Source organism: Calonectris borealis, chromosome W (assembly GCF_964195595.1).
Source record: "Calonectris borealis chromosome W, bCalBor7.hap1.2, whole genome shotgun sequence".
In the NCBI taxonomy this organism is placed as follows: domain Eukaryota; kingdom Metazoa; phylum Chordata; class Aves; order Procellariiformes; family Procellariidae; genus Calonectris; species Calonectris borealis.
The window spans coordinates 26,722,639-26,866,817 of record NC_134351.1 but is presented as its reverse complement, the minus strand read 5'-3'; the positions used below and the strand labels follow the sequence as shown (position 1 = coordinate 26,866,817).

General features: G+C 44.0%; 1 protein-coding gene and 1 pseudogene across 1 annotated transcript; both read left to right on the top strand.

The window, feature by feature from the left end:
• Nucleotides 1-66,003: 66,003 nt before the first annotated feature.
• On the top strand, nt 66,004-66,453 carry LOC142074907 (heat shock protein beta-3-like; annotated as a pseudogene).
• Nucleotides 66,454-81,200: 14,747 nt separating this feature from the next.
• Nucleotides 81,201-136,817, top strand: LOC142074789 (sorting nexin-18-like). The gene is made up of 2 exons (XM_075135668.1): nt 81,201-82,770; nt 136,564-136,817. Exons 1-2 carry the CDS (start codon nt 81,201-81,203, stop codon nt 136,815-136,817), a joined length of 1,824 nt encoding a protein of 607 aa, XP_074991769.1.
• Nucleotides 136,818-144,179: the final 7,362 nt, after the last annotated feature.

The window sequence follows — 144,179 nt, the reverse complement described above, 5'->3', positions numbered from 1 at the left end:
AGAACAACAGGTACCAATTGCTACCACAACAGTGCACCGGCGGCAATACCGCACCAACCGAGACTCCCTGATCCCCATCCATGAGCTGATTCGTCGACTGGAGAGCCAAGGAGTGATCAGCAAGACTCGCTCACCCTTCAACAGTCCCATATGCCCAGTGCGAAAGTCCAATGGAGAGTGGAGACTAACAGTAGACTACCGTGGCCTGAACGAAGTCACGCCGCCACTGAGTGCTGCCGTGCCGGACATGCTAGAACTCCAATACGAACTGGAGTCAAAGGCAGCCAAGTGGTACGCCACCATTGACATCGCTAATGCGTTCTTCTCAATCCCTTTGGCGGCAGAGTGCAGGCCACAGTTTGCTTTCACGTGGAGGGGTGTCCAGTACACCTGGAACCGACTGCCCCAGGGGTGGAAACACAGCCCTACCATTTGCCATGGCCTGATCCACACTGCACTGGAACAGGGTGAGGCTCCGGAACACCTGCAATACATTGATGACATCATCGTGTGGGGCAACACAGCAGAGGAAGTTTTCGAGAAAGGGGAGAGAATAGTCCAAAGCCTTCTGAAGGCCGGCTTTGCAATAAAATGAAGTAAGGTCAAGGGACCTGCACAGGAGATCCAGTTTTTAGGAATAAAATGGCAAGATGGACGTTGTCAGATCCCAACGGATGTGATCAATAAAATAACAGCCATGTCCCGCCGCAGCCAGCGCCTCGTCACCACGCGCTATTACCCCGGGGACGACGATGCCACGACCAGCAGCAGCAGCAGCTCCCTGCTGGGGGGCCAGCAGCTCCCCTTCAAGGAGAGCACTGGCAGGACAATCAGGAGGAAATCGAGCAGCACAAAGCGCCTTTCTCCTGCCCCCAGCACCCAAACCTCCTACTACAGCGAGTCCCTGATGAGCGAGTCCTACCTGGGGGGCAGCCGGGGCCTCGCCGCCCTGGGCAGCTCTGTGCTGGACGATGCCCTGGACAGCAGCATGTACTGGGGTGGGGAGCTCTCCACCAGGAGGATCCGAGGCCCGCTACACTCCAACTGAGAAGGAGATATTGGCAGCATATGAAGGGGTTCGAGCTGCTTCGGAAGTGGTTGGTACTGAAGCACAGCTCCTCCTGGCACCCCAGAAAGAATTGAGTCAGACAACGGGACTCGCTTCCAAAACGCCCTCATAGACACCTGGGCCAAAGAGCATGGCATTGAGTGGGTCTATCACATCCCCTACCATGCACCAGCCTCCGGAAAAATTGAACGATACAACGGGCTGTTAAAGACAACACTGAGGGCAATGGGTGGTGGGACATTCAAGCATTGGGACACACATTTAGCAAAGGCCACCTGGTTAGTCAACACTAGGGGATCTGTCACTCGAGCTGGCCCTGCCCAAACCAAACCCTTACGTACTGTAGAGGGGGATAAAGTCCCTGTCGTGCATATGAGAAATATGCTGGGGAAGACGGTCTGGGTTGCTCCTGCCTCTGACAAGGGAAAACCCATCCGTGGGATTGCTTTTGCTCAGGGACCTGGGTGCACTTGGTGGGTGATGAGAAAGGATGGGGAAGTCCGGTGTGTACCTCAAGGGGATTTAATTTTGGGTGAAAATAGCCAATGAACTGAATTGTACGATGTTAGTTATTGCATAGTACTGTATGTCATCACTTCTATGGTTACCATATGCCATATTAACAGTATTACAGTAAGAATCACCCAGATTAATGTAGGATGAACTCCGATGGAACTGAGCAAGGTGCAACAATGATAGAACCGGACGAGCGCCCAGAACTGGCCTCCGCATGCAAGAGCACACCACCACACACCATCTCTCCTGCCCTGCAAGACTGTTATGACAGGTGGAACCCGAAGTCATGGACTAAATGAACTCAACGGACGTTTTAGAGGGATGGCCCATGGACTAAGGGAATGATATCTCTGTGTGTGTATATATCAAAAGGCAGGGAAAAGTAGCGGTGACTAATTGGAATGTATGGGAAAATGTGAGACCTGGGCATGATGTAGATGGTACAGAAAAAGGGGTGGATATTGTCCTGGTTCCAGCTGGGACAGGGTTAACTTTCTTCCCAGTAGCTTGGGGGGTGTGCTGTGTTTTGGGTTCGGTGTGAAGGGAGCGTTGATGGCCCATTGATGCTTTGGCTGTTGCTGGGTGATGCTTGCACCGGGAGGGGGGAGCACAGCCGGGGTGGTGGACCCAGCTGGCCAATGGGGTATTCTATACCATGTGACATCATGCTCAGTATAAAAACCAGGTGGGGGGGGGGGGCTCGCCCCCCGTTCGTGACACGCGGTCGGCGAGCGGTTGCGTTGTGCATCGCCTGCTTTGTGTATTCTGTTATTGTTGTTGTTCTCATTGTTATTATCACTGTTCTACTTAGTTTTATTTCAATTATTAAACTGTTTTTATCTCAACCCGGGAGCTTTCCTACTTGTGCCCTCCCGATTCTCTCCCCCATCCCACCGGGGGGGGGTGATCGAGCGGCTGCATGGCGTTTATTTTTGCTGGCTGGGGTTAAACCACGACAGTCCTTTTTGGCGCCCAACGTGGGACACGAAGGGTTGAGATAACGACAGATTATTTAGAGCATATTAAGGAATTTATATCTAGTAACATATTAATTTGTTCTGCACCATGCTCTTGTTTTTACTGTACCTGTTAAAAATTGGAGTTGGGTTTTGTAGTCTGTTGTGCTCTGCCGTGATTAATGATGTTTTGCCTGGGAGATTTGTTACTAAAATGCTGGCATTGGGGGTTATTTGGTATTTGGGATTCGTAATGAAGCCGTTTCTGCATTTCGGGTACCACCTCATGGAGACCATTAGCAATTATACCTTTTCCTCTGAGAGATTTTTTATGGAGGAAATAGAGAATGGCACCCTCGATACTTTTCTCTATGATGTCATCTCCTTTGTTAAAATAACTTGCCAGTACCTCGAACATCCCTGGGTAGATAAGATACATCTATTGGTACTCCTTGGGAATATTGTTGCGGTTTTATCCAAGGTTAGTAAGCAATTTAAGAATGTCATCCAGAGATCTGCCCCAAGGCTGGATAGTTATGAGTGGCAGGGCGAGTGGGATAGCATGGGCAAATGCCTAGGGCGATGGGCACCCCCAGTGTTCTGGAACTTTACCCCTGAACAAGTGCAGAACCCTGAAAAATTAGTAGAATATTTGGAAGAAGTATGCTGTCACCCTGGCCATTCTAGGGAGACACAAATCACTGCAATGTGCTGGGGCCTGACCGATGCTTACGGAGCCCTGTTTAACACCACTCAGAACCCCCAAGGGGAAGGAAAGGTCTCTGCAGCTGATGACAAAGCAACAGGCCCTGTGGCTACTCCACCCCCCAGGACAAGCACAGCGGCTCCCTCGCCCCCCAGGGCAGGCACGGCAGCTACTCCGCCCCCTGCGACAGAGAACCAACCCATGCCGGTATCAGTCGCCCCTATACAAAAAAGAAAATGCACAAGAAAATCAGCTCGTCTAGTAAGGGATGAAGATGAACCAGGGCCATCACGAGAACAGGAGGAGGAGGAGGCAGAACCCGTAAATGAGATGGTGACCACCCCGATCCCTATCTCTGGGTGAGCTGCGAGATATGCAAAAAGACTTCGCCGTCATCCAGGCGAGCACATTGTCACCTGGCTGCTCCGATGCTGGGATAACGGGGCCAGTAGCCTGGAATTAGAGGGTAGGGAAGCCAAGCAGCTGGGATCCCTTTCTAGGGAAGGGGGCATTGACAAAGGGATTGGACAAGGGGCACAAGTCCTCAGCCTCTGGAGGCGACTCCTGTCAGGTGTGAAGGAAAGGCATCCCTTCAAGGAAGATGTTATATGCCACCCAGGCAAGTGGACCACCATGGAGAGAGGTATCCAGTACCTGAGGGAATTAGCTGTGCTGGAAGTGATTTATGATGACCTGAACAACGAGCAGTTATCCAAAGACCCAGATGAAGTCAAATGCACCCGACCCATGTGGCGGAAGTTTGTACGGAGCGCACCAGCGTCACATGCAAACTCATTGGCAATAATGACCTGGAGAGATGGAGAGGAACAAACAGTGGATGAACTGGCTGGCCAACTCCGGCAATATGAAAAAAGCCTCTCTTCCTCCCTACGGGCCTGTGTCTCTGCTGTGGAGAAACTGTCTCAGGAGGTCCAGCAACTCAAAGAGGATATGTCCTACTCCCCACCTGCACGGGCCAGTGTCTCAGCCATTAGGAGCAAGCGTTCCTCTGCTCAAGAGAGGAGACATCGTGGGTACACACCCCAGGGCACCCTGTGGTTTTACCTGCGTGACCACGGAGAGGACATGAGGAAGTGGGATGGAAAACCTACCTCAGTCCTACAGGCACGGGTACATGAGTTGCAAGGGAAAACAACCACAAAAGGGGGTTCTTCCAGGAAAACTGCTGCTCCAGTCTCCAGTGAGTTCCCCAGACAGAGTAGAAGGGCTGATTCCACTTCCGACCTTAACAAAGGGACTTTTGATTCGTACTTACAAGAAGTGGATAGCGAATACGATGACCAGGACTAGAGGGGCCCTGCCTCCAGCCAGGTGGAGGAAAGGGACAACCGGGTTTACTGGACTGTGTGGATTCGATGGCCTGGCACATCAGAGCCACAAGAATATAAGGCTCTCGTAGACACCGGTGCGCAGTGTACCCTGATGCCATCAGGCTATAAAGGGGCAGAACCCATTTGTATTTCTGGAGTGACAGGGGGATCCCAAGAGTTAACTGTGTTGGAGGCCGAAGTAAGTCTAACCGGGAATGAGTGGCAGAAGCACCCCATTGTGACTGGCCCAGAGGCTCCGTGCATCCTTGGCATAGACTACCTCAGGAGAGGGTATTTTAAGGACCCAAAAGGGTATCGGTGGGCTTTTGGTATAGCTGCCCTGGAGACGGAGGAAATTAAACAGCTGTCCACCTTGCCCGGTCTCTCAGAGGACCCTTCTGTTGTGGGGTTGTTGAAGGTCCAAGAACAACAGGTACCAATTGCTACCACAACAGTGCACCGGCGGCAATACCGCACCAACCGAGACTCCCTGATCCCCATCCATGAGCTGATTCGTCGACTGGAGAGCCAAGGAGTGATCAGCAAGACTCGCTCACCCTTCAACAGTCCCATATGCCCAGTGCGAAAGTCCAATGGAGAGTGGAGACTAACAGTAGACTACCGTGGCCTGAACGAAGTCACGCCGCCACTGAGTGCTGCCGTGCCGGACATGCTAGAACTCCAATACGAACTGGAGTCAAAGGCAGCCAAGTGGTACGCCACCATTGACATCGCTAATGCGTTCTTCTCAATCCCTTTGGCGGCAGAGTGCAGGCCACAGTTTGCTTTCACGTGGAGGGGTGTCCAGTACACCTGGAACCGACTGCCCCAGGGGTGGAAACACAGCCCTACCATTTGCCATGGCCTGATCCACACTGCACTGGAACAGGGTGAGGCTCCGGAACACCTGCAATACATTGATGACATCATCGTGTGGGGCAACACAGCAGAGGAAGTTTTCGAGAAAGGGGAGAGAATAGTCCAAAGCCTTCTGAAGGCCGGCTTTGCAATAAAATGAAGTAAGGTCAAGGGACCTGCACAGGAGATCCAGTTTTTAGGAATAAAATGGCAAGATGGACGTTGTCAGATCCCAACGGATGTGATCAATAAAATAACAGCCATGTCCCGCCGCAGCCAGCGCCTCGTCACCACGCGCTATTACCCCGGGGACGACGATGCCACGACCAGCAGCAGCAGCAGCTCCCTGCTGGGGGGCCAGCAGCTCCCCTTCAAGGAGAGCACTGGCAGGACAATCAGGAGGAAATCGAGCAGCACAAAGCGCCTTTCTCCTGCCCCCAGCACCCAAACCTCCTACTACAGCGAGTCCCTGATGAGCGAGTCCTACCTGGGGGGCAGCCGGGGCCTCGCCGCCCTGGGCAGCTCTGTGCTGGACGATGCCCTGGACAGCAGCATGTACTGGGGTGGGGAGCTCTCCACCAGGAGGATCCGAGGCCCGCTACACTCCAACTGAGAAGGAGATATTGGCAGCATATGAAGGGGTTCGAGCTGCTTCGGAAGTGGTTGGTACTGAAGCACAGCTCCTCCTGGCACCCCAGAAAGAATTGAGTCAGACAACGGGACTCGCTTCCAAAACGCCCTCATAGACACCTGGGCCAAAGAGCATGGCATTGAGTGGGTCTATCACATCCCCTACCATGCACCAGCCTCCGGAAAAATTGAACGATACAACGGGCTGTTAAAGACAACACTGAGGGCAATGGGCGGTGGGACATTCAAGCATTGGGACACACATTTAGCAAAGGCCACCTGGTTAGTCAACACTAGGGGATCTGTCACTCGAGCTGGCCCTGCCCAATCCAAACCCTTACGTACTGTAGATGGGGATAAAGTCCCTGTCATGCATATGAGAAATATGGTGGGGAAGACAGTCTGGGTTGCTCCTGCCTCTGACAAGGGAAAACCCATCCGTGGGATTGCTTTTGCTCAGGGACCTGGGTGCACTTGGTGGGTGATGAGAAAGGATGGGGAAGTCCGGTGTGTACCTCAAGGGGATTTAATTTTGGGTGAAAATAGCCAATGAACTGAATTGTACGATGTTAGTTATTACATAGTACTGTATGTCATCACTTCTATGGTTACCATATGCCATATTAACAGTATTACAGTAAGAATCACCCAGATTAATGTAGGATGAACTCCGATGGAACTGAGCAAGGTGCAACAATGATAGAACCGGACGAGCGCCCAGAACTGGCCTCCGCATGCAAGAGCACACCACCACACACCATCTCTCCTGCCCTGCAAGACTGTTATGACAGGTGGAACCCGAAGTCATGGACTAAATGAACTCAACGGACGTTTTAGAGGGATGGCCCATGGACTAAGGGAATGATATCTCTGTGTGTGTATATATCAAAAGGCAGGGAAAAGTAGCGGTGACTAATTGGAATGTATGGGAAAATGTGAGACCTGGGCATGATGTAGATGGTACAGAAAAAGGGGTGGATATTGTCCTGGTTCCAGCTGGGACAGGGTTAACTTTCTTCCCAGTAGCTTGGGGGGTGTGCTGTGTTTTGGGTTCGGTGTGAAGGGAGCGTTGATGGCCCATTGATGCTTTGGCTGTTGCTGGGTGATGCTTGCACCGGGAGGGGGGAGCACAGCCGGGGTGGTGGACCCAGCTGGCCAATGGGGTATTCTATACCATGTGACATCATGCTCAGTATAAAAACCAGGTGGGGGGGGGGGGCTCGCCCCCCGTTCGTGACACGCGGTCAGCGGTCGCGAGCGGTTGCGTTGTGCATCGCCTGCTTTGTGTATTCTGTTATTGTTGTTGTTCTCATTGTTATTATTACTGTTCTACTTCGTTTTATTTCAATTATTAAACTGTTTTTATCTCAACCCGGGAGCTTTCCTACTTGTGCCCTCCCGATTCTCTCCCCCATCCCACCGAGGGGGGGGTGAGCGAGCGGCTGCGTGGAGTTTATTTTTGCTGGCTGGGGTTAAACCACGACAACAGATCAGGCCAATACATGCAATTGTTCAGTGTAAGATCCTTATCTAGTGCAGAGGATGCCACTGAAGTAGTATATTGTGAAAGTATACTCAGCAGCTTAAACTTTGCATTGCAAGTATCACATACAAAAAAAAAAAAAAAAAAATCAAAGTACTGCTATTGTTTCCAAGCCAAAATTGTAAGATTGGTCACATGCCATGCTTTTCACAAGATGCATCATGCCGCAATGTCTTAAATTAAGCATAGTCTACTGAACATAGGCGAGCCAACACAAGTCTATATATGCACTATAATCCTTCCAGACACAATGCAGGAAGGACGAAGCAGAAGAGGATTGCAGATACACCACAGGATTATGTAGTCAAAAAATCCATACAACTCTACATTGATGCAGCTGTGTTAGCATAGTATGTTTTAAAGGAGTTAACTGCAATACAAGGAGAATAATCCGTATGAGTAAAAGGTGCCTCTAAATGAGTGAAGATGGATTCTTTTCTAGAGGTTGAACCTGGTTTAGCTATGCTGATAAAAAAAAACACACCACCACTCCTAACACTGTAATTATATCAATACAAAAATAAAACAGGCAACAGGCTCAAGAGCCTCTTCTAGCTATTAAAGATACAGAGGCTAGTGCTGCTCTTCTGTTACAATGCAAAACCAGACCAGAGCACCACAGAAGATACTCTTCTAATACCAGTGCTTTATCAAATGGCATTAGCCATAAGTCAAGGATCACACTGCAAGTAGTAGAGGTCCTACACAGGTTCTGTGTATCTACCCATACAAGCTTCAGGGCCATAGTCCAAGCTGGCTCCAACTGACTTGGCTTTGAGCAGGTTTTTAACATTTTCAATAACCCACTGGATATTAACAGGTGCTGCAGATGTTCAGTATTTCTTGGGATCAGCTCCTTAAAGGAGAACAAAGGGACTACTGCAGCCAGAAACAACTGCATCCTTTGTCCTGCTGGCTGCTTCACACTAAAGGCAGAGGAGAAAACTTCACTGCCTGCAGGCTGCAACACAGGCGCTCACCATGAGGAACCAGCAAAGGGACCTTCTGCTTAAGTTTTGAAGCCTACATAGCTGAAAGATCCCAACATAAATGCATAAAACTTGACAACATAAAAGTTCCTTAACATATACAGCTTTTTGCTACTGCTGTTATGAAAATAAGGAGGTGGTTGTTCTACATCTATAGGTTAATGTCCATGCTATAACTCCAAGTCTCACATAAATAAAGAGTAGGCCCATCATTACACTAGGGCAGACTGTGGCAACAGCCTGGTCCTCCAGGCTGAAAGTGGGTTGCAGAAAACTACTTGCCTAACTCCCCCACCACCAATTCTTTTTGTCAGAGCAGACTTTCTAAGGTGCCTGAACCCATCATTCATTACCAAGAGCAGCCATTCCATTTACCACCATTAACAGAGGAAGGGGAAGGAGGACCAATCTCCTGCATTTGGTGAAAATGAGAATTGGAAGGAGAAGACTTCTGCACAAATGCACAAGAAAATATTTGAACTGCTAACAGAATTTGTTTTCTTTCCAAGTTATACACAGATGCAAAAAATTAAAGCCTTTCCTATTTTTCTCTCATTTGGTTTAAAAGGATTGATGCCAGTTGCAACAAGTATTCTAAAGATCAAGGGACTCCTACTTTATAAGGAGTACGGTAACTCTAGCAACAAGTGCTGGTCAGTGATAGATGAAGGCATCTTGGATTGTCTAGGAGCATCAGTGGACCAGCATCCTGTTTAAGCTATTATCCCCAAACCCTTGCTTTCACCATCTTTAAAAAAATAACTTGCCTGATTTGTAACAACTTCTACATCAAAAGAATCCTTTATGTTTCATATGGCACTATAACATACACCGTGAGATTGATAAAACCTTGAGAAAGTCTGTCTTCAAAGATATGACCTGATATAATAGAAACGTTAAGCAAAAGTTGCATGAACGCTTAGGATATCACTATCCTGAAGATTTACTTTTTTAGAGATGGCATCAAAGAAGGCCAGACAACAGAAAAGAGGAAAAGGATCAACTGGAGAAAAAGAATAAGGCAAAAAAAAAATGTAGAGACATTTAATCCCCTCCCTCCTTTAGTTAAAACAAAAACATGTTCTCAGTTTCCAAGGCTTATTAAGTTTATTGTTCTTAGAGCAGTTGGCCTTCCATGCAACAGCCTGTAGCAGTCACAAAGGTTAATGCAAGCTTTTTGGAAAGTACACAATGGCCAGTTTCATCTGGATATAAGTTTATAAAAGAAAAAAAACAAACCCAATAAACTAAGAAACAGCTCCAGGCTCTCAAGAAGCTGCTATGTGCCAAGTGCAGCCTTGTAAGTTTATTATCAGTATTTCATTAACTAGGTTCTTAAAGAGAAGTCTACCTACCATTTCAGCCACACAGGACTCACTTTCTATTCTCTGTTATTCAAATTAAGGAAGGAAAGCCTAAAACATTTTTTTGGTATAAAGCTGAACACTCCAAAATAAATTTAAGCTACATGGACACAAGAATAATATTTAAGTAAATATTTAATATATTTCTGATTTAGTTAATTTCATCCTCAGAGAAGGAAAAGTCAGCCACTACACAGAGCTCTCATCTCAATACGGCAAGCCTTCAAAACAATCCACTAAAAAGAGCATCTCCAGAGATTTTGTTGACTGGTTGATAAACCTCTCTTGAAAGCCTACACCCACGCGCATATCATGTGAAGACAACACAAAGGCTGAGTCAAGTTTCTGACTCCAAATACTTCCTGACTGGTCCCACCAGACATCAATAGCAAACAGGGATGGCCAGAAGAGACCTACTCATTGCCCTAGCTGACTCTTCACAGCACTTCACAACAAAGGAGGGGGTACAGTTTATAGGCTAGCGCTCAAAGCAACAAAACCTGAATCATGGGATGTGCCCATTACACTCTCCTGCTGTTCTATTGAAAAGACCAGGTAAGCAGGCACCATACTAAAATAAAGTCATCAGCTTATTACCTAGCCGTGCCACAGAGTTTACTTGCTGAGTGTACATCGGTGAGTCTGAACACCAACTATGACCCCAGCCTAAAGTGTGTGCCTGCGATACAATCTCTCGCAGATGAATAAGGCCAATATTCATTAAAGAGCTATAAACGTTACTACTGAATACCAGGCTGCCTGGGCGCAGAGCTGATCCCGCCCAGGGTGACAATTTAGTTCATTCAAGCGGACCCTATGCTCATGCATTTAGGAAAAAAAACAGCGACCCAGGTCACGGCTTTAGCAATCTAATAGCAGCCAAATGAGCGGGGCCACTGCATGCTTCAGCGGAACCGAACCAGTTTACCGCCGTTTAACAGCTCCGCAGGCCGGGGGAAGGCAGCGCGGCCGGCCCTCGGGGCGCAGTACCCGCCCAGGGCCCCTGCCCGCGCCGACGGGCACCCACGGCCCCGGCGGCGCCGCGCCCCACCCACCCCCCCCGCCGCCAGAGATGCCACCTCAGCCGCAGCGCGCTCAGTAAGATGGTCCGATGGGTCGGCGGCGGGGGGTGCCCCGCTCCCGCCGGGGACCTACCAGGTAATCCATGTACCGGGTGGCGCCGGGCGCCGCGCTGCCGAGGAAGTCTCCGGGGCCGCGGGCGCGCGCCTAGCTGACAGCAGCGCTAGGCCACCGGGCGTCCCACCGCGAGGGGGAGCGGCGCTTCCTGCCGCCGACCCGCCGGGCTCGGCGGCACTGGGAGCTCAGCTGCCGGTGCAAGGGCTGGGGGAGGCTCGGCACTGTCAGAGCCGCCCACTACTGCCGTTGCCCGCACCGCGGCAGCCCTGCGCGCGCGCAGAGGAGAGGAGGGGAGGGGAAAGGGGGAGGGGAAAGGGGGAGGGGAAAGGGGGAGGGGAAAGGGGGAGGGGAAAGGGGGAGGGGAAAGGGACAGCGAGCGAGCGCGCGAGCGGCTGCAGCACAGCCAACCCCCAACCCGGCGCCCACAACGCCCGAACGCTCGCCAACAGCGAGAACCTCTGTCCCACTTCACCCCGCACGACGTCGCTATCAGCTGATCGCACACGAGGGGCGCGAGGCGGACGCTCTTAAAGGCGTACGCGCCTCTGCGGAGAGCAGAGGAACCTTAGTGGTGTGGATGAGGGGTATTTTCATCGGCTTCCTGTGGGCGTGCGGTGGGCTGGTGCGGTTCACCTTCTGCTCTGGTGGGGGTGGCTGGGCTGCCCGCGAGGGTCAGTCTTTAGCTGCTGTTCCTGTGCCCCGTTTGAGGTGTTACCTACCCCAGAGCTTCTGCCTGAATTGGAGAAAACCGAGCAGGTGTGAAGGTTTTGTGCCACCCCTATGCACCAATTTTACTTTTTTCAGTGCAAAGGTGTGGGTGCGGGTGCTCTAGTGGAGCAGGTGAATGCCGAGGAGGCTATGAGCAGCTGGCTGTGGGCTCCATGGTGCATGACAGCTCCATCCTGGGTGTCCAGTTTCCCCAAATAATGTGGGAGAAGACTTAATTGCTTCAAAAGGGAAATCGCAAAGGCCTGTGAAGATAAATGCTGAACCCCTAACTCTTAAAAACTGAAAGATGCTCCAGAGAAAGCGAGTCCATAGAGAGAACAAGGAGTTGTAGTCATCTGGACATTTAGCTGGTGTTTTGAAGTGGGGGAAACTGGCTAGGTTCAACCAGAGGTCCCCTGGGTCCTGTTTATTACATGGGGATTGGCAGGGAAAGAGACTGGGGCTTCCACCTAGGTGGGTCTGTTGCCTGGTCATTAGGGCTTTCCTGTGGCAGGTGAGATGAAGGTTTGAACCACTTCACATGGAGGAGTCTCCTCTGCTGTGGACAGAGGAGCAGGTGTGAATGCACAGCCTCTAGCTGTCAGCCAAAAGGAAGTTATTGCTGTATTTTGTGCTGAGCTTAAATATTTCAGGCACACGAGAATGGTCATTTTAAAAGGGTATTCAAGACCATCAGGCCAGATAGAAAGGGGGGTGCTAAATCTTTGGATAGAGCTTGTTATGTATGGCTTAAGGTTTAGAAAGACAATATCAAGTGAGATGATTAAAAAAAAAAAAACAACACCAAAACCCACAGTGTAATAAAAAGGATTGCAAAAGCAGGTAAGGAGCAAAGAGGAAAGAAGGAGTAAATGAGGATTCAAGAGCAAACAGGAATGTGTATTTGTAAGGATATTAGTAAGTAGTTGGCCTAGATTTAGTATTTCTTTAGATAAGAAGTAGTAAATGGGGGAGTGATTGCGGCTCTGATTTTTTGTAATGAATTAAGGCCTGTTGCAAACAGGCTCAGTTACAACATCCAATCAGTGTCAGAGAGTGTTGATAAGGTGTTCCCCCTGTCCTGCCCAAAAGCAGGTAGTTCTTGTTAATGGATAATTCATTTTCCTCATGTGTCTAGTCTACAAAAAACTTGCTTCCTTTGACCCTCATCACTTTACTTTAGGAATCAATGTCAAATACAGCTGTATAGCAGATTAAATTGAATTTAGATAAGTACAAATGAAGTTGTTTACTTTGAATCATTAAGACATTTGCTAATTTTAGCATTTTAATAGCTAAGGGGTAGAAGAAGGGCTTGGCCCTTCCTGCTATTCAGTATTCTGACTGTTTTCCTTATAGTTACAGCCATTACTGGCAACTTTCTGCTGATCACAGGATGTCCTTTTGACAGTGAGAACTACAGGGCGAACAGAGGTGGCTAAAGTACGCCTCTCAATAATTTAACAGAGGAGCTGCAAGAAACTCAGATTTCATCTTTCTTCTTCTGTCATTGCATGTGATTTTTTTTTTTTAACATTTTGCAGTGCTTTCCCCTTAACCTTTAAAACCCTTTATTTCTTCTTTTTAGCAGCAGTAATACACCACTCTTGAGACTTGCTGCCTTTAGACACTTCTCTAAATGAAGGGTGACTGGAAGAGAATCTAAAGGAGAGCATCAAGAACAAGCAGAGATTTCAGAAGTGTTTCCTATGAGAGTAGAGTAATGGGAAAGGACTGGGAATTATATCTTCTAGAGCTGATTGAGGGGGAAAATAGAATCCATATGTAGACAGTTGCTGCAAAGAGGATGTGGTGATGGGAAAATAAGTGATTGGCTTGCATTGCAGCAAGGGAGGTTTAGTTCAGGCACTGGAAAACACTTTAATGGTAAGGATAATCAGGCACAGAAAGACATCACTACCAAAAGTAGTAGAATTTCTGTGAGTGGGCATGGACTGCATAAACATTGCTCAGGCATGGTTTAGTTAGCACTGATTTTGATCTGTAGAGAATGAACTAGAAGAGTCTTCTGTTTTGTATGATTCTGATATCTCAGATCTGATTATGAAGATGCGATATGTTTATACATGCAAGGAAAAATACTTATTCCCAAATGACTATTTTATACATGAAATTTTCTTTCTAGCTTATAAACAAGTTTTCATGAGCTGAACGGAACATCAGTTTACAAAATCAGAAAAATTCTAATGTATACACTGCAAATCCCACAGATTTGATCAAGAGAGAAACCAAGCCTAAGCTTATATATTAGTTCTTCTGTTCACTATAAACAAACAAGTCTTTTGGCCATTGCATAGCTTTATGGAACATTCATTTTATGACATAAAGTGAAGATTAACATTGAACAATAGCAGAACGTAAGCAGAATACAAGTCCTATAACATGTGCCTTCTAGCCTACATAGCAATCATCATGTTGCTGAGATTTTTCTAGCAAGTCCTGTAGGACTTCTTTCATCTAGGAAGAAGTTGAATTTTATATTGGAATATATAACTTATGCAGTGTTAGCTATCTTCATAAAGAAGCTTGTCAGCAGGAACTAACGTGTCAAGATAGAAGTGAAAAGATCAAAGCATTTTAATGTGGCAAAACTTCATGTGGTGGCTATTAGGTAATAACTCTGGTTCCAAAAAGTAAAATGAGCTGCTTCACAGAAGCGTGAGTGTATCTTCAGTTGAATCCTGTTGCAAAAATTATTTCTGGAAAACTTGTATGAAAAATAATCAATCTTGGACTTTTTATAATTAGGGTTTGATCCTGAGAAATGCTGAGCACAATATTTAATCATCTATTGTTTATGTCAGTGCAATTTAATGAGTTTGAACATTTTAACCTATGATTGATTGCCACCTGCCAAATTCAAGGTTTTACAGCACTAGCAGTCAACAAACTCTGAAGATGGAATTGACATAAAATTGATTTGTTCATTAGCAGATATTAGCAAAATGGGAATTTAAAACCTAAAGGAGCGATACCAATGAACATGCCTATTTCCAAATATATCTGAATGGGATTAGTAGGTTTTTTTTTCAGAACTGTATAGTCAACCATATAGATACAAGTTGTCCAGAAGCATTATCTTGGAAAACAACTTGAGGGACAGGCATACTTTAGTATACCTTTTACTCATACCACTTTAATTTCTGGTCTCATCAGTTAAAAAGATTCTGGCAAAGATAATACTTGTATAGAAGTGCTGTAGAAAGCAGTGCTATTCATTCAGCAGCAGTACATAGGAACAGTATGGCCAGTGTTCCTGCATCATGGTTTGAATGACCTGAACACTGGATGTTTTATAAAAGGTGCCCTAAAGCAAAGAGACCTAGCAGTATATCAGTGACTGAGACAATCATCTAAACCACTTTGCCACATTATAATAATTTCATTCAGTAAGAGAACAAAGTGGATGGTGTGTTTGTTCTCCTCCTGCTCCCCCCCACCCTTCCCAATTGCCTTACTTTTTAATAACCTTAGGTGAAAGGCAACTGACTTTTGTTTATTAGCAAGAAGGTAGTTGTACTAATCTTCAGTTTTTACTGATATAAGGTGCCCAGATAGCTCTGTTTAAGAAGCTTAATTACAGAATAAATATTACTCTTCTAATTAAAGTTGAGAAGCAGAGATAAAGCATTCAATATCTCTTAAAGTACTGAAAGAGACTACCTTACTCATACTGTGTTATGTTTCAACATTCAGTTTTCCATGGTACAAGGCTGTTACAGAGGGCATACACAAACTCTCATCTTGGCAAGTCATAGGATAGTGAGCATCAGGAAAGCAAAACATTACAACATGTGTAGCTTCATGTTAATACCATATCCTTACTCTGGAATAATAAATATCTGTGGAGAAAAGCCTCACATAAAAATATGGACCACTTTGACTCAGGATACTCATACAATAATGAAAATGCTCCCAAATGCTACAAAATTCCTTTATTTGGCATGGCTAGAAATTTAGAATCAGATGCCTTAATAGATACAAATTGTGGTTAGTTCAACAGGACAAATGATGTGTTAAAAGTCTCCTACTTCACTGACAGAATAGACAATAAGCTAGAGATAAGAAGTAAGACTAGTTAGAGGAGTTCTGAGGTTTGGCAGCTTGAAAACAGATGGAAAAAAAGATACGAATGGTCTAATGGTAATAGATTTCTAAGTATAAATTTTAACAGTAAATGTGTTTGGCCAACTGTCACCAAAATTATTTCCTAGAAAGATCCAGAAGGGCATAAAAATGGAAAAAGAACTGGACATAGAAATCAAAGAATGGGTTTTTCATAAGGAGAGTTTGAGTATTAAATAGAGGCCAAGAGCAGTCAGCAGTTGTATTTGCAGGTCTAATTTTGGTACATGACTTGGAGCCTGCTGTTAAACAAACTCATGTAACTGTTACTGGGGAAAGGGAAAAACTGCTCTGAGTAAATAAAACTTGAAGTGATTTGCAACTCTATCTGATATATTGACAAATGTCAACATGCAGAGATACTACAGACAAAGGTGAATGAGCGCTATGGGAGAAGCAAGACCTCAGTCAAAAATCTTCTCTTCCTTTTTCTCTGTGCTCTAATGCTTTGTTATCTTCTGGCATTATGGTCGCTGTCTGTGCTATGGTTAGGTATTTTTCCTACAAAAGAACATGTGGTTATGAAAGCAAGCAAGCAGATTTTGAAAAGGATTTTTCACCTGTTCTCCTCCCTTTTCTTGTTTCCTGAAATATTTGTCTGTCCTTTAGGTAACCTTACTAGCAAAATAACAACAGGCAGTCTAAAAGCAAAGATTAATGGTAAAAAAAGGTCAAAAGTAGAAACCAGGTTCTGACTGTAGTTACACTGATATAAATTTAGTATAATTTCAATTCATAATTAATTTAAACCTATGGGTTATGAATAAAGTAATTGTAATATTACAGTTGATTTTATATAGGTTATTTACTCTTCCCTGTACCCAAAAAATGTTACTGTTGGTAAAGCAATGCAAGAAGATTTGCATGAAGAAATTTGAATAGATTAGTAAATAGATTATATTGCTGAGCAGACTGGCAATTACATATGATACTTTTTCATTTCTAAGTCACCTCAGCCCAAACTGGTAGTACTGTGGACTCATTTTTCATTTCATGACTCTTCAATGGAAGGTCATGAAACAGTCCTCACAGCAATAAAAACAATAGTTAAGAGTCCTAGTCTTAAACTGGCAACCTTCTTTGAATTATTAGCAGTTTGAGGACTAACTGAGCACAGACAGGGAATCTCCCCTTGGTAGCAGGGGTTCTGTGTTTAAGAAATTGTGGATTTTGGAAGGCCTAGATTTAGGGCTTTAGAGTTTCTTCTCATACACAATTGACAAAGCATTTGACTTTTGTTTGCTTGGTTTCTTTTTTGTGAAATGTAGAAAATAGTGTCTTCCTATGGCAAGGTGTTGTGAAGATTAAAAAAAAATAATTAATGGTTGCAAGCTGTTCTAACCCTCTACTGCTTAGGGCACTGTGGAAATACCTTCAAGAGATGGATTAGAAGTTGTACCTTCACGTCCCTGCTGAGAATCAATGAGGAGGAAAACGCTAAGAAATCTAGTCCCGTTCCACATAATGTCTGGCTTTCTGGGATGAGCTGAACCTTTGGATTTTTGTGACTTCAGTCTGTGACTACAATTCTGATTAAGGTTTATAATACATTTGTTTCTAGTATTAATATTGTTTACGGAGTATTCAAATATTTCTCTCTCTCATGTTCTGATTGTTTTGCCTTTTTACTGAATAAATAAATAGAAGCAATACACTTACGCTGATCTTTGCTCTAGTATTAATATGCAAATACAAGTTTTCATCTGTAGCTTTTTCCTTTGTTTTTGACCACATGATGACTCTGTTAGGCCAGAATTACACTTGTGTTCCAAATTTACCCCTAAAAACATTAGAGAGAAAATATTCTGGGTCTTTCAGACTATAACATGGACTGGTTTTGGATCCGGTTCTTAAAGCCTTCCATCTTCCCATTTGGTCTTCCCAATTCTTCATATTGTTTGTCAGAACTTCTCAAATCATAGTCTTGTGAAGGTGTGAAAAAATGCCATTGCAATAGTAAAAGACAATATATCTTATGACTTACATAATACCTGTGTTGTGTTTGGAGATTAACAGTGCCCATCCTGTAGGTCTGCCTGTCCAAAGGAGAGGAACGAGGTGCCTCAGCTAAAGCTGTGCAGAGACCTGAAACATGGGTCTGACTGTTGCTAGCATCAGTCTTTCTCTTCACTCTAAAAGAGCATGTATGAATTGGTGAGAAGAAATATGAAGTCTCAAAGCAATTGAAAGAACAGGTAATTCAGAAACAAAAGAAATTGCATTTTGCTTATGACCTTTTATTTCATATTTATATTCAACATGTTAACCCATCTTATATAGTTCAGCTTTGTATCTTCATTAACAGCCACATCTTCCAGAGAAGTCAGTGTGACTACAAACCTGTATAACTAAATTTTGCCTGTAGTCTAAATATATCATATATTGAGAATATACTCAGCAAAGCATTGCAGTGGAAATGACCATTTCATCTCTCGCTGGAAATAATGAACACCAGATACAAAATCTCAGTGGTAGAAGTTTTTCTACATTTTAACTTGCTTTGTTTCTGAATCTTAAATGAAAAGCAAAATGCCTTTTAGCAAAAAGGATAAAATAAATGTTAAAAATGAGTAAGAAATAATTTGTTGGTACGGATATACCTTTATGGCAGAAATGAAGCCATGTTTTAGCCTAATCTAGGTAGTATATTAAGAAGAGAAATGACGATGTAGTAACACATGCCTTAGAGTTTCAACTCCAATTACCAGTTGTCCTGGTTTCGACTGGAATAGAGTTAAATTTCTTCCTAGTGCTGTGTTTTAGATTCAGTATGAGAAGAATGTTGATAACACACTGATGTTTTCAGTTGTTGCTAAGTACCCTGCTAGTCAAGGACATTCAGCTTCCATGCTCTGCCAAGTGCACAAGAGGCTGGGAGGGAGCATAGCCGGGACAGCTAGCCCAGCTGGCCAACGGGGTATTCCATACCATGTGATGTCATGCTCAGTATATGAATGGTAGGCATGTCCAGGAAGTAGTGATCGCTGTTTTTTGGGCATTGCTCGGCGGGTGGTGAGCAATTGCATTGTGCATCACTCATTTTGTATATTCTATCATCATCATCATCATCGTTATTATTATTATTATTTTCCCTTCCTTTTCTGTTCTATTAAACTGTCTTTATCTCAATCCACGAATTTTACTTTTTTTTTTCCGATTCTCCCCCCCATCCCACTGTGGGGGGGGGCAGTGAGTGAGCAGCTGTGTGGTGTTTGGTTGCCTGCCAGGTTAAACCACAACACCAGTTCACACAAAAGTAATGCTTTCACTTTTATTCATGTTAGCGAATTTAAGCTATGCAGGCATGTGAACACAAGTTATAATTAAACCTGCATTTTGCTATGTGCATATCCTTAGGAGCTCTTATTTTCTTTAAATCACATCCTAAAGTCCTACTGACTAAAGCATGCTTAAATGCTTTGCTGCATATTCCTGATTAATTGAAGTATGTCACTAATGATAAGGTACACATATCAACGTACAGCTGAAACAGGATTAAAAAGCAGTATCAGAGCATAAGACTCGGGAAGCAAAATCTGAGGTATAGATATCACTGCCTCAAGAAATCATAACAAGCCTTGAACAACATCAGTGCAGAAGGAGAATCCTATGTCGGTCAGACATATTTAACAAAAGGATTGTGGTTCAGCCACTTTTTGAAGACAAGAAATAGGGAAAAGGTTATATCAACTGCAGATCATTTTAAAGGATTCCCATTTTGTTTAAAAGCAGGAAATATGGGCCAATGTACTAATTCTTGAGGAAAAAATAAATGTAGTAAGTAAGGAGATACTGTGAACTGAAACCAACAAGCTAATTAGGAAGTCTTGGAAAGAAATCATATCTCTCCAAAGGATTTGTCTGAATTGAAACTGTTCCTGAGGCATTCTGTGATGTTTTTGTAGTTACAGTTCTATACATGTGAGATAATAAAAGTTTGAAGCAATGATATGCCAAAAGAATCCAGATAAATCAACTTCATGCTCCCCCACTAAGACAGCAGATGTATTTTTAAACTGGAAACTTAAGAAAATAGTGCTACACTGGAAAATATGTCTGGAAGCAGGAAAGCAAATGTGTGTAACTGAAAGTGTTGTTTCTTTTTCAGCTCCACTAATCTCTGTGAATTTGCGCTATTAAATAAATTGCGTTTTTAAATCACTCGTCTGTCTCCTTGGTTCCCAAAAGCAACTCACATAAATAAACAAATCTGAATGGCATCTGTACTGTAGGAATAACATGAAGTGAAGGTAATCCAAATGTTTTTGAAGCACCATGCCTTCTAGGTTTGGGAGTGTGCTGGTTTTGGCTGGGATAGAGTTAATTTTGTTCGTAGTAGCTAGTGTGGGGCTATGTTTTGGATTGGTGCTGAAAACAGTTTTGATAATATAGAGATGTTTTCGTTATTGCTGAGCAGTGCTTACATAGAGTCAAGGCCTTCTCAGCTTCTCATGCTCTACCGACTGAGAAGGCTGGAGAGACACAAGAGGCTGGGAGGGGGCACAGCCAGGACAGCTGACCCAAACTGGCCAATGGGATATTCCATACCATATGTCATCATGCTCAGTATATAAACTAGGGGAAAGCTGGCCGGGGGGCTGCTGCTCGGGGACTGGCTGGGCATCAGTCAGTTAGTGGTGAGCAATTGTTTCCCATTTGCATCACTTCTCTTTCTTTGGTTTTATTTCTCTCTCTTTTTGTTATCTTCTGTCCTGGTTCTGGCTGGGACAGAGTTAACTTTCTTCCCAGTAGCTTGGGGGTGTGCTGTGTTTCGTTTGGTATGAGAGGAGCCTTGATGGCCCATTGATGCTTTGGTTGTTGCTGGGAGGTGCTTGCACTGGGACCTTCTGTTTCTCTTTTAGACCTCCCACGCCCTGCCAAGTGCAGGGGAAGCTGTATGGGGGAAGAGCCTAGCCGGGGTGGTGGACCCAGCTGGCCAATGGGGTATTCTATACCATGTGACATCATGCTCAGTATAAAAACCAGGTGTGTGGGGGGGCTCGCCCCGAGTTTGTGACACGCGATTGGCGGTCGGTGAGCAGTTGCATTGTGCGTTGCCTGCTTTGTATATTCTGTTGTTCTTCTCATTGTTATTATTACTGTTCTACTTAATTTTATTTCACTTATTAAACTATTTTTATCTCAACCTGCGACTTTTCCTACTTGTGCCCTCCCAATTCTCTCCCCCATCCCACTGGAGGAGAGGGGTGAGTGAGCAGCTGCGTGGGGTGTATTTGCTGGCTGGGGTTAAACCACGACAGTCCTTTTTGGCGCCCAACGTGGGGCAACGAAGGGTTGAGATAACAACAGATTAACTAGTGCGTATTAAGGAATTTATAACTGGTAACATATTAATTTATCTGATCTGCACCATGCTCTTGTTTTTGCTGTACCTGTTAAAGATTGGTGTTGGGTTTTGTAGTCTGCTGTGCTCTGCAGAGATTAGTGATGTTTTCCCTGGGAGATTTGTTACTAAAACGCTGGCATTGGGAGTTATTTGGTATTTGGGATTTGTAATGAAGCTGTTACTGTATTTCGGGTACCACCTCATGGAGACCATTAGCAATAACACCTTTTCCTCTGAAGTTTTTTATGGAGGAAATAGAGAATGGCACCCTCGCTACCTTCCTCCATGATGTCGTCTCCTTTGTTAAAATAACCTGTCAGTACCTTGAACAGCCCTGGGTAGTTAAGATGCATCTATTGGTCCTCCTTGGGAATATTGTTTTGGTTTTGTCTAAGGTTAGTAAGCAATTTAAGAATGTCATCCAGAGATCTGCCCCAAGGCTGGATAATTATGAGTGGCAGGGTGATTGGTATAGCATGGGCAAATGCCTAGGAAGGTGGGCACCCCCAGTGTTTTGGAACTTCACCCCTGAACAAGTGCAGAATCCTGGAAAATTAGTAGAATATTTGGAAAAAGTATGCTGTCACCCTGGCCATTCTAGGGAGACACAAATCACTGCAATGTGCTGGGGCCTGACCGATGCTTACGGAGCCCTGTTTAACACCACTCAGAAGCCTCAAGGGGAAGAAAAGGTCTCTGCATCTGATGACAAAGCAACAGGCCCTGTGGCTACCCCACCCCCCATGGCAGGCAGGGCAGCTACTCTGCCCCTTGCGACAGAGAACCAACCCATGCCGGTATCAGTCGCCCCTATACAAAAAAGAAAGTACACAAGAAAATCAGCTCGTTTAGTAAGGGATGAAAATGAACCAGGGCCATCACGAGAACAGGAGGAGGAGGAGGCAGAACCCGTAAATGAGATGGTGACCACCTGATCCCTATCTCTGGGTGAGCTGCGAGATATGCGAAAAGACTTCGCCGTCATCCAGGCGAGCACATTGTCACCTGGCTGCTCCGATGCTGGGATAACGGGGCCAGTAGCCTGGAATTAGAGGGTAGGGAAGCCAAGCAGCTGGGATCCCTTTCTAGGGAAGGGGGCACTGACAAAGTGATTGGACAAGGGGCACAAGTCCTCAGCCTCTGGAGGCGACTCCTGTCAGGTGTGAAGGAAAGGTATCCCTTCAAGGAAGATGTTATATGCCACCCAGGCAAGTGGACCACCATGGAGAGAGGTATGCAGTACCTGAGGGAATTAGCTGTGCTGGAAGTGATTTATGATGACCTGAACAACGAGCAGTTATCCAAAGATCCAGATGAAGTCAAGTGCACCCAACCCATGTGGCGGAAGTTTGTACAGAGTGCACCAGCGTCACATGGAAACTCATTGGCAATAATGACCTGGAGAGATGGAGAGGAACAAACAGTGGATGAACTGGCTGGCCAACTCCGGCAATATGAAAAAAGCCTCTCTTCCTCCCTACGGGCCTGTGTCTCTGCTGTGAAGAAACTGTCTCAGGAGGTCCAGCAACTCAAAGAGGATATGTCCTGCTCCCCACCTGCACGGACCAGTTTCTCAGCCATTAGGAGCAAGCGTTCCTCTGGTCAAGAGAGGAGACATCGTGGGTACACACCCCGGGGCACCCTGTGGTTTTACCTGCGTGACCATGGAGAGGACATGAGGAAGTGGGATGGAAAACCTACCTCAGCCCTAGAGGCATGTGTACGTGAGTTGCAAGGAAAAACAACTACAAAATGGGGTTCTTCCAGGAAAACTGCTGCTCCAGTCTCCAGTGAGCAGTTCCCCAGACAGAGTAGAACGGCTGATTCCACTTCTGACCTTAATAAAGGGACTTTTGATCCGTACTTACAAGAAGTGGGTAGCGAATACGATGACCAGGACTAGAGGGGCCCTGCCTCCAGCCAGGTGGAGGAAAGGGACAACCGGGTTTACTGGACTGTGTGGATTCGATGGCCTGGCACATCAGATCCACAGGAGTATAAGGCTCTCGTAGACACCGGTGCACATTGTACCCTGATGCCATCAAGCTATGGAGGGACAGAACCCATTTGTATTTCTGGAGTGACAGGGTTATCCCAAGAGTTAACTGTATTGGAGGCCGAAGTGAGCCTAACCAGGAATGAGTGGCAGAAGCACCCCATTGTGACTGGCCCAGAGGCTCCGGGCATCCTTGGCATAGACTACCTCAGGAGAGGGTATTTTAAGGACCCAAAGGGGTACCGGTGGGCTTTTGTATAGCTGCTGCCTTGGAGACGGACGAAATTAAACAGCTGTCCACCTTGCCCGGTCTCTCAGAGGATCCTTCTATTGTGGGGCTGCTGAAGTTCAAGGAACAACAGGTGCCGATCGCCACCGCAACAGTGCACCGGCCGCAATATCACACCAAACGAGAGTCCCTGCTTCCCATCCATAAGCTGATTCGTCAACTGGAGAGCCAAGGAGTGATCAGCAAGACTCGCTCACCCTTCAACAGTTCCATATAGCCAGTGCGAAAGTCTAATGGAGATGGAGACTAACAGTAGACTACCGTGGCCTGAACGAAGTCACGCCGCCACTGAGTGCTGCCGTGCCGGACATGCTAGAACTTCATTATGAACTGGAATCAAAGGCAGCCAAGTGGTATGCCACCATTGATATCACTAATGCGTTCTTCTCAATCCCTTTGGCGGCAGAGTGCAGGCCACAGTTTGCTTTCACGTGGAGGGGTGTCCAGTACACCTGGAACCGACTGCCCCAGGGGTGGAAACACAGCCCTACCATTTGCCATGGACTGAGCCACACCGCACTGGAACAGGGTGAGGCTCCGGAACACCTGCAATACATTGATGACATCATCGTATGGGGCAACACAGCAGAAGAAGTTTTTGAGAAAGGGGAGAGAATAGTCCAAATCCTTCTGAAGGCCGGTTTTGCCATAAAACAAAGTAAGGTCAAGGGACCTGCACAGGAGATCCAGTTTTTAGGAATAAAATGGCAAGATGGGCATCATCAGATCCCAATGGATGTAATCAACATGATAGCAGCTATGTCTCCACAACTAGCAAAAAGGAAACACAAGCTTTCTTAGGTGTTGTGGGTTTTTGGAGAATGCATATTCCAGATTACAGCCTGATTGTAAGCCCCCTCTATCAAGTGACTTGGAAGAAGAACGATTTCAAATGGGGCCCTGAGCAACAACAAGCCTTTGAACAAATTAAACGGGAGATAGTTCAGGCAGTAGCCCTTGGGCCAGTCCGGGCAGGACAAGGTGTAAGGAATGTGCTCTACACCGCAGCTGGGGAGAATGGCCCTACCTGGAGCCTTTGGCAGAAAGCACCAGGGGAGACTCGAGGTTGACACCTGGGGTTTTGGAGTCGGGGATACAGAGGATCCGAGGCCCGCTATACTCCAACTGAGAAGGAGATATTGGCAGCATATGAAGGGGTTTGAGCTCCTTCGGAAGTGGTTCTGAAGCACAGCTCCTCCTGGCACCCTAACTGCCGGTGCTAGGCTGGATGTTCAAAGGGAGGGTCCCCTCTACACATCATGCAACCGATGCTATGTGTAGTAAATGAGTCGCACTGATCACACAACGGGCCCGAATAGGAAACCCCAGTCGCCCAAGAATCTTGGAAGTGATCACGGACTGGCCAGAAGGCAAAGATTTCGGAATATCCCCAGAGGAGGAGGTGACACGTGCTGAAGAGGCCCCACTGTATAATAAACTACCAGAAAATGAGAAGCAATATGCCCTGTTCACTGATGGGTCCTGTTGCCTTGTGGGAAAGCATCGGAGGTGGAAAGCTGCTGTATGGAGTCCTATATGCCAAGTTGCAGAAACTGCTGAAGGAGAAGGTGAGTCGAGCCAGTTTGCAGAGGTGAAAGCCATCCAGCTGGCTTTGGATATTGCTGAACGAGAAAAATGGCCAGTACTTTATACTGACTCATGGATGGTGACAAATGCCCTGTGGGGGTGGTTGCAGCAATGGAAGCAGAACAACTGGCAGCGCAGAGGCAAACCCATCTGGGCTGCCGCATTGTGGCAAGATATTGCTGCCTGAGTAGAGAACCTGGTTGTAAAAGTACGTCATGTAGATGCTCACGTACCCAAGAGTCGGGCCACTGAAGAACATCAAAACAACCAGGAGGTGGACCAGGCTGCTGTGATTGAAGTGGCTCAGGTGGATCTGGACTGGCAACATAAGGGTGAATTATTTATGGCCTGGTGGGCCCATGACACCTCAGGCCATCAAGGAAGAGATGCAACATATAGATGGGCTCGTGATCGAGGTCTGGACTTGACCATGGACACTATTGCCCAGGTTATCCATGAATGTGAAACATGCGCTGCAATCAAACAAGCCAAGCGAGTAAAGCCTCTCTGGTATGGAGGACGATGGCTGAAATATAAATATGGGGAGGCCTGGCAGATTGATTATATCACACTCCCACAGACCCACCAAGGCAAGCACTATGTGCTCACCATGGTGGAAGCAACCACCGGGTGGCTGGAAACATACCCTGTGCCCCATGCCACCACCCAGAACACCATCCTGGGCCTTGAAAAGCAAGTCCTATGGCGACATGGCACCCCAGAAAGAATTGAGTCAGATAATGGGACTCATTTCCAAAACACCCACATAGACACCTGGGCCAAAGAGCATGGCATTGAGTGGGTATATCACATCCCCTACCATGCACCAGCCTCCGGGAAAATCGAACGATACAATGGACTGCTAAAGACTACGCTGAGAGCAATGGGTGGTGGGACATTCAAGCATTGGGATACACATTTAGCAAAAGCCACCTGGTTAGTCAAAACCAGGGGATCATTCACTCGAGCTGGCCCTGGCCAAACCAAACCCTTACGTACTGTAGATGGGGATAAAGTCCCTGTCGTGCACATAAGAAATATGCTGGGGAAGACAGTCTGGGTTACTCCTGCCTCTGGCAAGGGAAAACCCATTCGTGGGATTGCTTTTGCTCAAGGACCTGGGTGCCCTTGGTGGGTGATGCGAAAGGATGGGGAGGTCCGGTGTGTACCTCAAGGGGATTTGATTTTGGGTGAAAATAGCCAATGAACTGAATTGTATGATGTTAATTGCTGTATAATACTGTATGTCATCACTTCTATGGTTGCTATATGCCATATCAACGTTATTGCAGTAAGAATCACCCAGATTAATGAAGAATGATTTTTGATGAAACCAAGCAAAGTGCAGTGATAATGGAACCAGAACTGGGTTCAGGATGCAACAATCCAACACCACACACCATCTCTCCTGCCCTGAAGGACTGTTATGACAGATGGAGCCCAAAGTCATGGACTAAATGAAGTCAGTGAACATTTGTGGACATTTTAAAGACATTTTACAGGGGTGGTCCATAGACTAAGGGAATTATATCTCTGTATTATATCAAAGGATGGGAAGGGGGATGGTGGTTAATGAGGATGTATTGGATAGTGTGGGACCTGAGCATGACGTAAATGGTATGGAATGAGGGGTGGAGAATGTGCTGGGTTTGGCTGGGATAGAGTTAATTTTGTTCGTAGTAGCTAGTATGGGGCTATGTTTTGGATTGGTGCTGAAAACAGTGTTGATAATATAGAGATGTTTTCTTTATTGCTGAGCAGTGCTTACATAGAGTCAAGGCCTTCTCAGCTTCTCATGCTCTACCGACTGAGAAGGCTGGAGAGACACAAGAGGCTGGGAGGGGGCACAGCCAGGACAGCTGACCCAAACTGGCCAATGGGATATTCCATGCCATGTGACATCATGCTCAATATATAAACTAGGGGAAACCTGGCTGGGGGGCTGCTGCTCAGGGACCAGCTGGGCATTGGTCAGTGGGTGGTGAGCAACTGTTTTGTTTTTTTTTCATTTGCATCACTTGTCTTTCTTGGGTTTTATTTCTCTTTTTGTTATCTTCCTGTCCATTACTTCTTCTTCTTCTTCTTCTTCTTCTTCTTCTTCTTCTTCTTCTTCTATTTTATTTCAGTTATTAAACTGTTCTTATCTCAACCCATAAATGTTCTCATTTTTATTCTTCTGATTCTCTTCCCCATCCCACTGGGGAGGGGAGTGAGCGAGCGGCTGTGTGCTGTTTAGCTGCCTGCTGGGTTAAACCACGACAGGGAGCTTCCTCTTAAATATCTGTATAACCACCTCCACCTTCCCATGAACTGCTCATGGAAGGTTAACACATGTGGAATATAACACTGTAGGTGTTCAGAACCAGTTATATTGCTTTCTCCATAAATCAATTTCGTTGACTGATGGCTACTCTACAGATGCTGTAATTCATACAAAATGGTTTCAGTACTCAGCCCACTTATGTGGGAAAGGTAGGATATTTTATGTTGAAACAAGTTTACCTGTTGTCTTAACTAAGGCTATTAAACATAGCACCTTATAAAAGTTTATTTAACAGATGCTTAAGTATGTGCTTCAGTTACCAATAAGTTCAAAAGACCTTAGTTCAAATGTTTATAAAGCAGAATATTAAGTAGGTTCTTCTTAATTTTAATTTTTTTCTGAATTGAGCTTCTTCTTGGAAATCCACAGGTCACATTCTTGCTCTTTATTTTAGATCACAGTTTTTTAAGAAACTATTCTGATAGTGTGAGTGTAAATGAGAAAGGATCCTCATGCAAAATGGATGATCTTCATAATGAGAATTGTTGCCCATTCTGAAATCACATGCAGAAAGCTACTTTAAAAACTTAAACAGTATTTTCATCCTCTGCATAGTCTTTATGTATTATAGCAATAACGAGAACAAACATATTCCATCTTCTCTTTGGAAGACTGGACCCTCTGTGTCCTGGTTCCAGCTGGGACAGGGTTAACTTTCTTCCCAGTAGCTTGGGGAGTGTGCTGTGTTTTGGGTTCGGTGTGAAAGGAGCGTTGATGTCCCATTGATGCTTTGGCTGTTGCTGGGTGATGCTTGCACCGGGAGGGGGGAGCACAGCCGGGGTGGTGGACCCAGCTGGCCAATGGGGTATTCTATACCATGTGACATCATGCTCAGTATAAAAACCAGGTGGGGGGGGGGCTCGCCCCCCGTTCGTCACACGCGGTCGGCGGTCGGTGAGCGGTTGTGTTGTGCATTGCGTGTTTTGTGTATTCTGTTATTGTTGTTGTTCTCATTGTTATTATTACTGTTCTACTTAGTTTTATTTCAATTATTAAACTGTTTTTATCTCAACCCGGGAGCTTTCCTACTTGTGCCCTCCCGATTCTCTCCCCCATCCCACCGGGGGGCAGGTGATCGAGCTGCTGCGTGGAGTTTATTTTTGCTGGCTGGGGTTAAACCATGACACTCTGTCTCAGGAAAAGCAGAAAAGCCTATCCCCCTCTTTACAAAGGTTCACGTACTTCACTTGAAGACCCAGTTCATTTTTCCAATAAAAACAATAGCAATGTTGGGTCTGCTTTCAATAGGAGCAAGACACTGGCTACCTGACCTTTGTGTAATGGGTTTTGTTCAGAGGTCTTCCCAGTAATTGAACTGGATTTTCCATAGGCCTTGTGCACTCATTTTTACAACTAAGCAGACTTGAAAAAACAATGCAATTCTTGAATTCCTGACTGTCCAGAATTCATATACTCTGAGTACTCTGAGTCATACTGTGTCATGTGTGTGCAGTCTGATAGTTGCATACTCCATCTGTGGGCAAGAGGGAAACATAAAGCAAAGTGAAGTAGCTTAGATGTTTTGGTCCAATCAAAACTAAACTGCAAAAGGAAATGAGGTGATATAATTACATGTCACATAGCTAGCACATCAATCAAAAGATGTGTTTTGCACTTTGAAGCTGACCATGTAGCCTGTGTATTTTTGGAATACATATTTTACCTTTGAACTTAGGCTAAGTTAGCATTACAAGATCTGACACTGTTACTCTCTGCTTGGAAGATTTTTTAATGAGAGACAACAAAACACCATCTGTTGGGAGACAGGCAGCTGACCCTGACCCCGACCCCGACCCTGCTGTCACTCTGACAGCTCTCTCTGCTGTGTCTTATTCCCTGCCCAGAAGATCCTTCCAGTAATATTGTTCCAGAATGACTGGAAGCCACTGATAACAGATTATAACAGCACACAGTAGGTATTGGGATAAAGTGTGATACAATATACTGGGGTTCTGCTTGTTTAAATCCATTGACTTATAGAATTCCATAGGAGGAATACAGTTAATATTTTAGCTCTCAGGCCAGAGTAGGCACCTACAGGGAGTCAGGGAGAGGATTTTCTGAAGTCTCAGAAGCTCAAGATTGATCAGTAATAAATGGAAAAAATAAATATCAGGTTCTGCTGTGGTGAAGAAAAGAAGTGGTAGGGCTCAGCAAGTGTATTTGAGGGTTTTGTTCTAAAGAACTGTTTGAAAGCAGGGAAAGAGGAAGTGGGAGTGAGTTTAGGGGGTTTTAATGGGAAGGATGACTGGAAAAAGTCAGGTTTGTGGAAAGGAGTGGAATTATAGAAAGAGGAAGGAGAAGCATCAGGGAAGTTATGGGGCTTTGTGGAGTCTCTCCACACACTCACTAGTCCTCATGCCTTCAGATGACCGGATACAGGACAAGTCCTTCTGCCTCCCTCACTTCCCAGTAGCCTCTCCTCCCTCCACAATCCATTCCCATCTTAAACCTAGAGGCCTCTTCTTCCTTGCAACTTCCTTCTTCTTCCTTCCATTCAATGGCTGTCAGCTCTCATCCTCCCCAGAGGAAGCATTCACCTGCCTCTGCACGGACAGGGTAGGGAAGGGATGGCCAAAAATAAGCAGGCAGGTTGTTGCCAGGTCTCGCACTAACAGCCCACGCTTCATACATTCCAGCTTCCCCCCCCCCAGCAAATTCAATTCCCAGAGATCTTGCAAAACAGGTAGCAAGGTCACATACTGTTGTTTACTTTGGCTATATCAAACATCTCACGTTCTAAGACAGTTTAAAGAAAATTTAACTCCACCAATAAATTTACTGTTGTGCTTGTGTGCTTGCAACTACCCACAAATATTCTCAACATTTTTCACATATGCAGTTTAGCACATTTAAAATTACAGCTGCTTATCTCACTTATTAACTGTCGTGGTTTAACCCAGCAGGCAGCCAAACACCACACAGCTGCTCGCTCACTCCCCCCGCCCCCCCAGTGGGATGGGAAGAGAATCGGAAGGGCAAGAGTGAGAAAAACTCATGGGTTGAGATAAAGACAGTTTAATAGAAGAGAAAAGGAAGGGAAAATAATAATAATAATAATAATGATGATGATGATGATGATGATAATGATAGAATATACAAAATGAGTGATGCACAATGCAATTGCTCACCACCCGCGCTGACCGATAACCAAGTAGCAATCGCTACTTCCTGGATCACGCCTACCCTTCATATACTGAGCATGACGTCACATGGTATGGAATACCCCATTAGCCAGCTGGGCTGGCTGTCCTGATTATGTTCCCTCCCATCTTGTGTACCTAGCTCAGTCAGTAGGCACGGGAGCTGTCCTTGGACTAGGAGGGCACTTAGCAACAACTGAAAACATCAGTGTGTTATCAACATTCTCCTCATACTAAATCCAAAACACAACACTAGGAAGAAATTTAACTCTATCCCAGCCAAAATCAGGACATTATCACTGAAACATTTTTTTCATATTAATATCCAACAAGTCTGTGAGGCTTATTTTTTTACTCTTTCTAGAGTACGGGTATTATAAAAATAAATATTTAATCCTTTTGTCCTTTTGCTCCTTTTCAGTCCTCACGCATGGAAAATTCAATTTCAATATGAACTTTGCCCAAGAGAGGTCTGAAAGATGAGCCTACAACTGTTATTTTAAATTGAACTCAAGCAATTTCATCCTGTAAAAGCTCTTTGTAGACAAAAATCCATTAATAGTACTATGGTGTGGAAAGCCTAGAATGGGGACTTTTTTGAGTTTTCCTTGCAAACTAATATTCTACTGGTGAATAAAGCAAAAGCAAGATCATCAGCCATACAAACAGGACAGCAATACACTTACATTTACTTTATCAATAGCAGCAAAAGGTAAATCTGAAAACATCTTTGTTTCTATTGAATATGCAGCCATTTGACAAACTTTGATTACTACATACTTTCTTATTTTCTGTATACTCACCCTCCACTTTCTATACCCTGTATTTTCAGTTGCATTATAATGATGCCCAGGCACGTAGCATTGGAGGCAGTATGCTGTAGCTATGATATCACATCCTATGAAGCAAGCAAAATACTTGGTGCCATAATAGAGGAGGGGGAAGTAAGTCCACCTCTGATACCTGAGTTCTTTGGTTTCATCAAGAATATTAAAAGTGTATTCATGTTAAACTCAATTTCATCTTTGTCACTAGTGATACACCTTCATACTTAAAATTTTTATGATCCTTGTTTGCGCTGCCTTTTTCCTCTGAAGGCCTCATATGCTATCTTGTCTCTGTATAAGAGTTTCTGCATACATGTATTAGAAGATACTGTCTCTCCTGAAAAGCTCGATAATCTAAATAGGGCTAGGATCCTGATACCTCTTTCCCCACTCTTTGAAAGTGGAACAGAAAGACTGTGGTTTGCCAAAAGTCATAGAGAAAAGCCTGCGGGACAGCCAAGAACCAAGACTGGATTTCTTACCTCCTAAGTCTGTGCCCTAACCACAAGTCCAACCACGCTTTCTTGCTAATGTCTTGGCAGCTGGATTATAAACATAGTTTGTGAATAATAAAACCAGTTAGAGACAATTGTCTGAACAGCACAAACCCAGTAACACTGCAGACGTGCTAGGGAGTAGACTTACGCAGCCGAGAAGCTCAGCTGCATTAGTGTATTGGTTTTGCATGGCAAGGTTTTGGTAGCCAGGGAGGCTACAGGGGTGGCTTCTGTGAGAAGATGCCAGAAGCTTCCCCCATGTCCAATAAAGCCAATGCCAGCCGGCTCCAAGACGGACCCGCTGCTGGCCAAGGCTGAGCCAATCAGCGACAGTGGTAGCGCCTCTGTGATAACATATTTAAGAAGTGGGGGGGAAAAATGCACAACAGCAACTGCAGCCGGAGAGAGGAGTGAGAATATGTGAGAAAAACAACTCTGCAGACACCAAGGTCAGTGAAGAAGGTGGGGGAGGAGGTGCTCCAGGCGCCAGAGCAGAGATTCCCCTGCAGCCTGTGGTGAAGACCATGGTGAGGCAGGCTGTCCCCCTGCAGCCCATGGAGGTTAACAGTGGAGCAGATATCCACCTGCCTGTGGAGGACCCCATGCTGGTGCAGGTGGATGCGCCCAAAGGAGGCTGTGACCCCATGGGAAGCCTGTGCTGGAGCAGGCTCCTGGCAGGACCTGTGGACCCGTGGAGAGAGAGGAGCCCATGCTGGAGCAGGTTTGCTGGCAGGACTTGTGACCCCATGGGGCACCCACGCTGGAGCAGTCTGTTCCTGAGGGACTGCACCCCGTGGAAAGGACCCACACTGGAGCAGTTCGTGAAGAACTGTAGCCCATGGGAAGGACTCACGTTGGAGCAGTTCGTGGAGGACTGTATCCCGTGGGAGGGACCCCACGCTGGAGCAGGGGAAGAGTGTGAGGAGTCCTCCCCCTGAGGAGGAAGGAGCAGCAGAGACAATGTGTGATGAACCGACCGCAACCCCCAGTCCTCGTCCCCCTGCGCTGCTCGGGGGGAGGAGGTAGAGAATTTGGGAGTGAAGTTGAGCCTGGGAAGAAGGGAGGGGTGGGGGGAAGGTGTTTTAAGATTTGGTTTTATTTCTCATTACCCTACTCTGATTTGATTGGTAATAAATTAAATTAATTTTCCCCAAGTCGAGTCTGTTTTGCCCATGATGGTAATTGGTGAGTGATCTCTCCTTGTCCTTATCTCAACCCACAAGCCTTTTGTTATATTTTCTCTCCCCTGTCCAGCTGAGGAGGGGAGTGATAGAGCAGCTTTGGTGGGCACCTGGCATCCAGCCAGGGTCAACCCACCACATACAATCAAGGGTATAGGAATAAATACGACAGAGGAGTGGCAAATCTCGGCGCACAGGGGGGTTTCCTGAGGCAGGGAAACACCAGGGCAGCAGAGAGACCTGCCAGGAGCCGGCAGCTCTCACGAGAGATGCTGAGGCCTGGGTGTTGCCAGAGCAACCGTGACCACCCCCACACCTATAAAAAAGCAGCCTGGGGAGCACTAGCAACTAGAGCGTGGTGCGGCAGTTTGTACGGAAGGGCGTGCAGGAAGGGTGTCATCACCCTACCAGCTCAAGAGGTGAGTTCAGTTGGTGGTCATCACCCTCCCAGAAGGAGCTTAGCTATGATATCCACCTGACAGAAAGCTATGATGTCCTCTGCACTCGCCAGAATGGATGTGGCAACCCAGACAGAGCTCCCACAAAAAACATGCAGCCATCCAGGTCTCAGGCTGCAGCGTGTGCCAGAGCCTTTCACTGGTAACAGATGGCAGTAGTGGGAACAGCTGTGTGAGTTGTGACCAAGTGGACGATCTGCTCAGCCTGGTGGCAGAGCTACAAGAGGAAGTGGAAAGGTTAAGGAGCATCAGGGAGTCTGAGACAGAAACAGGAACAGCCACCAGAAAAAAAAACAAGATCAAGGGGATCCTGTATCCTCCCCCTGCCAGGCTGAAGGCAGTAGCTTAACGGAAAGGAGTGAATGGAGGCAAGTCCACGCTTGGGGTGGCAGGCAAACCCCCTCCTTGCCTACCTTGCCTTCCCAGGTGCCTCTGTATAACAGGTATGAGGCTCTGGATGTGGAAGGCCAGTCAATCGATGATGTGGATGATGGTCCATCTACACCAGAGGTGTTGCCAAGGTCAGAAAGGCCTACCCCTGGTATCACGACCACCTCGATGAGGAAGAAAAGATGGGTTATAGTTGTAGGTGACTCCCTTCTGAGGTGAACAGAGGGTTCAATATGCCAGACAGACCCTCCTCTTAGGGAAGTCTGCTGCCTCCCTGGGGCCCAGGTTAAGGACATCACTAAGAAACTTCCTAGCCTGATACGGCCCTCGGACTATTACCCATTATTGCTCTTCCATGTGGGTGGCAATGAAGCCGCAACGCATAGTCCAAGGGCAATCAAAAGAGACTTCAGGGCCTTGGGATAGTTGGTGAGGGAATCTGGAGCACAGGTAATTTTTTCCTCTATCCTTCCAGTCGTGGGCAGCGACACTGGAAGAAACAGACAGACCCAGTTTATTAATACATGGCTCTGTAGCTGGTGTCACCGCCAGAATTTTGGGTTTTTTGATAATGGGATGGTCTACACAGCACCAGGCCTGCTGGATGGAGATCAGTGACGAGTGGTGTCCCTCAGGGGTCCGTATTGGGACTGGTACTGTTTAATATCTTCATCAATGACATAGTGGGATCGAGTGCACCCTCAGCAAGTTTGCAGATGACACCAAGCTGAGTGGTGCGGTTGACGCGCCTGAGGGATGGGATGCCATCCAGAGGGACCTGGACAAGCTCGAGAAGTGGGCCCGTGTGAACCTCATGAGGTTCAACAAGGCCAAGTCCCTACCTGGGTGACACTGATGCATGAAATCATAAATCATGGGCGAGAGATGGGATGGAGTGAACTATCTCACAAAGCCAAAAAGTCAGGTCATAATGTCAGATAAATTAAACAACCCCAAAATAGTCCCCAGGAACCAGAACCTATTGTCTGGCAATCTGCGGTTCAGAGGTGGAGAGAACTATATAATCAAGCATTAGCATTGGGCATCCCGAAAGCTGTAATTCAGAGACAACCTGCCCACAATATCCAGAGTTTAATTCATGCGTTTCAGAAACGTGATGATGAAAAAAGGAAGGAGTGTATTCCAAATGCTCAGGCGTCATCACCAGTCCCCAGAAAGAGAGATAACACCTTCCTCCCCCTTAGGGAGGAATTGCAGGGCATGAAGTCAAAAAAAAGTAGTGTCCGGAAGGCAATTGGACCTGCCTGTCTGGAAAGTGGAGGCTTATCAGTGGGTAAGTGATAATGGCCCATATATTTTAATTCCAGTTGGCCCTCGACAACAATTGGTAAAATTTCTAATAGATACGGGAACACAAATTTAAATACTAACACAACAAGATGCCGAGAAGCTGGGTGTACGACCTGGACGGCAAAGAGTTAAAATCACTGGAGTGAACGGAGCAAGTGTTATGTGCCAAACTGCAAAAGTTAATTTATGGCTCCCGGGCGGGAAGTGCATATTGTCTACTCGCTTTGCAATTAAAGATAACAATGAAAATATTTTAGGTTTCGATGATTTGAATGGCCGAACCTGGCATCTGCCAGATGGCAGCGTGTGGTCTTTTGGCTCAAATGTCGACCCTAACCCTGATAAAAATTGGGAAGCTATAGTGCGCATACTCCGTGCAGCCCCTGCACTCCCTGATTCAAAAATCACCAACATCCCACAGTATCCGATTTCTGCTGCGGCACGAGCTGGAATCTCTGAAGTAATAGCAGATTTGGAAAAATGGCACATTATCTCCAGAACCCACTCCCCATATAATTCACAGGTTTGGCCAGTCCGAAAACCGGACGGGAGGTGGCGATTAACAATTGATTATCAGCACTTAAATGCCAACGCAGCTCCGCTAACGGCTGCCGTACCTAATATTGCAACTTTAACAGCCACACTACAAGCAGCCGCACACCCATGGATGGCAGCATTAGATGTAAAGGATATGTTCTTTATGGTCCCCTTGCAGGAAAAGGATAAAGAGAAATTTGCTTTTACTTGGGAAGGTATACAATACACCTTTAACAGACTCCCACAGGGGTATAAACATTCACCCACAATTGCTCATGCTGCGCTTGCTGAACTCTTACAAACAGTCTCACTTCCCCAGAATGTGAAACTGTACCAATATATAGATGATATTCTAATTGGAGGAGATTCCTCTGAAGAGGTAGGGGAAGCAGCAACAGCAGTATGGCAAGCGATACATAAAGCAGAAGTTGAAATCCCACCAGAGAAATGTCAGGGACCAAGTAGAGAAGTAAAATTATAAGGTACTTGGTGGATTGCAGGTAGTGCAACAATTCCACTGGACACCCTAAATAAAATAGAACACTTGCAGATGCCCCAATCTAAGAAAGAATTACAACAGCTTATGGGTACTTTAGGATATTGGATAAAACATGTACCTGGATTTTCTATCATTGCTCGCCCACTATACTCACTTTTACGAAAAGGAAAATCATGGGAATGGAATTCAGAACATGAAGAGGCAGTCAAAACTCTAATTCAGGAATTAAAAGCATATCAATCATTGGGACCAGTACACCCCCACGACCCTATTATAGCAGAATGGGGTTTTGCTAAACATGGTACTTATTGTAACCTGTTCCAAACTGGCCCTGACAGACTGAAAAGACCTTTGATGTTCAGCTCGACTGCACTTAAAGAGACAGAACAGAGATATTCCGAGTGGGAAAAGGGACTATTGTCTTTAGTCCGAGCAGTGAAACAAGCTGAGAAAATACACCAGGAACAACCTGTACAAACCAGAGGTCCATTTAATTTACTAGAAGCAGTTCTAAAGGGGACTGCCCCCCCAGAAGGAATTGCACAAAAGCCTACGATTAGGAAATGGTATGCTTATTTGACAGGAATTGCAGAGGAAATAAGATTAACTGAAGGACATACTAAACTTTCCAAATTACAGATGCCTATAAATGCAGACCCATTAGCATTACAACAACCTTTTAAACCCTCACCTATTTTAAATGCACCTCCCCTCACCGAGGGAACATCATCAGAAGACATTTGGTTTACTGATGCCTCAGCAAAAAGAATAGATGGCAAATGGCAATACAAGGCTGCTGCATTAAACATCAACACTGGCAAACAAATCATAGAAAAAGGTGAAGGTAGTGCACAAGTAGGAGAATTAAGGGCAGTTGTTCTAGCAGCACAAAACGGAGCAAAAGTGATCTATGTCGACTCCTATGCCGTGTGGGCAGGTGCCACGCAGTGGCTTTGTCAGTGGGAAGTCCTGAACTGGGAAGTAGATCTCCAGTTTGGAGAACTCGAGATTGGCAATTATTATTAAAAATAGCCAGAAAAACTCCATTCAAGATGGGATGGGTGAAAGCTCATGCCCAAGATAATAAGCCAGCCACAAACTGGAACCAAAAGGTAGATGAATTGGCAAAAATTAGAAAGATAAAAATAGGAGATTCCTTAAATTCTGAGTGGTATCGATTGGGAGAATGGCTACATCAAAAATTAGGTCACACAGGCAAAGAAGCACTTTATTTTGCTGCACAAAGCAAGGGTTGGCCCCTGGACAGGAAAACCTGTGAAATTATTCTTACAGAATGTCCCCAATGTAGATTAAAATTACAAACAAATCACCCACTAAAGCACCACTCCTACATATCAATCAAGGAAAGACTCTGTGGTCTACATGGCAAATTGATTATATCGGGCCACTTAAATCTTCTGCGGGATATCAATATATCCTCACAGGGGTAGAAGTAGTCTCCGGCTTGCTTATGGCAACTAAATGTTGAAAAGCTGAAGGAAAAAATACAGTACGAGGACTTTCTTTTTAGGTTCTCTATCCTACATACTCCTGATACTATCCAAAGTGATAATGGCACACATTTCACAAGCAGGGAAGTGCAAGAATGGGCAAAACAGGAAGAAATTCAATGGGTATTCCATACCCCCTACTATCCTCAATCGAATGGGATGGTAGAAAGAGCTAATGGCTTATTAAAAAAGAGCCTTAAGCCACACCAGGCCCGGTGGGATACACGACTTTCTGAAGAACTCCATCAATTAAATAATCGATATGGACCCACTGGAAGCCCTGTGAGCCGAGCATTCTTTGTAAAAGCTGAGCCTAATATTCCCCCTACTGATGAAAGAAAATGTCCGCTAACATTACAGCCAGGACAACCTGTTATAGTAAATATACCACAAATTGGAACCGTGCCTATGACTCTGACTAAACCTCATGGCCCACTTGCTTGGGAAGCTACTGATAGCAGCGGTGCAAAACATAGAATCAGTACTAGATGGATTTTTCCTTCTTTCTAAAAGGGGTAACCTGTTCGGCCTTCCCCACCGAAACGTCGTCTTTCTTTTTTTTTAACAGGAGAAGATGAATTTATATCGATGGCAACAACAACGGCAGCATGCCCCCAATCCAATTTTGTTTTTCCTCTTAATTGGGACAAATATAATCCTTCTAGTTCAGACACAAGATCCTTGGGACCATGCACTACTAAATTATACTGGAAGTGTGGGAACCCTACCAACAGATAAGACAAACCTGAACCTTGCTGGTTTGGTTATACATGGAAACAAGGCATACCTAAAAGATGAATGGAGATGGAAGACACTATACCAGAAGGAAATTAAGATATCTCATAATAATAATAACATTCATCAAATATTATCACTTCAAGCCACACAAGGGGAAGAAATAAAAATAGGGTGCCGTGCAATCAATGGATCTACCCACAAAAAACCCACTGAAATTAAAATATACTACACTGATTTTTTCTAAACCTAAAAACAATGAGAAATCTTGCTATAAGACACCAGAACCAAATTGTTGGTACAATTTCACTTTTACACAACCTGTACTCGCATTTTGGTTCTGGGGTAATCGTGGTGTAGAACTGTTGTTTGATTTTACGATTATCGAGCGCAAAATGTGGAATTTGTGTACAACGGGGTGGCCATGGGTTGATGCGTATGTACTTTTTAACGTACCTATACCTGATCTAAATTTATCTGCAATAGCACTACACAATAACATCACCTTTCGTAGGCAGGAATAGATCTCTAAAGATGAGAGTAAAAATCAACAAACTCCATCCTTAAAAGGAACCAAAGGAGACATCATTTCGATAGGATGTGGAATTGAGAATCACACTAAATGCATGACAGCAACCTTACACATTGTTGTAAACAACGTTGAAGGAAAAGACAACATACATACCTGTCCTTTTAAACCCGAATGATGGTATACCTTTACTATATCCCATCCAGCACTTACAACGTGCCTCTGGACCAACTCCAACTCTCGTTCCAGCCAAGGCTTTCAATTCAAAATTGATATTGAACAATCATATTCACCAACCCAACCTCCTATCGAATTGTCTCCTTATGTTCATAACACTGGTCCCTACATAATTAAAAATATAGGACAACAGCAAGTGCTATTTAATCCATCATGGTCTCTTAAACAAGTGGAATTATCAATGCAAGTTAATATCTCTACAATTAAACCCACCTGCTCACCATTCCTGGATATATCTTATACAGGATGGTTAGCGTGATTGCATGGATGAACCCTCACCTCTTCAAAACAATCAAGGAGAGATGTGACTGGCATCCTCTTTAACAAAACTGGGAACTAGTCAATGGCTTATAGCCAATATTTTACCCAAGTGGGAAAGAATTCGTGAAAAAGACCACCGACTAATCATAGATGCATTTGGCATAACCCAAACTAATGTTTCTCTAGCTCTTAGCTGCATCCAAGCTCAACTGTGGATACAATCTACCGTGGCAGCAATTGTAAGGGAAGGTGATAAGGGCACCTTGCCCACTAAAATCCAAAAGGTAGTTTGGGATAATGCAACTAAATTTGAAAGAGAATTCCAATCTCGGTGGCGTCTAGTCAATTTTACTTATGACCCCACTGACAGCAAAGTCACAGCTTTTGTTTTGGCAATACGCAATGCTTTGGTATACACCATATACCCAATCATTGCGCTGGGATTAAATCACAACGGAACTGTCCTCTATCCGTTAGAACATAGAGTATGGGCCCAACAAAACGGGAACAAATGGCAAACTATTGATGTTGATGCATGTGTTGTACGGGAACAACAGGCATTTATTTGTGAAAGCAATACCATTAAGGCCCAAGACATTTGTCTTGACACTGGACAAAATGTTTGTCATTTTGAAATACATCCTGATGAAACCCCTGAAACTGTACTTATATATGTTGGAAATGGATGTGTTTGCATGAGAACTCTTTGTGATTCTATATTTACAGACAACACCACTGTGGAGACATCTAACCACTCAAATATCTGTATTTGTAATTTTACCAAGAACATGGGATGCGACTTTAACTAATCAGCTCCTGTTACAACATGATGACCTGAGTCAATTGCTAAACCAGATTCTAAACAATGGACAAAGAACTCTGATTACTGTTCATCATGATGCAGAGAAGAGACACCATGTCCTAGAAAAAGTGAAGAAGGATGGAGAACATCACTCGTGGGATGTTTTATTTGGATGATCACCAACAGTAACAGGAAGTTTGAATAGGGTGTTACATCCCATCGCAATTTTACTAATTTCTATTGTACTATGCTTGTTATTGAACATTGTTCTATATATTAAAGTGTGAAAGATAACTAAACAAATGGCACAATTTCCATAACCTCCTCGCATATATAATATAGCTTAATTGCATTTAACAAAACTTTGTTAAAAAAGTATACTGTCCTGGTTCCGGCTGGGACAGGGTTAACTTTCTTCCCAGTAGCTTGGGGGGTGTGCTGTGTTTTGGGTTTAGTGTGAAAGGAGCGTTGATGGCCCATTGATGCTTTGGCTGTTGCTGGGTGGAGGGGGGAGCACAGCCGGGGTGGTGGACCCAGCTGGCCAATGGGGTATTCTATACCATGTGACATCATGCTCAGTATAAAAACCAGGTGTGGGGGGGGCTCTCGCCCCGTTCATGACTTGCGGTTGGCAGTCGGTGAGCAGTTGCATTGTGCATCGCCTGCTTTGTGTATTCTGTTATTGTTGTTGTTCTCATTGTTATTATTACTGTTCTACTTAGTTTTATTTCACTTATTAAACTGCTTTTATCTCAACCGGGGAGTTTTCCTACTTGTGCCCTCCCAATTCTCTCCCCCATCCCACCGGGGAGGGGGGTGAGCGAGCGGCTGCGTAGGGTTTATTTGCTGGCTGGGGTTAAACCACGACAGTCCTTTTTGGCGCCCAACATGGGACAGTGAAGGGTTGAGATAACAACAGATTAATTAGAGCATATTAAGGAATTTATATCTGTTAACATATTAATTTGTTCTGCACCATGCTCTTGTTTTTGCTGTACCTGTTAAAGATTGGTGTTGGGTTTTGTAGTCTGTTGTGCTCTGCCATGATTAATGATGTTTTGCCTGGGAGATTTGTTACTAAAACGCTGGCATTGGGAGTTATTTGGTATTGGGGATTTGTAATGAAGCTGTTACTGTATTTCGGGTACCACCTCATGGAGACCATTAGCAATTATACCTTTTCCTCTGAGAGATTTTTTATGGAGGAAATAGAGAATGGCACCCTCGCTACCTTCCTCCATGATGTCGTCTCCTTTGTTAAAATAACTTCTCAGTACTTTGAACATCCCTGGGTAGTTAAGATACATCTATTGGTACTCCTTGGGAATATTGTTGTGGTTTTATCCAAGGTTAGTAAGCAATTTAAGAATGTCATCCAGAGATCTGCCCCAAGGCTGGATAGTTATGAGTGGCAGGGCGAGTGGGATAGCATGGGCAAATGCCTAGGACGATGGGCACCCCCAGTGTTCTGGAACTTCACCCCTGAGCAAGTGCAGAATCCTGAACAATTAGTAGAATATTTGGAAGAAGTATGCTGTCACCCTGGCCATTCTAGGGAGATACAAATCACTACAATGTGCTGGGGCCTGGCCCACGCCTACCGAGCCCTGTTTAACACCACTCAGAACCGCAAAGGGGAAGGAAATGTCTCTACAGCTGATGACAAAGCAACAGGCCCTGTGGCTCCCCCACCCCCCACGGCAAGCACAGCGGCTCCCTTACCCCCCAGGGCAGGCAGGGCAGCTACTCTGCCCCCTGCAACAGGGAACCAACCCGTGCCAGTATCAGTCGCCCCTATACAAAAAAGAAAATGCACAAGAAAATCAGCTCGTTTAGTAAGGGATGAAAATGAACCAGGGCCATCAGGAGAACAGGAGGAGGAGGAGGCAGAACCCGTAAATGAGATGGTGACCACCCGATCCCTATCTCTGGGTGAGCTGCGAGATATGCAAAAAGACTTCGCCGTCATCCAGGCGAGCACATTGTCACCTGACTGCTCTGATGCTGGGATAACGGGGCCAGTAGCCTGGAATTAGAGGGTAGGGAAGCCAAGCAGCTGGGATCCCTTTCCAGGGAAGGGGGCATTGACAAAGCAATTGGACAAGGGGCACAAGTCCGCAGCCTCTGGAGGCGACTGCTGTCAGGTGTGAAGGAAAGGCATCCCTTCAAGGAAGATGTTATATGCCACCCAGGCAAGTGGACCACCATGGAGAGAGGTATCCAGTACCTGAGGGAATTGGCTGTGCTGGAAGTGATTTATGATGACCTGGACAACGAGCAGTTATCCAAAGACCCAGATGAAGTCAAATGCACCCGACCCATGTGGCGGAAGTTTGTACGGAGCGCACCAGCGTCACATGCAAACTCATTGGCAATAATGACCTGGAGAGATGGAGAGGAACAAACAGTGGATGAACTGGCTGGCCAACTCCGGCAATATGAAAAAAGCCTCTCTTCCTCCCTACGGGCCTGTGTCTCTGCTGTGAAGAAACTGTCTCAGGAGGTCCAGCAACTCAAAGAGGATATGTCCTGCTCCCCACCTGCACGGGCCAGTGTCTCAGAATTAGGAGCAGGTGTTCCTCTGCTCAAGAGAGGAGATATCGTGGGTACACACCCCGGGGCACCCTGTGGTTTTACCTGCGTGACCACGGAGAGGACATGAGGCAGTGGGATGGAAAACCTACCTCAGTCCTACAGGCACGGGTACATGAGTTGCAAGGAAAAACAATAACACAAGGGGGTTCTTCCAGGAAAACTGCTGCTCCAGTCTCCAGTGAGCAGTTCCCCAGACAGAGTAGAAGGGCTGATTCAAATTCCGACGTTAATAAGAGGACTTCTGATTCCTACTTACAAGAAGTGGATAGCGAATATGATGACCAGGAGTAGAGGGGCCCTGCCTCCGGACAGGTGGAGGAAAGGGACAACCGGGTTTACTGGACTGTGTGGATTCGATGGCCTGGCACATCAGAGCCACAGGAGTATAAGGCTCTCGTAGACACCGGTGCACAGTGTACCCTGATGCCACCAAGCTATGAAGAGGCAGAACCCATTTGTATTTCTGGAGTGACAGGGGGATCCCAAGAGTTAACTGTATTGGAGGCCGAAGTGAGCCTAACCGGGAATGAGTGGCAGAAGCACCCCATTGTGACTGGCCCAGAGGCTCCGTGCATCCTTGGCATAGACTACCTCAGGAGAGGGTATTTCAAGGACCCAAAAGGGTACCGGTGGGCTTTTGGTATAGCTGCCCTGGAGACGGAGGAAATTAAACAGCTGTCCACCTTGCCTGGTCTCTCAGAGGATCCTTCTGTTGTGGCGTTATTGAAGGTCAGAGAAAAAGAGGTACCAATCGCTACCACAACAGTGCACCGGCGGCAATATCGCACCAACCGAGACTCCCTGATCGCAATCCATAAGCTGATTCGTCGACTGGAGAGCCAAGGAGTGATCAGCAAGACTCGCTCACCCTTCAACAGTCCCATATGGCCAGTGCGAAAGTCCAATGGAGAGTGGAGACTAACAGTAGACTACCGTGGCCTGAACGAAGTCACGCCGCCACTGAGGGCTGCCGTGCCGGACATGCTAGAACTCCAATACGAACTGGAGTCAAAGGCAGCCAAGTGGTACGCCACCATTGACATCGCTAATGCGTTCTTCTCCATCCCTTTGGCGGCAGAGTGCAGGCCACAGTTTGCTTTCACGTGGAGGGGTGTCCAGTACACCTGGAACCGACTGCCCCATGGGTAGAAACACAGCCCTACCATTTGCCATGGCCTGATCCACACTGCACTGGAACAGGGTGAGGCTCCGGAACACCTGCAATACATTGATGATACCACCATATGGGGCAGCACAGCAGAAGTTGTTTTTGAGAAAGGGGAGAGAATAATTCAAATCCTTCTGAAGGCTGGCTTTGCCATAAAACAAAGTAAGGTCAAGGGACCTGCACAGGAGATCCAGTTTTTAGGAATAAAATGGCAAGATGGACGTCGTCAGATCCCAATGGATGTGATCAATAAAATAACAGCCATGTCCCCACCAACTAGCAAAAAGGAAACGCAAGCTTTCATAGGCGTTGTGGGTTTTTGGAGAATGCATATTCCATATTACAGCCTGATTATAAGCCCTCTCTATCAAGTGACTTGGAAGAAGAACGATTTCAAATGGGGCCCTGAGCAACAACAAGCCTTTGAACGAATTAAACAGGAGATAGTTCAGGCAGTAGCCCTTGGGCCAGTCCGGGCAGGACAAGATGTAAAGAATGTGCTCTACACCGCAGCCGGGGAGAATGGCCCTACCTGGAGCCTCTGGCAGAAAGCACCAGGGGAGACTCGAGGTCGACCCTTAGGGTTTTGGAGTCGGGGATACAGAGGATCCGAGGCCCGCTACACCCCAACTGAGAAGGAGATATTGGCAGCATATGAAGGGGTTCGAGCTGCTTGGTGGTTGGTACTGAAGCACAGCTCCTCCTGGCACCCCAACTGCCGGTGCTGGGCTGGATGTTCACAGGGAGGGTCCCCTCTACACATCATGCAACCGATGCTACGTGGAGTAAGTGGGTCGCACTGATCACACAACGGGCCCAAATAGGAAACCCCAGTCGCCCAGGAATCTTGGAGGTGACCACGAACTGGCCAGAAGGCAAAGATTTCGGAATATCCCCAGAGGAGGAGGTGACGTGTGCTGAAGAGGCCCCACTGTATAACAAACTACCAGAAAATGAGAAGCAATATGCCCTGTTCACTGATGGGTCCTGTCGTCTTGTGGGAAAGCATCGGAGGTGGAAGGCTGCTGTATGGAGTCCCATACGCCAAGTTGCAGAAACTGCTGAAGGAGAAGGTGAATCGAGCCAGTTTGCAGAGGTGAAAGCCATCCAGCTGGCCTTAGACATTGCTGAACGAGAAAAATGGCCAGTACTTTATCTCTATACTGACTCATGGATGGTGGCAAATGCCCTGTGGGGGTGGTTGCAGCAGTGGAAGCAGAACAACTGGCAGCGCAGAGGTAAACCCATCTGGGCTGCCGCATTGTGGCAAGTTATTGCTGCCCGGGTAGAGAACCTGACTGTAAAAGTACGTCACGTAGATGCTCACGTACCCAAGAGTCGGGCCACTGAAGAACACCAAAACAACCAGCAGGTGGACCAGGCTGCTAAGATTGAAGTGGCTCAGGTGGATCTGGACTGGCAACATAAGGGTGAATTATTTATAGCTTGGTGGGCCCATGACACCTCAGGCCATCAAGGAAGAGACACAACATACAGATGGGCTCGTGATCGAGGGATGGACTTGACCATGGACGCGATTGCCCAGGTTATCCATGAATGTGAAACATGTGCTGCAATCAAGCAAGCCAAGCGAGTAAGGCCTCTTTGGTATGGAGGACGATTATTGAAATATAAATATGGGGAGGCCTGGCAGATGGATTATATCACACTCCCACAAACCCGACAAGGCAAGCGCTATGTGCTCACCATGGTGGAAGTAACAACAGGATAGCTGGAAACATATCCTGTGCCCCATGCCACTGCCCGGAACACCATCCTGGGCCTTGAAAAGCAAGTCCTGTGGCGACATGGCACCCCAGAAAGAATTGAGTCAGACAACGGGACTCATTTCCGAAACACCCTCATAGACACCTGGGCCAAAGAGCATGGCATTGAGTGGGTCTATCACATCCCCTATCATGCACCAGCCTCTGGGAAAATTGAACGATACAACGGGCTGCTAAAGACAACACTGAGGGCAATGGGTGGTGGGACATTCAAGCATTGGGACACACATTTAGCAAAAGCCACCTGGTTAGTCAACACTAGGGGATCTGTCACTCGAGCTGGCCCTGCCCAATCCAAACCCTTACGTACTGTGGAGGGGGATAAAGTCCCTGTCCTGCATATGAGAAATATGCTTGGGAAGACGGTCTGGGTTACTCCTGCCTCGGGCAAGGGAAAACCCATCCGTGGGATTGCTTTTGCTCAAGGACCTGGGTGCCATTGGTGGGTAATGCGGAAGGATGGGGAAGTCCGGTGTGTATCTCAAGGGGATTTAGTTTTGGGTGAAAATAGCCAATGAACTGAACTGTACGATGTTAGTTACTATATAATACTGTATGTCATCACTTTTATGGTTACCATATGCCATATTAACAGTATTACAGTAAGAATCACCCAGATTAGTGTAGAATGAACTCGGATGAAACTGAGCAAAGTGCAACAATGATAGAACCGGATGAGCACCCAGAACTGGCTTCAGGATGCAACAATCCAACCCCACACACCATCTCTCCTGCCCTGCAAGACTGTTATGACAGGTGGAACCCGAAGTCATGGACTAAATGAACTCAACGGATGTTTCAGAGGGATGGCCCATGGACTAATGGAATGATATCTCTGTGTGCATATATATCAAAAGGCAGGAAAAGTGGTGGTGATTAATTGGAATGTATGGGAAAATGTGAGACCTGGGCATGATGTAGATGGTATAGAATAAGGGGTGGATATTGTCCTGATTCCGGCTGGGACAGGGTTAACTTTCTTCCCAGTAGCTTGGGGGGTGTGCTGTGTTTTGGGTTTAGTGTGAAAGGAGTGTTGATGGCCCATTGATGCTTTGGCTGTTGCTGGGTGGTGCTCGCACCAGGGAGGGGGAGTACAGCCGGGGTGGTGGACCCAGCTGGCCAATGGGGTATTCTATACCATGTGACATCATGCTCAGTATAAAAACCAGGGTGGGGGGGGGGCTTGCGCCCCATTCATGACTCACGGTTGGCGGTCGGTGAGCAGTTGCATTGTGCATCGCCTGCTTTGTGTATTCTGTTATTGTTGTTGTTCTCATTGTTATTATTACTGTTCTACTTTGTTTTATTTCCATTACTAAACTGTTTTTATCTCAACCCGGGAGTTTTCCTACTTGTGCCCTCCCAGTTCTCTCCCCAATTCCACCGGGGAGGGGGGTGAGCGAGCGGCTGCGTGGTGTTTATTTGCTGGCTGGGGTTAAACCACGACATATACCAACCAAAAATTTCCCTCAAATTACAATTGGAATATGGCATTGATCTGTTTATAGGCAGAGAGGCAAGATGCGACCACACTGACGCTCTGTGATCAAGATGGATTGACTTTAGTCTCGGGGTGGATTGTGGTGGTGCATTCACACACACCCCTTCTCCTGGGCCACTTGTTGATCTGGGTCACTTGTTGATCTCAGAAATTTCCGTGAAACCTTGGCCTTGGTGTACTGAGTCTGGCGGTTGAGCACTCCTTGACCATATCAGAAACTCTGCATAGCTGAGGCTGGGTACGTACCCCTACTGCCTGGCCCAGGTGTCATCTTATCTGAGTCGTAGCTCAAGTAGAACACCACTGAAACCTTGAGAATTTTTAGTAATTACCACCTGGGACTGTGGCCAGGATGGAAATTTACGGATGACTAAAGCCAACCATCTTGCGAAACTATAAACAGTGGTCTTTGAGCTCTCCTGGACTGCAGTGGGCTGCGCCCAGCATCTCCCTCTGAGTGGGACACTTCTCAGAGCTCACAACCTCTCGAGTCTGCGATATTCAGAGGACCGTTGCTAAAAGCTGATGACAGGACCTGGGCTGAACCCCTTCACTCCTCGAAGCTCAACCCTTCCCCATTGAGAAATGCCGAGACATTTTACGTGAATATTTCTTCACCAAACTTGAGGGGTATTTTTAGCAGGTATACCTTTTCTACATATATATATATATATATATTTCTGTCTGTGTGTGTGGACTAATAGTAAGCGTAATCTGTAATTAAGTCGTGGTTATAGTAGACTCTACTAACACTTATTTCGTAAATATTAAATTAGTTAATGATTAAGTGCTACTAAAGTTTGGAATGATTAGTTGATGATTAAGTGTTGCTAAACTGTGAATAAACCCTAGACTGCTGCTAAACACATATAGTCCCTGAGATATTGTCGTGGTTTATTCTGGCAGGCAGCCAAATACCACGCAGCCGCTCACTGACTCCCCCCGCCCCCCCAGTGGGACGGGGAGAGAATCGGAAGGGTAAGAGTGAGAAAAGCTCATGGGTTGAGATAAAGACAGTTTAATAGAACAGAAAAGGGAAAATAATAATAATAAATAATGATAGAATATACAGAAGGAGTGATGCACAATGCAATTGCTCACCACCCGCGCTGACCGATAACCAAGTAGCGATCCGTACTTCCTGGATCACGCCTACCATTCATATACTGAGCATGACGTCACATTGTATGGAATACCCCATTAGCCAGCTGGGCTGGCTGTCCTGATTATGTTCCCTCCCATCTTGTGTACCTAGCTCAGTCAGTAGGCACGGGAGCTGTCCTTGGACTAGGAGGGCACTTAGCAACAACTGAAAACATCAGTGTGTTATCAACATTCTCCTCATACTAAATCCAAAACACAGCACTAGGAAGAAATTTAACCCTATCCCAGCCGAAACCAGGACAGATATAAACCCTTAGATTATTTTTCTTTATATGTTTCATCCGTGTAGTAAGTGATAGAGTGAACCTTGCCATCGAACTCTGTTAAGTCGCACCTTTATAAATCTCTATTAAAATCACTTTCTGCTAATACCTTTGACGGTGATTCTTTAAGCGGCCTCTAAACCACTCATTCGCGACAATCATATCTGGGTTTTGTAGTCCCAGCTAAATAATAAACTAAAGCTTTCTGTATAACTAACATTATATTTGATCACTTGCTTCTATGTGGAGGGTTTAAGAAGAAAAGGAAGGTGAGTCTGTTAATTCATTAACATGTAACTCTGTTAATACTTACTGAGGGAATTAAGGCTAAAGATTAATGTTACTCTGAACACATGAAAAATCGTAAGTAGTGGTACTAAAATAACCAGAGACTGGGAGAATCTTTCAAGTAAAGCTATATATATAGTGAACAAAAAGCACATTACATTTGTGTTTAGAGCAAATGATCCTCATTAGTATTGATCATTATTTTTTTATTTTCACCCTGTTCAGCAGTTTGGTGTGCATATTAATGCATTGTCTCAGAACTGAGTGAGACTTGGGCAAAATTGGTGTTTTTCACATGTTCCCTGTTCGATATCTAGCTTTCAGAGGTCTAAGACATTACTGCGTACAAACAGATATTGGTAAAATTCCCAATAATTTCAGTGGGATACAAATGGAAACTTCCAATAGAGACATTTTAACCTAGATCCTTCCAGGTTCCGTCTACCTTTCCTGATATAATTCCTGCTGCAGGTTGGGAAGTTCTGGTTTATCTCAGCTGGGACAGTGGGCAGAACATACCCCGTGGATTCGGTCTCCAGACAGGGAACTGCCAAGAGGTTTCAATAAACCACATCAGCTGACTCGTAATTCTCATGGACGAGGGGTAGATGGGAATTGCAGTGTGGTCAGTTCTAACTTAATTTCAGATAACTTTACATTACTATCTGAATTATTTTCCAAATGTGATTCTATCTTTCTACACATCCCACATCCTCATAGTGAATGATGTATCATGCTGAAAAGCAATGAGAGGAACAGAAAGCTAACAGTTGTGGCTGTAGTACAGTAAATGTTCAAAACACAGCATTAAATCCACTGTTGAAATTAGGCACAAGAAGAAAATGCTAGATTTACGATTTCCTTAATTCAGTCTGCATGTGTCTATCTATTATGACTTGCTGTCTAATTATATAACTACTATATATTTTCCACTTGACTACTATCTTATTCAGTATTCAGTTTTCCTTTTTCTTTACTGTTATTATTGCTGTGTGTGGCCCCATGTATTATTTACTCACCACTTGTCAAATCCTGTCTGAGGACCGAATTATTCATTGCTTTGGTATGCATTATGATACTATCTAAATGCTTAACAGATATTAATTAGTTCATTTTCACAACAATCCTTTAAGATGAGAGATTATTATTATCGCTTTCTTTCAGAAGCGGGAATGAGGCACAGAAAGTTAAAGGTCAAAGTATCTATTGATTTGGGGTACCTAATATAAGACAGACAGGATTTTGCAATATTTAGCATCAAGTAGCATCACAGCCAGACCGCTTTTAATATTATCTTCAAGTACAGCTCTGAGTGCTTAACACTGCTGCAGACCAGGTCTTGACATTCCAGCTCAGACCTGCTGTAGTCAAACAAAGCATGGGCTAATGGAGCCAGGTATTTCTGCTAGCCTTTCTTCCCACATCTGGAGGTAATAACTGCAGGGGGTTGTATCTGGTAACACAAGGGATCAGTCCAGTCATTCTGTAAAAGCAGGCAATTAACTCCATATTAGTTTGTACAAAAGGCATAGCTGATGTAGCAGTCTCCTATGGCAGCCAATTTAGAGGCAGAAAGCTACCCCTTAATGAACTCACCAACACATATGAGATGTGGATGTTAAGAGTAACAAGCTCTTGAAGACAAGTGGACTTCAGCAGTTGCATTTTGGAAACCCCTAATGCCTTTTGCATGTTCAAATGAGGCTGAATTTTGCAAGTAGTCATGCACCTGATATGTAATTGGTATGTAGCAAGTATCTTTTTAACCCCATTACCTAGTTATCTAAATGCTTACTTGAGAATTGGATATGGATAAAAATAAGCCTAAAATATGTGAAAATAATGCTGGACATTTTAGATCAGGAAATTAAAATTCTTATCAGAGTATGCAAAGTGACTTCAAAGACTAAAGAAATTGAACATCTGCTGAGAAGAAATATTAACTTCAAGTTTTTACATAATCAGAGTGTAGAACTGCAGCAGTAGAATAACTAAAAAAAAAAACACTTTTCCAGCTTGCAGAATAGTCCAGTGTCTTTTTATAGTATAGTCAGGATGCATTGTTGACTCTGGGAACAAGTAAAATAAGAAGAACGGGAAACTGAATTCGATCTCTCAAAATAGCAGAGTCCTCTTGCACAATTTAAGTACCTAACCTTAGAGTATGCTGCTTTTCTACCATGGTAGGATAGTCCCAGGATTACAGAATTACCAGTCATTTGTATGTTGGTCCCAAATCTCTATTGCTATGCAGTCTTTGCACATTAGCCCTCCCAGAATTACAGTTCATAGAAGAGCTCATTACTATTGTTTGCTCACTGATTACTAACTGCTCTCTATGGCTTCCTATACCCAGGAAGAATGAAGCATGGTTTGGCAAGTGAGGCACTAATTCTTGTTCCTGAGCAGAAAAGGGGCCTCTCTCCAAATTACACAGATTCAAGTGAGAGAACTAAATCAAAACCAACATACAAACTGTATCAAAGTGGACCCTTACCTCCCAGGGAGGAACTAGAAAGCATCCCCTCCTCAGTTAGGTCATGTGCTTAACCCTAAAATGTTGTACATTAACAAAACACAAAAAACATTGCCAAAAAGAAATCTAACATTGCACCAGCGGAAAAAAATGCCATAGACTGTAAACCACTGGTATGTGACTTAATAGTCTGTCATTGTTCTTAATCCTGTTATTGTTTTCATTGCTATTTGTTTCCACAGCAAAATTCCAGCAGTGATAGAAAATGAATAGCAGTGAGACACTGTGGAGTCCATCTGAAACTGTCTGGTGGTTCTTTCTCTCCTAGATTGTTGCTAGAATAAGGTTTAATTCTGCAGCCTTTACTTCTCCGATATCCCCACTGAATGCTATGGGAATAGCAATGAGAGTAGGGAGTTGGCGAACTGGACAGACAGTCACTCATTATTCAACATCCAACTGCCTTCGGCTACTATCACACAGTATACTTTGCTGAGTGAGAGCTTGCTTGTACACTAGTAATCAAATTTCCTCTGTTTTAGAACATTTCTCTCTATCCATTATATCTTTCACTCTCATTCTCTGCTTCTAACTTCGTTATCCATCTGTTGCAAATGAGTGGTTTAGAGGCTGCTTAAAGAATCACCATCAAAGGTATTAGCAGAAAGTGATTTTAATAGAGATTTATAAAGGTGCGAACTAACAGAGTTCAATGGCAAGGTTCACTCTATTACTTACTACACGGATGAAACATATAAAGAAAAATCATGTTATGTCTAAGGGTTTATATCTTAGGGATTATATATGTTTAGCAGCGGTCTAGGGTTCATTCACAGTTTTAGCAGCACTTAATCATTAACTAATCATTAACAAACTTAAGCAGCACTTAATCATTAACTAATTTAATATTTATGAAGTGTTAGTAGAGTCTACTACAATTACGACTTAATTACAGATTACGCTTACTATTAGTCCACACACACAGACAGAAATATATATATATATATGTAGAAAAGGTATACCTGCTAAAAATTCCCCTCAAGTTCGGTGAAGAAATATTCACGTAAAACGTCTCGGCATTTCTCAATGGGCAAGGGTTGAGCTTCGAGGAGTGAAGGGGTTCAGCCCAGGTCCTGTCATCAGCTTTTAGCAACGGTCCTCTGAATATCGCAGACTCGAGAGGTTGTGAGTTCTGAGAAGTGTCCCACTCAGAGGGAGATGCTGGGCGCAGCCCACTGCAGTCCAGGAGAGCTCAAAGACCACTGTTTATAGTTTCGCAAGATGGTTGGCTTTAGTCATCCGTAAATTTCCATCCTGGCCACAGTCCCAGGTGGTAATTACTAAAAATTCTCAAGGTTTCAGTGGTGTTCTACTTGAGCTACGACTCAGATAAGATGACACCTGGGCCTGGCAGTAGGGGTACGTACCCAGCCTCAGCTATGCAGAGTTTCTGATATGGTCAAGGAGTGCTCAACCGCCAGACTCAGTACACCAAGGCCAAGGTTTCACGGAAATTTCTGAGATCAACAAGTGACCCAGATCAACAAGTGGCCCAGGAGAAGGGGTGTGTGTGAATGCACCACCACACCATCCATCAGTCATTCTCCATATAACCGAATATATTTTGAATTGATAAAAAATGCCAGCAACACTAACTCCTTTGACTGTATGTCAAAGTCCCCTCTGTGGTTTTTGGTTCTGCTTATGGTTAACTCTTCTGAATGATCTTCCTGTGGCTTTGTTCATCCCTAGCACAAAGAAGCCTCACCTCAATTTTTATAAATAAGAGTCCATACTCTTTGGCCATCTGTAAGTAGCTTTGACTGGCCCCAAAGAATGCTACAGTCTACATGGAATAGCTAACATACTTAAAAATGCCCAGTAAAGATCTGAATTATTTTTGAAAACTTCTCTCCAAGAAAAGGTTATAACTTAAAAGTCTTAAAAATATGACTATGGAACTATCCTATTAGCCTGCGCAGATCTAATTTACCTACTCGGTACAGCAAAGATTAATATGGAAAAAAGAGCTCCTACTGTAAAAATAAAACAGTTTCTATAACATGGGAGTTAAATCTGCCTTTATAAACATTAGAGCGCTCTCATGATCTCACTAGAAATATTTTATTTCTTGCACAATATGCTATCTAAACATAAACCTTGGCACAATAAAGTTTAGTTAAGGGTCATCTTACCTTCAGTAGTACAACATACAAGCAGTAGATTTTGCACAGCAATTCTGCTCTATATTATAATAAAAATAACTGTGTTGATAAATATTTATTGGGAGGAAAGTATTGTAGTAATGGAAAGAAAGTGATACCTTACCTACTAACCAGGTATCTGGCCATATTTTATAAATGTTTATGTGTGCAAAGATCATAGAATCATAGAATGGTTTGGGTTGGAAGGGACCTTAAAGATCATCTAGTTCCAAACCCCCTGCCATGGGCACGGACACCTTCCACTAGACCAGGTTGCTCAAAGCCCCATCCAACCTGGCCTCAAACACTTCCAGGGATGGGGCATCCACAACTTCTCTGGGCAACCTGTTCCAGTGTCTCACCACCCTCATAGTGAAGAATTTCTTCCTAGTATCTAATCTAAATCTACCCTCTTTCAGTTTAAAGCCATTACCCCTTGTCCTATCACTACATATCCTTGTAAAAAGTCCCTCTCCAGCTTTCTTGTAGGCCCCCTTTAAGCACTGGAAGGGTGCTATAAGGTGTCCCCGGAGCCTTCTCTTCTCTAGGCTAAACAACCCCAACTGTCTCAGCCTGTCTCTCACAGGAGAGGTGTTCCAGCCCTCTGATCATCTTCGTGGCCCTCCTCTGGACCCGCTCGAGCAGGTCCGTGTCCTTCTTATGCTGGGGGCCCCAGAGCTGAACACAGTACTCCAGGTGGGGTCTCACGAGAGTGGAGTAGAGGGGGAGAATCACCTTCCTTGACCTGCTGGCCATGCTTCTTTTGATGCAGCCCAGGATACGGTTGGCTTTCTGGGCTGCAAGTGCACATTGCTGGGTCATGTTGAGCTTCTGATCAACCAACAACCCCAAGTCCTTCTCAGGGCTGCTCTCAATTCTCCGCCCAGCCTGTATTTGTGCTTGGGATTGCCCCGACCCATGTGCAGACCCTTGCACTTGGCCTTGTTGAACCTCGTGAGGTTCACACGGGCCCACCTCTCCTGCCTGTCAAGGTCCCTCTGGATGGCATCCCTTCCCTCCAGCATGTCGACTGCACCACTCAGCTTGGTGTCATCTGCAAACTTGCTGAGGGTGCACTCAATCCCACTGTCCATGTCGCCGACAAAGATGTTAAACAGCGCCGGTCCCAATACTGACCTCTGAGGAACACCACTTGTCACTGGTCTCCACTTGGACATCAAACCGTTGACCGCAACCCTTTGAATGCGACCATCCAGCCAAGTCCTTATCCACCAAGTGGTCCATCCATCAAATCCATGTCTCTCAATTTAGAGACAAGGATGTCGTGTGGGACAGTGTCAAATGCTTTGCACAAGTCCAGGTAGATGACGTCAGTTGCTCTTCCCTTATCCACCAACGCTGTAACCCTGTCATAGAAGGCCACCAAATTTGTCAGGCACAATTTGCCCTTAGTGAAGCCATATTGGCTGTCACCAGTCACCTCCTTATTTTCCATGTGCCTTAGCATAGTTTCCAGGAAGATCTGCTCCATGATCTTGCCGGGCACAGAGGTGAGACTGACTGGCCTGTAGTTCCCTGGGTCTTCCTTTTTTCCCTTTTTAAAAATGGGAGTGCTTAGAGGGTATGGTAAAGACTGAGTGAGATTCTGCCAGTATGTTATATGATACAATGACTTTTTTTTGAGAAGAAAAGGAAGTCTACCATCATTTTTTTCCAACCTATGTGGCATGGCTTTACACTGATGGAATCTTTGCATATAGGCAAGTGTACAAAGCAGGCCAGAAAATATGTTTTCAGATATTTCAAATACTAACGTGCATGAAGAGAAGCTCAAAGTAGGAGAAATAAGTTTTAAATTTCAGACATAACACTTCATTAAAGTGTTCACTACTCATGTCTGTGGAATATCATAACTATATCATCCCGCCTAGTGGATGAGGGAAAGGCTGTGGATGTGGTCTACCTGGACTTCAGTAAAGCCTTTGACACTGTCTCCCACAGCATTCTCCTAGAGAAGCTGGCGGCTCATGGCCTAGACAGGTACACTCTTCGCTGGGTAAAAAACTGGCTGGACGGCCGAGCCCAGAGAGTTGTGGTGAATGGAGTTAAATCCAGTTGGTGACCGGTCACAAGTGGTGTTCCCCAGGGCTCAGTTTTGGGGCCAGTCTTGTTCAATAACTTTATCAATGATCTGGACGAGGGGATTGAGTGCTCCCTCAGTAAGTTTGCAGATGACACCAAGCTGGGCGGGAGTGTTGATCTGCTGGAGGGTAGGAAGGCTCTGCAGAGGGACCTGGACAGGCTGGATAGATGGGCCAAGGTCAATTGTATGAGGTTTAACAAGGCCAAGTGCCGGGTCCTGCACTTGGGTCACAACAACCCCATGCAACGCTACAGGCTTGAGGAAGAGTGACTGGAAAGCTGCCCAGAGGAAAAGGACCTGGGGGTGCTGGTTGACAGCCGGCTGAACATGAGCCGGCAGTGTGCCCAGGTGGCCAAGAAGGCCAATGGCATCCTGGCCTGTATCAGTAATAGTGCGGCCAGCAGGACTAGGGAGGTGATCGTGCCCCTGTACTCGGCACTGGTGAGGCCGCACCTTGAATACTGTGTTCAGTTTTGGGCCCCTCACTACAAGAAGGACATGGAGGTGCTGGAGCGTGTCCAGAGAAGGGCAACGAAGCTGGTGAAGGGCCTGGAGCACAAGTCTTATGAGGAGTAGCTGAGGGAACTGGGACTGTTTAGCCTGGAGAAGAGGAGGCTGAGGGGAGACCTTATCGCGCTCTGCAACTACCTGAAGGGAGGTTGTAGCGAGGTGGGTGTTGGTCTCTTCTCCCAAGTAACTAGCGATAGGACGAGAGGAAATGGCCTCAAGTTGTGCCAAGGGAGGTTTCGATTGGTCATTATGAAAAATTTCTTTACTGAAAGAGTGGTCAGGCCTTGGAACAGGCTGCCCAGGGAAGTGGTTGAGTCACCATCCCTGGGAGTATTTAAAAGACGTGTAGATGAGGCGCTTAGGGACATGGTGTAGTGGGCATAGTGGTGTTGGCTTGACGCTTGGACTTGATGATCTTAGAGGTCTTTTCCAACCTTAATTATTCTTTTCTTTTCTATTCTATTCTATTCTATTCTATTCTATTCTATTCTATGATAACTGTCCAAGTTTTGTAAATTAAGATTCACAGTAAACTTAATCTGTGATATTAAAGAAAAGTCTGGCCAAGTGCTGTCTTCTGAGCTGAACCCATACTTTGAAAGAACATATCATTTCAGAACTAGTATGGATGATAATTTTTAAAGTAAGAATATAAATTCTGCACTAATATACACTATGTACAACTACGGTGAAGATAAAAGGATTATGTGGTTTATATATCAGAATTTGGTCCTCAGATTCAACTGAAAACTTTATCTACAAAAAAGGATTTGTAACATCTAAGATTTTTCAACCTCTGCAGCCTTCCAGACACCACCAAAATCAGGAAATTAAGACAGTATGAGACTATTGTTCTAACTCCAACACTGAAGGAAATAACAATTCTGACATAGAAGCTAGATTTTGGTTGTCTTTCTCCATGTGGACAGGCAAGGGGAAGTAGTATTTTCACCAATGAATTATTGGCTTTCCTTCTAAGACTGGAAACCTGTGGGGGGCTGGCTTTGTGATACAAATAGATGACCCATAGAATTGAGACATGGCTACCAATGAATTTCACATTATCCACTAAGTATATAAGCATATGAAGACAGCAGTGTTGGGTCACCATCAATCTACTATTAGTTACTCTAAACTTGAGATTTTGGGGCAAGCCTCCCACTCCCAATACTCACCCACCCAGTCTCCTTGTCAGTTACAGATGCTCATCATAGAAGTTAATTCCCAAGGTACATTGACATCAAACAGTACATTTATGTCACTTCAGAAAGGAATTGTTCACTAACCATAGCCAGCTCTTCCCATAAATCCTTCACAAATCACAGAAGTTGCTCTTTAAGGACTTTCTGGATGAGGTACTTCTACCCTGGAATCAGTATCTGGCCGCCTTCCAGACCAACATGTTGACTCTCAGCCTCAATGAATTTTAGGCTGAGTGATCAGGGATTCTTTGCTTGGCCCTAGGGAACTTACCCATCTTGGTGATGCATGGTGGTGGATTACTTTTATGGCATTTGGAGAAATTTTCATGGATTCTTGATGTTAAAGAAGAACCTCACGGGACTGATTCCAGTTGTGCCTACAAGACCCAGTCACAAAGGATGCAGGGTGCAGTAAAGCAGGATGCCTTAAATCAGTGGCTTCATTTAGCATCCGGTGCCAAAGTCACAGACTTTAGCATCCGGTGCCAAAGTCACAGACTTTAGCTAAAGCCACAAGCTACCTTCATATCAAGAGCCATTCAGCTGATATCTCATTGCTAGCAAATACTCAGAAAGTATTGCCCATAGCTCTAAAATTTCCTAAATACATGGGAACTTTTATTCTTTAATGTAGTTTTGACTCTAGCACTCATGTCATATTACAATATTTTCATGGTAGCTGAGCAACGAAGTGTGTTCAGTTATACCTTTAGTCCCTTCCAACACTTCATAGTGAAAATTTTAAATCTCAAAATTCATTTAGCAAGTTCAATTATTTTCTTCCAAGTAAATATTTTGAAAAACATATCCAGAGCTTCAGTACAGCATAGCTGTTCAATTCATTCTAGCTATTTAATTTCAAGTGTTAACTTTGTTTTTAGGAGAAACTATAAAAAATGAGATCATGGGTTTTTTTGTGCTAATTACAGGTTAGCATGTTTTGTGTGTAATTTAGGTCCTAAACTTTCCAGCCCTTACCCCTAGAAGCCTTAGACAGTACCTAATTTTAAACAACAGAAATATTCCTACTCCCAGAACTTCATAGGTGAGATTTTCAGAACTTCTACTATTTTTAATAAAGTGGTCAACCTCAAAACATGTAAACCTGAAGATCTGATCTATGGAATAGGAGTTTCACAGTCTAAAGAAGCAAGTGAGCACTTGCCATGAAGTTTAAACAGCTCCAAAATAAATAAATCAGTCTTATTGTACTCAACTGCCTTGAATTATTTCTATCAAGTCTCAAGTCAAGACTTCAGTCAGAGAGAGGAGGAGGAAAACTGAAAACTGGCATTCTTCTTGGAACACTAGTTAATTTTTAACTGGTGAAAAATAAGACTGTTTCTATAGCAAGAGTGCATTAGATCCTACCTTTCAGTGGCAAAACAGAGCTTTCAAGCCCTTAGGCACATTATTATCTTTTAATTGTTCATTTCCTCTCTACTGTTCTTCTGTGTGCAAGAAGTGAACAGATTTTTATCACTCTAAAATATTATAGATTGCTTTTTATAGAACTTCCTCAAGAATTTGTGAGGCACAGATGCATTTGCCTATAACAGGCATAAAAATGTTTAGAAAACAAGCCATGTGAATAACAAAGCAAATACTTGTAAAGAGTTCCATGACATCACTTTAAAGTAACTTTTATAATAACTTGAAATTTTAAAATCATTATTATACAAGTTGCATTTTTATTCCTTCACTGTTCTGTAAAGATGTTGCTCCAACAGAAGCTGCTGTGATCCTATTATCCCTCATTCTCATCCTTCATCTGCCCCTCTATCATCTCAACACATCAAACAAAAGTCTTGTAATAGTGGATGTAATGTGTCAAAATGATAGCCCTTTCCATGCTTACTTATATTTCTTACATAGCTTCCTAACAAATGAGCAAATGCTTGATTCTTAGTGCAAAAGCTGAGATTAGCTTTCCGCTTCTTAATAGGCCCCTAAAATTAGGAGATCGAGTTTACAGTTACAACTGAGCATCAGTGCCCTGGAGAGATTTTCCAAGAGTTTGGGTGGATCCAGCCTTTTCCAGGTTTTGAAGGACGTGACCCACAGACTGAAGCCTTCCTTCAGTTAAGCTGGCTGTGTAACAGCACAGCCCTTATAACTTGCAAGAAGTTTTATAACACAGCATGAAGTCTTGCTGCAGAAAGTTATGTTGTGATTCACTGCCCAATGTAAATGCCGTGTGATTGGAATGAGACATTAATAAAAAAGAATCCCTCAATATTTCTTGAAAACAGAACACCTGATATCCGCTGATTAAACACTTGCAGTAGTTGTGATTACATTTTTTATTCCTTCAGAGCTTACATATATCCAGATCTAACAATCTAGCTAAAAGGACAACTCATAGCTCTAAGAAGTAATGGACTCAAAGTGACCCAAGTAGGAGACAATAATTTTCTCACTCTACAAAAATACCATGTAGAAAATAGCTCTTTACCATCCAGTTTCCGTAAGTGTCATCCCACATTCCATTCTCACATACATTTTATTTTACTATGTAGTTCTTCAGTATCACCACAAAGCTTAAACTCCCATATTGGGTATAACAGAGCCAGCACCATTAAAACCCACTAAGTCCTGCTCTTCCTTACATTTCTTATGTATTGTCAAGTCTGAAGTGACAGCATCTCTTTTGAACGACGTGAAATAGATTGTGAGTGGCATTCTTGGGTGCTTTTGGTAAAAAAATTGCAATGCTCCGCCTAAATTCATTTGGATAATTAATGTGACGGCCGTCTACAAGAAGGGCCGGAAGGAGGATCCGGGGAACTACAGGCCGGTCAGCCTGACCTTGGTGCCAGGGAAGATTATGGAGCGGTTCGTCTAGAGGGCGCTCACGAGTCATGTCCGGGACAACCAGGGGATCAGGCCCAGCCAGCACGGGTTCTTGGAAGGCAGGTCCTGCTTGACCAACCTGATCTCCTTCTATGACCAGGTGACCCACCTAGTGGATGAGGGAAAGGCTGTGGATGTGGTCTACCTGGACTTCAGTAAAGCCTTTGACACTGTCTCCCACGGCATTCTCCTAGAGAAGCTGGCAGCTCACGGCTTAGACAGGTGTACTCTTCGCTGGGTAAAAAATTGGCTGGACGGCCGAGCCCAGAGAGTTGTGGTCAACGGAGTTAAATCCAGTTGGCGGCCGGTCACGAGCGGTGTTCCCCAAGGCTCAGTTTTGGGGCTGGTCCTGTTCAATATCTTTATCAATGATCTGGATGAGGGGATCGAGTGCTCCCTCAGTAAGTTTGCAGACGACACCAAGTTGGGCGGGAGTGTTGATCTGCTCGAGGGTAGGAAGGCTCTGCAGAGGGACCTGGACAGGCTGGATCAATGGTCCGAGGCCAACTGTATGAGGTTCAACAAGGCCAAGTGCCGGGTCCTGCACTTCGGCCACAACAACCCCATGCAACACTACAGGCTTGGGCAAGAGTGGCTGGAAAGCTGCCCAGAGGAAAAGGACCTGGGGGTGCTGGTTGACAGCCGGCTGAACATGAGCCGGCAGTGTGCCCAGGTGGCCAAGAAGGCCAATGGCATCCTGGCCTGTATTAGAAATAGTGTGGCCAGCAGGACTAGGGAGGTGATCGTGCCCCTGTACTCGGCACTGGTGAGGCCGCACCTTGAATACTGTGTTCAATTTTGGGCCCCTCACTACAAGAAGGACATTGAGGTGAAAATTAGGAAAAATTTCATCACCAAAAGGGTTGTCAAGAATTGGAACAGGCTGCCCAGGGAAGTGGTTGAGTCACCATCCCTGGGAGTATTTAAAAGACGTGTAGATGAGACGCTTAGGGACATGGTTTAGTGGGCATGGTGGTGTTGGCTTGACAGTTGGACTCGATGATCTTAGAGGTCTTTTCCAACCTTAATGATTCTATGATTCTATGGCTCTCATTTGAATTTAGCCTGTTAGCTTTTGCTAGAAGAGTTCTTGTTCACTTCATCCTGCAAGCTTTTTCGCTTTTTCTCCCTTTCAGCAGTTACTGAATTTCAGTGGTAGTTGAAATACATAGTTCTCTTTGGGAAATCAAGCACAAAGAGAATCACAACAAGGCAATCTATTATTTTAAAATTGTGTCAAGCAGAATGTCTGTATTTCTTTAAGATATGCATCAAAAATTTGTTGTTCTCATGAGTTTGTGCATCTTACATTTTTGTAATTTACAATACAGCTTTACCAGGATGGCTGCTTTCTATATTTGCCATGAGTTCAACATGAATCGTGTCCAAAGAAGAGCAACGAAGCTGGTGAAGGGCCTGGAGCACAAGTCTTATGAGGAGCGGCTGAGGGGACTGGGATTGTTTAGCCTGGAGAAAAAGGAGGCTGAGGGGAGACCTCATCACTCTCTACAACTACCTGACAGGAGGTTGTAGCGAGGTGGGTGTTGGTCTCTTTTCCCAAGTAACAAGTGATAGGATGAGAGGAAATGGCCTCAAGTTGCGCCAGGGGAGATTTAGATTGGATATTAGGAAAAATGTCTTCACCGAAAGGGTTGTCAAGCATTGGAACAGGCTGCCCAGGGAAGTGGTTGAGTCACCATCCCTGGAGGTATTTAAAAGATGTGTAGATGGGGTGCTTAGGGACATGGTTTAGTGGTGGACTTGGCAGTATTAGGTTATTGGTTGGTGTCCTGGTTTCGGCTGAGATAGGGTTAAATTTCTTCCTAGCGCTGTGTTTTGGATTTAGTATGAGGAGAATGTTGATAACACACTGATGTTTTCAGTTGTTGCTAAGTGCCCTCCTAGTCCAAGGACAGCTCCCGTGCCTACTGACTGAGCTATGTACACAAGATGGGAGGGAACATAATCAGGACAGCCAGCCCAGCTGGCCAATGGGGTATCCCATACCATGTGACGTCATGCTCAGTATATGAATGGTAGGCGTGATCCAGGAAGTACGGATCGCTACTTGGTTATCGGTCAGCGCGGGTGGTGAGCAATTGCATTGTGCATCACTCCTTCTGTATATTCTATCATTATTTATTATCATTATTTTCCCTTTTCTGTTCTATTAAACTGTCTTTATCTCAACCCATGAGTTTTTCTCACTCTTACCCTTCCGATTCTCTCCCCGTCCCGCTGGGGGGGCGGGGGGAGTGAGCGAGCGGCTGCGTGGTATTTGGCTGCCTGCCAGGTTAAACCACGACAGTTGGACTTGATGATCTTAAAGGTCTTTTCCAACCTTAATGATTCCATGATTCTATGATTTATCCCTCCCCCTCCAAATTACTGAGAAAGAAGCTTATATTAGCTTGAATATAGCCTGTTGTAAGTTAAAATTTTGGGGTTTTCTTCCTTTGATTTGTCTTTCCATACAAATATTTCATAGACTAGTAATGATATCTGGTATTAGCATACAGCAGGCAGCTTGTGATTTTCTTTTCGCAGCTATTTTCTCGTCTCACCACAAGATGTCGGTGTGGCCCATTTATACTGATACCGTGTTTCTCCCAGCCAAATGTTGCAAATTGCCGATGGATCCCATTTCTTTCTTTTAAAAATCCCCAAAAGATATTGAGACCATAAATATGTGTGATCAGCGAAAGAAAGCATGGACTGACAAGTGCAAGGCCACGATAACTAATTGCCTCACTTCAATTTTGCAAAGAATAGCTCTGCAATACTTCCCACACCAGTCAGCCGTTTCCCACTCAGTGTGGCACAAGGCGAGGCCTTCGCATGCACAGAAAACCAGGGAAAGAAAATTCAAGTCACCAAGCTGGATATAAGGACATCGATCCCGCTCCTGCCGGATCTGCTCTGAAGATTTAAAATTACTTCAGTAATCAATTGTTATTAAAATGCATTGCTCGACTGAAGCGTGCTATGCATGTTTGAAGAGTATAGCATAAGCATCAGAAGTTCTTCAGTATTGCAGCACCATGTCCATATTTAAATTTGAAAGCCTGTAAATATATTCTAAATTGCTGGGATGTTTGCATTTCAAGGGTGTTTTGTTTTTCCAGTTGACATATTCTCCGTGTTAGCAACAAAGAGATAAGAAAGATGGTGCTAATTCCTGAGCCCTTAGGTGGCAAACAGAGAGAAAAGGGGACTGGGACCGAGGAGAGAGCAGGATGGGAGAGCAGAAAGAGGCTACACTGCTTCATTACCAAAATCTTTCCGATTCCTTGTCCTACAGAGTAGAAAGGGATCCTATAAACTTTTGTAGAGCTTTGCATAAGACATGAATTTAAAGGGTATTCAAAGCATCTTTCATGCTAATTAGACCAGACAGACAGTTCCAAGTATGCTTAACATAGACGTTTAAAAGACTAACACAACTGTTTCTGGGAATAGATATAGCTGTACCACAGTGAGCTGCACTGAGGTGGTGGTTTCTGTTTTCATTTAAAGTGTAAGTATAGGCAAGTTTACCTTTTTCCAGAGAAGATGGGAATAATTAAAATAAAATAAAAAAGTATTCCTGCACAGTACATTTATTAATGAAGTGCAAAATTGAAGTAAAATAAGTCAGGCTATCATCAGAGAATTCAGTAGGGACAGCAATAACTTTCAGCAATTTCTAAAAGCATAATATCACAACCAACCAGGCATACTGCTTCACTTCAGGGTTAAAGTTTCCTCATCAAGTGAATCATCAGCTAGTGAAACAGAAAACTGCTGCTGAACAGATAATGGGCAACGTTCCAGGTTATTTTTATCACTATTTTAGCAAGCCATACATTCAGAATTGCATTTTTAAATGATTTCTGGAGGACAGTTTGACAAGAAAAGAGCCAATAGTTGAATAAAGTAACATAATTCTCCTTTCCCACAATACTCAATTAAACGATTGGCCATTAATGTAAGTTATCTTGAACCTTTGATCTACCTTTGAAAATTTCCTTACCTTGTGATGCAGCCTTCATGAGTCTGAATAAAATAGCAACCTTAGAACCTTAATTATAGATATGTCTGGTAATCCTGCTCTGTTATTGACTCAAGACAGAGGTTCATTTCTGATAGCTATTGAAATTCACCTGCATCTTTCTTTGTGAGCCTACAGTCCATTAGCAACCAAAGATCCCATATAAACTGGCTTGCCATTTTCATGGTAATGGAAGATGTAAGGACAAGAGAGCAACAGAGCTCTGAACAACAAAAGCCAAACAAGAAGGAATAAAAATATCTTGTCTGATTATTTCTAGTATTAGTCTAACTGAGAGAAATAAACAGTTTTCACCATCAGTTGCCATAATGCATTCTGCTTTACATTACCAAGGCCAGCTAGAGGGATTTTCTAGCAAACATACTAAAATTTGGAAATGCTTTTCCCTTTTCACTGCACTTTCCTCTTCGGTCTTGTTAACCAAACTATTAACACTTGCAGGCATTATTTGCCCTGAGATCACAGAGTAGCAAGAAGATTACACCACAGAGAGCCTTTGAGGTCATCAGTCCTGCTCCCCAGACACATGCGGTAGATGGGATCATAGATTCAAGCTGTTAAGCCCCAGAAGATGAAGGCTACTGGTACAATGGGATAGCATTAAGGATTTGGAGTTGTCTTTACTATTCTGCTGGGGAAAAATAACTCTGCCCTCTCCTGGAAGCTGTGAAACACGAGCTTTCACTGTAATTTTCCCTGCACTCTTGAGTCTGACTCCCTGACACAACGGAGAAGGCTCTGCTGTGTTTGTAGGTCACTAAGATTGCAGACTCAGCCCTTCAGGCACCTCCTCTTTGGGCAGGGATGGTTACAGTTCCCTCTTCCCACCAATAACATCGTTAACCATGCCTGTATTTCACCTATGCACAACTTCTGCAACAATGTCCAGTGCACTTGATAATTTTATAGTTCACCTAACCTGAAATTTGCTCTGTTCCTACTGTCAAGCTAATTAAATCCCTTCCCTCAGTAACTTGAAGAAATACAGAGTTTGTATCTATTGCAATGTATCCCTTGAAAAACCAGAATCATTAAACTTCCATTTAAATCAAAGAATCTTTCACATTATTTGTCTGCTCATTATTCATAACAACAGCACAATATTGCAAAAATTGGAGGTGCATTAAAATTTTGCTTTTATTACCTATGCATGAAAGCTGTACACGTGGAAACTGTTGAATCCACTCAAGACCCAAGCACTATAAATAGTGCTCTATTGTTAGTGGATAAAAGATGAAACAAATCTCCCAGCACTGGAGCACAGCACGTCCTATTAGTTAAGCTCTGCCTGTGCTAAAAGCGAAAGGCTACATCAACTGATAAACTAGTCTGCAGGTAAGGCACACGACTGGGAAGAGTTTGCTCTGACTCTGCAGCTTCCCCAAAGCAACACAGAAGCAGCAACTTATCTTTCTGCCTCAGCAATGGCAGAAGCTGTTATAAGACACTGGGTGGAAACTCCCGTATGCTATCAAGAACAGTTTGCTGTCCAAGAGCTGGAAGCACACAAATTGGATCAGTCTTTATATGCTTTGCCGGACCCTTCTACAGCTGCACTGAGCAACAGAAGGTGTATCGCAGAAAGTACAGATGGGGCCGGGAAGAGTGGCCAGGAGGAGGAAAACACAAGCTTTCGGGTCTTGCTGGATGTTGTGCAGTTCCACCCCGAAGATATCATTATTCAGACTTTCGAAGGCTGGCTGCTGATTAAAGCTCAGCACGGACCTAGGATGGACAAACACGGTTTCATATCCAGAAGCTTTATCAGACAATAAAAATTACCTAATGGAGTGGAGAACAAAGATTTGTCTGCTCTTTTCTGCCATGATGGCATTTTGGTCGTTGAAATGAAGAACTCAGTGGGAAAGAATTAGAGTCTTGTCCATAGTTTATTGCTGAGATAAATTTATTCTTAATATAACAAAATAATATAATTCAAGCAATGCTGTAGAGTGTAGTAAGCATGTGGCTGTATTTATATTACAGTAAAGGAAAATCTTTGTATATATTTTTCAGTATGCTGAGTTTATTGTTTGATGTGAAATCTTAGACTGCTTGCCTCCAGCTACACATGTGCTGGAAAGCCAGGCTTTTTGAACAGTAGAAAATTTAGGCTAGTCACAGCAAGAGAAAAAAAATTCTATTTGATAACATATTGAAAATAAAGCACATTTATGAGTTCCGTAGGAGGAGTTGTATTTCTAAGGAATAAGTATTTGTCATACATATTCATAACCCTTAAAGAAGCAATAGACAGGTGGTGAGTTTTATGGAAATTTAATTTACGTACCAAAAATGCTGTTTTCTAATTTTTGAGATTAAATTCTTCTTTCTTAGGCTCTGGAAAAGCACACAAACTGAAGGATACTATCAATAAAAAACCCCTATTTCCACAGTTCAAGTTTGCATCCAAAAAACCCTTGAGAGATTACTTTTTAGAAGTGTGTTGCATGTTTGAAACTATAAGAAAACAGAATAATCACTGACTATATTTGTTTGAAAACACAGTAAGTAGAAATGATACTTTCTGTCAAAGACATTAATTTGAAAGAAAACATTCAAAGACATTTAGAAAATTGTTTTTGTTTAATGTATTCTGCTACCTATTAGCAACTAAAGAAAAAATATATTGCTTACAGATACTCAAAAGGATCAAATTTTTCCTTGTGAAGCCCCGGTAATAAAAAGGCATTACTCTAGCACAGATGTCTTTATTCTTATGCATTTTAGGTAGTCTTGTTGTTCAATCAGATGAATATTTTATTCTTCACGTTGCTTGACAGTTTAGTCTGAGATCCCACAACTGTGTCTTCAAGAGCAAATTTTTCTGCCTATGTATAGTCCCACTCTCCCTGTATCAACATGGGCTCTATATGGATCTAATTTTAAGTGCGGGGGTTCCTTACTACAGACACAAGTTTAATTTCTGTCCCAGTTTCTCTCATTTCAAGAGAGTGGTAGAGATGAAAAAAAATCTGCTCACTATATCTAGTATCTGGTCTTCTCAACATTAAAAAAAATAATGCTGTAAGTGAGTTTGCAAATAAAAAATTTGAAGAGATCTGCAGCTGCAAGTCAAACTGCCTCCTTTTATACATACTGGAGATGAGTATGACTGCTGTGCTATGAATAGTAAAGGAATGTGGAATGGAAAGTACCAAGTTAAATACAGACTCTTTATGATAGCCATCTGCTGCTTGGACAAATCAAAAACATATTCAAATGAAACTGAATACAAATACAATTTTAAGAATATGAAAAAAATCTGATGAACAAAACTTGGGCTCTCACTAGCTGAAGCTAGTTTAAAATGAAAGCTCTAAGCTTGTACTTCTGCACATGTCCAGTCATTAGAAAGATTTATGTCGTGATTGCTTAGACTTGAAGGTATTTGAAGCAATTGACTTTAGAAAAGTGGGTAGCCTAATTCTTGCATTTTATTTATTACTTGTACTAAAACTCACAAGGAATTTGTACAAGAAATGCAGAATAAGGTCTGGATTGTAAATTTCCATCATGTGCAATTATTTTGTTTTTTGAATAGAGCAGAAGTCAAGAACCTAATGTTTTCTAACAAACCAAACCAAATATAAAACATATGTCCCTACATTTCCACTCAACCCACGCTTTTCCCTCATATTGCCTGTGTTTAATTTGTGTATTGGTTTAAGATAATAAGAGGATGATCGTGCTAGAAAATCAGATCTAGTTTCTAAACACTTTTAGGTCAAGAAGCTTCCTCAGCCAGAAATCTGATGGAACATGTAACATGGATTAAAAAGTATGAATTCTAGATACAGGTCTGGATTTAAACTTTACATGCCAACTTTATAAAAGCTCCCCCATGGTTTCCATATCACCTTATGGCACAACTGTTGGGATATAGTTCAGAATCACCAGTTAGTAACCTGCTTTGGTAATTTTTGTTTATAGAGAATTTTGTAAATTGGGTCACTTAAAATTATAGATTTTTATAAAAATTATTCTACCTATGATTGCAGTGATGGTATTCATAGCCCTAGAGATGAAAAAGCAGTTTTAAAAAAACATAACTGATTTAATTATTTCAAATTAGATCACGATTAAACTACTGGAAACTTGGCAAGGAATTAGACCAGACAGCCAAAATCATATCGTCTGTTCTATATATGTTAATACCATGGTTACACTCAGGCCTGCCTCACAAAACTGGATGGAGAATTTGACATTTGGCTGTTCTATATTGTAGGTCTCTTCACATTACTGTGTGCCCAGTTCTGTACTTGCTAACAACATTGTCAGTCAGAAAACAGTGGAACGTATTGATCAAAACATGGCAAGGATGTACCCAGGCAGATTTTATCTTCTCTAATACCCAGAGCTTTACAAAAGACTAAGTCCGTGCTCCTTTGTGAATGGGAACTTGCCCTGGCCCAGCACCAGAGTGCTTGTGTAATGGGGACCACACTGGAATATAGACCTGCTGCTCGCTTCCTGCGTTTTAGCACCAAGTACAACACAGCGGAAAGTGCTTCTCTCCTTTTTTTAGTGGCAGTTTATCGAAAGTTCTCGGATGAATGATTTTTATATGTTTACCAGAACAGCCTCAAAGTACTTGGCAGTGTGTTTCTGAATTGTCTGTAAAGAACTGTTTTCACATATTGTATTTGATGTTTTACTTTTATAATCTGATTAGAACTGAATGTGAATGTCATGGAGAAAGCTGCTAATATTGCTCATGGACAGCAGAATGAGAAATTTATAAACAGAAAAGGATTTCAGAACAGCTACAGCTTAAGACAGGTTTAAAACATTCTGATGTGATTAAATTAAGAACCCTGATATTGGCTGCCTACAAAATCCTGGCCCAGAATAAGCGATAAATGCTGCTGCAAGCCCTGCAGAGCAAGTGTTATGGAGCCTTCTCAGTCCCCATCAGCGAAGGATTACCTTCGTAATTGATCTGACTGCTCCTACAAATGGATAAAGATGTTTTCATGTATGAATCTAAGCACTGTAAAAAATGCTTTCATAGAAGAAGAAAATGTCTCAATATCAGCACTAGTCTCCAAAAGCAAGGTCACAAATATACGTTTCTATGTGATCCCTGTGGGCAGAAAGCCCACAAATGTCTTGGACTTGTTGCCTTTTTATAGTATCTGCTGCATCCAGGGCATTTGAGATCTCTCTACACAGTCTGATACTTGTAGTGCAGTGAACCAAGGCTGACATGACATCCATCATTCACTCAGTAACCACTCAGCTATAACCCTGGACATTGGAAAAGAGGAAAAGAAACCCTTGGAGTTTCATGGTGGCAAAATTCCTTCTAAGAGGGGTAGGTCTTGCATTCCTTACTCAGTTCATAGCCAGGAATCAAAATGTTCTTTTTCATGAGTAACGCTACAAGATTTGGCTTTTAATGGGAGTAGGACTATTTCTGAAAATATTGGGTGCGCCTTCTCTTGTTTGAAAGAGATGCTGACCTCTGTCTTGCCAACTACCAGAGACAATGGCTGGCCCCTATCATCTAGAGGACAGCATCTCAGTGGCCCTACACTGTGAACGCAGGGGGTAAGTCTAAGGACTTATATCTGTACATTACATCAGAGATACCTGAGCTGACCCCACTCGTGCTAAGTCTGGAGCCAGAAGTACTGTCCCTGTGTGCCAACTCAGGTCCAGAAAGCCCAGACTGTCCATTGCTGTGCACAGGCTAAAAAATCATCCCTTATTAAAAATACTTTCACAGACGGAGAGACAGGAGAAACATGGCACTACAGCTCAGGACTCCCCATCCAGGTTAGTGCTAGCGTGGGGATCTTGGCTCTCCGCTCCACAGTGGGATGTAGCCTCCTCACAAGTCCCATCAAGCTCCTTAAAAAGACACACTCTTTAACCACATGGTAATACCGCTGATGCCAGCATTTTCAGGGGGAAGTATGTCTAGTAGCCACTTGCACAAGTAGGACTGATGCAAGTAGAGAATCATTTACAGTTCCTCTCGTGTTCTTCGGTTTCTTTACTGTGCTTTGGGCTGACCCCGACCCCAGTGAGTACCCCTCTTCTGCTGACAAAGCATGCTGCTCCTGAGCCCTGCGAGCTAATACAGAAGCAGCAGCAGGCAGGTCTGTGTACGGAGAGGAGACAGAAAATTGTAGGACCAGAGTGGGCCTCGGCACATAGCAAGCAAGGAAGCCCACCAGAGGTGTCTCAGGGGAGCAGGAAAAACACTCCAACTGGTTCAGAATATATATTTATATATTTTAAGATTTTAAGGAAAAATATTTAAACCTCCTATGAGAAATATTTGACTTTTTTATACAATAAGCATTTTTAAAGGGCTGAGAAAGACATTTCAAAATTACTTTAACTGAAAAATTTAGGTTGTTAATAGAAAAGGAATACCGTACATGGACTAAACCCTTGGTGTGCTAGAATGAAAGAATAAGTCACCTACTATCTTCAGCTACGTTTCTTTGCAATTGCACATCCCTTTAATTTTCCCATCCATTAATTGTACATTCCCATCACGTAAGCAGAGATACCATGGCAGAATGTCCAAAAGTTTCATTTGCTCTTAGCAGAGTTGGATGACATGGGGGTTAAAGTGTGAGTGCCCTATCTAAACTAGCCACCCCAAAATTACTACAGTCAAGTCCTCATCACCTCATGCTGGTTTACTGATTCACTGTAAACTAGTCAACATGTGCAGTCATCCCTCTTGTTGGCTCTGCATGGAATTGGTTTGATCTAGCAAGACTTCCTCGCTCAGGTGCCACTGTGCAGCCTCCAGGGCCATCTGGTGTTTCACTCCTACCACAATATTGATGCAGCGCAGAGCTCAGCTGGTTGCTCCTGCAGCTGATTCAGATGTCCAAACAGGGCTCCTGCAAATGGAGGCGCTTGGGAAACACCATGCGGAAACAGCCAGCTGGTGCCACACAGGGCCGGGTCACACACAGCAGGGGCAACCAGCTGGGCTCCAGCATTAGATGTGAGTGGTTCCCTGCGAGTGGGTGACTGCACAAGAGGTAAGATGGATCAGAAGACGTTTTGGGGTCCAGTGGCAATAATTCCTTTATTATTAGTTCCACTCCTCATTTTCCAGGATATCCTGCTCTCCTCTTAGCCTGGATACTAGAGTTAATTGTTCCATAGACGCCGCAGCAGCGCAGTGGTGCAGGCACTAATAGCAGGCATAGCTTTTCTGAGTGAGTGAACTGATTTTGAGTTTGGATGTTGGGTTTAAATAAGTCCAAGTCTTAACTAATAGCGATAGCATTACATACATACATCAAATAATGAAGGGAAATGTTTTTCAGAGCGTGGTTTGACAAATAAAAACATAATTCTTGTACTCTGTTTTACAAGGCAGACAGAAACTCATGAGCTACCTGCAGTGGTGACAGCCTTATGCATTTTAATAGTATTTCAAACATATTTTTTGTAACTTTATCATAATTATCCAAGTCCTGGCATCATGATCAGTATGCATCGTACAAGATGCACCATAAATACAATCTCTGCCTTAATGTATATATGAAGCCTGAGGGCTTGATCCTGGAATGAAACTGATAGGGACTCAATGCAGATTAGGAGACTCTGAGGCAAACGTATGCAGAAATATGAATTCCGAGACTCATTCTATCGTACTACCCATAGCAATATTTATCTGAGACCTTCTAGAAACTTCAGCCTGAAATGGTTACAGTGTGGAGACAGTTAAGGTTTCCAGATTTATAGGTTTAAAGGTTAGAAGGATCAATGATGATCCCCAGTGTGATCCCCTGAACAGAACCCACATCGTCTCACTTGCTAATTTCCTCATGAAGCCCATAATATGTTTAAACAATAACATGTATTTAAGACAGACATCAAATCTTAATTCAAAGACTTCACTTGATAGAAAACCCATCACACCCCTCCATAAATTGTTCAAGTGTTAATAATCACCACAGCCAACAAAAAGCAGGTTTTCCCTAGCCCTCTGAAATTTGCTCAGTGATATAAATTTTACTCTAAAACTAAAAGTAATAGTCTGGACAGCTCTTGGGACAGACTTTTTACTATCCTGATGTTGTGAGTTAGTTTGTGTTACAAAGATATAAATGTTTAACATCTGCTGCTAAACACCCTCTTTAGTTACTAATAGAACACAAAGGAATTCATCGTCATTAAAAACCGTGAATATAATTTTTCCACATAAAGAGCAGAAATATTTATTGAATACTCTTTGATATATTTAATATCTCTCCTGTATCACAATTGGCAGTTTTGTCATCTTCATGCCATACTCATCTAAACTATTGTTAGGATTTTGTTTATTCCTGTGGAAGTCCTGCCTGTTGTCCCACTGGCCATATAATTTTTAATATACCTTTAGCTTTTTCTCATAACTGTCAATTGCTATTTCTTGCTATCAACTTCTTAATTTTTCCATTTCCACTTTCACTTGCCCTTTTTGTAACAATATATTTTAAATTCAGATAATTCTGCTTATATGAATACAGTTCTGTATTCTTCTAAATGCATACAGAACGACCATAGGCAGTTTCTGACACTGTTTCTATTAAAAAATTACCATCTCTTAACATTTCACTAATGGTATGGGATGCCCAGTATGTCTCCAACACTGAAATCCCTTCTAAAACAAGAGTTTAATAAGGAAAGTGACAGGCTGCACCATCTGTGATAAGGAATTAATACCTCTCACCTTCTCACCAATACACAGCAGGAACTTTCTTCACCACCTCATCCTTTGCAGGCCTCTATGTTTGCCAAAAGACCAGCAAAACCCAGAAGCTAAAACATTTACCTTAGAGTAACTTAATGCCATTTTCAGCCACCAAGGTTCTCAGAACTCATCTCTTGAGCTGACACAGACAACATGAACACCTCCTTGGCCATCCTTTCTGTACCGCGTGTCCTCAAGCAACAACACAAGCTAAAATTTTCTCCTTGAAGATAAGACAGCAATCTCACTTACTCAAAATTTAATGTCACTGCCTCCTGCTAGCAGAATGCACTCTCAGCTTAAACACAAGCACTGAGAGAATAGAAGATACTTTGATGGCCAAACTGCCATCAAAACTGGTCTGTTGCCTAAGTTAGTGAGAACTTGTTCTGGTTTCCAGGCTGAGACTGAGAAGTCACTCTCATAAGGTTCCACAATGGACAGTAAAAACTCATGGATGAATAAACTTGAGTTAAGGCTCATCCATCCTGATCAATTGACAGGTATAAGCGAGGAGCTGCCAGTGACTAGTCCTTCACTCTGAGACCAGCCTCTGCCAGCCACCTCTCTGCACAGGGCCAGAGCAACTTCAGGGTTGACATGAACCTCTTCAGCCCAAAAGGACCCAAGTCCCATGGATTTCTAGAACCCAGCGGCATTTATTTGCCCATGATAAACCCCTGCGGGGAGTGGCCAGGGTTAACACAGGCACAGAACCCACTAAGAAGATCCTCTGTGCGACTTTTTATCCTGGGTGAGGATAGAGATACCTGCATGTGGGAAATGAATGAATGCTCAATCCTTCATTCTTGCTATATGATACTTTATTCATCCTATACAATGGGTTTATTGCTGAGAACACTTTATTACTGAGATGCATGTCAAGGACTGGCAGTCGACCCGGGCCCATTCATCTGTAACCACGAAAGACTCTCCGCACGATCCAGAATGTCTGTCTAGCACATTCCCCCACTGTCACAGCATGGAAGAACTGCATACATAATGGATTTATCTTGACAGCATCCTTAGATGGTTGTGAAACATTATCTCTTCAGACAGGGAACAGAGAGAGACGCATTCCAAGCAATATTAAATGGACGGTTAAGAATTTCTGAGAAACAGTCATCTATTACAAAGATGGGGGCTGAGACAGCTAATACATATTGCAAAGGTCAAACAAGAACTTCAGTGTTTCTGTTCAATTATCTCTAATTTTACACAACCTATTTCGAAAAAAATTTCTGCAATTTTATGTTCCCACTTGAAAAATATTTTGTTTTCTCCTAAATTCCACTGCATCTTTTCCTAAATTCCATAGCACACTATAAAGTGTCTCCATTTCTGATACCTGTTTTATGTTTTCAAGTGTGATTGTTGTCCTGGTTTCGGCTGGGATAGGGTTAAATTTCTTCCTAGTGCTGTGTTTTGGATTTAGTATGAGGAGAATGTTGATAACACACTGATGTTTTCAGTTGTTGCTAAGTGCCCTCCTAGTCCAAGGACAGCTCCCGTGCCTACTGACTGAGCTAGGTACACAAGATGGGAGGGAACATAATCAGGACAGCCAGCCCAGCTGGCTAACGGGGTATTCCATACCATGTGACGTCATGCTCAGTATATGAAGGGTAGGCGTGGTCCAGGAAGTAGCGATCGCTACTTGGTTATCGGTCAGCGCGGGTGGTGAGCAATTGCATTGTGTATCACTCATTTTGTATATTCTATCATTATCATTATTATTATTATTTTCCCTCTTCTGTTCTATTAAACTGTCTTTATCTCAACCCACGAGTTTTTCTCACTCCTACCCTTCCGATTCTCTCCCCGTCCCACTGGGGGGCGGGGGGAGTGAGCGAGCGGCTGCGTGGTATTTGGCTGCCTGCCAGATTAAACCACGACAATTGTACAAAACATTTAAAAGCTAATCATATTCGATCTTTTAGAAGCTGAAAATGAAAAAAAAAACCAAAAAACAAACACCACCAAACCCTAGAATAACATATGTGGTGCATTTATTGCATTTTCTTCATTGCTTTGCTAGTTCAAAGTCTTTACTTGCTTTTAGCCTGGTAACTTCAGTGTTTAAAATCATTTCGTGCCCTCTAGTGGCAGCCCTGCCAGGCACGCCAAACTGCTGCTCTGGGAGGATTGGGAATTAGACATTGCAGTTACAGATGATGTAGAAATGGAAGAAAAACAGTTTATTACCCTTTTAAATGAAATTTATTATCCATCTCTATAGTTTAAAAAAATTACAGTCATTTCTAGTTATGATGAGATAGTACCATCAGCAAAACAAAATCATCTAGAGATACAACATAAATAGCAACAATAAAAAATCACATACTGAGTAAGCATTTGACTGAGTTTGCTCTTAGAAATTATATTGATGAAAATTGGCCTATTTGTAGCCATTTCCTTGCACAAAGCACTATTCAGTGTGTTTCCTACTAGGAAATTGTCTGTCGTGGTTTAACACGGCAGGCAGCCAAACACCACACAGCCACTCGCTCACTCCCCCCCGCCACAGTGGGATGGGGTGGAGAATCGGAAAAAAAAAGTAAAATTCGTGGATTGAGATAAAGACAGTTTAATAGAAGAGAAAAGGAAGGGAAAATGATAATAATAATAATAAAACCAACAATAATGATAGAATATACAAAATGAGTGATGCACAATGCAATTGCTCACCACCCGCCGAGCAATGCCCAAACAGCGATCGCTACTTCCTGGACCACACCTCCCCCCAGTTTATATACTGAGCATGATGTCATATGGTATGGAATACCCCATTGGCCAGCTGGGCCAGCTGTCCCGGCTATGCTCCCTCCCAGCCCCTTGTGCACAGGAAGCTGAAAAGTCCTTGACTAGCAGGGTACTTAGCAACAACTGAAAACATCAGTGTGTTATCAACATTCTTCTCATACTAAATCCAAAACACAGCACTAGGAAGAAATTTAACTCTATCCCAGCCGAAACCAGGACATGCACGTTTTTTCCAGGGTCCACAAGGGGGTATCGTCATAATGGTGACAGTGAAAAGATGAAATGCCACCAGAGCTTCATCTTCTCTCATGGAAAATCACTTTGATTTTCTTACTAAAGCAACAAAATGATATCATAGAGGAAAATTAACTGTGCTGGTTTTGGCTGGGATAGAGTTAATTTTCTTCATAGTAGCTAGTATGGGGCTATGTTTTGGATTTGTGCTGAAAAGAGTGTTGATAATACAGGGATGTTTTAGTTACTGCTGAGCAGTGCTTACACAGAGTCAAGGCCTTTTCTGCTTCTCACACCACCCCACCAGCGAGTAGGCTGGGGGTACACAAGAAGTTAGGAGGGGACACATCCGAGACAGCTGAACCCAACTGACCAAAGGGGTATTCCATACCATATGACGTCATGCTCAGCATATAAAGCTGGGGGAAGAAGAAGGAAGGGGGGGACGTTCGGAGTGATGGCGTTTGTCTTCCCAAGTAACTGTTACGCATGATGGAGCCCTGCTTTTCTGGAGATGGCTGAACACCTGCCTGCTGATGGGAAGTAGTGAATGAATTCCTTGTTTTGCTTTGCTTGCGTGCGCGGCTTTTGCTTTACCTATTAAACTGTCTTTATCTCAACTCACGAGTTTTCTCATTTTTACCCTTCTGATTCTCTTCCCCATCCCATTGTGGGGGGAGTGAGTGAGTGGCTGTGTGGTGCTTAGTTGCTGGCTGGGGTTAAACCATGACATAACAAAATAAAGAAGGAAACATTTGGGGACTTCAAGGAAAAGTTACCCAGGGGGTGATACACACTTTTATTATTTTTGGTTTTAGAGCCTCTACTCATGCACTTTTTCTTAATTCAAGATAGCCTAAACTCCTTACCTTTTCCCCGAAATATTCCCAAATTTTTTATTATAATAAAGCTTCTGCACCTGAGCAGGAAAATAAATCACAATGCTTTCAAACACCTCTTTTAGCATAGATTCTCAGGGGTCTTGAGATGCCTAACTCCAAATGAAAATGATGAGATATCCCATACGTAGACATCTGTAGCCATTTGGCTTTAGTTTGGCTTTCAGTTTCACCTCTCAAATTACAAATCCCTAGGAACACATTAAATAATAAACATTTTCACTGTATTATAGGTTATCAGTCTCAATAGGATCAGAATAACATTCACTTTGACTCTGAAAATTTAATTCCCAATGAAGGTGGTAGAAATTCCCGACCAAGCAAAGCATTCAGATACATGTTTTGTGCAGCTAAAATGCCAGAAGTCAATATGTGCTATTCTTATTTTGAAATCCTTGCCCCTGCTAGTCTGAACAAGAAACAAAGCTCAATCAGTACAGCTCTTCTACTTGGCACTGTAGATGGTTACTGAGGGCCTAAGAAGTTGGCTTCTTCAAACCCTTTAAAAATCTTTTTTAGGGTGATTTCTAATTTTGCAGGTTGGTTTTCTAGAAAATAATCGTTGAGTTTTTAAAAATGTTAATTTTAACATCCACAACAGAGTGACTGCACACAATGGTAATCAGAGTTGGCTCACTGGTGGGAGAGAGATGGAAAATGTAATTTCAAGCTAGTTATTGTTCCAAGTTCTCTTTGCAGTTTTGTCCACCAGGGAAATAATATAACACACTTTTTCCTTTCATAATTTTGCCTTATTGATTGTGTTAGTGCCTGAAAAAACATGACTTAATTTCACGTAACTTAATTTTTGTTAAAATCTCAAGATAAAACTGGAAGATTTTAGAGAATAACTACTTCACTAGTTTACACTTATTTATTTAAGAAATGTTATTTTCATTAGCTTTACAGATTTTATGCCTTCATATTCTCCTGGTAGCAGTTTTTGTACCTGTTGAACTTGACGCCTTTGCTTGTGTCTGTTTGAGATACAAATAATGAGACAGTACTTGTTAAGAAAACGTCAGATCTAATGCACTAAGGGGGGCAGGGGGAAGCAGGACAGCTGCCACCTCCACCACTGCACCCAAGGAAGTAAGTCAGGCCCCCTGCTCAACTTTGTCCCTTCTTCCTGCCCTGGCCGTGACAGCTGCAGCCTGTCAGGCATCGGCACGACTCATCACCAGTTGGAGCAGCAAAATCCCATTCCTGAACTGGCTTTGCAGCTGCGCAAGGCATCTTGTTCATCACTCCAGATTGTTCAATGAAACAAATCTTAAATGTGTCTATTTACACAAATCAAGTAGGTCAGCATCATTTCCAGTACTGATCACCTCAATGTGAAAAAGACTATTTCAGAGAAAACAACAATAATGATTAAGGGCATTGAAAAATAAGATGAGTAGGGACTGAAAAGTTTGGAAAAGGAGTTGAATCAGATGCAGTAAAATGTATATAAGACAATAAATGGTACAGAAAAGGCAGATCAGGAACTAATTTTCCTGTAGTTTGATCCGTGAGGATTCATGTGAATGCACAAGACTGCCCAGATCAAATAATGATCAATGTTAGGAGTAAATTTGGAAGGAATACAAAACCCCGATCACTTATCTTGATTTGCAGTAGTCAGAATTTGGGATGAAATCTAAGACAGAGGTTAAACTGATCCACATCTACCTCCTGTTGGGGTTTTAGTCCTTACTCTAAGTTGGCCACGTGGGTGGAGGGCAGCACGCTGGACCTTGGATCAGGTACCATAGGAAACCCTGCATTTGGCAGAAGAGAACCACATCTGCATCGAAGGCAGACACTGACGGCGCACCGGCTGCAGCGGCAGAAAGCTGACGATCACTAGCTTTGACAGAAAAAGAGCTTTGGCAGTTCTAAGAGCACTGACAAATGCTGATGCAGGGCTTGAGGAGCACCTCAGAGCCTGCTGGGGGGTTAATTGTGACCAGGGTGCTTCCACTAGTACCAAGTGAGCTGGCGGGGAAACCCAGAAGCCTTGATACAGAGTTGTTTGAAGTCAAGGTCTTCAGCTGTACTATCCTGGGCAGCTGCCAGCTCTCTCTCGGGAGGAGACTGATGCTTCTCACTTTATCACTGATGTGGATATTCAGTATTGCTCTCTGTAAACTTGCTGCTGCAAATTTAGCACTTGGGTTTGGAGATAGTGGCACAGATGATGCAACATGAATGTGTTCCACTTGGCTGGCCACCAAGGAGCTGGTTGTGTGGTGAACTATGTGGTTCTTTGGGCACTATTGGTATCGGCTAATTAAAACAGACTTCCAGAGTTAAGCAGTGAAGGAATTTGGGGCTAACATGCTAGGCTGGGGTGAGCTGATATATTCAAAAAATGTTAAGTACACAAGCCAAGCAACAGTAATAGAAAAGCGCTGTGATAATATATGCAATAACATTGGAAAAATGAAGGTCAGAAGAAAAAAGTGAACAAAAGCAAAACCCAGGTATCAAACACTAAAACCAGCAATGAAAGCAAGCAGTGGGTCTTGTAGGATTCCAGTGAATCGCCCCCAGATGAAGACAAATTATTTGACACAAAGACCTTTGAGAAGTAACATACACTTTGAACTACGTCAGAGAAATAAACAAGAACTGCGTATCTGGCAGGATGTTGATGGGAAAACATGAAGAACTGGGGGCCAAACAGGCACAATCTCCTCCAGAGAACTTCTTTCTTAGCAGGGGCAAGAAAGCTCACCACAACACAGCAAAGGCAGCGTTTACACCCAGGAGGAAGACAGCAGGCAGAAAAAAGTTTGTAGCCAGTGCGTGCCACACAAACTTTATTTCAAATTGTTCTTCAACAGGTAGAAATCTTGAGAGAAACTTGTATCCAGGGATCCAAAGACAGCTCATCAGTAATGGGATGGGATCCATGTGATTAGACAACACAGGACCAGGTGCCACAGGAGTTATGAGAGGAAATGATCAGGGCAGGGAAAAAAGCACAGGGACGGGATTGAGGCTGTTCCACAGAAAACCAACATAAGCAGCATGACCACATTTTTCAAGACGGATAAAATACACATTATCCACAATTAAAATGCATGCTTTCCTAATTCTAACCTTACTTTTCTTGCTTCTTTGTAAGCAAGAATCAGCTGGAGGAGGACCACCAGAAACAGTGCAACCTTCCCATAGCATCTGTGTAATACACCTACTGCAGAAAAGTTCAAGAAGCGATGGCATAAATTCTTCCTTCTCATAACATGGAAACCCTGAAAAGAAAACAAAGCATCTGAGAAGACGCACAAGCTTCTTTGCCAAACCTGGAGAAGTGCTGAAGCATCTTTGAGGGGGGTCGGAAGTAATGCGTTTGAGTCGCGGAAATCTTGTAGACTTATGAAAATTTAATCAACAGATTTAAAGAGGCTGAACTTGCAAGTATTACAACCTGTAAAACTTGGTATAAAACACTCACAACACGGCAGTTTGGAAACGCTACCAGATTATAACCGTGTTATTGTTCTGGCCGCGAGGCCGGGGTGCCTTTCTCGGGTGAGGGCAGAGGCCGCAGAGGGGAGGGTGAGCAGGGACACGGCCGGAGTTTGGCGCCCACCCCGCGGCCGGTCGGACGCCAGGGGGCAGGCGGGGAAGGGGCGGGAAGGGGCGGGGAAGGGGCGAGGAGGGGCGGGGAAGGGGCGAGGAGGGGTGGGCCCATCGATAGGGGCGGCCGCTCTGCGCTCGGCTCTTCCGTCCTGTCTCTCGGCTCTGGATTAGTGAAACTGGCGACGTGGGATGGTCGCCGGCCCGGCCCCCGCGCCCTGCCTCACCCGCCGGGGTGAAGCCGGGACTCGGAGCCGGCCGCGCCGTAGCGCAGCGGAGCCGGGGGAGCCAGCCGCCGCAGCGTCCCCGCCGGCGGGACGCGGAGGCAGGTGGCAGTCGCGGTGCCGCCGCCCCGCCGGCGCGGCGCGGCGCGGCGCGGTGAGGGGCGGCGGCACCGCGGCGGCGGGGAGCCCCCGGGGGGCGGTTGGGCGGTGGGGCCATGGCGCTGCGGGCCCGGGCGCTGTACGACTTCAGGTCGGAGAACCCGGGGGAGATCTCGCTGCGGGAGCACGAGGTGCTGAGCCTCTGCAGCGAGCAGGACATCGAGGGCTGGCTGGAGGGCGTCAACAGCCGCGGCGACCGCGGCCTCTTCCCGGCTTCTTACGTGCAGGTGATCCGCGCCCCCGCCGCCGAGCCGCCGCCGCCTGCCCGCTACGCCAACCTCCCCGCCGGCGACTTCGAGCCGCTGCCGCCCCCCGCCGCCTTCAAGCCGGCGACACAGCAGGCCCCGCCGCCGGCGGCGTCCGAGCCCTTCCCGCTGCCCCCCGCTGCCGGGTACCCCTTCCCGCTGGCGCCCTACGGCGGCTCCTACCAGCCCAGCCAGGGCAGCGATGACGACTGGGACGACGACTGGGACGAAAGCTCCACAGTGGCCGATGAGCTGGGCGCCCTGGGCAGCTCCTACCCTGACTACGAGGCGGCGGGCGGCCGGGCCTCTGGCCACTACTGCCTGTCCACGCGGTCTGAACTGTCCCTGAGCTCCCGCAGTGGCCACCTGGCAGGCCACCTGGCAGGCCACCCACACCCACCCGGCAGCAGTGCCAAGAGCTCGGCCACGGTGAGCCGCAACCTCAACCGCTTCTCCACCTTCGTCAAGTCTGGCGGGGAGGCCTTCGTGCTGGGCGAGGCATCAGGCTTCGTGAAGGACGGGGACAAGCTGTGCGTGGTGCTGGGCCCCCGGGGCCCCAAGTGGCAGGAGAACCCCTACCCCTTCCAGTGCTCCATCGAGGACCCCACCAAGCAGACCAAGTTCAAGGGCATGAAGAGCTACATAGCCTACAAGCTGGTGCCCAGCCACACCGGGCAGCAGGTGCACCGCCGCTACAAGCACTTTGACTGGCTCTACGGGCGCCTGGCCGAGAAGTTTCCCGTCATCTCCGTGCCCCACTTGCCGGAGAAGCAGGCCACCGGACGCTTTGAGGAGGACTTCATCTCCAAACGTCGCAAAGGCCTGGCCTGGTGGATGGACCATATGTGCAGCCACCCTGTGCTGGCTCAGTGTGATGCCTTCCAGCACTTCCTCACCTGTCCCAGCACAGATGAGAAAGCCTGGAAACAAGGCAAACGTAAGGCTGAGAAGGACGAGATGGTGGGTGCCAACTTTTTCCTGACCATCAGTGTCCCCACTGGCCCTGGGGCCAGCCTGGACTTGCAGGAGGTGGAAAGCCAGGTGGATGGCTTCAAAGCCTTCACGAAGAAGATGGATGAGAGCGCCCTGCAGCTTAATCACACGGCCAACGAGTTTGCCCGCAAACAAGTCACTGGTTTCAAGAAGGAATACCAGAAGGTGGGGCACTCCTTTAAGTGCCTCAGTCAGGCGTTTGAGCTGGACCAGCAGGCCTTTTCGGCTGGCCTCAACCAAGCCATAGCCTTCACTGCAGAAGCCTATGACGCTATCGGGGACCTCTTTGCAGATCAGCCCCGGCAGGACCTAGATGCTGTGATGGATTTGTTAGCGCTGTATCAGGGGCATTTGGCCAACTTTCCAGACATCATCCACGTCCAGAAAGGTAACACCCTTATGTGTTTTCTGAAACGATGAACTTTTATGTATCAGTGATATGCACACAGATATAGAGACAAAGGGCTAAATTTGCTCTGCATCTGGCTTGCTGGCCTTGTGTTAAATCTTTCAGTGTTTACTCAGGTAAACTGTTGCTAAAAATACAAAAAACACATCAGTGACAGTTTTCATTCTATGCCAAAGGTCTAGACGTTGTTGGGAATTTTATTGGTCAGAGGTTACTGTGTTTGGCTGTGTATCTGAAAGAAACCACATCTGCCTATACTGCTGATACATTAAAGATTAATGGACTTGTTTATAAACCCTGGAGATCAAGTGGTATATAAACATCTATTACTCTTTGATGTATGTTAGGTATCTTAAATCTCTGATCTAGTAGATAATAAATATGAAGTAAACTGAAGATGGAGATACTCTGATTGACCACCTTGTTTGAGGTGCGCATGGTGGTGTGTGCGTTTTGCAGCGTCAGACATTCAGATGAGATGTTTAAAGCTGCTGGGGTTTGTCAGTTCAGCCATGCATTAAACTCTCTTGGTGCCTTTGTAAGGATGATGGTCTGCCACGATGTTCTTAGTTGGAGTTGTTCATCCTTTGCCCTTATTATCATAAAAAGATGTTGCTCACCTGTTACCCTTTCGGCATCTTTCTAGCTGAAATATGCTTCTGAGGTTCAGGTTGCTGTTTGTATGGTGCTTTGTGATCCATCGGAGAGAAAGAAACTCCAAAAATGAAAGAATCATCTGCTATATAACTGGTGACACTTGTTCAGATAAATAGACGTTTGTAGCACTATATATGTGTAGATGATTTCCCAGCTGTGAAGTTAATACTATTCATATATTCTTCACCATTGTGAGAAGACTATAGCCCATCATTCATTCTTTTTGCTGTTATATATGATCAGGGATGTGTGGGGATTAGAGCTGTAAAAGAGACCAAGAAAACATCACATATGCTGTACAGAAATGGGTGTGTGTAACAGTTATCCGAGAAAATTTTCAATAAAGCAGCTCATGCATTATTTTGGAGATTAATAAGTGGTGTTCTGCACCCCAAGAGGCAGAGCTTGAATTGTCACCCATGGTGAATCAGTCTTTTGTGCCCTTACATGACATTTCCAAGGTTTTTGCATCTGGAACAGTACCTTGAGTTTTACGATAAAAGAGTTGGAAGAGTTTTTTCAACAGATCAAAAAGGCAGGCTTTCAGGAGGTATGCATTATTGCTGGGAAAAACTGAGTAGGCAGAATTGGTATAAAGTGCACAATTTGTTGTTATTTTAAAAAGTAAGCTTTTCATTAAAATTACATGAATCAAAGTCAGATTTCCATTTTCCTGTCGAATCTTGAAAATTGTGAGTGGAAACTTAAACAATCAATGTTATTTTGAAGAGAAAAGGGAAGTGTGCAATCTAACCTTGAAAGAGTTGTTCTGTTAGCTGCTGTGGCATTGTGTTCTGATAACGACTTTAAAGTATTTTAAATTTGGAGAGAAGGATGACCTTGGTAATGCCTCGTGTTTGGGAGTAGAGGATTTTAAAGTGAGTTGTCAACTAATAATAGGATTATTTGTAAGCTTCTGGAAAAAAATAAAGGGAAAGATTTTTTATTAGGTGGAATAAAACAGCAGATGACATATACTATTTAAATACTATATCCTCAAGCTTTAAGACTATATAGAGTTCTTCACTGTAATATTTTTGGAGACTTTACTTTGAGGAAAGGATTGGGAATAATAAGATATGTGCTTGACTCAACCCATATCTCCTTCAACTTACGTGTCTCTGTTTCCTTTATAGTTCTGTTTAAATTTGCACTTATTGGTTAGGTTTACCATGCTGAACCAGGGAAAGCTCATCTAAATGAGCTTCCACTAGAGCAGTGCATGAGCATGATGTATGTATAGCTGATTTTGTGCCAGAACACTGTCCTGGAACTGGTTGGAGAAACGTACAGCCAGTCTGCGTGCAGGTGTTAATGCTCCAGCACCTCTGGGCTAACACTGCCTTCAACACAATATTATCCCTGGTACATACTTGCCATCAGAAAACGGCATGGGCTTGAGATATTGGTCTCTTGAGTGTCCATGTTCATCATAGGAATAGGGTTAGAGCTGGGTTACGTGTTTGTTGTTGTCGTTCCCTTTACAAAATAGGCAAACTGGAAGAAAACTGAGGAAGGTGGTTTTTACCCCCAGTATATTGCTGTTTTATTACTTTTAAGAGTTACTTGTAACAAGGTATAACTTTTCAGTTCCAAATTGTAAACTTCAGATGAAAATATGAACTGTTTGGTGTTCTTACAATATAAGAGCTTTCTTTTAAATTTACTAACTGGGATAGTTGTCAGTATTTGAGAATTATTGTCTGTATAGACCAAACAAAAATCAGTTGGTGATAATAGATCATCTGAAAAATAGAGTTGATATGTCTGTCTTTCAGTGTTTTATTTTCTAGTATACAACTTCTTTGTGCAGTAAAATGACCCCAAAGTGCCCTTACAAGTGGTACAAACAGCAGCCTGATTGACACATTGCTTACATGGCCATGACTTTAAAAAGATGAACTCTGAAGTTAGGAGTACTTCTCCATTTTTCTTCTACATAGTGCAAATGTATTGTCCACTTGGGATAAAAACCGAAGCCTTTTCTAGACTCCATTTCTATATTGCCCTAGACCTGAGAAGAACCAAAAAATAAAGGCTGCTATGCCCAAAAAATACCCATATCTGTGGGTAGAATATTAGACTGCCTTGTCCTGTTATGGGTTTTGTCGTGGTTTAACCCCAGTCGGCGACCAAGCACCACACAGCCGCTTGCTCACCCTCCCCCCCCCCACCCCGGTGGGATGGGGGAGAGAATCTGAAGAGCAAAAGTAAGAAAACTCATGGGTTGAGATAAGAACAGTTAAATAATTGGGGAAAAAATAAAATAATAATAATAAATTGTAATGAAAAGGAAAATAACAAGAGAGAGAGAGGAACAAAACGCAGGAAAAACAAGTGATGCAACCGCTCACCACCTGCCGACTGATGCCCAGCCAGTCCCCGAGCAGCGATCGCTGCCCCCTGGCCAACTCCCCTCAGTTTATATACTGAGCATGACATCATATGGTATGGAATACCCCTTTGGCCAGTTTGGGTCAGCTGTCCTGGCTATGCTCCCTCCCAGCTTCTTGTGCACCTGTGTCCTGGTTTCAGCTGGGATAGAGTTAAATTTCTTCCTAGTGCGATCCCGCTACCGACCGGCATGGGAGCTTTGACCTGCTCCATCTCCGACCTGGGCCAGTTCACCCCTCCTTAGTCAACCTGGTGTCCCCCGACTCCCCGGGACTCACCATATTGACACCAGCCTTAGCGCAGACACTGGCTCGGCATAGCGCACTGCAGCCCAGAACTCCTGGGCAACACAGAGAGACGTGGGATCCTTTATTGGCTATTTTCACCCAAAATCAAATCCCCTTGAGGTACACACCCTGGGGCACTCTGTGGTTTTACCTGCGCAACCACGGAGAGGACATGAGGCAGTGGGATGGAAAACCTACCTTGACCCTAGAGACACGGGTACGTGAGTTGCAAGGAAAAACAATCACACAAGGGGGTTCTCCCAGGAAAAATGCTGCTCCAGTTTTCAGGAAAAACCTGTCTCACGAAGGTCCAGTTTCCAGTGAACAGTTCCCCAGACAGAGTAGAAGGGCTGATCCTACTTTGGATTGTAATGAAGGAATTCTGGACTCGCGTTTGCAAGAAGTGAGAAACAGATACTATGACCAGAACTAGAGGGGCCCTGCCTCCGGCCAGGTGGAGGAAAGGGACAACCGGGTTTACTGGACTGTGTGGATTCGATGGCCTAGGACATCAGACTCAGTTGTTCTGCTTCCATGGCTGCAACCACCCCCACAGGAGTATAAGGCTCTCGTAGACACTGGTGCACAGTGTACCCTGATGCCATCAAGCTATAAAGGGGCAGAACCCATCTGTATTTCTGGAGTGACAGGGGGATCCCAACAGCTAAATATATTGGAGGCCGAAGTGAGCCTAACCAGGAATGAGTGGCAGAAGCACCCCACTGTGACTGGCCCAGAGGCTCCGTGCATCCTTGGCATAGACTACCTCAGGAGAGGGTATTTCAAGGACCCAAAAGGGTACCGGTGGGCTTTTGGTATGGCTGCCCTGGAGACGGAGGAAATGAAACAGCTGTCCACCTTGCCCGGTCCCTCAGAGGACCCTTCTGTTGTGGGGTTGCTGTGGGTTGAAGGACATCAGGTACCAATCGCTACCACATCAGTGCACCAGTGGCAATATCGCACCAACCGAGACTCCCTGATTCCCATCCATGAGCTGATTCGTCGACTGGAGAGCCAAGGAGTGATCAGCAAGACTCGCTCACCCTTTCACAGTCCCGTATGGCCAGTGTGAAAGTCCAATGGAGAGTGGAGACTAACAGTAGACTATCGTGGCCTGAACGAAGTCACGCCGCCACTGAGTGCTGCCGTGCCAGACATGCTAGAACTCCAATATGAACTGGAGTCAAAGGCAGCCAAGTAAAAAGGACTGTCGTGGTTTAACCTGGCAGGCAGCCAAATACCATGCAGCCGCTCGCTCACTCCCCCCGCCCCCGGTGGGATGGGGAGAGAATTGGAAGGGTAAGAGTGAGAAAAACTCGTGGGTTGAGATAAAGACAGTTTAATAGAACAGAAAAGGGGAAATAATAATAATAATAATAATAATAATAATAATAATGGTAGAATATACAAAATGAGTGATGCACAATGCAATTGCTCACCACCCGCGCTGACCGATAACCAAGTAGCGATTGCTACTTCCTGGAACACGCCTACCATTCATATACTGAGCATGACGTCACATGGTATGGAATACCCCCTTGGCCAGCTGGGCTAGCTGTCCTGGCTCTGCTCCCTCCCAGCTTCTTCCAGAGCATGGAAGCTGGATGTCCTTGACTAGTAGACTACTTAGCAACAACTGAAAACATCAGTGTGTTATCAACATTCTTCTCATACTAAATCCAAAACACAGCACTAGGAAGAAATTTAACTCTATCCCAGCCGAAACCAGGACAACCTGGCAGAGCATGGGAAGCTGAAAAGTCCTTGACTTAGTGTAAGCACTACAACTACTTAGCAACAATTAAAACATCAGTGTGTTATCAACATTATTCTCATACTAAATCCAAAACACAGCACTATACTAGCTACTAGGAAGAAAATTAACTCTATCCCAGCCAAAACCAGGACAGGTTTGCTCTACTGCAGGTAGTTGAACAGCTGCTTAATGTGACTTGGAAGTGTGTTTTGTGGTATGGACTGAGAAGTCTGCATGTCTGGGGTTTTTGAATCATTTCTGCAAAAAGAAGGCCAGAGAATCTCTGAGCCAGAGACAAAAATTTCCCTCCGATTGGGCTTTATGGTTTCTCCTAGAATTATGAACCAAAGCCATGTAAGCCCCACTATTGCATTGTCTGTGTATCAGCAGGAAAATGTGTTAACCGTTGTGCTTTTAATTGCTCTGGGGTCCAGGTCTTTCTGCCTCCTGTGTTGAGGACATCATACATGATCTGAAGTATGCAGAAAGGGATTGTCATTTTGGTCACTTGTGTAAAACGTGTGGTCCAATGGACTGTGGGAATATTTAAAAACTGCTTATTATCTTATTAATATTGTAAGTATTTTATGAAATGGCAATAACTTCAATAGGAGATTTTAAAAGATTCCTCTCCTTCATCTTGTGCACCCAGTGTTTAAGGAATTTTCTTTAGCTCTAGGGGTCACCCTAATTCTCAACAAGGCAAGTGGTAAGGTTTCGATCCACTTCAATTGAGCTTCCTGACATATTTTAGAAATTTATCTTTTCAATGTTTGATTCATCCTTTCCACCTGCCCACTAGATTGAGGTCTTCAAGGGGTATGGAGATCCCACTTAATCCCTAATGTCTTACTCATGTTTTTAACAACCTCTGCTACAAAATGTGGACCTCTGTCTGAGGATATTCCTAAAGGGACTCCAAACCTTGGAATTATTTCTTTCAACAAATGTTTCACAACCTCTTTTGCCTTGTTGGTTCGACACGGGAAAGCTTCCGACCATCCAGAGAAGGTATCTACCAATACCAATAGATATCGGTATTGGTTACATCGCGGTAACTCTGAAAAATCTATTTGCCAGTACTCACCGGGAGTTATGCCTCTCTTTACCTCTCCAGGAGGGGGTCGGATTTGTATTTTCGGATTGTTCCTAAGACAAATCTCACATTTATTACTCACACTTTTAGCAATCAATAACATTTTGGTTCCTATCGCATATCGTTTTACTGATTCCACCATTGCCTCTGCTCCCATATGTGTTTCAGCATGGGTTTTGACCATTAATTTCTTCATAATTTCAGGGGTTACTATACATTGTCCATGTGAAGTTATCCACCATCCTTAATCATTCTTCTTACAATGTAATAGCATAGCTAATTTATTTTCTTTCTCATTATAATTTGGGGATTCCACCTGAATTTCTTTTGATGGAATTAAAACATAAATCATAGTATTTAATGCTACACGTTTAGCAGCCTCATCTGCTTTCCGATTTCCTTGTATTACTTTTGAGTCCCCTTTTTGATGAGCCTTACAATGAATCACCGCAACTTCTTTAGGTTTCTGTACTGCTTCCAACAAATTCAAAATCTCTGTTCCATATTTTATAGGGGTACCGCTAGCAGACAAAAGTCCTCGCTCCTTCCATATAGCTCCATGAGCATGCACAACTCCAAAAGCATATTTAGAATGTCATCAAAACTTTTTCGGCACTCTGGAGTCCATTCTAACAATTCTTCAGGGCCTTTGGTTGCCTCATACAGTGGTTTTGCCATCAAACCATAATTTGGAATCCAAAGGCGACACCATCCAGCCATTCCTAGAAATCCTCTCAACTCTCTTTTGGATTGAGGGGGTGCCATCCTGCAAATGGCTTCTTTTCTGCCATTTCCCAATCTTCGCTGTCCTTGGGAAATCTCAAACCCCAAATAAATTACAGTTTGTTTTGCAATTTGTGCTTTCTTCTCTGACACCCTATACCCGGCCATTCCCAAAAAGTTTAGGAGGCTAACAGTCTTTTCTTTGCAGATCTCAATAGTATCTGCTCCCAATAGGATGTCATCAACATGCTGAAGGAGGGTGATTTGATCTTCCTTACCGGACCACTGTTCCAGTTGCTTATTCAGAGCTGCTCCAAAAATGGTTGGGCTATTTTTAAACCCTTGTGGCAGCACGGTCCAGCAGAGCTGGGTCCTCCTCCCAGTTGACGGATCTTCCCATTCAAAAGCAAAAATCTTTTGACTGTTTTCTTCCAGAGGTATACAAAAGAAAGCATCTTTCAAATCTGTAACAGAGAAATTTGATTCATTGATAGTTGTTAGCAGCGTATATGGATTAGGGACTATTGGATGAATGTCCACCACTAACTGGTTTATCGCTCTTAAATCTTGAACCAGCCTATATCCTTGGTTATGTGGCTTTTTCACTGGAAGGACAGGAGTATTATAATCAGATTGACATTCTCTTAAAAGTCCATATTTAAGAAAATTATTTATTATTGGTTCCAAACCTTTTCTGGCTTCTATACTAATAGGATATTGTTTCTTTCTTACCGGTCGAACTCCTGTTTTCAATTCAACTTTTACCGGTTCCACATTTTTCGCTCTTCCTGGTTTCTCTGTTGCCCAAACAAAAGGGTAAACTGCATCTTTAATCTCTTCTGGAATTTCTTCAGATTCATCTGTGTTTGTCTGTAATAAATAAACTTGGGCTTGCCAGGCATTAGCTTCAGGAAAATGAACTTGGATTCTTCCTTTTTTAAAGTTGATTTGTGCTCCCAATTTATTCAATAAATCCCGTCCTAAGAGAGGCATGGTGCATTCCGGTATATATAAAAATTCATGCATCAATGTTTTTCCTCCAATTTTACATTTTAAAGGTTTCAAAAAAAAGGCCTTATCTCCTTCTTTCCATGACCCCAACAATAGATACATTAAATTTACTCATTGGTCCTTTACATGTGTTTATAACAGAATATTTTGCTCCAGTATCTACTAAAAAATCGACTACTTCATCTCCCAGCTTTACTGGAACCAGGGGCTCAGCTGGGAAAATATCATTTTCTACCCCCGGTCCCCATCATTCAGAATCTCCTCCCATCATAAGTAAATCAGCTTCAGGTGGTATCTGCTGTGACTGAGTCACGACTGCTCCTTTGTTCTCTGGACGCTCACTCTTCCAGTGTCCCTGTTTCTTACATACAGCACATTGATTAAATCCTAATGGGGTATATTGTTTAAACATATCTCTACCTCCTCTACTTTTTCCTTTCAAATATCCTCTACCTCTACCTCTCAAATATCTTCTACCTCTTCCTCCAGCTGATCCTTGGGCATTTACAAAAGCAACTGCTAAAATAGCAGCTTTTTGTTTCCTGTCTTTTATTTTTTCTTTTTCCTGATTTTTCTTTTCCTCCTCTTCCCTATTATTATACACCTTATAAGCAATTTCAATTAACTGTGATATAGTCATTCCTGTAATCCCATCCACTTTCTGCAATTTCTTTCGAATATCTGGAGCAGCTTGCCCTACAAACAAAGTAGTAAATATTGCTCTATTCTCATCACTCTCAGGATCTAAGTCTGTCCATTTCCTAGCTGCCTCACATAATCGTTCATAAAAGACGGATGGGTCTTCTGTTTTTCCTTGAATTATTTGAGTCAATTTCGCCAAATTCTTTGGACGGGATATTCCATTCTTTACTCCATACAAAATTAATTGTTGGTACTGTTTAATCATCAATTTCCCATCATTACTATTGGGATTCCAATTTGGGTCTTGAGTTGGCATAAAATGAGCAGGACCTTCTCTTGCATTTATTCTCTCATTTTCCATATTTGCTTTTTCTAATACTACCCTCTTTTCTTCAGGAGTAAACAAATTATTCAAAAGAATTTGAATATCTTGCCAATCTGGATTATGATTTTCAATAATTGTTCGAAAGGATCTATACACCTTTTCAGGATTCTCTCTATAGGATCCTGCTAACTCCTTCCAATTCATTAAATCAGAAGTTGTAAATGGTACTTTCACAAATACTGGCTCCCCCCTTGGGCCCACTGCCTGGCGAAGGGGTGCTAACAATACAGACGCTTGCTGGGTTCTAGTCCTGCCAGCTATCGGACTAAAACTATTGCTTCCTCTTGCTTCGGTTTCAGAAGTTTCATTTTTATTTGGTGGTACTAACATTTGTGTATCCTCCTCTTCTTCTCCTAGTTTTAAACACCGTTTTCCTATGCTACAAGCAGAACAATAATGCACTTTTGGTTCCTTATTTTCCATCATCATCATTACATTAGAATCTGAATCTAAAAGTTTACATTTTTTTCCGAATTTCATGATCATTTCTCAAAGAAAAAAAACAAATCTACATAAGGTACCTCATCCCATTTTCCTTGTCTTCTACAAAATAACATTAACTGTAAAATAGTATTATATTGCAAGGTTCCCAATTCTGGCCATTTTTCCTCATCTTCTAATTTATACATTGGCCTCCATCTAGTACAATATTCAATTAATTTATCCTTTCTCAAAGGATCACCCCCAAATTTTCCCCAATGTTTAATGATGCATCCTAAGGGGGAACAAGGTGTTACTTTTGATGGTTGAGCTCCCATACCTTTACCTAAAAAGAACGTTCTTTACCACAACTTCATATACTCCAGTCGTCACTGTCAAACGCATATGAATATACCTCTTTACCTGTGGCCACAATTCCTTACCAAATGCATGCACAGTTTTATACCCCAGAACAATATCTCATTTACCTTAGCGTTGCACCGTTGAGTCGCTCACCTGCTCTGGTTGGGGAGAATACTCACGGAGTCCCCGATCAAAAACTCGGTGCGCGCTGGAGTCCAGAGAGCAGGGTCTCCCCACCGAGAGCCGGCAAGTCGATCCGGGCAAGGCTTCACAGCAGTCCCATCTGGGTCGCCAAAAACTGTTGTCCGAAAAGCGGATTCGTGCCCGGCGTGCAAGTAACCAATTCCACACGCTCAGGAGAGATATTGTTTTATTCAGGCCTGGGTGCTCGGTGGACTTGCCACAAATCAAGCACACCTGGTCTAGTCACCTTTCTGTTTATATCCATGCTTCTCATATGTATTTTAAATTTCTCTTTTACATATTCGTTACATTTCCGAGAACTAATTATAATATTACATCATCTTAAACACATGCGCACTAAAGCCTTTAGGGTCTCCTTGGGGGTCTCGGGTGGTCTCTGGTGGTCATCAGGGTAGTGAACTCTTCATGAACTTATTTCCTCTTTACCTTATAGGGTCGCAATTTGTCCCTGAGCCATGCTTGGACCACGTTTGTTTATAGTTTCCATAGCTAAAATTAATTATCACTACCTCTAAAACACACAGTTTATAATTAATTACTACTCCACACAATTACAAACACACACCTGTTAGTTACCTAACTTCTAAGCAACAAATCTTCATTGTTTAAAATTACAGAAGCGAGCAATATAGAATCCACAACAAACTAAACTATCTATCACCATAGTGTTCTTAAATTAAAACATATACATCTTGATCTCCTCCAATCAAACACCCACTCACTAGCTTCATCATTCTGGTTTCTTATTAACTGGTCTTTTAACCCAGTTCTGGGTGAGGGCTATACACAGGATGATAACACTTTGAAGATTAATGTTGATTAAGATTAACATTAACAGAAGGACGAGTTGAAGTTCCTGCTCCAGAAGAGACAGAGGAAGGAGTTGAACTCCCACATGCCAGTTGAGGACCAACTTCTGGTTTAGTAGGCTTGAAAACTAAGCTGCGCTTTTGTCATTTCTTTTGCAGAACTGGTGTATCTTTCAAGAAATACTAGTTTCAGTTGCTTTAATTTTGAGAAGAAAAGCAGCCTCCCATCTTCATTTGTAATGGATGCCTTCTTTTCTGTGTTTTTAAGGTCTACTTGTGGAAATTCCCTAGGCATTCTTGGCAAAATAATTCCTAAATATTAATTGCTAGAGCTTCACTCAACTGATGAGATCTTCTGATTTACATAATCTTCAACATAAATGCTCACTGCAGGCCCATGCAAGTTCAGGTTCAGAAAATTTATGCACATGTGAGAATTTGAGATAGTGTATGCTAGTACTGTAGCTCATGCTGGTCTGGCTATCTTGTCTTGATATTTGCTTAGTGAGAGTAGAGAAGTTATGGGGTTTGGTGTTTCTTTCATTCAAGTTTTGTTTGAGGAATTACTATAATTGGCCTCTTGTGATTCCTGAAAGTGGAAGAAATACTGCCTAACTTGCTGTTTCATCTCTGCTTTCCAGATTTCTCCTTTCTCTTAACATTATGATGTTAACGCTCAATAAACTTTTGGTTATGATTTTTGCAAAACAGATTTGAGAAAGTGGCCTAAATGTTTTCTATGATGTAGGCAGCAATTCCATTTCCTCTGCATGCCAAGATTTAAAAGAATTATTTAAAAAAAAATCTGAATGACCCTTTTGCTTCTTGATCACCATTTCTGAAAAGTAAAATAAGGCAAATGGTCTTATTTATCTGAAGCAAACTTAATTCTAGAAATGTCTAAAGAATGTTTAAAGAATGTGCTGGGAGTGTTTTTAGAATATCTTACAAAATTATAGGCAAAAAAAAACATTCCAGCTGGGAATGCATCAAAATTTCAAGCATCGAAAAACCCCAAACGGCACTGAAACCCGGAGCTCTCTATAACATTTTCAGCGAATTTTTTTTTGGGGGGGGGGAGGAGTATGTGTGTTCATAAATAAATCAGACTGGTCAAAATTCACACCTAAAATTTTATATCACAATTTAAAAGCAGTGCTCTTCTTGCTTGCTTGCTTTCTAGCCTCTTAAATTTGTTGTGCAGACATGTTTTTTCTGTCCCTATTTTTCCTTTATCCACCTTCCCCCCCCCCCATCCCTCAGATACATACACTTTGCATGGGGTTCAACTCAGGTAACTTTACTGTCTAAGAGCTAGGCATGTAATCCTAGCCAGATGACCCTCACAACAGTAAAAAGAGATGGGTACCTACATTTCATCTGTTTAAGGACTTTAATGAAAAAGGATGGATTGCTCTAGGACAACTGTTGTATTTCTTGCCCTCTCAGCTTCCCCATTGCTGTTACAGCAATGATGTAGTGTTGTCTGCTTGCTGCTGAATCACCCAATATTACCTCCTAGTATTTGAAGGTAACCTGAAGGAAACTGAGACTTTTAGATGGCGAAAATATGAAAGAATCTAGAAACTGTATAAAATTATAGCTTCCTTGGTGTGTGTAAATCACACAGAGGACAACAATGAGCAAGATTAAAATTGAGCAATGGCCTTACTTGATGAAGATTAAACAGGGAAAAAAAATTTGACTTCTATGTCCTGTCTACCTAAAAGATGCATGGGTCTTCTTAAATATGTTTGGTTTTTCTCTTTTCCTCTCCCTCCCCCATCTCTTCTTACCTTACCTTTCTAAAGGAGCAAGATTCATGCAGTCATGATGTGTTTCTCTTTTCTGTTACCTTTTGGAACCCGTTAGCCTGATATCATACAAATTTGATGATGGAGAGATGTTTCATAGCTGATAAAATCCCAGTGATTTTTTTCGAAAACAGCTGGTAGCAGAGGAAGAGTATAACTGTTCCTCCCATGGGAAAGACTGCATGCATTACTGCACACCAGAAAGTCTATCCAGTCCCAACAGGCTGGAGAAGTTTTGATCAGAGCTCACACCCATAGATTTGACCAAAGGCAGTACATTGTTAGCTCTTGTGCTCTTACGGGTACTTGCTCACTGCAGGCATTAAGGCCCTGTCTACTGGGAAAACCTTGTGGATATCTAGAGAGTAGCAGGACAGTGTAGATATTGAAGAAGTAAAAATTATTTTGTAGAAAGAGGAAGTAATTTTATTTCAAAGACTATGTAATACCTTTTCAGCTTGAAGCTTGTGAAGAATCTAGATGGTGAGATGGTTCTCTCTTGCAGCTGAGAGAACTCCAGGTCTTGCTAAAAGGACTTCCATCCAAACAGGGAAGACAAGAATTGGTAGACTGAAAACAGAAAGTAGCTCCCAGAGCTCTTCCAAGTCTTTGTAAGCACATTATCAAAAAAAAACAAGCTGGCCGATTTTTCTATTTTGCAAGTCACCTTTGAAACAAGGACATGTTTCAGCCTTTCCAGCATCTTTCCATGACTTCATTGTTAGACTTTGTTTGAACAGTTAAAATGCCAAGTTAATGTGTGCAGACTGTATAAACTCATCCAGCTGGTACCTTACTTATTTTAAATTGCCTGGTTCAAGTAGCACAGAATTTGAAATTCTAATTAAAAAAAATGAAATCACATTTGGCTTAGCCCCCAAAACATTAGTTTTATCAGCAGACTAGAGCAAACAAATGGCAAATGCTTTCTACACAATCTTGTTTATATCTTTCATGAAGGCCATGAGAATTTAAATTAAAAATAAAAAAAAAAACTAGTGAAAAGTGCGTTTTGGAGTGGATGTCTCATGAAATCGGTAACAGAATAGATACATTTAAACAATCTGTTCAGGTCTTGTCAGTGATTGTTCTTGTAGCAGAGCAGGGAGAAGAGATGGTTTCAGCCTTTGTTTTAGGTAGGTACACATCACAAGTGGACAACTTCCGTAATCATGATGAACTGAACTACCCTCTTTATGCCTACATGCAATTCTTTCATAACAATGTGAAAAGCAGATTCATGCTATGATTCATGCTACACTGCATTTTTGTCCCGTAGTAAAAAGCAACTTGCTATTCTATTTTTTTCAGACTTGCCATTTTGAATCATTATATGCATGAATAGCTATGCCAGCTAACTGGCAGTATACTGAAGAAAGATCCATTTTCTCAAATATCATGATAATGACACTACATTTTCAAGTTGCTTGCAGTTTTATATAAGTCCAAACTCAAAGGGGTAGATCCCTTCCTACTAAAAAGGCAAACAATTCTCTTCTGTCTCTATAATACTATAATATTCTCTATATATTATAATATGTACTATATTAATTTAATAAAATTTTTGTATTTACAATTTTAAATTAATTAACATATAACGATATATAATATATAGCATTTCTTATATATAATATGAATATAGCATTATATTATTATAATGTTTGCATGTTCTGCTTTTGAATTATATTATATATTTTAATTGGTTACATTAATGATGGTTTACCTTGCATATTTTTTACTGCAACAAGGAGTCTACTTCTTTTTGTCCTTACAGAGATACTGCAGCATTCAGATTTCGAAGAGAGAGCATTTAAAGGACACTAGGGAAAAAGTGGAGCAATATCTGCATTTCATTTGGATCTTGACTCTTTTCATATGAATTTATGTAAAGTGTCTATGCATGTTGTATTTGCTCATCTTAGGACAGTAGTGGAGCTAAGCAGCTGCTGATGGACAAGCAAACACCATAAACTGTGCTTGCTCTTTGCTTCCCTTCAGCCTTACAGAGAACAACATCCAAAAGCAGGTCTTTCATAGTGACCCAATAAAGTAGGGATGTATGAGTAGGTGGAACCTGCATTTATACTTGCTTCTCCACCCACATCCCATGAATCTCAAGAAAATTTTGAACAAGTTACCATAATGATGCTTACAGTCATTTTGGCCACGACTTATATTCGTCTTCTACAGATCCGGAGGAGACATTTCTGTTCATATGCCAGTTTTACTGAAGATTAATTTATATCACACATGCACGGCATCATTTCTGATTTAGGTTGTTGTCTTGAAGTCAGCATTATGAACAGGGCATTTACAAAAGCTGTTAAGAGTCTATAGCATCATTCTGACAGAAAAGTGCCTGTTCTTAACATCCTAAATGGGAGAAATTAGTGTTCAGAGCCTATGATGATTACACAGTAATAGACCAACTTAAACTCTGGAAAAAGAGAGATTTATCTTAAAAGCCTGTTTGGTGCCACTTTTAGATGTAAGCTAGTAAGAAGTACTTAAAATCACTGAAAGGTTTCATCTTGGTACTTCTGCAAATTGCGATTGCTTAAATTTTCAAGTGTCCACCCTGAAAAGCATGACCGGCTTTTCAAGGGGCAAACGTACTGCATTTCTAGCAACCAGCCTAGTTTAAGTTTCACTCCTTTCTGTACCCCCAGTCTGCAGCATCAGCTGAAGCCGTATCAAAGAAAAACTCCTTAAACGGTACATATGAGTGCTGAAAAGCACAGACTGTCTTAGAATTGGGCAAAACCAGCATTACCTAGTGTTTGCCTCTCAGGCTGTGGTGCAAAACACTATGTTTGTGATAATGGATAGCAATATACACAATGTAGCTGGATTTTAAAATCAAATTATTCCTGACAGGCCCCCTTTCAGACATCATTGTAGGTACCTGTAAGTCAGAACTACTCATGAACACAGTTTAAACGTGCTGTAGTGCCTGAAATAAGGTCGTTTGTTTGCTGAAAACACTGTCTGCGTACAATACATCTAAAGATACGTTAGTTTTAAAGTCGCTGCATTCAAGATTCAAATGGAAAACTTCCATCCGATTTCGCACCAATTTTTACATCCGGTTACCTAGCAGTATGGGCTTTTTTTGTTTTGTTAATGGGGTTATGCGTGGCGGTAGGTGCAATAGACAGGTAATTCTGTAGCATTTATTTCATTTATTTTGCCATCTTGCTCTCACCTCCTGTTATCAACTGTTTCAAGGGCAAACTATGGCTTGTTGCTTACATAGCAGTGTGGTGTAACGTGGCCCAGTGAAACATTCGTACTGGAGGTGCTGCACACCAAAACTTGTAGATTCCTCTGGGGGACTCTAGAGCTGAAATGCACATTGCCAATGTGATAATTTAAATATTTTTCAGCAGCATGAACATTTTGGAGACTCTGAACATGCACAGGTATGATTACAGTCCTTGTAGATCTGGATAAATAAATTGGCCATGTATGCTCTTCCTATGTGTGTGTACACCAACTTGCAGATGTATGCACAATGAGTCTAATCAGGTCTTAAATATGGCATTATTTAAAAAAAAATAGTTAGACATGTATCGTGTTCATTAACACTGGTAGCTCTTTAAAATTGAGTGACATTTGACACTGTGCATTCTAACATCATCATTAATTGGTTATATATTATTTAAATCAATGTAGATGTTAAAACCACCAGATGAGATTAAAATTAATCAAGTTTCTGAAATCTCTAGCAAAGACTGTTTTATTTTGTGTGATCTCTGAATTGTGTAGATTAGAAGGTGATTTCATTTTGAACTGAAGAATGCATCTCTGGGTGATATCTTTCAATGAGCTTTGCAACTGGGTAACTGGAAGAACAAATAATTCTGTCTAACATTAATAATCCTGCAGTCAGTCAATGTTAACCTAGATGTTAGCAGTGTACTGTAATTTATGAGCCTAGATTTATAGGATAGTAGTATTTTATTCTGGGGTTTTTTTTGAGCAATGGGCAACGAAATAATAAAAAATAAACCTCACTGTTTGCAGACGCGGAAGTCTCGGACACAACACAGCGACCAATGTGATCAAGTTAATGCCACTTTATTGCCCAAATAGCTCGGTTTATATACATTCTTCTACCCAGATACACACGCATCTAGTCCCCCTATTGGTCTACAGTCAGCAAGCACACGAATCTTAATATACACAGATTGGTCAAAAGCAGGTGTCCACGCGAACGCTTCCCCCGCCTGCATTCCGTTACCTAATCTGCTGATAGTTACATTTCTCAGCCTGCTTCCCTATTCTGCTATCGCTTCAGAGACTCTAAAACCACAATTGCCCTTTAGCAACCCTTTGCCTTATACTGTTGTTAACAAATCCTCAGTGCTTGGAGTGTTCATAGGATGTCCGTTATTTAATAAAAATCCTTCCACAAATCCCCCTTTTTGTTTTTGAACAATCCAAGCACTAGAAAACATTTTTTCCATAGACTTCCCTAAAGATTGTTTAATACATGATATTATACATGGTACCGTTATGATCAATATATCAACTATTAACAAAATAAACAATACTTGTTTTATTAAATCTCTTTCCCATCCATTTAGACCCCACGAATCAAATATCCCTTCCAACCAAGAATGATTTTTAGTTAATTTATACATGTTTTTCTGTAACTCCTGTAATTGACGATGAATAGAATTAGAATGATCGGATAAATTCATACAACACATTCCTTCAAAGTCCTTACACCCATGCCCTTGTGCTAAAAGTAAAAAATCAATAGCTGCTCTATTTTGCAATGCTGCATGTCTAATACTATCTACGTCTGTTAAAAGTGCAGAAATAATATTAGATGTAAGATTAAATTGCTTAATGCTCCAGCAAGCAAACTTCTCCAAATCCCACAAGGCTTTCGCCGCTGCAGCTCTGGGGGCTAGAAGCGCTCTGTGATACCAAGTTTTTTCCTTTCTTTTTTTTTTTATCTTTTTTTTTCTTTTTTTCTCTTTTCTTTTTTTCTCTTTTTTTCTCTTTTTTCTCTTTTTTTTCTTTCTTTTTTTTTCTCCTCTTCTCTCTCTCTCTCTCTCTCTCTCTCTCTCTCTCAATGTTCCCTCCCATCTTGTGTACCTAGCTCAGTCAGTAAGCATGGGAGCTGTCCTTGGACTAGGAGGGCACTTAGCAACAACTGAAAACATCAGTGTGTTATCAACATTCTCCTCATACTAAATCCAAAACACAGCACTAGGAAGAAATTTAACCCTATCCCAGCCGAAACCAGGACAGTATCCACCCCTTATTCTATACCATTTACGTCGTGCTTAGGTCTCACATTTTTTTTTTTTTTTTAATACATTTCAATTAACCACCACTATCTTTCTTTTTATATATACACACATAGCACTCTGGACTCTGAATCCAGCGATCCGAGTTTTTTCTTTTTTGTTTGTTTGGGTTTTTTTTGTTTGTTTTTTGGTTTTTTTGGGGTTTTTTTTGGGTTTTTTTTGTTTGTTTTTGTTTTTTTGGGGGTGTTTTTTGTTTGTTTTTTTTTTTTAGATTAAGGGTCGTACCGCTGCTCCTACAGCAGCAGCCATAACTGTAGCTTGTTCTTGAGCAAGCATGCGCTCCGCAGCATCTAGCAGCTGAGCAGTACTACTTCCTCTTGGTAGCATGGTTAAAGCCTTCTTTGTTTTTTCATTAGCGTTGTCAAAAGCTAACAAATCAAAAAATTTCACTTTCATGTTATCATCTAAGTCAGGATGTGACGATAGAGCGGCATGCAAACGATCAATAAATTTAGAATACGATTCCGTGGTACCCTGCCGCACAGCAGTAAAAGCAGGTGAGGTTTTTCCTTTTTTTTTTTTTTTTTAAAAAAGCAACATTTGGATTACTTGTTTAACATCGTAAGGCGTAAGCAAATAGCCCGAAAAAATATGCTCTAATACCGCTTTCGCGTATGATGACTGCAACCCATATTGAGACACAGCTGTTTTAGCTTCTTTTAAGATCTTCCAATCTAACGGCCCCCAATCACGCCCTCCCTGTTGGTTAGTAAATACCGGATATGCGTTAGGGAAAAATACTCCTTCTACTGCAGCATCCCTAATCACCCCTTTCCACCGAGAACCAACCCCGCAATCCCCCCCTTCCATTTCCCCCTGTTGTCCCAGCGGCGGGGCCGAGGGGAAAAACGGAGGTGGTGAAAGACTTCTTTCCTCTAGGCGCGCTTCCAGAGCTTCCAACTTCTTACACAACTCCTCAATCTGACGCTCCGGTGGGCTCACAGGATCACTCTTCTCCGGTCTGGAGGGCGACGATGATGGCAGCGGGGGGTAGCGCTCCGTCTCTACGGTTGGATCCCCCTCATCGCTTCCCTCGTCTATGTCCAGCTGTGGTGGAGGCGGGGGTGGTGGCGGAAAGTCGCAGGGAGAACCCTCGGCCACCTTCTGGGGTTCCTCAGGATTTTTTAAGTTAAGTCCCTGAGTCAATTGCGGCCTCTGGGTCAAAGGTGGATTAATCGGTCGCGTCCCAAAAGTAAAGCTCATCGGGGACGGCCCCTCTGGATTAAGTGCCGCAAAAGCGGAGGCTGAAACAGCACGCTCGGCCCGCATAGTCTTTAAAGTTTCTGTTATCAACCTCCACAACGTGGAGAATTTTTGTGCCTCTTTGGAGCCTTTACTTACTTCATCCCACAATACCGCACCTATGCGATCCCAGGTATTGGAAGCATAGAGCGCCGCAGTTGTGGGGATCAAACTCCTTTCCCGGGCCCACAGTAATAGGGCCTTCAAAACAGGCACATCATACTTCAGTCCTCTCGTGGAGAGCATATGCTGGAGGAGCTTCACCGCTGCCTCTTCATCTTTGGACAAAGCGGACCCCATCTCCTCCCCGGCCGCTCGCCTGATCAGGGCGAGATTCCCTTTATTTCAGCGCTAGCGTCTTTTCCGAGTGCCGGGGCAGCACTCACCTTTCGGCCGGCTTCCGCACCCTCTCCTTGTCGGCTCGTCCCGTTGGTCCGGTATAAGGCCCAACACCGATCTGAGGGTCCCTGTTCGGGCGCCACTTGCAGACGCGGAAGTCTCGGACACAACACAGCGACCAATGTGATCAAGTTAATGCCACTTTATTGCCCAAATAGCTCGGTTTATATACATTCTTCTACCCAGATACACACGCATCTAGTCCCCCTATTGGTCTACAGTCAGCAAGCACACGAATCTTAATATACACAGATTGGTCAAAAGCAGGTGTCCACGCGAACGCTTCCCCCGCCTGCATTCCGTTACCTAATCTACTGATAGTTACATTTCTCAGCCTGCTTCCCTATTCTGCTATCGCTTCAGAGACTCTAAAACCACAATTGCTCTTTAGCAACCCTTTGCCTTATACTGTTGTTAACAAATCCTCAGTGCTTGGAGTGTTCATAGGATGTCCGTTATTTAATAAAAATCCTTCCACAACTGTTTTTAACCGTTGTTAGGCTGCAGATTCTAAAAGCATTATAGTAATTTTCACATATCTATACACCCCCCATAATACTAAAGTAATTAAAATTTGATATATTTTATTTTTATATTTCTAACTTTCATTATGGAAAATAGAACTTTGTTAAAATAGTTTTTCACCATCAAGATGTCACCGAAATCAGGAATAAACTTCTTAACCCCAATGTAGCATTAAGAAGCAGGCATTCTCTTTATTACAGCACTGGATGCATGGGGGATCGTTCCTCCTAACGTGTATGCCGCGTGTTGCATCAATTACAGCTTATATCGTCCTACATCATGCATATACATTGGATCTCCCGGAAGAATTATACATATTCATTCTATTCTTCTTTTCCATATATGGTCTTGTCTTTGCTTATCTCTCTGTAAAGTTCTCAAGTTCCTTATCTTGGTTTCAATTGGTGTCTGCTGGTTTATCTACACTCCACCAGGATGGACCATTCACAGTTGCAAATTATGTCCTTGGGTGTATTCTTACTCCTCCAGGATGGACCATTCACAGTTGCAAATTATGTTCTTGGGTGTATTCTTGTTTCAGGCCCCTTATAACAAAGCAGCATATAATCTTTGAATTAGAAAGCCTGGTTTTGAAAATGCTATTGTGTTGGCACTTTCAGAAAAAAAACAAGTGACTTCATCATTTTGCCTTTGATATTGAAGATCACTTGCTTTTTTCTGTTTAAAATTGTAAAACCAGATTTTAAAGTAGGGAGTCGTTCCTACATTAGTTACTGTAATGCTACTGTTGTCCGAAAAGCGGATTCGTGCCCGGCGTGCAAGTAACCAATTCCACACGCTCAGGAGAGATATTGTTTTATTCAGGCCTGGGTGCTCGGTGGACTTGCCACAAATCAAGCACACACGGTCTAATCACCTTTCTGTTTATATCCATGCTTCTCATACATATTTTAAGTTTCCTTGTTACATATTCATTACATTTCCGAGAACTAATTATAATATTACATCATTCTTAAACACATGCGCACTAAAGCCTTTAGGGTCTTCTTGGGGGTCTCGGGTGGTCTCTGGTGGTCGGCAGGGCAGTGAACTCTTCATGAACTTATTTCCTCTTTACCTTATAGGGTCGCAATTTGTCCCTGAGCCATGCTTGGACCACGTCTGTTTATAGTTTCCATAGCTAAAATTAATTATCACTACTTCTAAAACACACACCTGTTAGTTACCTAACTTCTAAGCAACAAGTCTTCATTGTTTAAAATTACAGAAGCGAGCAATATAGAATCCACAACAAACTAAACTATCTATCACCATAGTGTTCTTAAATTAAAACATATACATCTTGATCTCCTCCAATCAAACACCCACTCACTAGCTTCATCATTCTGGTTTCTTATTAACTGGTCTTTTAACCCAGTTCTGGGTGAGGGCTATACACAGGATGATAACACTTTAAAGATTAATGTTGATTAAGATTAACATTAACAATTCCCCCCTTTGAGACTTATGATGTTAAGCATCATGAGTCTCACAATACTTATTTTCTACAAAAAGATACAAATTGAATTATACAACATATAATCATAACTAAAATAACGATCAGTACCACAAACAAAAATAATTGTATAAGCCAATTTAAATTTGGAAGCCATGAGAACAACCAAGAAAAATCTAAATCCTTCCCGTTCTTTAAACCCATATGCCAAATCTTTTAATTGTTGGATTTTCTTCTCTACTAACTGTAAATTATCACTCAAATTAAAACAACACATTCCTTTAAATTCTTCACAACCATGATTGTGTCTTAAAAGTAAATAGTCAATTGCAGCCCTGTTTTCAAGTGTGGCTTCTCTTATTTGTGTCATTTCCATACCAATAGTCGAAAGTGCTTGGGAGGTATAATTTATATCTTTTTTTACCAAACAAGAACTATACATCTCTCCCACAGAATTTTCGGCTGCAATACAAAAGGAAGACATGTTGGTTACTTCTCGGGCTAAAAGTTCCCAGATATTTCGATTTCTATAACAAAAATTGAGAATCAATCTGACTGATCGTTATTATTAACAACAACACATTCCACATCTTCCCTCTCTCTCTAATTCTGTTCAATAATCAAATTGTTACACTAATTTAGCAGCATCTCCAGTATCTCATTGAACACGCTGCAAAGTTAACTTCAATGGTTCCTTAAATACAGATGTCCACAGTCCAGGTGGAATTTTCTTAATCCTCGTATAATGAATCCAAGAATCTATTCCTTCCAGTTTCACAGCAGTGTTTGTTGTTAACAGCACCTGGAAAGGTCCTTTCCACTTTTCTCCAAGAGGGTCATCCTTCCACATTCGCAAATAAACTTGATCCCCTAGATTAAATGAGTGTACTGGAAATTCAAGAGGTAAAGGTGTCTTCAAAGGGACATACTTATGCAAAGAATTCAACACTTTACTCAAAGATAAAAGATATTTAGTTAATACTTTTTCTCCTATTACATGCATTTGTTTAGATCTTCCTGTTAGATTAAGGATCATAAGGTTTACCATACAAAATTTCAAATAAACTTACTTTTTCTCTAACTCTCGGGGTCACCCTAATTCTTAACAAGGCAAATGGTAAGGCTTCGATCCACTTCAATTGAGCTTCCTGACATATTTTAGAAATTTGTCTTTTCAATGTTTGATTCATCCTTTCCACCTGCCCACTAGATTGAGGTCTTCAAGGGGTATGGAGATCCCACTTAATCCCTAATGTCTTACTCATGTTTTTAACAACCTCTGCTACAAAATGTGGACCTCTGTCTGAGGATATTCCTAAAGGGACTCCAAACCTTGGAATTATTTCTTTCAACAAATGTTTTACAACCTCGTTTGCCTTGTTGGTTCGACACGGGAAAGCTTCTGGCCATCCAGAGAAGGTATCTACCAATATCAATAGATATCGGTATTGGTTACATCGCGGTAACTCTGAAAAATCTATTTGCCAATACTCACCGGAAGTTATGCCTCTTTTTACCTCTCCAGGAGGGGTCGGATTTGTATTTTCGGATTGTTCCTAAGACAAATCTCACATTTATTACTCACACTTTTAGCAATCAATAACATTTTGGTTCCTATCGCATATCGTCGTACTGATTCCACCATTGCCTCTGCTCTTATATGTGTTTCAGCATGGGTTTTGACCATTAATTTCTTCATAATTTCAGGGGTTACTATACATTGTCCATGTGAAGTTATCCACCATCCTTAATCATTCTTCTTACAATGTAATAACATAGCTAATTTATTTTCTTTCTCATTATAATTTGGGGATTCCACCTGAATTTCTTTTGATGGAATTAAAACATAAATCATAGTATTTAATGCTACACGTTTAGCAGCCTCATCTGCTTTTCGATTTCCTTGTATTACTTTTGAGTCCCCTTTTTGATGAGCTTTACAATGAATCACCGCAACTTTTTTAGGTTTCTGTACTGCTTCCAACAAATTCAAAATCTCTGTTCCATATTTTATAGGGGTACCGCTAGCAGAAAAGTCTTCACTCCTTCCATATTGCTCCATGAGCATGCACAACTCCAAAAGCATATTTAGAATCTGTATAGATGTCTATAATTTCTGCTTTCTGGGCGGATGTATTTGGAGGTAATGCTTTTACTTCTCGATCTTCAGTTAAAGTTACCACGGCATAGCCAGCCCTCCTTTCTCATCCGGAGTTTGGAGAGGGACATCTTTCAGATCTGGCCTGCTGGCATATACCTGTTCAATGACTTATAAACAATCATGGTTAAGATCACTCTCTTTTTCACTTGGCATTAAAGAGGCAGGATTTTCTTCAGGGCCTTTGGTTGCCTCATACAATGGTTTTGCCATCAAACCATAATTTGGAATCCAAAAGCGACACCATCCAGCCCTTCCTAGAAATCCTCTCAACTCTCTTTTGGATTGAGGGGGTGCCATCTTGCAAATGGCTTCTTTTCTACCATTTCCCAATCTTCGCTGTCCTTGGGAAATCTCAAATCCCAAATAAATTACAGTTTGTTTTGCAATTTGTGCTTTCTTCTCTGACACCCTGTAGCCAGCCATTCCTAAAAAGTTTAGGAGGCTAACAGTCTTTTCTTTGCAGATCTCAGTAGTATCTGCTCCCAATAGGATGTCATCAACATTCTGAAGGAGGGTGATTTGATCTTCCTTACCGGACCACTGTTCCAGTTCCTTATTCAGAGCTGCTCCAAAGATGGTTGGGCTATTTTTAAACCCTTGTGGCAGCACGGTCCAGCAGAGCTGAGTCCTCCTCCCAGTCGACGGATCTTTCCATTCAAAAGCAAAAATCTTTTGGCTGTTTTCTTCCAGAGGTATACAAAAGAAAGCATCTTTCAAATCTATAACAGAGAAATATGCATTTGATTCATTGATAGTTGTTAACAGCGTATATGGATTAGGGACTATTGGATGAATGTCCACCACTAACTGGTTTATTGCTCTTAAATCTTGGACCAGCCTATATCCTTGGTTATGTGGCTTTTTCACTGGAAGGACAGGAGTATTATAATCAGATTGACATTCTCTTAAAAGTCCGTATTTAAGAAAATTATTTATTATTGGTTCCAAACCTTTTCTGGCTTTTATACTAATAGGATATTGTTTCTTTCTTACCGGTCGAGCTCCTGTTTTCAATTCAACTTTTACCGGTTCCACATTTTTCGCTCTTCCTGGTTTCTCTGTTGCCCAAACAAAAGGGTAAACTGCATCTTTAATCTCTTCTGGAATTTCTTCAGATTCATCTGTGTTTGTCTGTAATAAATAAACTTGGGCTTGCCAGGCATTAGCTTCACGAAAATGAACTTGGATTCTTCCTTTTTTAAAGTTGATTTGTGCTCCCAATTTATTCAATAAATCCCGTCCTAAGAGAGGCATGGTGCATTCCGGTATATATAAAAATTCATGCATCAGTGTTTTTCCTCCAATTTTACATTTTAAAGGTTTCAAAAAAGGCCTTATCTCCTTCTTTCCCGTGACCCCAACAATAGATACATTAAATTTACTCATTGGTCCTTTACATGTATTTATAACAGAATATTTTGCTCCAGTATCTACTAAAAAATCAACTACTTCATCTCCCAGCTTTACTGGAACCAGGGGCTCAGCTGGGAAAATATCATTTTCTACCCCCGGTCCCCATCATTCAAAGTCTCCTCCCATCATAAGTAAATCAGCTTCAGGTGGTATCTGCTGTGACTGAGTCACGACTGCTTCTTTGTTCTTTGGACACTCACTTTTCCAGTGTCCCTGTTTCTTGCATACAGCACATTGATTAAATCCTAATGGGGTATATTGTTTAAACATATCTCTACCTCCTCTGCCTTTTCCTCTCAAATACCCTCTACCTCTACCTCTCAAATATCTTCTGCCTCTTCCTCCAGCTGATCCTTGGGCATTTACAAAAGCAGCTGCTAAAATAGCGGCTTTTTGTTTCCTATCTTTTTTTTTTTCTTTTTCCTGATTTTTCTTTTCCTCCTCTTCCCTATTGTTATAATATAGTCATTCCTGTAATTTCATCCACTTTCTGCAATTTCTTTTGAATATCTGGAGCAGCTTGCCTTACAAACAAAGTAGTAAATATTGCTCTATTTTTATCACTCTCAGGATCTAAGTCTGTCCATTTCCTAGCTGCCTCACATAATCATTCATAAAAGGTGGATGGGTCCTCTGTTTTTCCTTGAATTATTTGAGTCAATTTCTCCAAATTCTTTGGGCAGGGTATTCCATTCTTTACTCCATACAAAATTAATTGTTGATACTGTTTAATCATCAATTTCCCATCATTACTATTAGGATTACAGTTTGGGTCTTGAGTTAGCATAAAATGAGCAGGATCTTCTTTTGCATTTATTCTCTCATTTTCTATATTTGCTTTTTCTAATATTACCCTCTTTTCTTCAAAAGTAAGAATTTTAATATCTTGCCAATTTGGATTATGATTTTCAATAACTGTTTGAAAAGGTCTATACTCCTTTTCAGAATTCTTTCTATATGATCCTGCTAACTCTTTCCAATTCATTAAATCAGAAGTTGTAAATGGTACTTTCACAAATACTGGCTCCCCTCTTGGGCCCGCTGCCTGGCGAAGGGGTGCTAACAATACAGACCCTTGCTGGGTTCTAGTCCTGCCAGCTATCGGACTAAAAGTATTGCTTCTTTTTGCTTCGGTTTCAGAAGTTTCATTTTCATTTGGTGGTACTGACATTTGTGTATCTTCCTCTTCTTCTCCTAGTTTTAAACACCGTTTTCCTATGCTACATGCAGAACAACAATGCGCTTTTGGTTCCTTATTTTCCATCATCATCATCATCACATTAGAATCTGAATCTAAAAGCTTACATTTTTTCCGAATTTCATGATCATTTCTCAAAGAAAAAAAAAACAAATTACATAAGGTACCTCATAACATTAATTGTAAAATAGTATTATATTGCAAGGTTCCCAATTCTGGCCATTTTTCCTCATCTTCTAATTTATACATTGGCCACCATTTAGTACAATATTCAATTAATTTATCCTTTCTCAAAGGATCACCCCCAAATTTTCCCCAATGTTTAATGATGCATCCTAAGGGGGAACAAGGTGTTACTTTTAATGGTTGAGCTCCCATATCTTTACCAAAAAAGAACGTTCTTAACCACAACTTCATATACTCCAGTCGTCACTGTCAAACGCATATGAATATACCGGTTTACCCCTGGCGCCTACAACTTCATATACTCCAGTCGTCACTGTCAAACGCATATGAATATACCTCTTTACCTGTGGCCACAATTCCTTACCAAATGCATGCACAGTTTTATACTCCAGAACAATATCTCATTTACCTTAGCGTTGCACCGTTGAGTCGCTCACCTGCTCTGGTTGGGGAGAATACTCACGGAGTCCCCGATCAAAAGGTCGGTGCGCGCTGGAGTCCAGAGAGCAGGGTCTCCCCACCGAGAGCCGGCGAGTCGATCCGGGCAAGGCTTCACAGCAGTCCCATCTGGGTCGCCAAAAACTGTTGTCCGAAAAGCGGATTCGTGCCCGGCGTGCAAGTAACCAATTCCACACGCTCAGGAGAGATATTGTTTTATTCAGGCCTGGGTGCTCGGTGGACTTGCCACAAATCAAGCACACACGGTCTAATCACCTTTCTGTTTATATCCATGCTTCTCATACATATTTTAAGTTTCCTTGTTACATATTCATTACATTTCCGAGAACTAATTATAATATTACATCATTCTTAAACACATGCGCACTAAAGCCTTTAGGGTCTTCTTGGGGGTCTCGGGTGGTCTCTGGTGGTCGGCAGGGCAGTGAACTCTTCATGAACTTATTTCCTCTTTACCTTATAGGGTCGCAATTTGTCCCTGAGCCATGCTTGGACCACGTCTGTTTATAGTTTCCATAGCTAAAATTAATTATCACTACTTCTAAAACACACACCTGTTAGTTACCTAACTTCTAAGCAACAAGTCTTCATTGTTTAAAATTACAGAAGCGAGCAATATAGAATCCACAACAAACTAAACTATCTATCACCATAGTGTTCTTAAATTAAAACATATACATCTTGATCTCCTCCAATCAAACACCCACTCACTAGCTTCATCATTCTGGTTTCTTATTAACTGGTCTTTTAACCCAGTTCTGGGTGAGGGCTATACACAGGATGATAACACTTTAAAGATTAATGTTGATTAAGATTAACATTAACACTACTTTTTCCCTGTGACATTTATTTTATACAGTTAAGTCTCTACTGGAGAAGTCTTCTGTTTTTAATTTCAGGCAAATTCCTATTATGCTGCGTTCCATTCTAAATCATGGCCAGGAAATGTAAAGAATTTGCAGAATCTTAACTTAATGTAGGCTTCTTTTGTTAATCTGTGCTCAAAGCATTCTTAAGCAAATAATCTGTCAACGTAGTACAATCTCTATTCTGCTACATACAATTTCATCTTTTCACTTTGAATTGAGAGAGGAAAGTTTGGGGGCTTTTTTCAGAGTAGGATTTCATGTTATGTGTGGTGCTTCTGCAACTTCCCTTGTGTCAGAGGTAATGATTGTGTAGCCCTGGGCCGAGTTGGATCAAATAGCTAAGCTATTGATAAAACAAAGCCACCATCTCCCTCCCCTCCTGGCCAAATGCAGTTTTTTATTGGATTAGTCATTTGAGTCATCCCATAACATCTTTGCTAGATCTGTTGTAAGTGGGACGGCCATGTAGACAGTCTTGTTCTGGCAGCAGTCTGCTGGATTAGAGATAATGTTGTTTCTTCCACAGTTGTTTATTTCAGAAGGAGGGTAAATAAAAAATATGCTATATGCACATGGGCTACCCAGGGCTTGCCTTTTCAAATCTTTAAGCAAAGAGCTGTAGTTAAATAATCTCATCATTAGGTTCTTTGGTAAGGAAAAAGTAAACATTTCATTTTCTGCTTTTGCATCCTTTTACGAAAGCCACTGTCCTGGTTTCAGCTAGGATAGAGTTAACTTTCTTTCTGGTGGCTGGGGGGTGGTGCTGTGTTTTGGGTTTGGTGTGAGAGTGATGTAGTAGGTACAGTATCTACTATTCCATACTGCTTGCTTCTGTAATTTTACTGTTCGCTTCTGTAATTCTAAACAATGAAGACTTGTTGCTTAGAAGTTAGGTAACTAGCAGGTGTTGTGTTTGCAGGTGTGTAGAATTGTAACTAGTCTAAATTGTGTATCCTGGAAGCATTGTTAGGCTCTGGTGAAGAATAACCTTGGAAACTATAAACAAACGTGGTCCAAGCATGGCTCAGGGACAAATTGCGACCCTATAAGGTAAAGAAGAAATAAGTTCATGAAGAGTTCACTATCCTGCCTACCACCAGAGACCACCCGAGACCCTCAAGGAGACCCTAAAGGCTTTAGTGCGCATGTGTTTAAGATGATGTAATATTATAATTAGTTCTTGGAAATGTAATGAATATGTAAAAGAGAAATTTAAAATACATATGAGAAGCATGGATATAAACAGAAAGGTGACTAGACCAGGTGTGCTTGATTTGTGGCAAGTCCACCGAGCACCCAGGCCTGAATAAAACAATCTCTCTCCTGAGCGTGTGGAATTGGTTACTTGCACGCCGGGCACGAATCCGCTTTTCGGACAACAAGAGGAGCATTGATAGCCCATTGATGTTCTGGTTGTTGCTGGGTGGTGCTTGCACCTGGGACTTTTCGGCCTCCCATGCTCTGCCAGGTGCATGGAAAGCCTGGGGGGGAGAGTATAGCCAGGGCGGTTGACCCAGCTGGCCAATGGGGTATTCTATACCATGTGACATCATGCTCAGTATAAAAACTGGCGGGGGGGGCTCTCGTGGTTTGGGACATGCAGGGCATCAGTCGGTGGGTGGTGAGCAGTTGCATTGTGCATCGCCTGCTTTGTATATTCTGTTATTGTTGTTTTTATCATTGTTGTTATTACTGTTCTACTTTGTTTTATTTCCATTATTAAACTGTTTTTATCTCAACCTGTGAGGTTTCCTACTTGCACCCTCCTGATTCTCTCCCCCATCTTACCACAGAGGGGGGTGAGCGAGCGGCTGTGTGGTGTTCAGTTGTTGGCTGGGGTTAAACCACGACAGTCCTTTTTGGTGCGCAACGTGGGGCACGAAGGGCTGAGGTAACAACAGATTAACTAGAGTGTATTAAGGAATTTATATCTGTTAACAGTTGCCAGTCACAATATTGATTCATCTGTTCTCGATATTAACTTCCTGCACCATGCTCTTGTTTTTGCTGTACCTGTTAAAGATTGGTGTTGGGTTTTGCAGTCTGCTGTGCTCTGCAGTGATTAGTGATGTTTTGCGTGGGAGGTTTATTATTAAAACACTGGCATTGGGGGTTATGTGATATTTGGGATTTGTACTGAAGCCGTTACTGTATTTCGGGTACCACCTCATGGAGACCATTAGCAATTCTACCTTTTCCCCTGAGAGATTTTTTATGGAGGAAATACAGGATGGCCCCTTCACTACCTTCCTCTATGATGTCGTCTCCTTTGTTCAAATAACTTCTCAGTACTTTGAACATCCCTGGGTAGTTAGGATGCATCTATTGGTACTCCCTGGGAATATTGTTGTGGTTTTGTCCAAGGTTAATAAGCAATTTAAGAATATCATCCAGAGATCTGCCCCAAGGCTAGATAGTTATGAGTGGCAGGGTGTGTGGGATAGCATGGGCAAATGCCTAAGACGGTGGGCACCCCCAGTGTTTTGGAACTTTACCCCTGAACAAGTGCAGAATCCTGAACAATTAGTAGAATATTTGGAGAAAGCATGCTGTCACCCTGGCCATTCTAGGGAGACACAAATCACTGCAATGTGCTGGGGCCTGGCCCATGCCTACCGAGCCCTGTTTAACACCACTCAGAACCCTCAAGGGGAAGAAAAGGTCTCTGTATCTGATGACAAAGCAACAGGCCCTGTGGCTACTCCACCCCCCATGGCAGGCACTGTGGCTACTCTGCCCCTTGCGACAGAGAAGCAACCCATGCCTGTATCAGTTGCCCCTATACAAAAAAGAAAATACACATGAAAATCAGCTCGTTTAGTAAGGGATGAAAAGGAACCAGGGCCATCACAGAACAGGAGGAGGAAGAGGCAGAAGCCATAAATGAGATGGCAACCACCCGATCGCTATCTCTGAGTGAGCTGCGAGATATGCGAAAAGATTTCAGTCCTAGTCCAGGCGAGCACATTGTCACCTGGCTGCTCTGATGCTGGGATAACGGGGCCAGTAGCCTGGAATTAGAGGGTAGGGAAGCCAAACAGCTGGGATCCCTTTCTAGGGAAGGGGGCATTGACAAGGCGATTGGACAAGGGGCACAAGTCCTCAGCCTCTGGAGGCGACTCCTGTCAGGCGTGAAGGAAAGGTATCCCTTCAAGGAAGATGTTATATGCCACCCAGGCAAGTGGACCACCATGGAGAGAGGTATCCAGTACCTGAGGGAATTAGGCATGCTGGAGGTGATTTATGATGACCTGGACAATGAGCAGTTATCCAACGATCCAAATGAAGTCAAATGCACCTGACCCATGTGGCAGAAGTTTGTACGGAATGCACCAGCGTCACATGCCAACTCATTGGCAGTAATGACCTGGAGAGATGGAGAGGAACAAACGGTGGATGAACTGGCTGGCCAATTCTGGCGATATGAAGAAAGTCTCTCTTCCTCCCTACGGGCCTGTGTCTCTGCTGTGGAGAAACTGTCTCAGGAGGTCCAGCAACTCAAAGAGGATATGTCCTGCTCCCCACCTGTACGGACCAGTGTCTCAGCCATTAGGAGTAAGCGTCCCTCTGGTCAAGAGAGGAGATATTGTGGGTACACACCCCAGGGCACCCTGTGGTTTTACCTGCGTGACCACGGAGAGGACATGAGGAAGTGGGATGGAAAATCTACCTCGACCCTAGAGGCACGGGTACGTGAGTTGCAAGGAAAAACAACCACAAAAGGGGGTTCTTCCAGGAAAACTGATGCTCCAGTCTCCAGTGAGCAGTTCCCCAGACAGAGTAGAAGGGCTGAACTTACTTTGTATTGTAATGAAGAAATTCTTGATTCGTATTTGCAAGAAGTGGGTAGCGAATACGATGACCAGGACTAGAGGGTCCCTGCCTCCAGCCAGGTGGAGGAAAGGGACAACCGGGTTGACTGGACTGTGTGGATTCGATGGCCTGGCACATCAGATCCACAGGAGTATAAGGCTCTCGTAGACACTGGTGCACAGTGTACCCTGATGCCATCAAGCTATGAAGAGGCAGAACCCATTTGTATTTCTGGAGTGACAGCGGGATCCCAAGAGCTAACTGTATTGGAGGCCAAAGTGAGCCTAACCGGGAATGAGTGGCAAAAGCACCCCATTGTGACTGGCCCAGGGGTTCCGTGCATCCTTGGCCTAGACTACCTCAGGAGAGGGTATTTCAAGGACCCAAAAGGGTACCGGTGGGCTTTTGTATAGCTGCTGCCCTGGTGTCGTGGTTTAACCCCAGCCAGCAAAAATAAACGCCACGCAGCCGCTCGATCACCCCCCCCTCCGGTGGGATGGGGAAGAGAATCGGGAGGGCACAAGTAGGAAAGCTCCCGGGTTGAGATAAAAACAGTTTAATAATTGAAATAAAACTAAGTAGAACAGTAATAATAACAATGAGAACAACAACAATAACAGAATGCACAAAACAGGCAATGCACAACACAACCGCTCACCGACCGCGTGTCCCAAATGGGGGGCGAGCCCCCCCACACACCTGTTTTTTATACTGAGCATGATGTCACATGGTATAGAATACCCCATTGGCCAGCTGGGTCCACCACCCCGGCTGTGCTCCCCCCTCCCGGTGCAAGCATCACCCAGCAACAGCCAAAGCATCAATGGGCCATCAACGCTCCTTTCACACCGAACCCAAAACACAGCACACCCCCCAGGCTACTGGGAAGAAAGTTAACCCTGTCCCAGCTGGAACCAGGACAATATCCACCCCTTATTCTATACCATCTACATCATGCCCAGGTCTCACATTTTCCCATACATTCCAATTAGTCACCGCTACTTTTCCCTGCCTTTTGATATATACGCACACAGAGATATCATTCCCTTAGTCCATGGGCCATCCCTCTAAAACGTCCGTTGAGTTCATGTAGTCCATGACTTCGGGTTCCACCTGTCGTAACAGTCTTGCAGGGCAGGAGAGATGGTGTGTGGTGTCGGGCTCTTGCATGCGGAGGCCAGTTCTGGGCGCTCGTCTGGTTCTATCATTGTTGCACCTTGCTCAGTTTCATCGGCGTTCATCCTACATTAATCTGGGTGATTCTTACTGTAATACTGTTAATATGGCATATGGTAACCATAAAAGTGATGACATACAGTACTATGTAATAACTAACATCGTACAATTCAGTTCATTGGCTATTTTCACCCAAAATTAAATCCCCCTGAGGTACACACCGGACTTCCCCATCCTTTCTCATCACCCACCAAGTGCACCCAGGTCCCTGAGCAAAAGCAATCCCACGGATGGGTTTTCCCTTGCCAGAAGCAGGAGCAACCCAGACCGTCTTCCCCAGCATATTTCTCATATGCATGACAGGGACTTTATCCCCCTCTACAGCACGTAAGGGTTTGGATTGGGCAGGGCCAGCTCGAGTGACAGATCCCCTAGTGTTGACTAACCAGGTGGCCTTTGCTAAATGTGTGTCCCAATGCTTGAATGTCCCACCACCCATTGCCCTCAGTGTTGTCTTTAACAGCCCGTTGTATCGTTCAATTTTTCCGGAGGCTGGTGCATGGTAGGGGATGTGATAGACCCACTCAATGCCGTGCTCTTTGGCCCAGGTGTCTATGAGGGCGTTTCGGAAGTGAGTCCCGTTGTCTGACTCAATTCTTTCTGGGGTGCCATGTCGCCATAGGACTTGCTTTTCAAGGCCCAGGATGGTGTTCCGGGCGGTGGCATGGGGCACAGGATATGCTTCCAGCCATCCTGTGGTTACTTCCACCATGGTGAGCACATAGCGCTTGCCCTGTCGGGTTTGTGGGAGCGTGATATAATCAATCTGCCATGCCTCCCCATATTTATACTTCAACCATCGTCCTCCATACCAAAGAGGCTTTACTCGCTTGGCTTGCTTGACTGCAGCGCATGTTTCACATTCGTGGATAACCTGTGCAATAGTGTCCTCAAATGCTTGTCGTTGCTCAGGGCCCCATCTGAAGTCGTTCTTCTTCCTGGTCACGTGATAGAGAGGGCTTACGATCTGACTGTAATTTGGAATATGCATTCTCCAAAAGCCCACAACGCCTAAGAAAGCTTGTGTTTCCTTTTTGTTAGTTGGTGGAGACATGGCTGTTATTTTATTGATCACATCTGTTGGGATCTGACGACGTCCATCTTGCCATTTTATTCCTAAAAACTGGATCTCCTGTGCAGGTCCCTTGACCTTACTTTGTTTTATGGCAAAACCAGCCTTCAGAAGGATTTTGACTATTCTCTCCCCTTTCTTGAAAACTTCCTCTGCTGTGTTGCCCCACACGATGATGTCATCAATGTACTGCAGGTGTTCTGGAGCCTCACCCTGTTCCAGTGCGGTGTGGATCAGTCCATGGCAAATGGTAGGGCTGTGTTTCCACCCCTGGGGCAGTCGGTTCCAGGTGTACTGGACGCCCCTCCAAGTGAAAGCAAACTGTGGCCTGCACTCTGCCGCCAAAGGGATGGAGAAGAATGCATTAGCGATATCAATGGTGGCGTACCACTTGGCTGCCTTTGACTCCAGTTCGTATTGAAGTTCTAGCATGTCCGGCACGGCAGCACTCAGTGGTGGCGTCACTTCGTTCAGGCCACGGTAGTCTACTGTTAGTCTCCACTCTCCATTGGACTTTCGCACTGGCCATATGGGACTGTTGAAGGGTGAGTGAGTCTTGCTGATCACTCCTTGGCTCTCCAGTCGACGAATCAGCTCATGGATGGGGATCAGGGAGTCTCGGTTGGTGCGGTATTGCCGCCGGTGCACTGTTGTGGTAGCAATTGGTACCTGTTGTTCTTGGACCTTCAACAACCCCACAACAGAAGGATCCTCTGAGAGACCGGGCAAGGTGGACAGCTGTTTAATTTCCTCCGTCTCCAGGGCAGCTATACCAAAAGCCCACCGGTACCCTTTTGGGTCCTTGAAATACCCTCTCCTGAGGTAGTCTATGCCAAGGATGCACGGAGCTTCTGGGCCAGTCACAATGGGGTGCTTCTGCCACTCATTCCCGGTTAGGCTCACTTCGGCCTCCAACACAGTTAACTCTTGGGATCCCCCTGTCACTCCAGAAATACAGATGGGTTCTGCCCCTTTATAGCCTGATGGCATTAGGATACACTGTGCACCGGTGTCTACGAGAGCCTTATATTCTTGTGGATCTGATGTGCCAGGCCATCGAATCCACACAGTCCAGTAAACCCGGTTGTCCCTTTCCTCCACCTGTCCGGAGGCAGGGCCCCTCTACTCCTGGTCATCATATTCGCTATCTACTTCTTGTAAGTATGAGTCAGAAGTCCCTTTGTTAAGGTCGGAAGTGGAATCAGCCCTTCTACTCTGTCTGGGGAACTCACTGGAGACTGGAGCAGCAGTTTTCCTGGAAGAACCCCCTTTTGTGGTTGTTTTCCCTTGCAACTCATGTACCCGTGCCTGTAGGACTGAGGTAGGTTTTCCATCCCACTTCCTCATGTCCTCTCCGTGGTCACGCAGGTAAAACCACAGGGTGCCCTGGGGTGTGTACCCACGATGTCTCCTCTCTTCAGCAGAGGGACGCTTGCTCCTAATGGCTGAGACACTGGCCCATGCAGGGGGGGAGCAGGACATATCCTCTTTGAGTTGCTGGACCTCCTGAGACAGTTTCTCCACAGCAGAGACACAGGCTCGTAGGGAGGAAGAGAGGCTTTTTTCATATTGCCGGAGTTGGCCAGCCAGTTCATCCACTGTTTGTTCCTCTCCATCTCTCCAGGTCATTATTGCCAATGAGTTTGCATGTGACGCTGGTGCGCTCCGTACAAACTTCCGCCACATGGGTCGGGTGCATTTGACTTCATCTGGGTCTTTGGATAACTGCTCGTTGTTCAGGTCATCATAAATCACTTCCAGCACGGCTAATTCTCTCAGGTACTGGATACCTCTCTCCATGGTGGTCCACTTGCCTGGGTGGCATATAACATCTTCCTTGAAGGGATACCTTTCCTTCACACCTGACAGGAGTCGCCTCCAGAGGCTGAGGACTTGTGCCCCTTGTCCAATTGCTTTGTCAATGCCCCCTTCCCTAGAAAGGGATCCCAGCTGCTTGGCTTCCCTACCCTCTAATTCCAGGCTACTGGCCCCATTATCCCAGCATCGGAGCAGCCAGGTGACAATGTGCTCGCCTGGATGACGGCGAAGTCTTTTTTGCATATCTCGCAGCTCACCGAGAGATAGGGATCGGGTGGTCACCATCTCATTTACGGGTTCTGCCTCCTCCTCCTCCTGTTCTCGTGATGGCCCTGGTTCATCTTCATCCCTTACTAGAAGAGCTGATTTTCTTGTGCATTTTCTTTTTTGTATAGGGGCGACTGATACCGGCATGGGTTGGTTCTCTGTCGCAGGGGGCGGAGTAGCCACAGTGCCTGCCCTGGGGGGCGAGGGAGCTGCTGTGCTTGCCGTGGGGGGTGGGGTAGCCGCAGGGCCTGTTGCTTTGTCATCAGCTGCAGAGACCTTTCCTTCCCCTTGGGGGTTCTGAGTGGTGTTAAACAGGGCTCGGTAGGCGTGGGCCAGGCCCCAGCACATTGTAGTGATTTGTATCTCCCTAGAATGGCCAGGGTGACAGCATACTTCTTCCAAATATTCTACTAATTGTTCAGGATTCTGCACTTGTTCAGGGGTAAAGTTCCAGAACACTGGGGGTGCCCATCGCCCTAGGCATTTGCCCATGCTATCCCACTCGCCCTGCCACTCATAACTATCCAGGCTTGGGGCAGATCTCTGGATGACATTCTTAAATTGCTTACTAACCTTGGATAAAACCGCAACAATATTCCCAAGGAGTACCAATAGATATATCTTAACTACCCAGGGATGTTCAAGGTACTGGCAGGTTATTTTAACAAAGGAGATGAAGGTAGCGAGGGTGCCATTCTCTATTTCCTCCATAAAAAATCTCTCGGAGGAAAAGGTATAATTGCTAATGGCCTCCATGAGGTGGTACCCGAAATGCAGAAACGGCTTCATTACGAATCCCAAATACCAAATAACCCCCAATGCCAGCGTTTTAGTAACAAATCTCCCAGGCAAAACATCATTAATCACTGCAGAGCACAACAGACTACAAAACCCAACTCCCATTTTTAACAGGTACAGTAAAAAAAAGAGCATGGTGCAGAACAAATTAATATGTTACCAGATATAAATTACTTAATATGCTCTAAATAATCTGTCGTTATCTCAACCCTTCGTGCCCCACGTTGGGCGCCAAAAAGGACTGTCGTGGTTTAACCCCAGCCAGCAAAAATAAACGCCACGCAGCCGCTCGATCACCCCCCCCTCCGGTGGGATGGGGAAGAGAATCGGGAGGGCACAAGTAGGAAAGCTCCCGGGTTGAGATAAAAACAGTTTAATAATTGAAATAAAACTAAGTAGAACAGTAATAATAACAATGAGAACAACAACAATAACAGAATACACAAAACAGGCAATGCACAACACAACCGCTCACCGACCGCCGACCGCGTGTCCCAAACGGGGGGCGAGCCCCCCCACACACCTGTTTTTTATACTGAGCATGATGTCACATGGTATAGAATACCCCATTGGCCAGCTGGGTCCACCACCCCGGCTGTGCTCCCCCCTCCCGGTGCAAGCATCACCCAGCAACAGCCAAAGCATCAATGGGCCATCAACGCTCCTTTCACACCGAACCCAAAACACAGCACACCCCCCAGGCTACTGGGAAGAAAGTTAACCCTGTCCCAGCTGGAACCAGGACACCTGGAGACGGAGGAAACTAAACAGCTGTCCACCTTGCCTGGTCTCTCAAAGGACCCTTCTGTTGTGGGGTTGCTGTGGGTTGAAGGACATCAGGTACCAATAGCTACCACAATGGTGCACCGGCGGCAATATCGCACCAATGGAGACTCCCTGATTCTCATCCATAAGCTGATTCGTCGACTGGAGTGCCAAGGAGTGATCAGCAAGACTCACTCACCCTTTCACAGTCCCATATGGCCAGTGCGAAAGTCCAATGGAGAATGGAGACTAACAGTAGACTACCGTGGCCTGAACGAAGTCACACCACCGTTGCGTGCTGCTGTGCCAGACATGCTAGAACTTCAATATGAACTGGAGTCAAAGGCAGCCAAGTGGTACGCCACAATTGACATCGCTAATGCGTTCTTCTCAATCCCTTTGGCAGCAGAGTGCAGGCCACAGTTTGCTTTCACTTGGAGGGGTGTCCAGTACACCTGGAACCGCCTGCCCCAGGGGTGGAAACACAGCCCTACCATTTGCCATGGACTAATCCACACCGCACTGGAACAGGGTGAGGCTCCGCAACACCTGCAATACATTGATGACATCATTGTATGGGGCAACACAGCAGAAGAAGTTTTTGAGAAAGGGAAGAAAATAATCCAAATCCTTCTGAAGGCCGGTTTTGCCATAAAACAAGGTAAGGTCAAGGGACCTGCACAGGAGATCCAGTTTTTAGGAAAAAAATGGCAAGATGGACGTCGTCAGATCCCAATGGATGTGATCAACAAAATAACAGCCATGTCTCCACCAACTAGCAAAAAGGAAACACAAGCCTTCTTAGGCGTTCTGGGTTTTTGGAGAAAGCTTATTCCAAATTACAGCCTGATTGTAAGCCCTCTCTATCAAGTGACCAGGAAGAAGAACGATTTGAAATGGGGCCCTGAGCAACGACAAGCCTTTGAACAAATTAAACGGGAGATAGTTCATGCAGTAGCCCTTGGACCAGTCCGGGCAGTACTCTCTTTTCAAACCTTAATGATTCTATGATTCATAGACGTGTAGATGAAGTGCTTAGGGACATGGTTTAGTGGGCATGGTAGTGTTGGGTTGACGGTTGGGCTTCATGATCTTAGAGGTGTTTTCCAACCTTAATGACTCTATGATTCTATGATTCTATAAGATGTAAAGAATGTGTTCTACAGTGCAGCCGGGGAGAATGGCCCTACCTGGAGCCTCTGGCAGAAAGCACCAGGGGAGACTCGAGGTCGACCCCTGGGGTTTTGGAGTTGGGGATACAGAGGATCCGAGGCCCGCTACACGCCAACTGAGAAGGAGATATTGGTAGCATATGAAGGGGTTTGAGCTCCTTCGGAAGTGGTTGGTACTGAAGCACAGCTCCTCCTGGCACCCCGACTGCTGGTGCTGGGTGGATGTTCAAAGGGAGCGTCCCCTCTACACATCATGCAACCGATGCTACGTGGAGTAAGTGGGTCGCACTGATCACACAACGGGCCCAAATAGGAAACCCTAGTCGCCCAGGAATCTTGGAAGTGATCACGAACTGGCCAGAATGCAAAGATTTTGGAATATCCCCAGAGGAGGAGGTGACGTGTGCTGAAGAGGCCCCACTGTATAATAAACTACCAGAAAACGAGAAGCAATATGCCCTGTTCACTGATGGGTCCTGTCGTCTTGTGGGAAAGCATCGGAGATGGAAGGCTGCTGTATGGAGTCCTATACGACAAGTTGCAGAAACTGCTGAAGGAGAAGGTGAATCAAGCCAGTTTGCAGAGGTGAAAGCCATCCAGCTGGCTTTAGGCATTGCTGAACGAGAAAAATGGCCAGTACTTTATCTCTATACTGACTCATGGATGGTGGCAAATGCCCTGTGGGGGTGGTTGCAGCATTGGAAGCAGAACAACTGGCAGGGCAGAGGTAAAACCATCTGGGCTGCCGCATTGTGGCAAGATATTGCTGCCCGGGTAGAGAACCTGGTTGTAAAAGTACGTCACGTAGATGCTCACGTACCCAAGAGTCGGGCCACTGAAGAACACCAAAACAACCAGCAGGTGGACCAGGCTGCTAAAATCGAAGTAGCTCGGGTAGATCTGGACTGGCAACATAAGGGTGAATTATTTATGGCCTGGTGGGCCCATGACACCTCAGGCCACCAAGGGAGAGATGCAACATATAGATGGGCTTGTGATCGAGGGGTGGACTTGACCATGGACGCGATTGCCCAGGTTATCCATGAATGTGAAACATGCCTGCAATCAAGCAAGCCAAGCGAGTAAAGCCTCTCTGGTATGGAGGACGATGGTTGAAATATAAATATGGGGAGGCCTGGCAGATGGATTATATCACACTCCCACAAACCCGCCACGGCAAGCGCCATGTGCTCACCATGGTGGAAGCAACCAGTGGATGGCTAGAAACATACCCTGTGCCCCATGCCACTGCCCGGAACACCATCCTGGGCCTTGAAAAGCAAGTCCTATGGCGACATGGCACCCCAGAAAGAATTGAGTCAGACAACGGGACTCATTTCCGAAACACCCTCATAGACACCTGGGCCAAAGAGCATGGCATTGAGTGGGTATATCACATCCCCTATCATGCACCAGCCTCTGGGAATATTGAATGATACAATGGACTGCTAAAGACAACACTGAGGACAATGGGTGGTGGGACATTCAAGCATTGGGATACACATTTAGCAAGGGCCACCTGGTTAGTCAACACTAGGGGATCTGTCACTCGAGCTGGCCCTGCCCAATCAAGACTCTTACGTACTGTAGATGGAGATAAAGTCCCTGTCGTGCACATAAGAAATATGCTGGGGAAGACAGTCTGGGTTACTCCTGCCTCGGGCAAGGGAAAACCCATCCGTGGGATTGCTTTTGCTCAGGGACCTGGGTGCCCTTAGTGGGTAATGCGGAAGGATGGGGAAGTCCAATGTGTACCTCAAGGGGATTTGATTTTGGGTGAAAATAGCCAATGAACTGAATTGTATTATGTTAATTGCTATATAATATTATGTATCATCACTTCTATGGTTGCTGTATGCCATATCAACAGTGTTGTAGTAAGAATCACTCAGATTAATGAAGAAGGAACTCTTATGAAACCAAATAAAGTGCAACGATGATAGAACCGGACGAGCGCAGCTATAATGGAACCAGAACTGGCTTCAGCATTCAACAATCCAACACCACGCACCATCTCTCCCGCCCTGAAGGACTGTTATGACAGATGGAGCCCAAAGTCATGGACTAAATGAACTCAATGGACGTTTTAGAGGGATGGCCCATAGACTAAGGGGATGATATCTCTGTGTGTGTGTGTGTATATATATATATATAAAAAGACAAGAAAGGTGGTGGTGATTAATTGGAATTTATTAGAAAATGTGAGACCTAAGCATGATGTAAATAGTATGGAATAAGAGTTGGATACTCTCCTGGTTTCGGCTGGGATAGAGTTAACTTTCTTTCTGGTGGCTGGGGGGTGGTGCTGTGTTTTGGGTTTGATGTGAGAGGAGTGTTGATAGCCCATTGATGTTCTGGTTGTTGCTGAGTGGTTCTTGCACTGGGGACTTTTCAGCTTCCCATGCTCTGCCAGGTGCACGGGAAGCTGGCAGCGGGTAGCATTGCCAGGGCGGTTGACTCAGCTGTCCAGCGGTGTATTCTATACCATGTGAGGTCATGCTCAGTATAAAAACCAGCGGTGGGGCGGGCTTTCGCAGTTTGGAACATGCAGGGCATCAGTCGGTGTGTGGTGAGGAGTTGCATTGTGCATCGCCTGCTTTGTATATTCTGTTATTGTTGCTGTTATCGTTGTTATTATTACTGTTCTACTTTGTTTTATTTCCATTATTAAACTGTTTTTATCTCAACCTGTGAGGTTTCCTACTTGCGCCCTCCCGATTCTCTCCCCCATCCTACCGGAGGAGGGGGGTGAGTGAGCGGCTGCGTGCTGTTCATTTGCTGGCTGGGGTTAAACCACGACAGCCACTAAAAGCAACATGATGAATATATTGTTTTCTCCTTTCTTTTTAGAGATGGTGTCTCATATTAGAGGCAGTGTGTTGTAATAAAAATAAAGGAAAGGGAGTGGTTAGACTCATTCAAAGCTTTCCGTTTAATAGGGAGTAGCCTGCTGTGAAGGTCACATCATGCTTACTGTTAGGGCTTTTAATATGATGGGCAGCTTAATGGCGTGGAAATGTAAGTTGTTTTACTTACTAGAAAGTAATGTACCAAATTTTATTTTGTAGCTTGCTGACAGTAGAAAGATGAAAAATTGTTTATTGCTCAGGTCATTTTATTTACACAAGATTTCTCAGGTACAACTGCTGAAAGATTTTCTTTCTCAAACCTTTGAGTTTCTTTAAGGAGCACAGTGTTTTCTGACCCTAGCTGTCCTTCCCTGTGAGGGAGCCGTCTCTCAGAGGAGCCTTTGGACTTTGACACAAGGTCTTGGGGGAGGCTGTCTCACTGAAGCTTGTTGGCTGGGGGACTTCTCAAAGGTGGCAGTCAGGAATCTGGCTCTCTTTGGTTTTGCCATACTTGCCACTGATGTCAAGGCCGGAACAAACACCCTCCTCAGGTTGTTTTCCATTCTGCCATTTTTATGGCTGTTGTTTTTTTCAGTATCATTTACAAATAGAGTTTACAAATAGAATAATTAGGGATTTGTGCTCGGAGCAGCTCGTGGCCAGGTGCCACATTTCCGTTCTTCGGAACAGTTACTGCTTCTCACCTGCAGCACGACCAGCGGCCCCGGCGGTGTGCCAGCCCGCACTCGCCTCCCTCCCAGCAGTGCCGAAGCCGGTCAGGGAAAGGCAAAGAGCCGTCATGTGAGGAGCTGCACATATTGTTGGGCTGGCACCCAGCTCAGTGCTTCACTCTCCCTCCCTCCCCCAGCTCCATTAAAAATATATTTTAGAAAATAACGTTCTTTGTAATATATCAAGGAGAACCACAAGACTAACTTTTTTTGTCTCCCGTGTCTTCTTTCATTCCCTTTGCAGTTGTTTTGCAATAATTCTTTAACTCAAGGTATAGAGTAACAAGAACATGGGTATTTGCTGAAAGAAAGTGTTGTAGTAATCATAACTAACATACATGTAAACTGTTATCTCACTACTAGTGAAAGAAATCTATTTGCTCTATTTTAGCATAATTAATCACTAAAGTGAAAGAAATATTTGAATAACTGCAGTGATAAAGGCATTACAATTATATAGGATTTAAAAAATTAACGTGTTGGCTCCTATAAGCTCGGTAAGTTTTTAAGTTCAGTATTATGGACTGAGATACTGAAAGCATTGATATATTGGTGACTTAATGGATGATACATGTTCCTGAGAGAGAGTGACTGACTGAATTGCAGACCTCCCTGACTTCAACAGATACTTAGTGCTGCATTCTAGCAGTGTTGAGCCGACGCTTCTTTGTTTCATCCCATATGCAATATTACTGTATGCAGTTAAATCATTGCTGCTACAGCATTTTCTTAGATGTTTTTCAGAAAAGAGTGATACAGTTATGAAGCGTATCATTAATTACTGCTTGTGTTTTTTAAGAATTGAGCAAGCCCAGCTGTGGAACAGATGTCCCCTGTACTAAGCACTGTGCAGATAAAGAGCAAAAAAGGGCTCCTGCCCTAAAGAATTCCCTTTCTCTAGGCTTGTCTTTATTTGGATTAGTAACTAAAGACACAGCTGAAGTTTTGCTCCTGACTGCTGTATGCAAAACTCCAAAGCTGATGTTCAGGTACTCTGGGGAGAGGTGGAGATGGGGCAGTGGGAAGATGGTACACCCTTAGCAGGTACTGCTCTTCTTCAGCTTCTGATCGCCCACGCTGGCAGGTGTGGGGGAGACCTAGCTTCAAGTGAGACAAAGGAGTTGAGTGAAGGGCAGTCTTGATTGCAGTCTTCATGAGCTGAGCCCTGAAACTTTTTCCTTCTGGTTACATTGCAGGCAGCAACTTGGGCTTATGTCATGTACGCTAAGCGTGAAGAACTAGTGTAGGGCTGGCTGCTGGTAGGCTGATCATACCATGCAATTGGAGAGCTTGGAGACACATATGCATCAGCATGGGTTTACATGTATATATGCATATGTATAGTGGGGGGGGAGTAAGTACAAGCTCAAGTATGGATTCAAACCCACCCTTAGTTGACTGTTCACACAATCTCAAAGCATTTATTAGTGTAAAAAACTGCAGGTGATGGGAAAATATATTGCTTGACCCAAACCTGAGTGCTCTCAGGTTCAGGAATTTTTTTTATTTAATTTTCCTGAATGTATTTGCATTTTCCTGCCTCATTGCAACCTCATGTTTGCATGTCCATCTTACTGACTCAATGTACTTCTTTTTTTTTCCTGATAACTCCTCAGCACCTATTTAAGTTGCTGTTCGTATTCTGTGTTTCACAACTTGGAAGTTTTTATTTCTAGCAGGAATTTTACATTGTCCTTGTCTTCTTGGCTGCTAGCACATTACTATAAATGTCCCATGTTAAATGTGTTTATATCATCTTGTGTTGTCTAATCTCATACTTCAAAACAAGCACTGAAACCTGCGAGTTTCTCTTAAGCCCTTAGCAGCATTCAGTGAGAACCAATGTCTGTTTAACATCAGTCTTTGGGCAATGAAAAACAGCATTCACATCTGCTTTTCCCCACCTTTAAGAACAGAAATAGATGTAGCACACCTCTTTGCAGTGTCTTTGATCCAGGCCCTCTTCGCTGTTTGAAAGCTAGTCCTGATCACTGGAACATGATCTCCTGACAGAAGGTCTTTTCATCAGACCAGAAGCTTTAAATGTATGGGCAAGTCTTTACAGAATCTGTAGAGCTGGAGCTAAAAAAAAAATAATAATTTTTTTATGTATTACAACCCTCTGGGAACAGTGCATTGGCAGATATTTATCCCAGATGTTTATTCAGCAGGAGGTTTCCTTGAGCTAATATGCATTAGGCGGTAACTCCTATTTCTTTTCCCTAAAATGTGTGTTAGCCTTTTCTAGGGCTGCCATAATTCTGCTTTTGTTTTGAAATACATCTGTGGTGGGTTGACCCTGCTGGATGCCAGGTGCCCACCAAAGCTGCTCTATCACTCCCCCTCTTCAGCTGGACGGGGGAGAGAAAATATAACAAAAGGCTCATGGGTCGAGATAAGGACAGGGAGAGATCACTCACCAATTACCGTCACAGGCAAAACAGACTCGACTTGGGGAAAATTAATTTAATTTATTACCAATCAAATCGGAGCAGGATAATAAAAAATAAAAACTAAATCTTAAAACAGCTTCCCCCCACCCCTCCCTTCTTCCCGGGCTCAACTTCACTCCCAAATTCTCTACCTCCTCCCCCCGAGCAGCGCAGGGGGACGGGGAATGGGGGTTGCAGTCAGTTCATCACACGTTGTCTCTGCCGCTCCTTCCTCCTCAGGGGGAGGACTCCTCACACTCTTCCCTTGCTCTAGCGTGGGGTCCCTCCCATGGGAGACAGTCCTCCACAAACTTCTCCAACGTGAGTCCTTCCCACGGGGTGCAGTCCTTCAGGAACGGACTGCTCCAGCGTGGGTCCCCCATAGGGTCACAAGTCCTGCCAGCAAACCTGCTCCAGCATGGGCTCCTCTCTCCACGGGGCCACAGGTCCTGCCAGGAGCCTGCTCCAGCACAAGCTTCCCATGGGGTCACAGCCTCCTTTGGGCGCATCCACCTGCTCTGGTGTGGGGTCCTCCACAGGCTGCAGGTGGATATCTGCTCCACCGTGGACCTCCATGGGCTGCAGGGGGACAGCCTGCCTCACCGTGGTCTTCACCACGGGCTGCAGGGGAATCTCTGCTCTGGCGCCTGGAGCACCTCCTCCCCCTCCTTCTTCACTGACCTTGGTGTCTGCAGAGTTGTTTCTCTCACATATTCTCACTCCTCTGTCCTCCGGCTGCTGTTGCTGTTGCGCAGTAACTGTTTCCCCTTCTTAAATATGTTATCACAGAGGCGCTACCACCGTCACTCATTGGCTCGGCCTTGGCCAGCGGTGGGTCCGTCTTGGAGCTGGCTGGCATTGGCTCTATTGGACATGGGGGAAGCTTCTAGCAGCTTCTCACAGAAGCCACCCCTGTAGCCCCCCTGCTACCAAAACTTTGCCATGCAAACCCAATACAACATTTTGCTTTTTTGGATTGCCCAAGCCAATACTTGATATTCACATCTTCAAATTCAGAAACCAGGAGATGCTTCTGCAGGTGTACTTAGGCCAGAGGGCGCTTGCTCATCCTCAACAGCCTGTAAGGGCAGCAGCAGGAGCTGGAAGGTAGATTAATGAGGATGGGGCGGGGGGTTGTTCATGGTGTACGGCCTGGGGTGAGACTGGTTAGGAGTTGCGGGCTGGGAGTCATTAGGGGTTACCACAGGCCCTGTCCTCCACTTAGGCATCTCTGAGCAAGACCCTTGTTTTCAAGCAGGGATGCACATAAGGGGCTGCTCTCTTCTCCCCTCTTCCCTCACCCTGTCCTCTTTCCCCCTTTCGCCATTAGAAACCTGCATGGATTGTTGCACCCTTGACATCAATGAATGTCTGCTCCGGCTCAGAGTTTTGCTTATGTAGATTTAAATAGAAGGGCTGTAGGCTATGGAGAAGTGTTTTGAGAAAATTTGAGATGAAATGTCGTATGTTACTGTTAGTAATGCTGTTTGCAAAGTTGTGCAAACTAAAACCACTTTTTTCTAAGATTTACTAAACTAAGTCTTGCAAACTTCAGTAGATACTGAACAAATTAAAAATGAAATTTTAGAACAAATGATCGTTTGCTTTTTAAAATAAAGCACATTGGCTTTTTTTATGTGTGTTTTGGGAAGGTTCTTTGATTGTCCTAAAATAAGCTAAAATTTTCCCTCTATTAAGTTATTTTAAGATTAATTGTTTCACTAATAATTCAACACTTCATTTAGAGGCACTTCAAAAAAACAAGCAAGTTTGTGCTTAAGCTTATGTATAAGCTCTTGTCATACATTACTGACCTCCAGTTGTAGTCTGCCTAGGTTTTAAAGGAAATTCCAGTATAGGACCAGTATGAATCTATACGCATTAAGAGAGCAGTATTAATGGCTGTAAGTTTTCCCCTTGGATTCCTTTCCCTAATTATAAATCTTTCTTTTTTTTTTTTTAATGGCAGAAAATGCATAATGCATAATATGTCTAGTCTGGAGGGGTTTAGTGTTTGGTAATGTATGTTTTTTATTGATGTAAAATAATTTGAAGATTATACATGCTCCAGAACTTAGTTATGCTTTCAGCTGCTGATTCTGTAAATTTCAGTATTTTTCTTCCAGTTTGGTCATTCTAGAAATACCATCTAAAGCTGTTTCCCACATCACAATTGAAGAGTTGTCATGTTTAAATAAACAGCTCCATCTGGCTTCCAGTAAGTCCCAAATTTCAGTTTTTCACAGCCTTGCATGGATTCCTGCTATGCCAACAGAACGCAGAGAAAATTTTTGCTAAGCTCGGTTTTGTTTGTTGAAGAAAGCGTCCTTTTTGCAGAAGAGGGGATTAAATATTTTTCAGATTGTGCCCTATCTCACAAATTCCTCGCTCCTTGAAGGAGAAAATACAGATCTTCTGGCACGGTCGTGCTGCTGGCACCACTGTGTGTGGAAAAGGTTTTTCAGTGTTGTTTTTTTGGGCCAGGCTGGAGATGATGAGGTCAATCAGCTGTAGCAGCCGGTGCCAAGCTTTTAGCCACCATGCCGGTGGGCCGTGGGGACCAGGAAGGTGTGGAGCCAGGCCCTGCCACCACCTCGCAGTCCCCGGGGAGAGTTGCTGCTCTTGGCCTCCGGGCAGCTCTTCAGAACACTGGGTTCAGAGTGTGGCTTCTGCCACTCAAATACCGGCATCCTCGGCCATGCAGTCTTCAGTCTACACTTACCTTGTTAATAACTTCCCTGCCACAGTTTAAAAAAGAAATGGGAAATCTTCTCTATGGTCTTTCTTGCAAGTACATCACACCAGAGGGGAATTTCTTATGCTCACGACTCAGAGCTCATACCAGGACTGCAGACAGGAGATGCCACGTAGAGCACAGCCTAAATGCAAATTAAGGAGAAAAATATGATTGTAAGAGTAGAGAAGTACTGATAACAGAGGAAATATTTTCCAAGTATTTGCTATTAAAAACACCCCCCAGCCCAGTTAACAAGTTGAATGGAGAAAAATCATGCATGCTTCTCTGAATTTAGGAATTCCAGGTTTTATTTATAATGCAAGGCACAACCCCCGTTACATTTAAAAAATGCAACAAACTCTTTTTCCCCAAGTCTGCCAAATCATCTGGTATTTTAACTTGCCTGTAGTAAGAGCATACCTTGACCCTCCATTCTACCTGACTGCCTGGTGAGGGGTTGGAGATGGGCAGGGGATGAGCCGCAGCAGGCAGGGGAACGTGAGAAGCAGGAACGAAATGCAGTGAGCAGCGGCCGTGCTTCCCGGTTCCCTCCCAACTCGCTGCTCATAGAGCAAACCCAGACACTGCTGTGCACAAAGTCATGTTCCAAATCTGAATTGCAGAGATGTGTCAGGGTGCTGGGGGAAGGTGTATTTGAAATGGCATATTAAACAGGCACAGGAAGGAAAGGACGGAAGATAATATTACTGCTGATGAACTGCATTTTTACTGTTTAATGGTGTTTACTACATGTGTGGATTCAGGCTGACAAGAAAACAAACCTGCTTCCCCAGCAGATAGAGTGGAGGTTGTCCTCCTGAAAGATATAGGCAGAGAGGTTTCTCTGTTAGCTTGCTGGCTAGTGTCATTGTAGGGAGAACAGAAAAGCATTTCTTCAAGGCAATGTATAGGGAGTCTTGTCAGTGAACTGTAGTCATTTGTATGGTGCATTGGGTTTGCGTGGCAAGGTTTTGGTAGCAGGGGGCTACAGGGGTGGCTTCTGTGAGAAGCTGCTAGAAGCTTCCCCCATGTCCGACAGAGGCAATGCCAGCCGGCTCCAAGACGGACCCACCGCTGGCCAAGGCTGAGCCAATCAGCGACAGTGGTAGCACTGGGACGACTGGTGGAAGGATCGGGAGCACAGGTAGTGTTTACCTCGATCCCTTTAGTGGCGGGGAGGAATACTGAAGGGAACAGGAAAACTCATCGGATCAACACGTGGCTCAGGGGCTGGTACCATCGGCGGAATTTTGGCTTCTTTGACCACGGGAAGGTTTACAGGGCACCGGGCCTGCTGGCGACGGACGGAGTTCAGCTGTCTCACAGGGGGAAAAGGATTCTCACGTATGAGTTGGCGGGGCTCGTCGAGAGGGCTTTAAACTAGGTTCGAAGGGGGAAGGGGATAAAACCAGGCTCACTAGAGAAGAGCCTAAGGGCGGCACGCCAATGTCGGGGGAGAAATCGGCAGCCCAGCTCAAGTGCATCTACACCAATGCATGCATCATGGGCGGCAAACAGGAGGAGCTGGAAGCCATTGTGCAGCGGGGTAGCTATGACTTAGTCGCCATCACGGAAACATGGTGGGATGAGTCTCACGATTGGAGTGCTGCAATGGATGGCTATAAGCTCTTCAGAAGGGACAGGCGAGGAAGGAGAGGCGATGGGGTAGCCCTGTATGTTAGGGAGCGCTTCGACTGTCTAGAGCTCAATGGTAGTGATGACGAGGTCGAGTGCTTGTGGGTAAGGATGAGGGGGAAGGCCAACAAGGCAGATATCCTGCTGGGAGTCTGTAATAGACCACCCAACCAGGACGAGGAGGCAGACGAAATATTCTACCAGAGGCTGGCAGAAGTCTCCCAGTCGCTAGCCCTTGTTCTCGTGGGGGACTTCAACTTTCCGGACGTCTGCTGGAAATACCACACGGCAGAGAGGAAGCAGTCGAGGAGGTTCCTGGAGTGTGTGGAGGATAACTTCCTGACGCAGCTGGTAAGCGAGCCCACTAGGGGAGGTGCCTCGCTTGACCTGCTGTTCACAAACAGAGAAGGACTGGTGGGAGATGTGGTGGTCGGAGGCCGGCTTGGGCTTAGCGACCATGAAATGGTAGAATTCTCCATACTTGGTGAAGTAAGGAGGGAGGCCAGCAAAACCGCTACCATGGACTTCCGGAGGGCGGACTTTGGCCTGCTCAGGACACTGGTCGAGAGGGTCCCTTGGGAGACAGTCCTGAAGGGCAAAGGGGTCCAGGAAGGCTGGACGTTCTTCAAAAAGGAAGTCTTAAAGGCGCAGGAGCGGGCTGTCCCCATGTGCCGCAAGAAAAACGGGCGGGGAAGATGACCGGCCTGGCTGAATGGGGAGCTCTGGCTGGGACTCAGGAAAAAAAGGAGAGTTTATCACCTTTGGAAGAAGGGGCAGGCAACTCAAGAAGAGTACAGGGATCTCGTTAGGTCGTGCAGAGAGGAAATTAGAAAGGCAAAAGCCCAGCTAGAACTCAACCTGGCCACTGTCGTGAGAGACAACAAAAAATGCTTTTATAAGTATATTAATGACAAAAGGAGAGCCTAGGAGAATCTCCATCCTCTATTGGATGTGGGGGGGAACGTTGCCACCAAGGACGAGGATAAGGCTGAGGTACTCAACGCCTTCTTTGCCTCAGTCTTCAATAGTCAGAGCAGTTATCCTCAGGGTACTCAGCCCCCTGAGCTGGAAGACAAGGACGGCGAGCAGGATAAACCCCCCATAATCCAAGAGGAAGAAGTTAATGAACTGCTACGCCACTTGGATGCTCACAAGTCTATGGGGCCGGATGGGATCCACCCGAGGGTACTGAGGGAGCTGGAGGAGGAGCTTGCCGAGCTGCTCTCCATCATTTACCAGCAGTCCTGGTTAACTGGGGAAGTCCCGGATGACTGGAGGCTTGCCAATGTGACGCCCATCTACAAGAAGGGCCGGAAGGAGGATCCGGGGAACTACAGGCCAGTCAGCCTGACCTCGGTGCCGGGGAAGATCATGGAGCGGTTTGTTTTGAGGGCGCTCACGAGCCATGTCCGGGACAACCAGGGGATCAGGCCCAGCCAGCACGGGTTCATGGAAGGCAGCTCCTGCTTGACCAGCCTGATCTCCTTCTATGACCAGGTGACCCGCCTAGTGGATGAGGGAAAGGCTGTGGATGTGGTCTACCTGGACTTCAGTAAAGCCTTTGACACTGTCTCCCACGGCATTCTCCTAGAGAAGCTGGCGGCTCACGGCCTAGACAGGTACACTCTTCGCTGGGTAAAAAACTGGCTGGACGGCCGAGCCCAGAGAGTTGTGGTGAATGGAGTTAAATCCAGTTGGCGGCCGGTCACGAGTGGTGTTCCCCAGGGCTCAGTTTTGGGGCTGGTCCTGTTCAATATCTTTATCAATGATCTGGACGAGGGGATCGAGTGCTCCCTCAGTAAGTTTGCAGACGACACCAAGTTGGGCGGGAGTGTTGATCTGCTGGAGGGTAGGAAGGCTCTGCAGAGGGACCTGGACAGGCTGGATTGATGGGCCAAGGCCAATTGTATGAGGTTCAACAAGGCCAAGTGCCGGGTCCTGCACTTCGGCCACAACAACCCCATGCAACGCTACAGGCTTGGGGAAGAGTGGCTGGAAAGCTGCCCAGAGGAAAAGGACCTGGGGGTGCTGGTTGACAGCCGGCTGAACATGAGCCAGCAGCGTGCCCAGGTGGCCAAGAAGGCCAACGGCATCCTGGCCTGTATTAGAAATAGTGTGGCCAGCAGGACTAGGGAGGTGATCGTGCCCCTGTACTCAGCACTGGTGAGGCCGCACCTTGAATACTGTGTTCAGTTTTGGGCCCCTCAGTACAAGAAGGACATGGAGGTGTTGGAGCGTGTCCAGAGAAGGGCAACGAAGCTGGTGAAGGGCCTGGAGCACAAGTCTTATGAGGAGCGGCTGAGGGAACTGGGGTTGTTTAGTCTGGAGAAGAGGAGGCTGAGGGGAGACCTTATCGCGCTCTACAACTACCTGACAGGAGGTTGTAGCGAGGTGAGTGTTGATCTCTTCTGCCAAGTAACTAGCGATAGGACGAGAGGAAATGGCCTCAAGTTGCGCCAAGGGAGGTTTAGATTGGACATTAGGAGAAATTTCTTTACTGAAAGAGTGGTCAGGCCTTGGAACAGGCTGCCCAGGGAAGTGGTGGAGTCACCATCCCTGGAAGTATTTAAAAGACGTGTAGATGAGGCGCTTAGGGACATGGTGTAGTGGGCATGGTGGTGTTGGGTTGACGGTTGGACTCGATGATCTTAGAGGTCTTTTCCAACCTTAATGATTCTATGATTCTATGATATTTAAGAAGGGGGGAAAAAAATGCACAACAGCAACAGCAGCCAGAGAGAGGAGTGAGAATATGTGAGAGAAACAACTCTGCAGACACCAAGGTCAGTGAAGAAGGAGGGGGAGGAGGTGCTCCGGGCACCAGAGCAGAGATTCCCCTGCAGCCCATGGCGAAGACCATGGTGAGGCAGGCTGTCCCCCTGCAGCCCATGGAGGTCCACGGTGGAGCAGATATCCGCCTGCAGCCCATGGAGGACCCCACGCCAGAGCAGGTGGATGCGCCCAAAGGAGGCTGTGACCCCATGGGAAGCCTGCGCTGGAGCAGGCTCCTGGCAGGACCTGTGGCCCTGTGGAGAGAGGATCCCACGCTGGAGCAGGTTTGCTGGCAGGACTTGTGACCCTATGGGGGACCCATGCTGGAGCAGATTGTTCCTGAAGGACTGCACCCCGTGGAAAGGGCCCATGCTGAAGGAGTTTATGAAGAACTGCAGCCCGTGGGAAGGACCCATGTTGGAGAAGTTTGTGGAGAACTGTCTCCCGTGGGAGGGACCCCACGCTGGAGCAAGGGAAGAGTGTGAGGAGTCCTCCCCCTGAGGAGGAAGGAGCGGCAGAGACAACGTGTGATGAACTGACTGCAACCCCCATTCCCCGTCCCCCTGCGCTGCTCGGGGGGAGGAGGTAGAGAATTTGGGAGTGAAGTTGAGCCCGGGAAGAAGGGAGGGGTGGGGGGAAGCTGTTTTAAGATTTAGTTTTTATTTTTTATTATCCTGCTCCGATTTGATTGGTAATAAATTAAATTAATTTTCCCCAAGTCGAGTCTGTTTTGCCTGTGACGGTAATTGGTGAGTGATCTCTCCCTGTCCTTATCTCGACCCATGAGCCTTTTGTTATATTTTCTCTCCCCCGTCCAGCTGAAGAGGGGGAGTGATAGAGCAGCTTTGGTGGGCACCTGGCATCCAGCCAGGGTCAACCCCCCCACATATGGTAAGAAGTGTAATATGAAAGGAGAGAGTTAGTTAAGACATTACAAATAGTTGAAGGAACAAGTAACTTAAGTGTGATCATAAAGGTTGTGAAAAATTTCATATCACTAACGTTTTGTGAGAAGATAAAAGCTTTATTGGTCTGACTGGTTTTAGTTATATGACTAAAATATGTATATAATATTTAAGGCAAAGAAGTTGCTCTTATGGGAAATTGAGACATGAACATAAATGTCTAAGACGCATCTTGGTATTCTGTGTCACTATATGAGTCTGCTTTGGGTGAGTCTGGTTTGGGTGATATTTTGTTTTTGTAGGATGTGTGTGCTTTAATTAGCTATCTGGAGGAGGAGGACTGTCAGTTCTTTTGCTCTGTGTTTCTTCCAGCTCTTACAAGATTGTGTTAGCTCTACCTGGATGTCTACAACTTTGAAATAAACTTTTAGATTCTCTAGTACTCAATAATTAATTTTTGTGTATCTGTAGTGTAAAAGCAGAACGGTGTATTGGCAAGATTTTGTGTATTCAGATCTCCTTTTGATGTTTCACAAAGATTATGAAAAGTTGTGATGTTTCACAAAGTTCGATTTCTGAATGAGGCTATTTTTCTGGTGTTTATGTAGGCTTAAATTGATCTGACTAGTTTTCTAGTGCTTTCATTTTTTTCCACTGCTGGTATATTTATCAGATATTCTGTGAAGGACACCATCTGATTTTTAAGATTGTGAAATAGGCATGTTTTACTAACTTTTGCAAGCTAGAGCCTTAAAAAAATTGTTTTTTTTTAAACAAGATTCACTGTTCTGTGATTTTTCATCTGAAAAAGCTTTTATTTTATTCCTTTTCATTCATATATATATATGCACACATATAAGTACATTTAGAATGAGCCTTCTATGAATCCTTGTTGCTATTAAATCACTTGTTAAAGTACAGTAGTTGAGTCTACATTATCCTCACAGTTCAACTATTTTGTTTTGTTCTTTACACAGGAGCCCTTACCAAAGTAAAGGAGAGTAAGCGACATGTGGAAGAGGGGAAGATGGAGCTCCAAAAAGCTGAGGGCATTCAAGAACGCTGTAACATTATTTCTTTTGCGACCCTAGCAGAAATTAATCATTTCCACAAAATTCGTGTGAGGGACTTTAAATCACAGATGCAGCATTTCTTGGAACAGCAAATACTCTTTTTTCAAAAAGTGACACAAAAGCTAGAAGCAGCTCTTCACAAGTATGACAGTGTTTAATCTCTGAACTTTGATTTGTGGACTTTCCTCAGTATGAATGTGACTCAAGCAGCAGAGCAAACATTGCTGCTGCTGAAGAACTGTTGCCAGTGGTAGATGGTGGTACAAGGATGGTTTTGTGTTCACCTGGAATCCTGGTTTAATATCCATTTACGTAGAAAGGAAACAGTTATAGGGCTACGTAATAGAAACAGTACCACACATTGTAACTAAGTTATACTGTGTATGCCTACACTACCATTGTAACTTTTTTGAAATAATGAGTAGACTATTTGCCTTATTGCTTTTTGAAATATGGTATTTTAGTGCATACTTTGTAGACCTCAAAACCTTTTGGATCTTTAAGGAAGTTGGCTAGATAAAAGCCTGCTTCAGATGCCTTTTTATTTTCCTAGATTTGGATTTCCTAAATTCAAACGATTCTCTGTTTACAGACTCCTAGTAGAGCAGCCATGTGATTCTGTGCCTTTAGACTCTATTTTTCCTTTTCTAGTAAGTCACATTTTTATGACTGAATGAATGAAGGGTTGATGCCTATAACAGGAACTGATTATGAAACCTCATATTGACTGGAAAAAAATCAGCTGCCATCCAGTTTGCACAGCAAGTACTGTCTTACGACAAATGTTGTCTCAAAAAGGAGAACTTAAATCTATTCACACTTGCCCTGAAAATGGAGACTACTTGTTACATGTACTAGGATGTTAAGCACATATACAAAAATACACCACTAAATCCCCTTTCCGAAATGAATATTACAGTGAGGGGTTTTTTTTTAGTATAAAGCATTACTGTGAGTGGAAATTTGAAGAGCTAGCCTAATAAAAATGATGTTTATCAAGGGGATATGAATGCAAGCTATGTGGCTAGAACATTTTTTATGTTTGAAATGATCTGCTCATTGTTCATTGCTTATTCAGTTTATCTTCAGACTTGCATCTACATTGCCAGTTGTCTTGAGTTGAGACTCCGCTGTGATTCATTAGTTTACTAAGTTACAAATTTTCAGGGATGTTCAGTAATATAAACAATCTGAAATAAGTCTTGGCTGAACTGACTTAGAAAACAGGTTGCATTTTTATGTTTATAACACTCAAGAATTAACAGTTGTCTTAATTTTTGTATAAATATTTTTGACAAGCAGGGTGCATTTATATATACGTAAACACTATCTTTTAAAGAGTTTTCTGGCTTATTTCCCTTGAATTAAGTCTGAAGTCTGTGTTTATAACCTATTGGTTTCCTTCTTATAGGTCAGTATGAAAGAGGGTTTTTATTTATCCTACCTTTTTTCTCCTAAACAAAAATAACAAAACCTTCCAAGGAAGCAAAATGTTTACTTTTTTTGTTTTAATTAAATTAATCAAAGATAGCTTAAACAAACAAAAGCCTGGAAAAGGAAGTTAAGCAATAGTTACATTTAAGTACAAACCATTCCTCACCTGTGCAGCAGAAATGTACAGTTCTTTCGCTCGATCATGTGAGTTTCTGTAGCTTAACCCCACACCTCTTTTTTAGAGGAATAAATGTAAGAATGTAGTTTTGGTTTTAAGATTCATCCCCAGATGCTTGGAGATTGCTATTTTGAGCATGTTGCATTTGGCAGTGCTGCTAGTATGTACCCAAAGAAGTAAAATACAGAATAACGAAGAGGAAAAAAACAGTATTTGTAAAAGAAAGGACAGTCAGTGAGGAAATTCTCCATTTCCAGGCTATTAAAAGAGTGCTGCAAACAACAAGGTTGACCATAATTTAAGGACCATAGTCATAGGGCTGACTTGCTCTTTATCTTCCTCATGGTGTCTCGTTCTACATTCAAAACTCGCCACTTCCCGTAATAGCTCTTCCCAGCAGTACTCCAGCTTCCCATATGTTGTTTAATTACATGAGATAGTGATGAGCTAGGTTTGAGCTGAGTTCCATGGCTTGTGTTTGCTTAAGCCAGATACTGTCTTATTAAATGTCTTTACAGTAATTAGATCAGACTACAATCAAATTAATTCTACGTGGAGGTGTTAAGACCTGTTTAGAAATTGATCTTGTTCCAGTTGAAGTATTCTAGGAGGTTAGTATTAATGACACGTACGTGTCCAGGGGGAAATTAAGCTGTGATATGTATACATACAACATTATCAGATAGGTACAGTTTTCCTAAATAAACTGTCATGGCCTTCACCTTACTTTCTCATTTGTGAATTTTTGGGGTGGGGGGAGAGTGGGGGTGCTAATAGGTTAAACTTGATGTACCAAAAAAGCTTGACTGGAATCCTGGATCTGAATTGTTGCAGAGTTCGGAAAGGTTCAAATCCGCATCCATATTAGCATCTTCCTTTTTTCCTCACTCATTATAGAGTTGGAGTTAAACTGATATAGGGAGCCTAAACTCCATTAATGCTTACTGCACTATGCGAGAACTACAGTTGTAATTTTATTTGGAACAAGTATCACATTGACCACTCATGACTGACGGACTACTGGATGGTGTGGTCTGAGATCCGAATGTACTCTACAGTAAAGTGAATGTATATTGTGTGGAACTGTGGAAGCATCAAAGGAAATCTAACAGAATCCTTTTAAATAAATAAATGTGGAGGAAAGCAAATTAGCTCTATAGAATAATGTTAAATGCCTTTGCTTTATTCCATTCCTGTAATTTGTTTTTGATGCATCACAATTTTTGCATTGACAGTAGTTAAGTATCTGGTATACTTGCTGGGGGTTAGAGAGGTTGAATTGAAAGCTGCAAGAAGATCCACTGAGGTATTGGTTTCTGTGAAAGTGCTGAATCCAATGAAAACCGTGGAATAAACCCATCAGGGGAATATATCTACTTAGAATGACCAGCAAGTGGAGTGTGAATAATGTTTCTATTTAAATTGTAGGTTTTAGATTTAGAAATTAACAACCTGCTAAAATGATTAGATCAGTGTTTCCTAGCCCTTTTGTTCTCTGATACTTGCAGAGAAGACAGTTGCTTCTGTTTATGACTTGTGCATGTTTTCTAGATTCTCTCTACCAGTTTCAGGGTCCAATGGCATGGTACACTTGATTTAGAAGTGTTCTAAGACTCAGCTTAGAGAGATCAGTAGGAAAATTATGTGGTAATGAAACATTCAAGACAAGCACCAACAAAATCTGAAAAAAATTCAAAATGGAAGAATATGTTGCATATAAAATTGATATGTTTTTAGAAAATGTTAATGAACTGCCTACACTGAAAATACCTACATTATTTGGTGAGGCACAGGTATCTTTTTGGTGAATTACAAGACCCTGTTTGCAGTACCTTCTTATTTTGCCAGACCTTCACTATTCCAGCTAACGTATTCCGTGCTGGTTGTCTGCTCCAGCCTAAATTCTTCTGGGAAACTTAAACGAAAGTTGTTCAGCTATTTCTCAGAAGGAAATCAAAAAATAAAAAAGTTTTTTTCCTCTTAGATTCTTTAAACATTTTGGCTAGAAAGCTTTAATTCTTTCATACTTTGGAACAAGGACTTGAAATTTGGCAGACTCGTTACCTTTTGCATCCTTAGATATGCCTGCTGCACTGCCTGTGAAAATTTGCCCAAATATTTCCAAGTTAAACTAAGGTTTCTCCAGGCCCTACTGTGCTAAAGTTTGACAGATAAATTTTCTGTAGCTCCCACTTGCTCCAAGCAATCTTAGTTCTAACCTCAGTCAGCAGCGGCTAAGTGAGACTTTCTCTGTAATTGTTTTTCCCTTCATCCAGAAGGGGCTGAACCTCCCAGACCAGAAGCTGAGCAAAGAAGCTGTTGGTAGGTCCTGGTGTTGCTGCTCTTTCTACCTGGCCATGGGAGGAGAGAAGCAGCAGCCTGGAATACAAGTTTGAAGTTGGGCCTGGCAGCTACAGCAAGGTGGAGGTCAGAGATGGTTGGGGAGGAACACATGGGGACAAAGATCAGAAAGGGTGAGGACAGAAAGCCCTGTGACTACAAAAGCCTGTTCCTCCAGTCTCTGATTATACTTTGGGCTTCCAAAGCGTCTGTGTCCTTTTGCTGTTCCTAAATAGTCATAATGAGAAGTCACAAAATGGGTAACTTAAAGTTCTTCGGTTGGTGAGGACAGCAATCTCTTGTTTCTCATTATAAATTACTTTCTTTGCTTGATGGTCAAAGGTCTGATATGGCAGTTGAAAAGTTTTAACTGTTGATGAACTGTAGATTTAGGGGCTGAAGGAGATGCCATAATGCAGGCTCTGTGATGCAGACTATGGGTATTGGTACGGCTCCATATGTTCTATTATCTGTCTTTTTCTTGGGGAGGGAAGAGGGAATTGATTTAGGAAGTTGCACACAACAGACGACTGTATTAAAGAATGCTAAGGTTGACCAGTAAAAAAAAAAGTTAGGAAATTTCAGAATTAAAGTTGCCTGTGTAGCTAATATATCAAGGCACATCATGACACACAATCACATAACTGCTTTCCACCACTTCCCTGCCTGATACAGTGCACAGGATATACTAAGGTCTTTCAGGGAGGGTGTTGTCTATATAATCCTTCCTTCTTGTCCTGGTTTCGTCTGGGATAGGGTTAAATTTCTTCCTAATGCTGTGTTTTGGATTTAGTATGAGGAGAATGTTGGGATCCTTGGGATGTTCAAACAAGCGTGTTCATATTGCTATGTCTCCTGAATGTGGTTCAGGCCTTGTTTAGGGTTAAACAACTATTCAGGAATACTGTCCAGAGATCAACCCTCAGGAACAAGAAAAGAGGGAGGGCGAACGGTGGTGCCTCGTCGGGGCAGGCAGAGCGGCGGGTCCCGGGGGCGGCGGGCAGCGGGAGATCAACCCTGGCAACAGACACGGTGACTGCTCAAACTCCCACGACAGGCACTGCGGCTACTTCAACCCCCACGACAACCCCTGTGGCTACTCAAACCCCGATAACAGTCACCGTAGCTTCTCCAACCCCTGCAACAGGCACTGTGGCTACTCAAACCCCAGCAACAGTCACTACAGTTACTCCAACCCCCGTCGCAGGCACTGCAGCCACTCAAACTCCGGCAACAGTCACTACAGTTACTCCAACCCCCATGACAAGCACTGCAGCTACCCAAACCCCAGCAACAGGTACTACAGCTGAACCAGAGGACCAACCCTTGCTGGTATCCGTTGCCCCTGTACACAAGAGGAAATCTTGGAAGCGGAAGTCGGGTCGTTTAGAAAGGGATGATGAAAGAGCAGGGCCATCATGAGGAGGGGAGGAGGAAGAGGAAGAACTCATAAACGAGACAGAAACCACCCGATCCCTATCCCTGAGTGAGTTGCGAGATATGCGGAAAGATTTCAGCCATCGTCCAGGCGAGCATATTGTTACCTGGCTGCTCCGATGTTGGGATAATGGGGCCAGTAGCCTGGAATTAGAGGGGAAGGAAGCCAAACATCTGGGATCCCTTGCTAGGGAAGGGGGCATTGACAAGGCAATTGGAAAAGGGACACAGGCCCTCAGCCTCTGGAGGCGACTCCTGTCAGGCATGAAGGAAAGGTATCCCTTCAAGGAAGATGTTATATGTCACCCAGGCAAGTGGACCACCATGGAGAGAGGTATCCAGTACCTGAGGGAATTAGCCATGCTGGAGGAGGTTTATAGTGACCTGGACAACGACCAATTATCCAAAGATCCAGAAGAAGTCCAGTGCACCTGACCCATGTGGCAGAAGTTGGTATGGAGCGCACCAGCATCGTATGCCAGTTCGTTGGCAGTACTGTGCTGGAAAGAGGAAGAAGCACCGTCGGTGGATGTTGTGGTTAGCAATCTCCGGGAATACGAAGAAACTGTCTCCTCCTCCCTTGTCTCGGCTGTGGAGAAACTGTCCCAGGAGTTCCAGCAATTCAAAGAGGATATGTCCTATTTACCTGTATGGACCAGTATCTCAGCCATTAGGAGTCAGCGTTTTCCTGCTCAAGAGAGAGGGTATAGAAAATATACATTCTTCTATATGCATTCTTCTGCACTCAGAGACAACAAGAGAAGGAAGAACCCTAGCTCACACTTTGATCACAGACGCTTGCTCCTGGGTTATATGCACCTGAACCTCTGAGGCCGAAGGAGCTGGGATTCCCCTCCATGTGGGTGAAGCTGCTTCACTGCTAGCCAGTGCAGTGTGCAGGAGGCAGTGGCGCTCCCACCAGCATCTGTCAGGGCTGAGCTTCATGCTGTTCTTCAAAAGGAAACACTGAAGGTGCCCACCCGCCTAAAAGGACTCCAGGCTGTAGGTACCAAGGTTATAAAAACATTCATCTGAAGCCATGAAGGAAGGACGTAGGCTCCTGAGGGGGCAGTGCTTCCCACGACCCCTGTGCTCGTTCCTTCACTGGCTGCTTCTAGACTTCTTTTTGCTTGTCTCTCTGGGAACTGTGTATGCAAACTGTGCAGGGAGCCAAGTCACCCGATGCAGAGGTCCCCTCCACGAGCCAGGCACCTTAAGCTAAGCTTACAGGTTCTGCATTCTTTATAGGCTCTAGCCTTAAACAGTTGTCTACTTGGAGACTCAAGAAAATTTGTCCAAATTAGATCTAAAGTAGATTAGCTAAACCATGTTAAAGCCTTGTGTTCATGTTCTCATTCAGAATTCATGTTATTTCCATTTAGCTTAATTTACTTGGCTAATGAATTAAAGCAAATCAAATTAAGTTTACTTAATTACTGAACAAGAATGCTCAGTGTTCGCATAGGGAGTTATGCAGCTCTAATAACCTAGATTCCCATACCTAGCTGATACATGACAACTACTCTGAAAATTCCTGCACAGAAAAGCCCCCAAATAGTTTGCCATATATTCTGGGATTTATACAAAATCTGAGCACCTTTTCTCACTCTTAACTTATTTTCTAAACTGGGATTTGATGCTAACATTGCTCTATTCCAGGTCAGATTCCCAACAGGAGCTGTAGCTGCATATCTACAGGTATCCCAAAACCACAAAAGGTGGGGGGAGAAAAAAATGTAGCTGTCACGCAGTACATGCTCTTCAAGCCTTCATGGTCCTGAGCACTGCTGTGAATACAACACTACCTCGTGTGCGAGGCATGACATGGGTTCTGCCCTTCCCACCAAATATGCCATACTTCTGCTAACAACTCTCCACTGAACCGCATTCCCACAGAGCAGTCACCATCTCCACTGCCTGGAGGAGGAACAAACCTAACAAAGAAAACAGGCAAAAATGGGATGGTAGAATTAGATTGGCATGTAGGGTCTGTGGACCGTAGCAATTGGCAGTTAGCTATGTGTTTGTGGGCAGAGGTGACTCAACTTTTTCCTTATTATTGGTGTGTCAGGCATGTTCTATCTGTAGCAACTCTATTTTTGTATAAATTTACCATATATATATCTTTTCT

Coding starts and splice junctions, on each gene's coding strand:
- LOC142074789 (XM_075135668.1), top strand. CDS start 81,201: ATGGCGCTGCGGGCCCGGGCGCTGTACGACTTCAGGTCGGAGAACCCG. Junction 82,771..136,563: donor CATCATCCACGTCCAGAAAG/GTAACACCCTTA, acceptor TTCTTTACACAG/GAGCCCTTACCAAAGTAAAG.